This window comes from Cucumis melo, chromosome 2, assembly GCF_025177605.1.
Source record: "Cucumis melo cultivar AY chromosome 2, USDA_Cmelo_AY_1.0, whole genome shotgun sequence".
NCBI lineage: Eukaryota > Viridiplantae > Streptophyta > Magnoliopsida > Cucurbitales > Cucurbitaceae > Cucumis > Cucumis melo.
In genome coordinates this window covers 15,007,814-15,144,957 of record NC_066858.1, presented here as the reverse complement: position 1 = coordinate 15,144,957, position 137,144 = coordinate 15,007,814, and the positions used below count along the sequence as shown (strand labels likewise).

At 31.0% G+C, this 137,144-nt stretch overlaps 6 protein-coding genes, 3 long non-coding RNA genes and 5 other non-coding genes across 18 annotated transcripts; 8 read left to right on the top strand and 6 right to left on the bottom strand.

Annotated features, from left to right (window-relative positions):
- Positions 1 to 13,681: 13,681 nt before the first annotated feature.
- Positions 13,682 to 16,028, bottom strand: LOC103487428 (putative clathrin assembly protein At2g25430). The gene has a single exon (XM_008445745.3). It carries the CDS (start codon positions 15,906 to 15,908, stop codon positions 14,223 to 14,225), a length of 1,686 nt encoding a protein of 561 aa, XP_008443967.1. The 5' UTR covers positions 15,909 to 16,028; the 3' UTR covers positions 13,682 to 14,222.
- A 20,095-nt stretch (positions 16,029 to 36,123) lies between these two features.
- Positions 36,124 to 37,404, bottom strand: LOC103487427 (auxin-responsive protein IAA29-like). The gene is made up of 4 exons (XM_008445744.3): positions 37,010 to 37,404; positions 36,647 to 36,921; positions 36,413 to 36,494; positions 36,124 to 36,327 (listed from the first exon to the last, which is right to left on the bottom strand). Exons 1-4 carry the CDS (start codon positions 37,261 to 37,263, stop codon positions 36,276 to 36,278), a joined length of 663 nt encoding a protein of 220 aa, XP_008443966.1. The 5' UTR covers positions 37,264 to 37,404; the 3' UTR covers positions 36,124 to 36,275.
- A 20,409-nt stretch (positions 37,405 to 57,813) lies between these two features.
- On the top strand, positions 57,814 to 57,905 carry MIR171A (microRNA MIR171a). The gene has a single exon (NR_120736.1). It is a non-coding gene; the product is annotated as a microRNA MIR171a (primary transcript).
- Positions 57,906 to 63,167: 5,262 nt separating this feature from the next.
- LOC103487425 (U11/U12 small nuclear ribonucleoprotein 25 kDa protein-like) lies at positions 63,168 to 65,022 on the top strand. 2 transcript variants are annotated; one of them, XR_537254.3, is made up of 5 exons: positions 63,168 to 63,431; positions 63,611 to 63,713; positions 63,860 to 63,959; positions 64,191 to 64,261; positions 64,451 to 65,022. XR_537254.3 is itself a non-coding variant. In XM_008445742.3 (4 exons), the coding sequence occupies exons 1-4, from the start codon at positions 63,275 to 63,277 to the stop codon at positions 64,487 to 64,489; spliced, it is 399 nt and encodes a 132-aa protein (XP_008443964.1). In that variant the 5' UTR covers positions 63,168 to 63,274; the 3' UTR covers positions 64,490 to 65,022. The 2 variants fall into 2 exon arrangements, 1 of the variants encoding a protein (XP_008443964.1); XM_008445742.3 differs by lacking the exon at positions 64,191 to 64,261.
- Positions 65,023 to 65,922: 900 nt separating this feature from the next.
- Positions 65,923 to 70,179, bottom strand: LOC103487424 (serine/threonine-protein kinase PBL34-like). The gene is made up of 6 exons (XM_008445739.3): positions 69,283 to 70,179; positions 68,261 to 68,580; positions 68,020 to 68,155; positions 67,636 to 67,769; positions 67,434 to 67,557; positions 65,923 to 66,807 (listed from the first exon to the last, which is right to left on the bottom strand). Exons 1-6 carry the CDS (start codon positions 69,401 to 69,403, stop codon positions 66,368 to 66,370), a joined length of 1,275 nt encoding a protein of 424 aa, XP_008443961.1. The 5' UTR covers positions 69,404 to 70,179; the 3' UTR covers positions 65,923 to 66,367.
- Positions 70,180 to 86,785: 16,606 nt separating this feature from the next.
- TRNAK-UUU (transfer RNA lysine (anticodon UUU)) lies at positions 86,786 to 86,857 on the top strand. The gene has a single exon. It is a non-coding gene; the product is annotated as a tRNA-Lys (tRNA).
- Positions 86,858 to 88,403: 1,546 nt separating this feature from the next.
- LOC127148237 (uncharacterized) lies at positions 88,404 to 90,017 on the top strand. The gene is made up of 2 exons (XR_007819088.1): positions 88,404 to 88,655; positions 89,621 to 90,017. It is a non-coding gene; the product is annotated as an uncharacterized LOC127148237 (long non-coding RNA).
- MIR396A (microRNA MIR396a) lies at positions 88,500 to 88,622 on the top strand. The gene has a single exon (NR_120724.1). It is a non-coding gene; the product is annotated as a microRNA MIR396a (primary transcript).
- A 5,161-nt stretch (positions 90,018 to 95,178) lies between the features above and the next one.
- MIR396C (microRNA MIR396c) lies at positions 95,179 to 95,304 on the top strand. The gene has a single exon (NR_120763.1). It is a non-coding gene; the product is annotated as a microRNA MIR396c (primary transcript).
- Positions 95,207 to 96,543, top strand: LOC127148235 (uncharacterized). The gene is made up of 2 exons (XR_007819086.1): positions 95,207 to 95,356; positions 96,196 to 96,543. It is a non-coding gene; the product is annotated as an uncharacterized LOC127148235 (long non-coding RNA).
- A 3,410-nt stretch (positions 96,544 to 99,953) lies between these two features.
- On the bottom strand, positions 99,954 to 101,432 carry LOC127148236 (uncharacterized). Its single transcript, XR_007819087.1, has 2 exons — positions 101,008 to 101,432; positions 99,954 to 100,908 (listed from the first exon to the last, which is right to left on the bottom strand). It is a non-coding gene; the product is annotated as an uncharacterized LOC127148236 (long non-coding RNA).
- MIR396B (microRNA MIR396b) lies at positions 101,065 to 101,215 on the bottom strand. Its single transcript, NR_120762.1, has one exon. It is a non-coding gene; the product is annotated as a microRNA MIR396b (primary transcript).
- Positions 101,433 to 121,833: 20,401 nt separating the features above from the next.
- LOC107990669 (zinc finger BED domain-containing protein DAYSLEEPER-like) lies at positions 121,834 to 125,964 on the top strand. Of its 3 annotated transcripts, none has more exons than XM_017044326.2 (2): positions 121,834 to 122,115; positions 123,538 to 125,964. In XM_017044326.2, exons 1-2 carry the CDS (start codon positions 121,849 to 121,851, stop codon positions 125,701 to 125,703), a joined length of 2,433 nt encoding a protein of 810 aa, XP_016899815.2. In that variant the 5' UTR covers positions 121,834 to 121,848; the 3' UTR covers positions 125,704 to 125,964. The 3 variants fall into 3 exon arrangements, with proteins under 3 accessions (XP_016899815.2, XP_016899814.1, XP_016899816.1); XM_017044325.2 differs by lacking the exon at positions 121,834 to 122,115 and adding an exon at positions 122,137 to 122,914; XM_017044327.2 differs by lacking the exon at positions 121,834 to 122,115 and adding an exon at positions 122,165 to 122,625.
- Positions 125,965 to 127,206: 1,242 nt separating this feature from the next.
- On the bottom strand, positions 127,207 to 131,942 carry LOC103487423 (probable galactinol--sucrose galactosyltransferase 6). 2 transcript variants are annotated; one of them, XM_008445736.3, is made up of 6 exons: positions 131,771 to 131,942; positions 131,618 to 131,673; positions 130,164 to 131,536; positions 129,854 to 130,063; positions 128,744 to 128,878; positions 127,207 to 128,051 (listed from the first exon to the last, which is right to left on the bottom strand). In XM_008445736.3, the coding sequence occupies exons 1-6, from the start codon at positions 131,907 to 131,909 to the stop codon at positions 127,367 to 127,369; spliced, it is 2,598 nt and encodes an 865-aa protein (XP_008443958.1). In that variant the 5' UTR covers positions 131,910 to 131,942; the 3' UTR covers positions 127,207 to 127,366. The 2 variants fall into 2 exon arrangements, with proteins under 2 accessions (XP_008443958.1, XP_008443959.1); XM_008445737.3 differs by having other exon boundaries at positions 131,618 to 131,666; positions 131,771 to 131,920.
- Positions 131,943 to 137,144: the final 5,202 nt, after the last annotated feature.

Here is a 137,144-nt window from a genome sequence, read left to right as displayed (position 1 = left end):
GAAAAATAAAAAGGCAATCTAAGGTGTTGGAGCGATCATGTGACCATGGGCAATGCACCTTAGACAAGCATGACCTGACACTAGGCATTGCTATAAACGTGCAATTTCGGTTTTTAGGTCATAATAACTTTTGATCTAGTTGGCCATTTTGAGCATATGACATTAGTTTTCTTCAATATTTTTCTCTCTTGATCCATCTACAACACTAAATTTGAGAGTTATCTCCATCTTCTTTATGTAATCAAACAAACGGTGTTGGATGTGTTGATTATGGGCTAAGGTATCATCTCTAACTTTGACATTTAGGATTCCCCCCCCCCCCCCTATTTTGATGTATTTGTGAGATTTTGAACTTAACTGTCACGCCCCCCGCCCAGAACGTCTCCCTCCCTTGCATTCTGTGTGCAAACGTTACTTGGGTAGCTCTAACGCCCTCTAATGAGGTGTCATAACGTCTGATCTTAAATTTATACTTAACCTTTTTAAGAGAGTGTGTTTTTACAAAACGCCTATCCCCTAAGACTTAAGCTTCCTCTTAAGAACTTGTCATACAATATACGAACGCAAGACTTAGAAAAACTAGAGGAAGCTTATCAATTTTATTCATTCCTTAACAAATTTAGTACATTCACAAAGCAATGGTTTTCAAACCAAGGCTTTTAAACTTTTAAGTCCAATGCCTTATACATCTCTTATCATTTGGTTCAAACGCAACGTCTTGCCTTCTTTACACAACCTCCTTACTTTGCTTACCTAGAGAAGGGGAAAACTTAAACCATAAGCCTAATGTTTAGTAAATGAAATTTTAGGAAAATCTTTGGGGAATACAAGTACATGCATAAATTCATTTTGCAAGATCAATTTCACAATGCCTTATCATCCACTAAAAACATAAACATTTCATTAGCCTCTACTTAGCTTATTCCTTTCACTTGGATATTGAATCATTCTCACACATAGACTACTGTGACGCATGTATCATCAAGCATCATCTTGGAGATTTATAGGTTCAATTACAGTTGCTTAGGCGGTTAGCTCGAATGTGAACATCTCAATATATCCGGTCACCTTCTCATCACCATGCAGACCTCTCAACGCATTGTTGCCTTAACTCTTATGTATATATAATAGCTAGCTCATGATAGGAATAAAGTTAATAGTTTACTCGTGTACAAGCATTTCATACCATCATTATAAAATGAAACACTTTACTTGGAAACATTCTTTCAAGAAGTCATACTTTCTTTGTAAACAAAACAAGTTCATACATGCATTTAACTTAACATAACATAATATGACTTTGAAATAAAGCTTTAGAAATCTTTGTTCTTTCTCTTTTGAAAGGGTCACTCACCAAAATGTATCTTCTTTTTCTTGTTTGGTGAGTCTTTTTGGTTGAACTCTTAGGGCTTATTTATAGTAATTCTAAACTAGATTAGTCATCCTCAAACTCATTCTTAGCTTGTCAACTCCTACTTAGTAGTTTACACTTATAGGTTTTAATATCTTTTTGGTTGAACTCTTAGGGCTTATTCATAGTAATTCTAAACTAGATTAGTCATCCTCAAACTCATTCTTAGCTTTGTCAACTCCTACTTAGTAGTTTACACTTATAGGTTTTAATATCTTCTCTAAACATACTTAACTTTAATCCAACACGTACGAAACTGACTAAATATGATTTAAATTTAAATAAACACTCCTCTTAGTAATTTTACAGCTTTTGATTCATTTTTTTTTAAATTGATTAAAATAGGTTAACGCTAGAAGGAGGGCTTGAACCTCTGACCTTGTGGTTAACAGCCACACGCTCTAACCAACTGAGCTATTCCAGCATTTATGAATTTAATTTGTCTAGTTTACTTTTTATCAAAAAATTGGGGTGTTAAGTTGATAATCAAATGGAAGTTTTTTTTACCATCGATCGATAATTTATTTATTTATTTCTTAGAAAAAATTGAGAAATTTTTAAAAATAGAAATTTATCATTAATAGAAAAATCAAGTGTAATAAATTTCGTTTTTTAAGTAGTTTTTTTATATAGAGTGTAAATTATTTGTTCTTTTTTCCTTTTTTGAAAAAAAAAACTATATTTATATGCCTTAATAACTTTCAAATGCTCCTAAAATTTTCTATGGTGTTATGTCGTGAAGTATATTCTCCCGAGGTTTGCCCTTACCTTTAAACTTTATAATGTTTCATGGTGTGTCATTTATTTATTTATCTTTTGTATCCAAAACTATATAATTCGACTAATGAGGCTTATGAGACCATATCAACTCTATCCGGTAGAGGTGTAGTTTGGCGTAACAAAGAAGTTCCTTATTTCTTAAGGTGAGAATGTACACACTCATTGCTTAATAGGATACTACAACGCAATGTGTTCAATGGTCCTATGTAAATTATGAAAACGTGTAATGTCTTTAGATTAATTTTTTCCATACATATGTCATTATAATATCAATTTTCTATATATGATGTAGCTTGAGGTTCGACAACGTCTTACGTTGTCAGCATTAAACAAACAATTTAGGGACACCTGAGTCGACAAACGTGTTGTGTACATGATATTCCTATTACGTTCGATTCTCATTAGACTACTACTACTACTACTAAGGGTGGTACAAACCCATCTCGGATAAGAGAACATACTCGTGGCGTAAATCAAAGCACTATTCACGAAAGAGTTAAATGGGTGGATAGTGCACTCTGTGAGATTAAGTCAGACTTGGGTGGATTGAAGTTTAACATGAAAACAATATTGTCCAAACTTGATGATTTAAATTTGAAGTTGCGTAGCATAACGATCATGTTGGGGTGTTATTGTTAAGTAAGAATATGGTTTTTGTGTTTACATTTTTGCATGATGTATCACTTTTTTTTTTTTTGTTAACATAGATTATCCTTATTCATTTTTTTTATAAGGTGTAACACCACCATCAGTTAGAGATGAGCTTGATTATGACATGATGGACATGACGGCGATGATCAACATGATGGCCATTATGAGCCCAATGACCAATATGCATGACGACACCATTGTCAATGTTAAGTCATCCACCGTAAAGCCCACTAATACACAATCATCTCTTCCCATCCATGTTGAGCCATCCACCGTAGACCCATTAATCCCACGACCATCCCTACTTTTACCATTGATCCTTCGATGGACAATCCTACTTCTACCATTAATATCCCACCACCCCCTCAATCCCAGCACCAACACAATTAATCATGTGCAATCTTCTAATTTAATCTTAAATATGGTTATGGGATTCTCTAACTTAAGTGCTTCTCCATATGCATGTCATAAATTGTATATTCTTGCAGGTGTTTCTTTTGCAAGACAAACGCAGTTTCTCTAGCCCACCATGCCTTATCATAGTAGTTCACACCATAATCTTGTCGTATGTTTTCCAATTACAATGCACTTGGCTGACAATGACCGTGATTCAAAACCTTAATAGTGATAGAGATTAAACGAGCAGGGCGAAAGAAAGACCGAAAATCTACCCTAATTGCTAACAAAAAACCTAAACAAAAAAAGGTTAAAATTAGGGTTTTTAGGAAAAACTTACGTTCGAAGCTCCGATTGATGCTTGAACCACCACTAGGATTGACCTACTATCCTCTAGACTCATAATCGGGTTGTGGGACCCGTTGGATGAAGGAAACTAGGGGAGAGAGAGAGAAAAAAGATGGAAAATAAATATGGAAAATAAAAATTGAGTTTTTTAGGTTTTAAAAACAATAGCCCAAGTTCTTGTTCTTTAGAAAATTAACCAACCTCTTTACCTGAGGCCCTAAGAGCCCAGTTTATAGAGACTTTACATGCAAGGTTGCATAAGCATGTACATGCAAATAGATGGGCCAACAACACATAACCCACTAACCATTAGTGGGCTTAATGTCTTCATAGTTTGCTAACACCTAGTCCACTATAGTTAGTGGATTTATCTAATAAAATGTTGGATTTTTCCACGAACTTTGGTCAAAGGGTAAAATTGTCATTTGGTCAAAGTCAAACTTTGACTTTTCAAACCAAAAAGTCAACATTTTGACTTTTTACAATTTGGTCCGTCTTGACTAATTTTGACCTTCCGAGCATGAATCACATTTATTTTCTCAAGATTCAAATCACATTTGAATATATTGCCGGTCAAAGTTTGACTTTTTAAAAGTAAAAGTCAACATTTTGACTTTTTACAATTTTGACTCATTTTTTCCAAGCTTCCAAGTATGAATTCACATTCATATCTTTAATATTTAAATCATATTTAAGCATAAAGCTCTATTAGTAATTTAACTGTAACATCCCAACTCCTTATACTGAGTCGAAGCCATTACTAAACACAAATAAGGTTATAAAGTTTGGCTAAAACGAACAAAACCTCAAAATTTTATTTATTTTAAGAAAAAACAAATCAAAGGTAATGTGCAAAACGTAACATATATTAAAATCCTACTCGGACTCTATCTACTTTTGAAGAAACGAAATAATAAATAAAGAATAATAAAAATTCAAATACTGAAAGTTTAAACTGGGGTGTAAAGCGGAAGCAGAGATCCCTATGGCTCGCCACGGTCACTTCTGGTGGCCCGCCAAGCTTGCCCTTGCCTTTACCCCTCCCTCTACCTGAAAAATATGACATGGAAAGAGTGAGTATAAAATACTCAGTAAGGGATCCACTACTAGTCCTACTAGGTGCCTGTTAACTTCCTATTAGAGTCCTGAAAATAGTACCCAATAACTGGCACGTTCCCGAACATGTGCAACATGCGCTCCCGTAGGAACAGAATCTGGTCTTCGATGTCCCGAGGGAGCACCTAGGACATACTGGTCTGTAGCGAACCCAGAGGAAACGCTAAGACAATCGGGCTGCGAGGATCCCGTCGAATCACTCAAATCATATTTATATCCATGCCAGACTGGCGGTCCTGTCGGACTACGCAGTCCTAAATAGGTGGTAATCGCGAAGGACACCCATGCAGGTACGACTCTAATAGGCTAAGTTAACAGGTACTCTAACCATAGCATACATATAACATAGCATCATCCATTAATCATATCAGTCTAATCATCATGTCACATCTCATCACAATATCCAAACATAAAGTCATAACAAGCCACGCCATCACATTATACCATGCCATCATATCAAATCACATAATTAGTCACATCATGCCCTCATTAATTTGACATATTGTTATACAGTCTAGTCCTCAATGTGCATAACTAGGAATGCATGCAGTCTCATGATTCTAGTCGTAGAGCTAGTAGTAGAAATTTCTTACCTGGAGAATTGCTCAATCAAATTCTAACAGTAAGGTCACACGTTTCCCAAGTCGCAAGTCCTAAATGGTTAGGAACAACAATTAATAACCTAACCTTCATGGAAACGAAGTCCAAGAATTGTTCAAAGCAACTTACCCAAGATCAAGGTTGCAATAATTTCCTTTAAGCCAAGAAATCCCACGCTCTAAACTCCAACTGGTCCAACCGACCCTTTCAGAAAGATAATTTAATTTAATCCAAAATTAAATTATTTAAAACCAAAATTACTCTTCGTTGGGTATGCCAAAAACTCAACCAACTTACCAAAAACTTACCAACGATAGGTGGGGAAAGGACCGAAAAAGCTAGGTGGCTCAAAAGGGCTTTGCGGCTCGGCTGGAAGGAAGGTGACGCGGCGCGGCTCGGCTTGGGCGCTTGCGCGACTCGACTAGCAGTGCAAACGCGGCACGCGTACGGCTCGATGCGGGTGGATGCGGGTCGCTCGGGTTTATGCACCGAAGACGCGGTCGAGTATGGGTGTGCAGCTCGGGTTGTGGAGGTGCGGCGCGACTGAGCTTCGCGGCTTCTACGACTGGCGCACGGCGTGCGACGGTGTGGCTGATCGAGCGGCTGGCGACGGCTGGTTTCCTGGCGGCAGCTGGCGGAAGAAATCGACTGGAGAGACGCGGGTCAACTTCTGTTCCGCAAAGGTTGTCGGCTGGAGAGACGCTCGATTGAGGGCGACGGCTCGGCTGGGTGGCGATCGGCTCGGTTGTTCTGTGACGAACGCTCGACGGCGACGACTGGCGGAGAAGGGAGGGGCGGCGGCGGCGGCGGCAGCTTGCTAGGGTTTCTTCTTTTGGGTTTGGTTGAAGAGGAAGATGAATAGTGCAAGCTATTAAATGCCACAATAATAATTCTTTATCATTATTATTATCTTTTTTTTTCCCTAGAAATCTCATACTCTCTTTCTTCAATTAAACCCAACAAAATCTCCCTCTTTAAACATTCAATTTCAACCAATCACATCAATCCCTTCTCTTTCTTTTTCTTTTTCAAATAGTATACCACCATTACCTTTAACAAAAAAATTCAATTCTCTCTCTCCTCAACCCAAATATCTTTATCTTCAACATATAACTCTACCAATCTTATTATCCAAATCAAAATAATTATGTCTTCAACTTAAATAATTATGCAAATAAAAATATCACTAGTGAAGTTTCCTCAAATAAATTCAAAATTTCACTAACTACACTTAAGATAATGAAAATAAAAATCTAAATTGTTAGGGCGTTACATTAACACCGACGCTATATCACATATACTTGTCGGTTTCACTCTCATCTCCTGTTTCAAACAATTTGACTCATTCCATCATATTGTTCTAAGTTTATTCTATATGAGCTAGCAGGGGAACCTAATGGACCTATAGATCACGGTCTCCAACGATCCGCGATTAACAGGTTAAACTCTTTTATACCGCGCTAATCAACATTCGTTAACTAACAGGTCATTCCACTAAAGTCTCGTAGTTGCACTCTCCTTACTATAGATATATTTGCGTCCATTTGATATAACTATGATCAGTAAGTTAATCCTTCACAGGTTGTTCGTAAGCTTGTCTAGGCCGAAAAGTACTGTTTTACCCTTAAGACTACATATTTCTCCTTAAGTCCCACTGATCCACTATTAAACAATTGGTTTTAAGGTACAACCTATAAACCGAATCCCTCTCGAGCCAATGAGAGGGTGGGGCCCCATTGTTCAAGACTTTGATTCAATCCTTAAGGGAGCAACCTATCTACTAACCCTAAAGTGGGTATGAGTGAATTTCGTATTGTACCCTATGTTCCCAACTATCCACCTGATCTTACCCTTGAAATTTGAGGCTTATTGGGCCAACGCCAATGAGTTGCCCTCACCTATGCAGATTTAAGGATAATCTCGTGTGAACAGGAGTTCACAGTTAGCTCAAGGTTAAGATTAAGTTACCTAGGTAATCAATAATCGAGATAGTCAATTTTAAACAGTAAGCGGCATTATAACGTAAAAGTGACTATTTCATGGTTCTGTCTTATGTAAACCTTTTACATAGGATGTCTCCACTTTCATGTCTCTACATGAACGATTCAGGATTACATCGTTTATATTAACTACAAAGCGAGTCGCATCCATAGTATCTCTACTATAGACTATTTAGGCAATTTACTCGAACTTAATCCATATTTATGTCTCTATATAAAGTTCAAGTTTACTCAAAATAGCCTTGGGATCTTAGTTTATTGGATTTAAAATTATAGTATTCAATTTCTCAATAACGACTTTATTGAATAGAATATGATTACAAACTACGAGTTTTAGAACATAAATTCCAACAAATACAGCAAGCGTGCTTAACTATGTATTTATTGATCTTGAATTTATCACAGAACAACATTCTAGCTACATGAAGTGCCCACTTGCAACTATCATGGATTTATTTCACACTATATAGACTTTTATTTGACTTTCAACTCAAAATTCTCCTTGATGGCCATCATAACAATCTCACCTTAACATCATTCTTAGAAAAGAAAATTTTCCCCACCTCAAGTTGAGCGTCTAGTGATGACGGTGGTTGCATGACTATGTCACCCGATCTAATTGTAAAAATTGTGGACGATCTAGCCTCAGAGGAACCATAATAAAAAACCTCCCTTTGTTGTTCTAACTGTCTATACTCGTCGAGGCACATTTCTAATACAATGACCGAAGTCATTAAGCAATATCGAATTTTGTTGAGAAACCGTCAACACATGTGGAATCTTTGTTACAATGAGAGTACAGGATGTGGGGTTATAGTTATAACATTTCCAAGAGGCTCACTTCCATTATACATATCACCAACATTGTCAACTTCATTAATTTTAAGACCCCTCTGTTGGGTAGAATATTGTTGGGACCCATTTAAATCCCAAAGGTTCATGGAGTCATTAGCCGGCATAGAGACAGTCAATGGGAAAAAATGTCATCCTCGTCGTCATTCACAAATGTTGTTGGTTCCTGTTGAGTAATTGGATACTAAAAATTGAACTAATGTTAATTTTCTAAATATTAGACCACCAATTCAACTAAAAGCTTAAGTTGGTTGTTGAAGAAAAATTTAATTATATATCACTAACACTCCCCCCTCACTTGTGAGCTTGAAATATTTGAAAGGTCCAGCAAGTGGAAATCAATTTTAATTGGGGAGGAAACGACAATGCAGGGGTTTGAACACATAACCTCTCTGGACCACCTGCTCTGATACCATATTAAACCATCAATTCACCCAAAATTTTATTGAATAAATCATAATTCGGAGTACATGACGATGTTTTTACATAGGAAAATATATAGATCTCAAAGAAACCACTAAAGAAAAATTCATAAAAGGAAAATACCAAAGAGGAAAATAATAATGGTAAATACTAATCTAGTTTTTCTTTTAACACCCTCCCTCAAACTCAAGGTGTGTTAGAATCACAAACTTGAGTTTGCTAAAAAAACGTCTTAATCAAATCAATAGATCTATGATAGAATTAGAAACCCACGAAGAACAAAAACACAGAACTTCTAGGCTAAAGACATACCTACGAAGAACAAAACCAAGAACTTCTGGGATAGAAACATAGAAACAAAGATCTTAGAGATCTTTAACAAAACCTACAAAGAACCAAACAAGAACTTATGGGTAGGAACAAAGATTTCATAAAGAGATCTATAACAAAATCCAAGAACTATTGTCAGTAAAGAATGAAAAATGTAGGGTCTAGCCTTAAGGAGGGCTTTGCAGCGGCGTGCTTCATGAACGGTAAAGAACAGGATGTGTGCTCAAATTGAATCGAAGTAAAACATACGAACGGATTCTGAAAAAAGAACTTCAACAAAAACCTCGGGCATGAACGAACGGTCCAAATCTGAAAGGGCTTCGGATTAGAGACCAATGAACAAAGACTGGCTTTAATAGCCGACAAACAGATGAGGGGGAGCCAACTGATGAAGACGAACAGAGACTGATGGAGCCTGATGGAACGGAGACTGACGTAGCCAACTGAAGACGAACAGAGACTAACGGAGACTGACGAGAAATCCTCGTGCTCGACGAGATCAACGTGAAGACCTCTTATGAAGACATCAAGAGCGACTCCACAGCTAGTAGCACCTCCGTCGACAATGAGAATGTCAAGTGAATTAATGGGACTGGCTCTGATCAAACATACTCCTAGACTGATCGCAGTGGAATGACTACAGTTGGATCATTGATCTTGTTTCTGTAGGATTCAAGCGCATAACCACTGATGCCACGGTCATTGAAGGAGACAGAAGGTTGAAGTAGGATTGAGCCACCGAGTGCGGTAGCTACAGTAGTGATAACGAGCTTGCTCAGAGCCACCGGGTGCGGTAGCTACAGTAGTGATAACGAGCTTGCTCAGAGCCACCGGGTGCGGTAGCTACAGTAGTGATAACGAGCTTGCTCAGCCGTGTGGCGGTAGCCATAATAAGAGCAGTGGTTCAAGACAACGGAAAATATGACAGAGAGAGGAGAATGGGGCAAAGTGTGGTATGGGATGCAAGTTAGACAATGACTATACAATAAAAAGAAAACTAATGGGGATGGCTCTGCCTTCGTCGATGAATGATCAACGGAGGAGAGATCGAACGGAGCGGCTAGAATTTAATAAAACAACCACAGCTTTTTTTTCAGTGAAAACAAATAGCGGAAATGGCAGATTTACACTTGGGTTTACCTCCGTCTATGGCTAATCATTGACGGAGGCAAACATCAAACAAGGATAATGGTGGCAACGTCAACTAAATTTCAATAAGTTGTATTAAAAAAATATATATTAGCGCTCTAATACCATATTAAACCATCAATTCTCCCAAAAGCTTAAGCAGGTGGTTAAAGGCAAATTTAATTATATATCACCAACACTAAACACTAATAAAAACAGATGGCTTATTGCAATCCATTTCTGCTAAGAGACTAGTAAAATCAACATCATCATTTATTGTAGCCATAGGAGATTCCTAATCCAACTAGTTGGGGCTCAAGTTCAAGTAGTTTGTCTTCGGTTAGGATTCAAACCCAAGATAAGGAATTAGATCCTGAACCTAGAAGAAGTAAGAGAGCTAGAACCATAAAATACTTTGGAGAAGACTTCGAAATGTATAACGTAGAAGATCCAAAAGATCTAACAGAAGTCTTATCCTCAGTAGATGCCAACTTATGTAAAGAAACTACCGATGATGAAATAAACTCTCTTGAATCTAATAAAACTTGACACCTAGTTGACCTACCCCCTAGCTACAAAGCTATAGGTTGTGAATGGGTTTTGAGGAAGAAACTCAAACCTGATGGATCAGTAGATAAGTACAAGACTAGATTAGTAGCAAAAGGCTTTAGGCAGAGGGATAGAACATAGATTTCTTTGACACTTTCTCCTCAACTACTAGAATCACCTCAATTAGAGTGTTGATTTCAATAGCTACCCTGAATAATCTCTTAATACATCAGATGGATGTTAAGATTATCTTCCTAAACAGTGATTTAGAAAAAGAGATCTATATGGAACAACCTAAAGGTTTCATAGTTCATGGTCAAGAATCTTAAGTTTGTAAATTAGATAAATCCATCTATGGTCTAAAACAAGCTTCGAAAAGTTTCACAACTTAATCATGTCCAAAGGATTCAAAGTAAATGAAAGTGAAAAATGTATCTACTATAAGACAGGCGATAGGTTATGTACTATTATATGCTTATACGTAGATAACATGTTAATCTTTGGATCAAACTTGCATGTCATAAACGATGTAAAATCAATGCTGAGTGAAAACTTTGACATGAAAGACTTAGGAGAAGCTAATATAATCCTAGGCATCAAAATTACTAGAACTGAAAAAGGCATTTTCTTAGATCAATCTCATTACATAGAAAAGATTCTAAAGAAGTACAACTACTTTGACAGCAAACCAGCTTCTACACCCTATGACTTAAGTGTTAAATTGTTCAAAAACACTAGTGACAGTGTTAACTAATTCGAGTATGCGAGCATCATACGAAATTTGAGATATGCAGCTAACTGCACTAGGCCAAACATAGCATATGCAGTAGGTTTACTAGCATACCTAGTTTAGAACATTGGAATGCTGTAGAAAGAATAATGAGATATCTTAAGAAAACCCAGAATCTAGGATTACATTATCAAAAGTTTCCCATTGTACTTAAAGGTTACAACAATGCTGATTGGAACTCCCTATCAGATGACTCAAAGGATACAAGTGGCTATGTTTTTAATATAAGAGGAGGTGTTACTTGAAAATCCAAGAAATGGACCATATCTTAGCACAGTCAACGATGGAGTCATAAATGATTGCACTAGCTACTACTAGTAAAGAAGCAAGCTGGTTTCGAAGCTCTCTATCAGAGATTCCCACATAGGAAAAACCAGTATCAGTCATACTAATCCATTGTGATAGTACTGCAACTATCACAACAATTCAGAATTGCTATTACAACGGTAAGAGACGACAGATAGGTCGTAAGCACAATATCATTAGAGAATTTCTCACTATTGGTTCAGTGATAGTGGATTATGTACGGTCTGATGACAAGTTGGCTTATCCTTTGATGAAATGACTAGCAAGAGAGAAGGTTTTTAAAACCTCAGAAAGAATGGGACTCAAGCCTATAGAAAACTGAATTACTTGTGAGGTAAACCCAACTTAAAAAACTGGAGATCCCAACAAACAAGTTCAACGGGTAATAACTGATCACACGTAATATGATGGGAATCATGCTAAAATAATTAGAAGTTTCATTCTTATGATTGAGTGATTTGCATGACATCCTAAAGCGTATGAGAAGGCTGATCTTTGTTCATAATGAATTCTATACTTGATTTCAAGTAGGGTACCTAACTACAGGAGTACTATTGATAGATTCACACCTTTTTTAACGTGGAAGTGAGGATCACTTCTCATGGAATTCTAGAAAAGTTCCTAAAGCATTTACTAAATTAGGATATACGTGCAAGGTCTTAAAGCACGGGGAATTTTAGAACTTCACTAGAATAATGTTGTGTGTGCAATTTTGTTAGAAGTAAAGTTCAAAACTACAAGTTACTTTACAATACTCTAAACTATTGTAACTACGTAAAGGTTCAAGTTATTAGACACATTTATTTAAGCACAATATTATAAAGATAGACACTGTTTGATGAAAATGTTTTTAAAAATTTTCAATTGGAGAACTGATTGTAAAATATTTTCAAGTGGGGGATTGTTGAATGAAAAATTCTTTACACGATAACACTACACGATATGCGATGATATGTGATAAGGACTAAACTATGCGATTGATAGTTTTAAGAGTCGCCTACGCGATAGAGTAATCAAATTATGTGAATTTTGTGATATTGATCATGATTACACGATAATATTAGCTATGTGAGATACTAGAATATCTCATCATACATGTTGACATCCTAGGCGAGATGGTCAGGCAAGATGAGATCTAATAAATGACATGATCTTTATCCTTAATCACAAACGTTTCAAAAATTAATTTTCCAAATTAATTTCCAACATCTCTCTTTGTCTCCTTACTTTATATAATCTTCTTTCATTCTTCATTTTGAGATATGAGAAACAAGAAAAACTCTTCATAAAACTTTATTTATGTGAGATTTCCAAGCATAGCATAGTGTTAATTTGAGTGTTGAGATTCCGATTAATTTCATGCAAAACTAATTGAGGAACATGGCTGTTTTATTCTAAGGATGATGAGACATTAGAAATCTGTTTGCACAAAGATTCGGAGCTGCGAAACGTCTTAAAGAGAGCGAGATTCGCGACACAACCTTCTTTCCTAACTAGTTTCTATTTTGCTAATCATTAGGAGAACTAATTAGTACGTGACAAATCCCTACGAGCTGGTCCTAAAGCATTCTGATCAATACTTAAGCCGAGACAATAAGTGATCAATTTAGATGTTTTGATTAACAAGGTGAGATACTAAATATTCAAGCGAAATACAAGGCGAGCTAACACGTGATTTGTTTAGGCGTTAAGGCTTCTCAATATATCATTCCTTGGCGAATTGCAACAACATAAAGAAATTAGAGAATTAATCTTTATGTGCTAAGAAGTGGATATATAATCAATTATTTTTTAACTATTCTATCTCCCCTTAAGGTGTAAAGAACTAACTCTAGTTAATAATTTTTAATTCATATTTTTAACTCTGTTAATAACTTTTAATTCATATATTTTAAAATGATAATATCTAAAGTTTCATTTTTGAATCGTTTTAAAAAAAAATTTTAAAAATTGTTCATCTCTAAAATGATTTCGTTAGTAATATTTTTAATAGGCCAAATTAAAAAAAAAAAAAAAGATATCCTTCGACTTTGATGTTATCGTAAAAGATATCCCTAAATTTTAAAAAATACCCATAAACTTTAAAAAATGATTAAAAAATACACACTTATTGATTTTGTATAGAAATCATTAAATTTTTGTTCCACAAATACCCATAAACTATTAAAAAGTTTCAAAAATACTCTTGAGATTATAAAAAGTCAAAAAACATCGATAACAATTAGCAAAATATTCTTGTAAACAGGTGCTAAAAATTATTTAAAAAGAAAAACCCCGAAAAGAAACAAAATTAAACAAAAATGTTATCAAGGATCTTGCCTCTTAATCTTAATCCATTGATGCAACAAGCAAATACAAAGATTAAAGAAAAAAAAAAAAAAAAAACAAAAGGACAGCATACTGAAAATATTAAAATATACACAATTGGCCAATTTATTCTGTCGTTATTGCTGCTTGTAGTAAATATGAAGCTTATTCCCAAGAGGGCAATTATGATTAGGGCATTCTCCTTCTCAAAGTGAAAACCAATTCAAAAGGGAGCCTAGTAATAAGCTGAGCCATTACCAACTTTTTCCAAACCCACTTGGCCCTGCATTCCATCTCTGCCATACTGCTTCCATAGAAGCTGCTCCTGCGCTAGCAACTGCTGCTTCTTCTCCATTTCAGCTATCTGTACATACGAAGGAGGTGGAACCATAAGCGATGCAGCGAAAGGGTCCCGCTGCCCAACCAGTTCAACTGTTCCATCCGGTGCTGGAAGTGCCAGAACTTGTGAACCAGCACTGCCTTGGCCTTGCAATGCCACTGCCACACTGCTCGAACTTCCCCCGAGTTGCTCGACATTCACGTGTCGCCTAACTGCCTCTTGGTCATACATTCCATTTAATAACATTGGATCGAAACAACCACCCATATCAGGCCTCTGCTTTGATAGATGACTAGCAGTTTCAACCAATGCCAATTCCCAATCCGGTTTGCCAAACTCCGCAGCCCGCGTCTGCCACACTGAACTCACTTCGGGCTCATGGTTCAATGAGAAAGTTTCCCATGAACCATTAGGATTTGTAGTTGGGGGTCCAGAGAAAAAAGCCATGGCCAATTTCTCCCCTTGCTCATCAGCTGATACTTCATCCTCTCTCAAGTTCACCAAATCTTCCTTTAGCGATTGCAAAACCGATTGCGAAACAGGAGCACAATTCTCTGGCGGAGGAAGCGCCTTTATCTCATTCATGTCGTATCTAGACTCCTTAACCGATACTGGCTTCATCTCCTTCGTTCTCATTTCATTGTAGTCCTTGGGCCTCCTTGTCATCTCCTTTAGAAAGCCCCCAAGTGTGATCAAAAGGTTATTGGTTATCATACGAACACCTGGATATTCAGAAGACCGAGCAATCCCCACATCCTTACACCAACAATAAAATTCCACAAGTTCATCAATATTCTTTACAGCATTAGCACAAACATCAAAAACTCTAAGACAATCAGCATATTCCATTTCTTTAAACTGATCCAACAAAACCCCCAATGCATCACAAATCTCAATGTACAACCTAAAGCTCTCTTTAATTACCAAATTAAGCGCAGTAATCACTAATCTACTACTCTTCGCCATTCCATTCGGCCTACAAGCTAAAACTCGATCAAGCATTCGAATCAGTTGGTTTAACTCCTCCACTACTCTCTCTGGTCTAATAGACCTCCACGAACTCTGCCTCTTGCCCCTGTAATAAGATTCATCACCCCCTTTCACTTTCTTCTCAAGAACCAGAGTCTCAATCAATTCATCAAGATACAAAGCGTAAAACCTCAAAAAACTAGAATGATCCCAAGAATTAGAATGAGCTTCATCTCTAAAACCAGATAAATCCAAGACTCGCGTACCTTTTCGTGTAGCATAAACAATCTCCTCCCCGAAAGAGGGATGTCCATCGATCAAAACCCTATGTACCACAATTAGCGCCTTGAGCGCTACAATCCAATCGCGAGTTTTACTCAATCGTTTAGAGATCGTAACAACACACGCATTCACATATCCATTCGAATAATTGGAGCATAAATTCACAATCTCTCTAATATACCTGTCGTCGGCGGGATCCTCATCGTGACTGGTTGCTTTGACAACCAAGACATCGAGCTCCCGGGCCATATTTCCGGCGACTTTGGCGATGCTGATGGTCGTTTGGTCCTTCATAGCACCGATGGCTTTCCTGATGGTGCTTTGAGCCATTTTTGTTTTGTACAAATTAAAATTAGGAAGAATAACTTCAGTTGGCGTGTAGATAGTGAAGTGAAGTAATGGCGACGATGAAGAAGTAGAGAAGGAAAAGCGGTTTGTTCAGAAACGCTAAAAGCGAAAGAACCGTTTTTTTAGGAGAAAAAAACGAGTGGGTATTGAATTTGTAGTTTGTGCGTTCTTTACGTCATGCCACGTGCCTCCATATCTTACTTGCACACCAAGATTCAAATATCACCCACTTTTGTGACATTCATTTTTCTTATTATTATTTCTTTTACTACTAATAATAATAATAAAATAAATAGAGTAGTAATTGTAATTACATCGATCTTTTAGACAATTTTTACGACTATTATAAGTTTGAGAATTTGATTTGAACATTTAAATTGTAAATTTGAGTGTTTCAATTGAAGATGTGAAGATGTAATTTAATTGTTCATCAAATTCAAGATTTTTTTTCAATTTTTTATTCTAAAAAAAATTAGTTTTAATTATACTTTTAAATGGTATTCGAAACATTAAGTTGGTTATTATATTTACTAATGGTTATCTAATTATAATTCGTGCAGCCTTTAGTGATTTAGGTTTTATGTGCATGTGCCAGTTTAATACAAGTGAAAAATGTTAAACATTTTACACAGAGAAAAATAGATAATAAGTAGTAATTAATAAATACTATAAATAAATAGTAAAAATGATTTAAAATAATAATAATAATGTAGGTTATAATAGTTAGACACATCAACTCTCTTATTACAAGAGATCCAAACATGTGATGCATTATAATATCCCTCTACCAACTTCAACCTGGGAATTTTTCTTCATTTAGTGTTCTCATTTTTTTAAAATATTCAACTTGTTTCTATACTTTTAAAAAGGATCACTTTTGTGCATTCATTTTTATTTTATTTTAGAACAAAGTTGTAAGTATTTTAAATAGACTAATTAACCAAAATGAAACAAAGTTTGAAAATGTGTGAATTAAAATAAACATTTTGTAATCATCAAAATCAAAATAATAAGTCAAAATTAAAGTATAGAGATAAAAATGAAAATTTTAAAGTAAAAAAACGACGACGGTAGTTATTTTAGGAATATGTTTAAATATAATAAACTAAGTTAACTTTATTTTCTATGAGTGGTAGATTGCAATAGGTTGATATAAACATCTATTACGATTTATCACTTATAGAAATTAAAATTTTACTATGTTTTAAAACAATTTTAACTAATTTTTTATTTAAAACAATTTCGTTCGATCTTAATTTCTAAATTTTTTAATTATTTATGTATTCAACTTGCCAACTAGCAAGCATTTACTATGCAATAATATCGTTTCTTTAAGCTTTTTTTTTTCTCAACTAAAAAGAGAAGAAAGAAAATAAAACAAATTAATTTGTAGAAAACTCAGGAAATAAATAAATAATTATAACTTATTCGAGAATTGGTGAAACTAAACATAATGCCAACGTACTAATTAATAATTAAAATAGGGAAATGGCACCATGTAACAAAATAAATTTAAAAAAAAAATAGTTGGTGTCAGTACTCCATTTTTCTATATTGCAAACATGAGACTTTTGACTAATCTGTATCTGTTAATCGCATTAATCCAACTTCAAACCCTCCTTATAATTACCCTTTGTTCTATGAACGCCGAATAGAAAAAGCCCATTCGATTTACTTTTTCTCAATTTGATTTCGATCTTCAGCTTTCGTGACCTAATGGGCGAATTTTCTTCTATACGAAATTGGTGAGCCAGAGCTTGAAGATGCATGCAAATGAGCTAGCAGCAATCCCAGAGTTATGCAACCATGTGGAGATGATTATTTCTACGAAATTGATGACCTAATGGACGAATTTTGTTATGAAGCTTCAAGACTAATTATGACTAGAGGTACTAGAGGAAAGTGCAAACAAGTATATGAACATTCTTGTGCGAATCTAAACAATTGTATTCCATCTGGAAATTAAAAATAACTCACAAAATCAGAGAAATTAGGGAGGGGGCAAAAAGTTATTTATGTGCATCATAATTGCTCTCAAAATTATAAAGAATTGAACTTATTTGCATAACTGTCATTGGTCTCAATTTTTAGTTAAATATCTTTAATCTTTAAAAACTCAATTAAATACCAATTACCATAGTAATCAAATGACAATTATATGACTATTTGAAACTACTAACTAATCGAAAAAAAATAGAAAATAATCCTACCATGATAGAAGAAGCTACAATTATATTGCAATCAAATGACTATGCAAAATTACTAACAAATTGATAATCATATGACAATCTAAAAGCAATCAAATAACTATATCACAAAGTAAGAGTTATATGACAAAGAAAATCATATGGCAATCAAAATATCGAATAAACTATTAAATAAGTGACAAAAAATAGAAAATAATCGAATGAAAATCAAATAACAATTGGATAGGAATTAAACAATTAAATTATAAGAGAAGTTGAAATAGAAACCAAATGACAATATTAAAAACTACTAACTATGTGACATAAAATAGAGATATCAAGATTTAATCAAATGAAAATATTAGAGACTACTAATTGAAAGGGAAAGGTTGGTGGAATTTTGTTGGAATTGAAGTAATTGGAGTAAAGCAAAAGGATGCGTATAATCAGTAGCAAGTAGTAATTAGATAATAATTAATATTACTAATAATCATTTAATAATCAATATCAAATAAAAATTAATAACAATTACATAATGATTTGATAGCCATCAAATTAAAGTTTTGAATGACAAACTATGTAAAAGTTTATGATATAATATAATTTCATATGGATTAATGATAACAATGAAAAGTAATCATACGTCAATATTAAAATTACGCTAAAGAACTACTAATTATGTGACAAAAAAAAAAATAAAGATAATCAGATGTCAATCAAATGATAATATAAGAAAACAATAAGGGCAATTAGTATTATTGACGATGAGTACCGAATAGTAATTAAATAACAATGTATATTATTATTAGTGGTTGTACATCAATTAATGTCAAATAAAAACCAAATAACAATCAATTTTCTTATGGTCAATGAATCAATGAGGACATTTTTAATTGAAAAAAATATAATAAGATGACAATCAGAAGGTAATCTGATAACTATAGAAAGTTAAGTAATTGACAGAAAATAAAAGGTAATCGTGACAACTCTCGACACAACCTGACACACGTTGGGAGTTCTCCCAAAGTGTCGACACTTTAATTAAAGCATCAACAGTTCCTCCACAACTCCTGACGTTTTGTTAATAATATCGGGAGTTCTCTTCTACCTCTCGACGCGCTCGTCAAGAAATGCCCTATCTCCCAACGTTTTTTCTGCCCACAATAAAAAGTTGCATCAAGAGATCCAGAAAATCGAAAGAAGCGTTTTCTTTTTCTGCTAAAATTTCTCTTTTTTTTTTTTTTATATTTTTAATAACTCTTTTTATTCCATCCATACATTTTTTTTTTTAATTTCAAGTGTCATTGTATCCCATTTTTCTAGTTAAAGTAATGATAGCAATCGCATACTGCCACATCACAATTAAATTTTGAATTAATAAAAGGTAGTTTAGACCTTTTACTTCATGCCCATTAGCCAAAAAAAAGAAAAGAAATCCCTAAAGATGAGAGCAACCCATTAAAATATGCATTAGGAGTGGTAAGCAAGGTGGGGCTCGAAAAAGTTTTGGTTGTTTAGTTGGATTTTAATTTTTGGTTGTTGGCTTTTTATCATTTTCATGAGCCAACATATGAAGTTAAGATAAGCTTTACCATTGTAATGAAATAAATAAAATGCATTAGTAGTCTTCCTAAAAAAAAAAGTGTTTTGAAACTCTCTTTTTTAATTGTGTTTCTCAAAAAAAAAAAAAAAAACTTGAGAGCATGGATGCACTTAGTCATTGCATCCTTTTTACTTTATGACATTTCAAACATTTTTTATTTTATTTTATTTTTATCACTTTTCAAACTCAACCTCAATTTTAGGCTTTAAGAGAAAAAAAAAAATTCTTTGTGATTCTTATAAAGATTGAAAATTTTCTTATAAAAGAGTTCTTACTTAAAAATTCCCTTAAGATTTGAAAGAAAGATTAATTAATTAGTTTTTTTTTTTATATATAAATAGAGATGGAAGAGGTATTTATAGGCTTTAATTTTAAAAAATCGAGAATAAAAAAACGAAATCAAGACATTAGTTTTTTGAGGAATAAATTTAGCAATGGAGAAAATGGTTGATTTTTAAAGAAATGGATGTTTAATTAGAATTTAAAGAGAATTTTGGCCTAAAAAGAATATTAAAGTAGGACTTGAAAATAACCATGAATGAGAGCTTGAAGGAATGAAGAGTGAAAGATTAGTCCTTGGTAAAACAAAGAAGGTATATAAGATGATGATGATGATCAAATATCAATTATAATAATTTTTAGTCATCTCTAACAATTATATAACAATTACTTGGGGCATCTAATTAAAATATATATATAAAGTAAGACATGATTTAGAAAGAGTAGTTGTTAAAAGGGATAAAACTTTGGTAAAGAAACATAACAGAATTTATGTTTTCTCATATCTATTTACTTTTGATATAAATGAAATTTCAATTTACTCTTTGTTCGTTGATGTTGAAACCGGAGAAATGTGAAATATAGATATATTAAAAGAAATGTAATATCGACCTATTAAGTACGGGTATTCACAATTCAATTCCATTTGTATGTCAAATATAACCTAATTGCAAAATTTGGTTTTGAAATTATACCAAATTAAACCATACTGTATATTTCAGTTTAGAAAAGTATTCAACTCGGTTTGGTTTTGGCTGGTTCAATTTCGGTTTTGGATGGACTTTGAATTGTGAAGCCGGCATTTTGGAATAAACGAAAGCGGTAAAATTACAAAGTATAAGTACTAAGTGTTCTAGGCGAGAGGAGTTAAAATGACTAAGTATGAGAATGAGACATTATGAAGAAGGATTATATATCATGACTAGATGATGCGAAGAAGAGTTTGTATTTTGAGCTAGGCGAGGAAGAAAGTGAAGAAAATTCAAGAGTGGTTACTAATCTGCATTAGCCAACTTCCTACGTGTTAGGTTATAGTTAAGTATGATTATAGATGAGGTACTAAACCTATGCGTGTAAAGCACTAAGTAGAAGCTAACAAGCTAAGAATCAGTTTAAGGATGACTAATTTAGTTTAGGATTAGTATAAATAAGTCTTAAGAGTTCAGAGGAAAGAATAAGGCAAAATTTTAAGTGCTGGAGTTCTGCCAAAAAGACACAGGTAAGAAGAAGAAAAAGGGATGTTAAAGAAGTGGGTTAGGAGAAAATGTATAGTTTTTGTGAGTGGCCCTCTCATAAGAGAAAGAACAAAAAATTTCTAAAACTTTCTTTTGAAGTCATGTTATGTTATGTTCAGTTAAATGCGTGTATATACTTGTTTATGTTTATAAAGAAAGTATGACTTCTTGAAAGGATGTTTCCAAGTTGTAAAGTTTCCAAGTAAAGTGTTTCATTTTATAATGCTTGTATGAAATGCTTGAATATGAGTAAACCATTAGCTTTACTCCTATCATGAGCTAGCTATTATGTGCACATAAGAGTCAAGGCAACTTTGCGTTTAGAGGTTCGCATGGCGATGAGAAGGTGGTTCAATGTCCTGGTGAAAGAAATAAGTAGAGAGGCTAATAAGGTGTTTATGTTTTTAGTGCATGATGAGGCATTGTGAAATTGATCTTACAAAATGAATTTATGCATGTACTTGTATTTCCCAAAGGTTTTCCTAAAATGTCACTCACTAAGTTTTCCCCTTCCCTAGAGTAAGCGAAGTAAGGAGGTCGTGTAAAGAAGGCAAGATAGTGAATTTTGGATCAGGCAATAAGAGCTGTATAAAGAGTTCGACTTAAAAGTTAAGAAGCTTTAAATTGAAAAGATTGCTTTGTAAATATATTAAGTTTATTAAGGAATGAATAAAATTGTTAAGTTTTCTCCTGTTTTTAATTGTTGTGTTCTTATATTGTATATGACAAGTTCTTAAGAGGGAGCTTAAGTCCTAGGGGATAGACATTTTGTAAAGCATGCTCTCTTAAAAAGGTTAAGTATAAGCTTAAGATCGGCCGTTCTGGCGTCTCATTAGAGGCGTTGGAGCTACCCAAGTCATGTTCGCACTCAAAATGCGAGGGATAGACGCGTTCCGAGTGGAGACGTGACATGAACTATCCTCACCGTGCTTAACCTCTAACAAGAACTGCAACAACCCTCTCCTTTCCACCTCATCTCCTATCATTTTCTTCTAGTCTTCATTCATTGGCATAATTCATAATTCATCTTCCTTATAATACCCTGCAAATCAAACCCACCCAACACCATAAATACCATCACTTAATCCCCCCACACATGTCCTAAACACAGATTTTAATTACTTTTCTCCATATTGATTGGAGTTCTAAGTTGATTTGAACATGCCTTTCACTACAATAAGTCGGGATCCCAATGCATAAAAGCGTCGGAATAGGCTTCAAATACGTCAGGAGACATATTCCTGACGCGCTACCAAAACGGCTTCGGCAGTGTATGTCTCCCGACATCTTTATTTTCGACGTTATCAAGACGTCGGAAACATACCTTCCGCGACGTCATTATTTACGACGTTATTAGGACATTGGAAAATACCATCTTCGACGTCGTCCCGACGCTATTTAAAGTGCGTCGAGAGTAGTTTCCAATTTTCGACGTCTCTTATGCATCGGGAGATCATTTAAATATATATATAATTTTTTTCTGAATTTTTTTATTCAATAATATTATTCGTTTTCGATTCTAATACGATTGAAACTGAAGTAAATTATAATAAATAAACAACAAATTAGTAAATAATTATATAAAATATCAAATTTAAAATCAATTTGGTATGTTAACGGTTCCAAAAGGTACCTAATACACCGACGGAAAATACAATAAATGTTAAAAAAAGACATAGAAATCAAAAAACTACTTACGTCTCCTAACAAGCCGCGTATGTCATTCTACACCAACAGGACCTGCAATGATACAAAAGTAATTAAGTTTAGTACATATAGATATCATCACTAAATAATGTAATTTAAAAAAACTTGAGAATGGAAATATATGTACGTACCATAAGGGATCATGGTCCTCTTTGTGCCCGACTCATTTCTTCTATGAGCTTTCGTATTTATTTCACTTGTGAAACCAACATCTCTGATATCTTTTTTTGTTCTTCAATCTCTTGTTTAGCTTCATCAAGCTCGACCCATAATTCGTCAAAACTCCTAAAACATAACTAGGTTTGATTTGAAGTATATTAATCCTCACACCTTAAACTTACTCCCTGAATAAGCAATAACAATCCCCTAAACTTTTCACTAAAGCTAACTTTAAACTGCCATAACTGTAGAATAGCCACCACAAACAACTTCAATCTTCACAACCTACCTACCCCTTCCAACATGTTACTTTACAAGCTACCTACCACATCTTCAAACTAACAAATCCAAAACTAAGTTGGCACAAAAAAAGGCTACCGTAACTGCAGAATAGCCGTCCCAAATCAACAACAAATGATTTCAAAACTAGTAAGAAATAAACAAATAAATTTGAACTAAAGCCAACCATAACTATAGAATAGCTAAAACAAATCACAACCACAAATTATAGAATTTTTGAAACAATAATAGCCCTCACCCCTACGGAGTTTTCAACACGACCTCCCCCTTCAAACTTTCAGTTTCACCCCCCTCAAATTTTCGACCCAAACCCCCTCAAATTTTCAATGCAACCCCCCTTCAAAATTTCAATTCAACCTCCCTCACCGCTCTAATTTTCAACCCACTCCCCTTCAAATTGATGGATAAACTACAAGAGGCATGCTGCATCGGAAAAACGGATCATACTTTACTCTATATGCATCTAAGCGATTTAGAAGCTAACATGAATATATTATGCGATGGACATAAACAAAGAGCATAAAAGGTATACGAAGAACTTAACTTTTATAGTTCTAAGTTTCTTCTTTGATCCAAAGCTTTTTCTATGCCTGAAAATCACGAACAAGGACAACCACCAAGCTGACCTACTATGCTCAGGACCAAGAACGGAGTTATGGGACTCGGTTTTGTGAAGTGAAATATAGAGAGAGATGGGAGTGAATCGTTTAGGTGTTCTTTTTTCAGAGAAAACAACATCCATTTCTCATTCGGTAATGGGAATTTTTTTATGAAATTTTCATGCAAATTGCATGTAAATTATTTCATACACAATCAATACCTAATCAATTCATTAACTCTTTAATGTAATTAGTGACTTCAAATTCACAATAATCTGTCACATTTCCCTTAACCATTAATTAATAAAGTAATTAGTCAAAGGGACATTTTAGTCATTTGACCAATTAAATCAAAGTCAAACTTTGACTTTTATTAGTTGACTTTTTACTAATTTTTCCGTCTTGACTAATTCTAACCTCCCGTGTATGAATCCATATTCATTTCTCTAAAATTCAAATCATATTTGAATATATCTGGTCAAAGTTCAAAGTTAAAAATCAAAATGTTAACTTTTACAACTTTGACCGTTTCTAAACTTTTCAAGCTTTTAAATATGAATCTATATTCATATTTATTTAAATCATATTTAAACACAAAACTTAAAGTTTATTTCAACCGACTTATATCTTATATATTTGTCTGTTTCTCTCTCTTATCTTTATTCGAACAATTCGAATTACTTCAACATACTTGTTCTTAGTTGAATCCATATGAGCTAGTAGGGGAACCTAATGGACCTATAGATCATGGGCTCCAACGATTCGAGATTAACTGGCTAAACTCTTTTAGATAGACCAAGGTTAATCAACATTCGTTAACTAAAGAGTCATTCCATTAAAGACTCTTAGTTGCATTTCCCTCACTATAGATATATTTCTATCCACCTGATATAACCATGATGAGTAAGTTGATCTTTCACAGGTTGTTCGTAATCTTGGCTGGATCAAAATACCGTTTTACCCCCGAGATTACATTTTGCTCCTTAAGACCCACTGATCCACTATTAAACAATTGGTTTAAGGTCTAACCTATAAACCAGAATCCTTCTCGGGCCAATAAGAAGGTGGGGCCCCTTGTTCAAGACTTGGATTCAGTCCTTAAAGGAACAACCTATCTACTATCCCAGAAGTGGGTAGGAGTGAATTTCATCTTGCACCCTATGTCCCTAGCTATCCATTCGGTCTTACCCCTAAAATGGAAGGCTTATTGAGCCAGCGATGTTGAGCTGCCCTCACCTATGTAGATCTAAGGATACTACCGAATGAACAGAAATTCATAGTTAGCTTAGGATTAAGATCAAGTTACCTAGGTCGTCATAATTGAAATAGTCAGTTTATAGTTTACGGTGTTATAATTAAAAGTGACTACTTCGTGGTTCCAGTCTTATGAAAACCATTTACATAGGACGTCCCCACTCCCATGTCTCTACATGAACGATACAGGATTACATCGTTTTTACTAACTACGGAACGGGCCGCATCCATAATGTTTATCCAGAATAAGGCGTCCAACCTTATTCATACACTATAGACTATTTGGGATATTAACTTGAACTTAATCAATGTTTATGTCAATACATAAAGTTCAAGTGTATTTAACAAACTCATTAAAATAGCCTCGGGACCTTAATTTATTGGTTTTAAGATTATAACATTCAATAATAAAATTTATTGAATAACAAAGTACAAGTTTTAGGACACAAATTCCAACACAAATATTCAATTAAACCCCACTTCCCCCTCAACCCTACGATTCAAACTTCAAATTTTCAATTCTCTAACTTCAATTTTTCAAATAACCCCCTTTCAAATTTTCAACCCACACACTCAAAATTTCAACTTCAAAACCAAAATCTATCCAAAAACAATATCCTAAAACTAATTCACAAATAAAATCCTAAAACTAATTTTAAAAAACAAAAAATTAAACTAATTAAACTAACCTAACCTAAACTAACATTTAAGGATTTAAACTTACCAGAATAGGAATGAGCGACAACAAACGGCAATAGAGGCACGACGACGACGATAAAGTCTCTTCTCCTTCTCTTCGTTTTCACTTCACTCCGAATGCTCTCTCTTTCTCTTCATTTCAGTTCTGTGAATTGCAGAACTGATACATGTTTTTATAGGGAAACTCCCGACGCACCACGAAAACGGTAGGAGATCCCCATGTTTTCAATGTCATTAGTGATTTGTCGGGAATAATCAAACACATTCCCGACAAATCATTAATGGCATGGGGAAATCCTAACTCCACTCCCAGCGCCATGCATGAGTGTCGGGAATCGTGAACTGATGTAATTAATTTTTGAACATTTCTAACGACCCATGCATGAGACTGGGAGTAGGGGTGACTGTTCCCGATGCATTACGAGAGGCGTCGGGAACAGGGGTGCTCATTCCCGACGCTAGGCATAGGACGTTGGAAATAGGGTTGCTTATTCTCCCATGATAGGCCGTCAGGGGATAATCTATATATTATTTAATTGCTAACTATTTCTGACGCACTATATCAAGATGTCAGACAACACATTCACGACGTCAGAAAATTTTAATAATAAAATATTTTGTTTGGCTTTTCCTGGCGTGTACAAAACGTTATCGGGGAAAGGTGTCTGTCCCAAAGTTTTTCTTTCGACGTCGTTTTGTGCGTCAGGAACACTCTTATTTCTTGTAGTGTTAAATCATGTTTCTCTGTTCTCTTGGTCTTTGCAAATGACAATGTGGTTCAATTAGGTTTTAGTTTGGTTTTTTATTTTAAAATTGAACTGCATTAATTCAGTTCTAATTCAGTTCTGGTTCACTTTTGTGGTTGGATGATCACTCTTACCACTAACCTTTAAAATTGAAGAAACTAAGAATGTGTGTAGAATACATTTTTAATTGTTTAAATTTTAAAAATTAAATTGTTTTGGAAGAAAAAATATAAAATACTTTGGCAACCACTCTTTTAATGGTAAGTCTCTTGATATTTGTATAGTAATTAAAACCATTAAAACATCCCAAAAGTTACGTACCTCATTTTCACTTTGTTGTTGTGTGGTTGTACCTACCATAGCCAACTTTCACTTCTATCTACCTCTAACGACCAACTCTTACAATCAACTACAACCAACGTCATTAGTCAACTTTGACCAGCATCAAGATAGCAACCAACTTTATCAATCATATTTTAAATTATAAGTTAATTAGAAGAGTTAAACGCATAATTGTTTTTGTTTTAGACAATTTCAATCAAAGAATTGATCCAATGAAAATGACTTCTTGAAACTTCTTTTTCAAGATTAACCCAAACCATGCCCCTAAAAAAATATTACAAAATATACAAATCGCCTTTAAAACTATAAAATGTTGTTCAAAACAATTATAATACTTTTTAATAGTTAAATCCAACATTTTAAGTAAAGAATTAAGTTTAGTTTTGTTGGGAGGTAATGGTGACTTAACGTGAATCTACTCTCTAAAATCTTCTATTTGTTTCTTTTGTGGATCCAACTTCCCAACCTTTAACAGGAAGGTTATATCAATTAAATCACTCTTTTGACACTAAATTTAATTTTTAATATTATAGTTCACAAATTTCACAATAACGTAAGAACCATTCAACCAAGTCCTAACAATTTTATAGTTTGGGAGTTTATGGTATGAGAAATATGAAATTATTTGTATATTTTCAAATAGGGCTAAAAAAAACATATGGAATAAACTATGATTTGAACTTAGCTTGGAAAGGGGCTGACAAGCAGAGTAACTATTAAGCCAACCATAAATATTAAAAAATAAATAGTTTTCTTTATATATATTATATAAAGACAATAAAGTTGAGGGAGCCGGCCCCTGGACCCTATGCTAAATCCGTCGCTCCTTGCATATGTAAGCAAAATAAGGTTAAAATATTAAAAAAAAAAATAGCAAAATTTAAACCAATTGCAAATATTGAAAAATTTACCTTCATACCATATAAAATGTCCAAAAAAAAACCCCATTAAACACACTAAAATATACTTGAGCATGCATGAAATTTTCAGTTTTTTATATTTATCAGTGATGGACTTCTATCAGATTTTACTGCTATCACTAATAGAAGTTTATCATTGATAGATTTTTTTAAAAAAAAACTAATTACAAATATAAAAAAAAAAATTCCCTCTAATCCATTAGTCCATAGAAAATGTACAAAAAAAACTCACTAACTGCATGAAATTTCCACATTTTGAAGTCTATCATTGATAGACCTGATAACAACATATCATTGATATACTCTTTTATTGAAATCTATCATTGATACCATAGTATCATCATCAATATTTTTGCATCACAAATAGGATTTTATCAAAGAAATATATCAGCTTAACAGTGATGGCAAATTGTTTTTGATATACCTCTATCACCAATATTTTTGTATGACAAACCTATTAGTAGTACACTATCAAAGATATACTTTTACAAGTGATAAATTTTTATCAACGATAGAAGTGTATTTTTGAAAATATATCAGTGTGGTTTATGATTTTTTTTCTATAAATGATAAAAGTTAATTAATAATGATACCCTATAAGTGATACACTTTTATCATCGATGAACTTCTATTGACGATGAAAATACGCATATCCTTGAAAACATAGTACCACGATTCACAGTTTTTGTTTAGTTTTGCATAATTCCTAGAATTGATCATTAGAGCTTCTATAAATGATAAACTTTTATAATCGATAAACTTCCATGACATATAGAACCATGTCATAAAAAATATTTTAAAGTAATTGCTTTTTTTTTTGTTCATTAAAGTCTATCGATGATAGATTTTTATCACTGGTAGACTTAAAGAAAGTCAAATTTATTTTCATGAAAAGTAAGAAAAAAATTGATAGTTTCTTTGCTTTTTATTTTTTATTTTTTTATGTTGTTGACAAGTATTTGTCATTGTTTGAAGAAAATTGAATATATTTTCATGAAAAGAGTATATAGTTCCATTGTTTTTCTTTTTCTTTCTTTTTTTTTTTAACTTGTTTAGAGTCTAAGATTTATATCACTGACAGATTTGAAGAAAGTTGAATTTATTTTCATGACAAATAACAAAATATATAGTTTATGATGTTTTTTTTTTTTTTTTTTTTATGTTGTTGATTAGTGTCTTAAGTGATAGAGTAAAAGAAAGTTGAATATATTTTCATAAAAAGTGAGGAAATATTTTTTTTCTTTTTCTTTTTTGCTATTGTTTATAGTATATAGATCATGAGTTTCGATTAGTGATAGACTTGAAGAAAATTGAATTTTTTTCATGAAAAATAAGAAAACATATAGTTTCAATTATGTTTTTGTTGTGTATTTGATAGTCTAGCGGTGATAGGTTTCAGTTTCTTTCATTGGTAGACGAGAAGAAAGTTGAATTTATTTTTATAAAAAAGTGAAAAAATGTATAGTTTCACTGTTTTTTCTTTGTTGATTAGAGTCCACCGATGATAGGTTTTTATCGTTGGTAGACTTGGAGAAAGTTGAATTTTCATATGGGAAGTAAGAATAATATGCATGATAATATGCATATCATTTTTGCTATTTTATGTTATCCATTATAAAAACTGTCAAGTAAAATGAAAAACGTCAAGAATAACCAAAGGTGAAAAAATGACTGGTAAAAAGCACCAAGTTAACCCTTTTTTGTAGTAGTGATATGCATATCGTTCTTGTTATTTTAGTGTACTTGTTAATAAGTGTCTATCGATGCTATGTTTCTAATATCGATAGACTTGAAAAATGGATTGAATTTATTTTCATGAAAAATAAGTGAAGATATAGTTTCATTATTGTTTTTTTTTTTTTTTTTTTTTTTTTTTTTTTTGTTATTGATTTAAGTCAATTGATGATAGGTTCCACATACTTGAAGAAATATAGTTTCGTTGTTGTTTATTTGTATGGATTAGAGCCTATCAATGTTAAGTTTTTATCATTAAATTATAGCCTTAAAAGAAAAGTTAAATTTATTTTTCAAGAAAATGTATAGATTTGTACAAGTGGTGTTTTTGTTTCATGTAATTGACTGTAAAAATATTTATACGAACAAGCGATATAATTCAATGCTAATAAATTCATTTTAACTATAAATCAAAGAAAAGGTAGAACAAAAATTTGAATGAAAATCAATGAGATTTCGCTAATTTAAAGGTTATGGCTTAAGTCTAAATTCACACACTTCTTATATGAAGATATTCCACTTAGGATTCCACATGTTAATTGATTACATAAAATCTAAACTCATAAGTTGTACACCTACTCGATTGTTGCTGCTTTAGTTAAAATCTCTATTAGCTCTGATAAGTTTCTAATATTCTTAAGAATGGAACCTAAAAATTCATTTATCAAGAAATCCAAGCACTCAAAAAAAAAATTTTCAAATTCCGACATGATCAAAAGAGGAGAGAAACATTGGAGAGGATGGATTGAGCAATAAAGGATGAGAGAATCCTAACAAATATGATGAGTGTTCAATTAAGAAGATAGCAAAGAAAAGCATGCTAATTTTTTCATTTGAAATCAAGACTATTTTTGGAATAAACAAAAAAATAATCAGAATAAATCGGAGAAATTTTTCTATATTCACTATTTGTTTTAAAATTTTCTATATCATTAATTAATTATTCTAAAAATACTATTCATTGCAGTTGCTCTTAAAACAAGGGTATCTTAGGAATATTTTATGTCCAAAGGGTTAGGTTACTTATAATGGCTACCAATTTTATAAATAATAATTAAGTGTATAGCATTTTAAAAATATTACAAATATTGCAAAGTTTATTAGTGATAGACCTTTGCAACATAGTATATCAGTGATAAACTCTTATTATTGATAGATTTTGATAAATTTTGCTATATTTATAATTTTTAAAAAATATTATTATATACTTAATCATTTTAAATCTAATAGATATATTTGTAATTATCTAGAAGGTTAACGCATCGTAAAAATCCTCGTATTTAAGGGCATAATTTATAGGGATAGTTGCAAATTTAGCAATTATATTCAAAATAATTAAGTATATAGCAACATTTTAAAAAAATTACAAATATAGCAAAATCTGTCAAAATCTATCAATGATAGGAGTCTATCACCGATAGACCATGTAGTAAATGTTGGTCTATCACTGATAAACCATAAGAATCTATCAACGATAGAAGTATATCACTGATAGATTTTTCTATATTTGTAATTTTTTTAAAATATTGTTACATATTTAGTAATTATTCTAAAAATGGTTACCTATTATAATTACCCTAATTGGGATAATTTATATGATGTATGGGCTGCAAAGATAAATGGCCCATTTCCTCTCTTTATAAACCAAGAAGGGCGGCCACTTGCAATTGAGGCCCAACTTCCGAAGGATCTTTTGGTCTTTAATTCGGTCGATTAAGTTGGAAAAGTAAAAAAGAAATACAAAATTTATCCTTTACAAATAGTTGATTATAATAAAATCAAAAGGTTTCATTGTTAATTAGAGCCTGTTTGGTAACGTTTCCATTTCATTTTTCTTATTTCTTGTTCTCTGTTTTCGGTTTTCTGTTACTTATTTTTTTAGAACAAAAAACAAGAATGTGTTTGATAACTATTTTTGTTTCTTGTTTCTTAAAAAAAAACAAAAACAAAAAATGTGTTTGATAACTGTTTTTTGTTTCCTGATTTTCTTCGAGATTTATTTTTTTTATTTTTATTCACATTTAATTCAGTTAAGCATTAAACAAAAATTTATGTCATCCATTAAACATAAAAAATAAAATTATCAGAAATTTATTCATTTAATACAAAGAAGTTTCGGAAATAAAAATAATAACATAAACATAAAATTGTATCTATCCTGCAAATGTTGCTCAATTTGATTGGCAATATCATCTCTCACTTGGGTCATCCCTCTTAGATGATATCGACTCACTTCTTAATCCATCAATTTCAACAACCTCAATATTTTATGATATCTAAAATGTAATATTAATTTTAAAGTAAGTTATTGTGTCCTCAAAATTGAAAGAAACAAAACAAAATTTAACCTTTAACTCTGGTACCTATGATGCTTTAGAGAAAAACTCAAAACGAAAACTTATATTCGCGTAAAGAGGAAGACGAAAACTATGGATCTGACAAAGAGAAAGAGTCAGGCGAAAACTATGGATCCGACAAAAGGAGGACAACGTGCAGAGGAAGACGATGATTATTTGGGGAAGATGATGATTATTTGGGGAAGATGATGGAGATGAGAGGAAAAAGGAAACCAATAAAAATAATTGAGGAAAAGGAAACCAATAAAGATAATTAAGAACCAAGAAAATGAAACTAATAAAAACAATTGAAAAAAAGGAAAATGTAACAAATAAAAATAATTGAGAAAATGAGAAAATAAACCAATAAAAATAATTGAGAAAAAAAGAAAATCAATAAAAATAATTGAGAAAAAGAAAAAGCAAACTAATAAAAATAATTGAGAAAAAAAAAGAGAAACAAATCGAAATAAATTGAGAAAAAGGAAAAGGAAACTAATAGAAATAATTGAGAAACAGAACGAACAAAACTACTTTTTTTTCCCAATAATTTCTTATAAAATGGAAAACGTTTATATTTTTTTTAGAACAAGAAACAATGAACGTTATCGAACACTTTCGTTTCTTAAAAAAATGAAAACACAAACAAAAAAAAGGGAACGAGAACGTTACGAAACGGGCCTTCAGTTTATCTTCGATCTATGAAATATGAATATAAATTAAAATAAACTAATACTTCATACGAAAAAATCACACGTTTGATTTTTCTATAAAATCAAAATTTTTTGTCTATTCAATTATTTTTGACAATTTTTTATTTGTCACATTAATAGAACATAAACAACTTAAATTAAATTGAAACACATGGATAGAGAACCACTCTCTTTTTCTAAAAAGGTATTGATACAATAAAATTTGGGATAATTGGTCAAATAACTCATTGCATTGGTAGTTCGTAAGCTATTGACTCACCAACTAGCTAATTAGACGTGAGCCCCTCTTCGGGAGAATTCCTCCTTTTGCTCCTTAGCGTATGGGGTATTAGCACAATTGTTTCAAGCTATTGTTCTCCTCCCAATGGCAGATTCTTACGCGTTACTCACCCATCTCGTCCGCTACTGGAAACACCACTTCCCATTCGACTCTATTGAGACTACTTTGAAAAACAATTTAACCTTACACCAATCAATCAACTTACTAAATTTACACAAAAATTCGAAAATCCATACCGAACTATTTAATAAAAATTTTTGGATAAAAATAAGTTGTCATATAAATGCAACGAAAATCTATTCTATTAAATTTAGGCTCAATGAGAATATTGTGTCCTTAGATTAGAATTTGGGGAGAGAGAAATTATGATGAACTATTAAATGACGTATGCCCTTCTTTCTGGTCATTTGATCTTAATGAAAGATGAGTAAGCTTATGCCACAATCAATAAATTTTGCATACCACTAGTATTAACTACAATACAATATCAAATACATATAAATTAGAATCTAATTTGTAAATATGCTATATATGTATATGTATACATATTATAATTTTTAATTTTACATATATATATATATATATATATATAAACTTCAAATACAATTTGTGTCTTAATTATTAATCTCTTGTTTTTAAATTTCTGTTTTTAGATATAATAATAAACAAATTCCGAATATTTGGAAGTTTCCTTCGATATACTAAAATGCCTTAATTTTAAAATATTGGATCTTTAGTAGAATAGAGGTCATAAAAAATCAACTAGAAAATTGTCAAAAAAGTAAATAATTGACAAAATATTTACACTTCATAGAAAAATCAAGTATAGTAAATTTTGTCATTTAGTGGTTTTTATCTACAGACTGTAAATAATTTGTTTTTTTTTTTTTCATTTTTGAAAAAGAATCCTACTTTAAATATAAATTAAGAGATAAATACATATAACAAAATCTACCAGAAAGATAATTTTTTTTATCTATAATATCCAACAATGGTTTTAACATTTTGTTAGATTGAGAGTTGCTAAAGGGCTGAAGTCTACAGGTAGATTCAAGTTCATGAATTATCAAGAGGAGGCATAGGAAAACGCATATTTCAAAAATGAAATGTTAATGCTTCATGGTTTGATTCAATCAGACAAGGTAGTGAATATATAACAATAAGAAAATAAAAAAGAGTTTTGTCAATGTGGCATCCTGCAACTTTGGGCATTAAAAAAATCTTGACACAACTAACATTATTAAGGCATAAAGTAAATAAACCTTTTTCTTGATTTTATTATAGATGAATTTGGGCATATAAATAGCCACTCGTTACAAATGTTAAGTAATAGAAAGTAACAGTGTAACAACAATGAAACTAACTAAACGTTAACTTATTTGATTAACTCCAATACCGGCCCCCTTTAAGATAAGCTTAATGGAATGATAACACCCACCTTGGAAAGTAATAGAGTGAGAGCGTAGGATGGTAGTGGTTTATTGATGATGTCAGCGAGTTGTTGGTTGAAGCGTATTGGCAGCAACTTAAACTAATTTTAGAGGACCTTTTCTTGAACAAAATGATAATCATGTTCGATGTGCTTTGTGCGTTCATGGAAAATATAATTTGAGGCAATGTGGATGGTTGCATCACTGTCACAATATATGACATCATTGTCATAATTACCATACGTAAGTGTAAGAGGAATGACTTGTAATGCCCCACTATTCAATGACCTCAATGGGACTTATGACCTTACTTTTATTTGTGTTTGGTTGAATTTTACACTCTATATTCTAACTTAGACCTAAAAAAACATATGATATGTTCAACACTATACTAGTGGATAAATATCTTATCTAGATCAATTCAAAATAACTCGAGAGTACAACTAGAAAAAGCATGCCATAAGTTAAGTCACGAGAGACCAACAACATCATCTAACATGGATGAGTTGAGCGCCAACTTGGTCCATATTGATACTTTTAAGGAAAAAGATATGAAAAGTTTGGCGAACAAAAAATAGCATTAACTAGATGAAGTAGCTTAATCTCCATAATAGTGTAAATAGAAAAAATAGTTGAGTGTAGCCTTGATTAAACATATATTTGTGTAGCCGAACCTATTACCTAATTAAAAACAGTCATATGTGACAAAAGATTTTTTTCCCAAAAAAATTTCTAAAAAAACTTTTGTTTAAACCACAAATTTAATCTCGAGATTTAGATACATTTTTCTTACGAGGAATTGTCATAAATAGCAAAACGTTAAAACTATTTACAAAATATAGCAAAAAAAAAAAAACTCATTATAAACAAATAGTTATTTTAGAAATTAAACGATAATTAATCAATGCGCCTAAGATGAACCAAAAGGTAAGTTGGATTGTATATATATATTTTTATACATAAATATATTTAAATTGAAATTTTTTATTAATTATTTCAATAGCAAAATCATTTCTCTAATCTAAAAGGATACATAATTACTAAAAATAATAATAAAATATTTATAAAAATAGTAAAATATTATTGTTACTATTTATTACTAATAATCACTTTATGGTTGTCAAAGTATTGAAATTTCGTTATATTTGACAAAATAATATTAACAAAAAATTATTTGAAAAATACTTTTAAGTCTATTTTTAAAAATTTAATTCTTAAAACTCATGAAAGTAAATTTTTTAATCTTTTGTGTTTGGTAGTGATTTTGAGATGGTCAAAATCACTCTTTTACTTGCTAAAATCACTTTTTTTTTCCAAACAATAGTTTTTAGCATGAAAAGATTTTAGAGAAATATAAAATTATTTCACTATGTAATACATTGTTGGTTAGACATTTGTGAAATTATTTTTTTTCTAAAATCACTACCACAGCTCTCACTCTCAAATATGCTCCAAAGTTTTTTTTATCAACCTAACACCTTTACACCTCATTAAGAAAAATGAAACTTAAGAAACCAAAATCTCAAAAGTATTTAGATGTGTTTACACTAAACAAACTAAGCATATATATATATATATATTAATAAAGTTCCATTTTTATTAATTAATATATTTAAAATCCCTAGACATCTTTTACCCAACAAAAAAACAAATAAGGTCAAAAAGTAAGAACCGATTAATAATCTAAAGATTAAGTTTTCTCAATATATATATATATATCATTACATATATAGTCATCAAAACTCAAAAACTGCTATTTAAAACAAAAGGAAAAAAAAAACATAGAAATATATTTTAATTAGACAGCATCCGATTCTCTGACCCTCTTCACCCGGACTTCTTTTCCAGTTTGATCCGTTGAACATCTCCGATGAAATTCCTGTCGATATCAAAACCCCCATTTAAATTTTTAAAATAATGTCCATTGTGGATCGAAATGTCAGAAGAGATCTTTTTAACTTTACCTCCAAGTTACGTTCTCAGCAAGTAACCATTCCCCGTTGGTATTCTGGAAAGTGAGTCTGTAACCTTCGGAATTCGTTTCATCTGTTAACAAAACAATTTGAGAATCAGTAAGAAGCGAAATAATGATAGCATTTTGTTTCAAAGTCCCTTCAAATGTGTTTTGAAGTATATATAAAATTAAACAATGGATTAATGTTTGAATGATTAGATATATGTTTGGAATACAAGCTCACCAAACATGTTCATCAAAGTAGCTCTAAGCGCATCAAAAGAATGATGTTCCCTCAAATCAACCTTCCTAGCAATTCCCACTCCCTCCATCTTCACTTTCACGTATCGAGAATTATTCAAATCCAATCCTCTCCAAAACCCGCCGTCGTTCTTCACCGCTGGACGCCGGATCACCGCCCTCCGTCCAACCCCTTCCTTCATAAAAAGACTCTTCCTCCTCTTCTTTAGCGGCGGCCATCCCACAAGCCCGTTCTCCCGCTCCTCCTCCTCCTCGTCTCTGTTCAATCAACCAAACAAAAGAATTCAGCCCAAATCAAATCGAAACTCCAAAATCAAAGACAGAAAAGTAAGAGATAGTGGCATACGAATCATTAGAGGAAGCAGAAAGGGGGTCATTAGAGTCATCGCCATCGCCATCATTGGGATGATCATTCCAAAGAAGCAGAGGAAGTGTGGTTCGAGGAAATGTGGGAGAGGAGTCGAGATGACGAGAACGCTTTTTGTGATTGATAGAATCGAAAACCAAGGAAATGGGATTGTTGTTATGGGTGTTTAAGTCGAAGGGTTTGATGGGATTGGTGGGGATTAAAGCAAGACCAAGTTGAAGCTCCATAGCCATTAGGTAGGGGAAGGGATTGATTGAAGAAAAATGTGTAAGAAGAGGAAGGAGAAGAAAAGAAGAATTAGAATTACAGAAAATGGAAAAGAGGATGTGGGTTTAAAAGGAGAAGAGGGGTTGTGCGTGCGGGTGTGGGACAAAGAATGAGGAAGATGGGGACAAAGTGTTGGAAAGAGAAGGGAAAAACGTCTAAGATGTCCGCATCAATGCTCTGGCTTTGGCCGACCCACTCGCTCTCATGTTCCTTTTTTCTTACCCACATTGTTTTCTGAACCTCCAACACTTAGCCAAACTTCTTTTTACCTTATTATTCAATCCCACTCGGCACTCCCTAACCTATTTCTCTTTCTCTTCTATTTTTTTTCTTACCTTTTCTAATAAAGTTATTTACAAAAATAATGTCAATATATATATATATATATATATATATATATATATATATATATATATATATATGATATGCAAAAAAGTACACTAAAAAATAAAGTAGTTGTCCACGACTAGGTTAAATTATGGATCCGGTATACGACCACGACAAGGTATTGAAGTAGTGTACCCAATACACAAACACAACTACGTTGAGTTGTATATCCTCTTTGGCAGTCAACATTGTCATGTTGTCCGGCATGCACGGAGTCATAGACCAGGTCCACGACTTCAATGTCTTGTTGTGTACATAACTTCCTCACATAAAAACCCTCACGTATCTTTCGGTAGAACCATTCTACCTTATTTTCTCCCTTCTTCCTTTGATGTTAGAGCTATTGTCACCTCTTTGTGATCGTCATTGTCCCCCCATTTAATCATTTATTGCTTAGTAGTTCTAAATCATAATTATTTTCACTAGGTTAAGTTTATTATTTTGTTTATGTATATATAGTGTAAAAATGTAATCATTTGATTTATGTATAGTTTAGAGCTTGATGTATATTTTAGGGTTTAAATTCATATTATGTATTGTGTTGTTATTTAATTTTATGATTTTGCATTTTTGTTTTCACAAATAGGACATTGTTGTTTTATAGTTTACACTAATACAAATTTGACCTTCTTTGATGTGCAAAACACGTTAAAAAATGTCTACCTTCTTTGATATGCTCCCATATCGTTGAGTGGCATTTTGTCAGATCATGTATTGCGACAGGTTGGTATGATGAAAATTGCACAATCATTGTGCTTTCAAACCCGACACTACACCAAATTGATTTAAGAGGTAAACACGATCAAGATTGGTGTAAAATTCATGATCAGGAATATCACGATGTGGCATACACGTCATGATCCATTGTGCACAAAGAGAAGCAACACACAAGACAACTGTATCATATGACAATTTTTCCTGGTACAAGTCAATTACAAGACGATTTATTACACCTAATGACACTTACTATTATTGCATGGAAAGAATTTTAATATGATTTGTTTTCTAAATTTATAGCATGCACAATATTTAATTACATTATTTGCAATCATTCAGAATAATTTTGTTTAAGACGTACACAATTACTCAACGGAATACGATTTACAAGATTTGAGTTCAATGTGTGATCAAACCTCGGTAAATGTAGAAAATATTGTTCAGTAGACAAGATGGCTCAATGTTGTAGATACAGATTGAAGACGTATTTGACATAGATGATGACGATAGGACGAGGATGTTGTAGAGGGAGATCAAGATCATGCTTTAGTTTGTAATTTTAAATTTTAATTCATATGAACTTCAATTTTGAATGTAGAATTATAGGAATTTGCATTCTTATTTGCACCAAGATCATGATCATATTAGAAACTTAAGGAAAAAAAAACAACACTTGAAAGCTTAAAGAAAAACGTCACCTAAAGATGTACAATTTTCTTTCTTTTTTTCAATAAAAAAAAGTGTACAATTGAAATAGCTTAAAATGTAAACTAAATGTGTTAGAATCAAAATAAAATTTTGTGAAAGAGTCCAAAGTCCAAATAAATATTGTTTATACTTCAAATGATAGGTTAATTTGGGGATTGTTTTTTTTTTAAAACGAAATTATGTATCTAGTACACGACTTCTTTTAATCTAATCACTCGATACACGACTTTCTTCGAAGCAAAATAGCCCTATTTTTTTTGTAATAGTTTCAGCTTCACCCTTATTTATGTCTTTTATCTGTTTAAAAGAAAAAATAGAACTTTGTCCCTTTCTCTTTTTCATTCCTATTCCAATGTGTTCATTTCATGTGGACTTCTTTTCTTTGCTTCTCTTTTAATTAAACCATTATCTCTGTCTTTGGTTGGTTTTAGTTTGCATTTGTATACACTCTCCATCGACAAGTTTGGAGTTGTTGAACTAATGAAAAGAAACGAAAATTCCTACTTTAATTTATTGTAGAATTGATGGTTACAAGTTTATATACCGTTTCAGAACAAGATTCAAAGTGTTTGAAGTCTCGATTTTAAGAAAAGTTCAACGATATTTATGGGAAAAGTATAAAGAAAAAAATAATTTAATGTATTGCCTTTTCTTTCTTATGTTAGGTGGATTCTTTATGATATAATGAAAATGTTAATTTTTTAAATTCCACATATTGTACGGGATGAGGATTCGAATATCAGATACCATAATTGATAGTTCATATTTTATGTCAGTTGAGTTATGTTCTTATTGACAAATAGTAATTCAACATTAAGTTAACGTTGTATTCATGAATATGTGATGATAGAAATATAACCTCATGTCAATAGAAATTTAATAGATGGACTAGAATTTAAATGCTTAAACTTTTATCAAATATCTATTAAAACTTGAATGGTGGATGACCTTGACAATTACCCTTTATTGAAGGTTGAACTTAAAAAAGAAACGTAAATTATGAGTTTAAGAAATAAGGTGAAAACTTGAATTCTTATAATAATCTCCAAGAGTTGGTTTAAATTGAGTTAAAAGTAAAAAGTAAAAAAAAAAGAAATGTTTGAAGAGAGTTATAAAGTGAATTAAAAAATAAAGAGAGTTAAAAGTGTTAGAATTGATAGTATAAATTGATGTGGAAAATGAAAAAGGAAAAGAAAAGAGAGAGAGAGTATTTGTGGGGAGGGGAGGGGGGGGATGAGAGATATGGTTGTGATGGCGGTGGACAGATTTTAATTCTGTGCGTCCTACGCCTTGGGGAGAGTAGGAAAGATGATGGTCAAAACCCCACTCATTTGGCTGCTGCCCCCACTTCTTCCCCCCCCCCCCCCCATTAATAAATAAATAGATAATCATAATGCTTTTTCTTCTTCTTTCTTTCATTGAAAAACAAAATTACGTGCATTTGTATTATAATTTTTATATCATTACCTATGCTTCCATGTTGCTTGGTTTTCTATCACATTTCCCTATCTTCTTTCTATTCTCCATTTTGTGCTTTCTCCTCAAATTAATTATCGTTATTAAGTTTGTTCAATTTGTAGGCTAACCAGATATTATATTAAATTTATTTTTATTTTTGGACTGAGATTTTATTTATTAACTTTTTTAAAAAAATTAAATTTAAAGACACTTTTTTCACTTCTAACTTTTTTACCTTAAAAAGTAAAACCAATCTTTTAAAAGTATAATAATAATAATAATAATTTTTGAAATTTTGCTCATATTCAAGAAAAATACAAATCATTGTACAACATAAATATGAAATAGGACTTAATTTTCAAAAATCAAAAAGTGAAAAAACAAAGTTGTTACTAAACAAGATTTAAGCTTTTAAGTTAATTGATGATTTAAGATAGATCAACGCCAATAATTAACAAAATATAAACTAGTCTTTTTTGTTCGATTTATTATCAATTTGGTTCACGATTTTTGACATGTTTTTTTCCTTTTTTGTTTTAAGTGAGTAATTTTAACTATTGTGAAATTAACATTAAATCTACTTCTTTTTCTATAAATTGAAATTGGACATTTATTTGATGTTCTTTTTCGAACTAAAATACTAAAACATAACTTGTTAGGGTGTAAAATTAAGGTATATATATCTCATAAGTTCCAGTTAATTTTGATTAGCTATTCTAATTATAAAAAAAAAAAAAAAAACAATTCAAACCAATAATTTTTTGGTTTTTACATTATACATACCAAATTGTTCGACTTTACTCTAAAAAAATCTAACTAATGAATTTATCAGTTTTTTTTATCCACTCTCCTATGATATATGTTTACAAATATTATATCATAAGTTTTCATTATTATTATTATTATTATTATTATTGACATGATCATATATGTATAGGTAAGCACGTGACATAATAAAAATATTGTTAAGAGGAAGATTATGTAAATATTTTACGGAGACAATATATGTGGTTATGATTAATAAATGTTTCCTTATTCCATTTCCATTATGAGATACTGTTTAGAGGGAAGTGGGACAATGCATTAAGGAGATATGTTCTCTTGTCTACATTGGACACGACATTTAAATGTGATTTTTAAATGTTGGTTTCTAATTAAAATCCCAATTTTATACCTTTTTTTCTATATATATATATAATTCATGCATATGATTCTCTTTGCTCCTATATATACTATTACTATTACTACCACTATACATACATACTTTCTAACCTAATTTCTTATTACTTCTCACTAGTCAATTTAATGGATAAAGTTTCGATTTTATTCCAATCCTATTTCCATATTTAAACATCTTTATGTTACAATCGATTTTATTTCATTTTGAATGTTTTAATTTATTTATATAATTTTAAATCATTTCATTTCATTATTCCAATTTGGCTTCAACTTTATTTATATATATATAGTTGTATATCTTAAAAAAAAAAAAAAAGGAGTTGCTCAAAGAAAGTAAAAAAGAAGGTAAATAAATTATAAAAGCTTCACACACCATCATTATAATGACCATCTTGTGAAGTAAATGACTTAGTGAACATAGGGTAACAATTATGGAGGATAAGCTCAAGGTAAAAAAAATCAAATTATTGAACTAAACCAATTTTCAATACATAAAAAATTATTTATTTTCACGTAATAGCATAATAACTAAGTGTCATATTCGTTGCAATAAACAATAATGACTTGACTTGTGTAGCGAATCAGTTAAAAAAGACTTAGATAAATCTACTTTTTATATGTATTAAAAAATAATGCAGCCACAAATACATAAAAAAAAATTAGTATGGATAAGAAAGAACCAAACATTGTAAAAGGTTTGACATATTACAAATTCCCAAATTTATTATACTTTAAAATCAATAGATAAAGACCACTTACTTAACTACTTTAGATATAGATACAATAAAGTGATATTTTGCAGCATATCTTTTTAGATGGGTAGAAAGGGAATGGTTTTATCAAGGTTTTTATACGAGTGATCTTTTTCCAAACGGTTCTTATGATAGATAGTTGATCTTTTTTTTTTTTTTTTTTTTTTAATGTATCATCTTAAACGAGGAGATCATCTTTATTAAACTATTTACATTTTTTACAAAAAAAATTGAAGAAAATTAATAATTAAGAAACACAAATATACATATTATTAATGTATTGATAAAGGAGATTATTTATCTCTATCATAATATTCATTTCTCTCTTTAAAATATAAGAAAAACAAAATAAGAATCGCTATTAAATAATTCATTGGGATATACACTAAATGATGTATTATGATTTAGACAAAATTGTTATATGAAATTGACTCGATTAATTTTGTAATTGAAAACAAGATTAAAAAAAAAAAAAAGAAAGAAGAAAGAAAATTGCGGACGTTCAATGAATCAATTTATTTGGAGATGGTAATAAATAATAATGATGCTCCATTAAAAGCGACATAAATTAATAGATATTTTTAAAATATAATAAAAAATAAGAATTTTGTAGAGAAACAAAAAGATATATATAAATGGAAAGGGGTTAGAAGGTTCAGCTTCATTAAATACACGGCCGTAATAGAAGAACGCACCATTAAAAATAAATAAATAAGGTCAACATCCCTAATTAATATTTAAAAAAATTAAAATAAAAAAAAAACAAAAGTACAGATTAGTTATTTATTGAGAGAAGGGGCAGTCAGAGAGAGGAGCCGTAGAAAAGAACGGTAACCGTTGTGGCATTTAACAAACGTGGTTGTCTTGTCGGTGCTACGGAGGAACTCATATCACGTGCAAGTCACGTGCAACATTTGAGAATCTCCGCTGACAAGTGGACCGTTTGGATGTCACGTTTCCGTAAAAGACAGGGACGCCACGTCGGCCAATGGATGTTGGGTTTTGTCAAATTCCACGAACCCCTTTGATTAGTCCACGTCCGAATTTTTATTGGTCCAGCCCATGTGGTTTTATGGTCCAGCCCATTTGGACAGGACCACTCGCCTTTCCTTTCCTTTCCTTTCCTTTCAACCACATTTACTTATGCTTCCCCCCTCCATTTTTCATTTTCTACATTTTTCTCTTCATAAATTGTAAATTAGAGACATCTATATCATCCTAATTATATATATATATTTTTTTTTTACTTCGTCTACTTTGATTTTTCTTCAATTTGAAATATATGCTAACAGAATACCAGAGTTTTGAAGAATTTATAATTTAGTTGAGACAATAAAAAACGTATAAGAAAATAAAGTATGTATATTGTTGTGAACCATCATCTTAGATGTTTGTTTAATATGTTCCTTGTCCACTACTAATTAAAAAAGGGTATTTTCACATCAAAGTAAGAAAATCGTGATCGAGATAGTGGACCCAAAATTGGCGAAACTTAAGCGAGACTTTTTTTTTAAAAAATGGAAGTACGTAGAAACTCAAATAACCTAACCTTTTTTTCTTTTCACACTTCATTATCAAAAATTTAGATAGAATAGAAGATCAAATATGAGTATTAATCAAATAGGAAAGAGATATTTCTTGATTAGGTAGAGCAATGACCAAAACATAGGTTAGATCAATGTACATCGATTTTATATTACAAGAACAAATAATATAATTTCGGAAGTTTGAAAATTAAATTTGTAATCAAACCCTTTTACTTAAAATTATTTGAAATGGCTCCTCATCATAGTGTTTGTGTGTAACATGAGAGATTAGGTTTGAGTGTGGTCATTTTTGGAAGAAATTGATTTGAGGAAACCTACACATTTTTTTTGCTGTTGAAATTTTGATATAATCATATAAAGCAAAGAAAATTTGAAAAATGAATATGATGAAATGGATGTTTGAACTAAGCGTCTTATCATGAACAATATGTTTCTACCACTTCAAGAAGAAAAAGAGGAGATTAAAAGAAAGATTATATCTAAGAAAGAGCGATACTTGAATCCATCCTAAACTACAACCTTACAATCCAACTTTTGTGCCGTCCACCTTGTTCACAAATAAATTAGACACAAAAATAATACTTTTTTAAAAATGAAAATTTTATAACATGATAACTGGAAGTTAAACAATCGAATAACTAGGTGAATTATATAAAGACGGATGTAACCTAAAATGCAACTAAATCTTTTTTTTCTTTTGAATAAAATATGAAAACTACCATTGCACATTTTAATATTGGGAACCCTTAGTAAATTTTAACTCTACCGTGTTGAAGATTTAAATAACTATTTAAAAAAAAATACTAAAAAGAAATAAATAGTGATAAATTGTCAATTTTATTTGATATGATATGATTACCCTCTATTCTAGGACATAGGAAATAAATGACATTTTATTTCATAAGTTTCAAAACAATATATTTTTTAATTTTAAATTTATAGTATAATTCTATTTGGTCTCTAGCTTTAATGGTTTAGTGTTGCATTATTATCCACCTAGAGTTTTAAATTTAACTTTGCAACAATATAAGATTAAAGGAAAACTAATTTAATTATAATTAATTTAATAATCATATATTTACATCAAAGAGTAAGAATAAAATTTTTAAAACAATTGTAATATTTTTGGAAATCTAAAAATGAGATGATGATGATGATAATCATAATAATAATCATAATAATAATAATAATAATAATAATAATAATAATAATAATAATAATAATAATAATAATAATAATAATAAATGAATAGGGAAATGTAGAATGGGGCCAACAATAATGGGTTAAGAAGTAGAAGAGAAGTGAGATTGGGAGACTATTGATGGGTTCTACAAAAGCCGCTTTCAAAGCCATGACTCCAATTCAAATTAGCCCCAACCTATTTGAGTGGTGCTTCCCCTTTTGTCTCTCTCTCTTTCTTCTAAAATTTCAATCTTAGCTTAAACAACAACCCAAACTCTTCCCATTTATTTACCTTGCCTCCTTCTCCAAATTCTTTCCTGTCTTTCTCAAATTTGTTCACTTCTCGCTTTATTCACCCCAATCTATATCTTCAATTTGTCCGCTTCTTCTAGTCTACATTTACTTTCGAACTAACTTGCGTGAGTGAGAGATCTTTACATTAGTACAATTAACTATTCAAACTTTGATGCTTAAGTTAGAATAAGAAATGGATAGTTTAGCAAATTAAAGTACATAAGAAATAATTAAGAACATGTGAGTCTCCTTTGAAGATTAATTTACTATCTTCAATGGTATTGCCAATGATGTTTTTTATAGGCCCTTCTTTTGACACCACCTCTAATTATGTGTAACATCGACAATTTTAGAGTTGGTTATAATGCTCAAGAATTTCATGAAAATATTATTTTAGTCCTATATTTTGAAGTTTGTTCAACTATTGTCCTTATACTTTTAATTTTTTAATTTTAAATCTTATAATTTCAATAAATCTTAAATTTTATCTCCATTTTCTATTTATCCTAAAATGTTATATATATATATATGAATGTTGAAAATAAATATTTGTGCGCGTTGTATTTTTATGCACAAAAGTTGTTATTATTATTATTTAACCAATTTCTTTAAAAATTAACCTTGAAATATTAGCTTTAATTTTTTTATTTACTACATTTAGAAAGTAGGATAAAAAACTTAAGATAATATTAATTTAACAAAAAAAAAATAATACAATGGATAGCAATAATTAAGTTATATAACAAAATTTGTCCGTAGCCATTATGGCCCAACTTTAGGACTATTGGACTTTCTCCAGCCAATTTAACCAGACATCAATCAATGTCTAGCAAATACTATTCTATATATGTGTGTGTCATATTTATTATCAAAGGTTATTTTTAAGTACAAGTAGAGAGCATACGAATGTGAACTTTCAACAATGATATGCTTATTTTAACATATATGTGTATTTAAGTGTATATGTATGTGTTTACATATATATATCTCTATATGAAATATCAAGTTAGAAATTAATAAATTAATTAAAATGATCGGTCAAACTTAAATCTAAATCCAGATCGAAGAGAACTAGTAAAAACAAACATAACTCAATTGACATATAAATAAAGTGACCAAAAAGTCAATGGTACAAAATCGTTATACTCCGCAGTCCCTTTTTTACCACGAAACCTAAAATACTAAGTTTGTAATTGAAATTGCTTTTTTCATTTTCCATTTCTAGTGTGGACAAGATGTTTTAGGAGGAACCAAAGAATCAATCTTTTAGTTTATGTATGGGTGTAAATGGTAGGTAATGAAGAGAAAAAGCAGTGGTGTGGTGGACCAAACAAAATCCATTGTAGAAGATATTGCCATATATATTATAAGGTTTGGTTTTGAAGGAAGAAAGAAAAGTAGAGGTTAAGTTTATGACTTTCTTTTTGGGATTCTGAAAAAGATGAATGCATGAAAACAGAAACCAAAAAAGAAATTGATTCATTCTCACAATTTTCACTTTCTATGTATAAGTTTGGCTTTTGTGCACATAACCTCCCACCATCATCCTCTCCTAAACATTCATTTGTTTCCCCATTTTTCATTTTTCCCTCCACCATCTCTATCACCTCCTCTAACCCCCATTACAAAAGCTTTCTAACTTTCTTTTCCTAATTTTCACTCTCAAAATTGGCTCAATCTTTTATCCTCACTCAGGCATTCGGTAAAAACTATATGATGCATCATATTAGAGAAACGTTAGATTTCATCTCAAAATTAATTGATGATGAAAAAAGTAATTAATGTGTTTCTCAAAACTAATATAATTCAACTAATAAATAATACACGGTTATGTTTACGATTAAGAAGTATATGCTACAAATTTACATACCCTTATTTATATTTTTTTAAAAAAATGTTATTCGTGCATACTATAAAGATTGAGAGACTCCATCAATTATTATTATTATTTTAGTGGAATTTTATCGTTAGCGAGTTGCATTCAAGATTGCAATGTTTGCGAAAAAAATTCATGAAAAACCTAATCTAAGTATTGAATAAAATCAAAACTAAAGCACAACAACAATAAATTTTATTTGATTGGGGAGAAGAAACTATAAGAATATGGTTAGATTTTGCATTTAGTTTGAAATATTAGACTAAAAAAATTAGGTTACAACTTTTAACGTTTGTGCATGACTTTAAAATTTTAGAAGTATTTAATAAAACTTAAAACTACTTCTTTTTTTCTTTTTTTCTTTTAACTTATTCAAAATAATTATCATTTCTACTAGACAAAAATTTTAAATTTAGAGTTAGTTGCATAAAACTAAAATTTATATCAAATAAGTCGATTACTATTTATTGTCGTAATTAGAGTATTACAGATGATGACCCTCAAGCCATATCTGATTTGTAATGTTACCTGAATAAGCACTTTAAGACGAAGGATTTAGACACCCTCAGCTATTTTCTTGGTCTTGAGATCTCATCCTCGTTTAATGGCTACTACTTATCTCAAGCAAAATATGCCTCTGACTTCCTCAATCGATCTGATATTATTGACTTTACCACATCCTCAACACCTCTAGATCAAAATGTGTGACTCACTCCTTTTGATGGTGTTCCTCTTGAAGATCCAACTTTGTATCGACAACTTGTTGGTAACCTGATTTACTTAACTATGACCTGCCCAAATATTGCATATGCAGTTCACATTGTTAGTCAATTCATGGATGCTCCTCGTACTATTTACTTCACTGTTGTCATTTGTATTCTTCGCTATATTAAAGACACATTGGGTCATGGTCTATAGCTCTCCTCATAGTCTTCTATGGTTCTCTCTAGATTCTCTAATGTTGATTAGGAGAGTGATCCTACTAATAGAAGGTCCATCATTGGTTATTGCTTCTATTTAGGTGATGCTCTTATCTCCTAGCGCAGCAAGAAACAATCTGTTGTTTTCCATTCCAGCACAGAATCTAAATATCGTACTTTGGCTTATGCTACTTCAGAATTACTATGGCTTCATTGGCTTTTTATTGATATAGGAGCTCCACAAAGGTCACTCACTATTCTTCATTGTGACAAACGTAGGGTTATTCAAATTGCACACAATGATGTATTTCATGAACGAACAAAACACATTGAGAATGATTGCCATTTTGTTCGTCATCATCTTCAGAACAACACTTTCCATCTCCAATCTATCTCCACCACTGACTAACCAGTAGATATCTTCACTAAAGCTCTCAATTCTCCTCGTTTCACTCAGTTACTTCACAAACTCAAAATGGTCTCTACTGTACCACCTTGAGTTTGAAGAGAGTATTTTCGTAATTAGTATTTTTTTTAGATATTATTATGGATATCGTTCTTGTAATTAATTTGTATATTCTTTGCTTAAGTGACTAGTTCTTTGTCTATAATTAGGTTTGTACCTTTGGTAAGACATCAATGAAATACAAAAATATTCAATAAACTTTTACTATTAAAAAAAAATTAACCGTAGTAAAATTTGTTAAACACAAAATTGTTTGAAACGTTAAGTTGAGATAGAATGTTCGGAGTTTATATATATAGGGAGTTAAATATGTCAATGTTTGTTGTGCAAAGTTCTTTTGCCTGAGTTTATATATCTGTATTTGAAGTGCAAAGTTGAGTTCATATGTAAGGAATGTCTGGTACAAATTTTTAAATTTTAAATAATATATTTTTAACACCTATTTTTGTTTTTAAATTTTTTATTCAATAATTCTACATATGTTTTTTTAGTTTTTTTTTTTTTGTCTTTTTTGTAATGACCCACACTTAACCACTAACATACATAAATAAAATGTAAAACAAAAGAGAAATAAAAATATTTTATTCCTAATTTTTCTCCTTTAGTTTCATCATTTTCTTTTTTTTTTCTTTTTATTTTATTGTTGCCGGATATTTTTTCTCTTTCATGATTATTTTGGAAATGGTTAAATGGTTAATTGTTTGTCTTCATGAAAGGATGCATCATGAGCAGATGTATCACTCCATGAAAATACTAATAACTAAATTATAGGAAAAGACGTAACTTTTCAAATGACCACAAATAAGTCTATAAATAAGGTCATTTTCTATTTAGTTGATGATAACATCTTTTTCATAATCTCTTGTCTTCTTCAAATAGAGTTTCTCTCGATTTTCAAAATCTTGACGTTCGATAGATCCACAATATTTTGTTCGTTGATTTTCTAGACGTGGTACTACTCTTAGAAGAAAGGTAATCTATTCTATCTTGAGAGACAATTACTCTCGAAACTTAAGTACTATGGTGAGTAAATTTGTCTTAAGGAGACAACGTAAATTTGTCTTAAGGAAACAACGTAAATTTGTTAGACTCAAATATCTATAATACTTATATGATTTTCTGTTTTATTGTGATGATAATATTGATATCATCTTTTAATTGAATCTCTCCCATCAACTTAGTAGTCAATGGAATATCACCACACCACATTTCTTCAACAATTCTGCATTCAATTCCTCAAAATTTGGAGAATCATTAAAGAACATATCTTCATTTTCATTAATTCTTGCTAAAAAGTGTTTAAAAAACAAGTCTCCATTTTACATTTTTTGTTATTTGTTATTTTTGTTTGTTTTAATTTTGTTCCACCATTCAACTATCTACATACTTTTCAAAATTCTTAACACTTATTTAATATTTGATTTCAATTAAATAAAAATATAATAGTGCATAAGGTGATTCTTAATATTATTGATTGTTGGAGGTGGTTGTTCATTGTCATTAAAGTTGATTATCAAAAGTGATTTTCGTTGAAGTTTAACGTAGAGATAGTTTTTGAAGGCCGAAGTTGATTAACAAAGGTGGTTTTCTCCAAAGTTTGTAATGTTAGGTGGTTTTCAAAGGCAAAATTTGGTTGCGCAAAAATGATTTTGGAGTTGGTCGCAAGAGTGTTGTCAGAGTTTTGAATTCATCATGCGAAGGTGGTCATCAAAGTTGATTTAATTTTCGTTAGAGTTTGTTATCAAATGTGGTTAACCAAGCCTAAAATTGGTTGTTGAACTTGGTCACAGAAAAGTGGTCAACGGAGTTTGTCGTTAAAGGTGGTTGTCGAAGCCTAGAATCAGTCGTCGAAGTTGGTTCTTAGTGTGTGACAATAGTAATCGTCGACGGTGGTTAATTCACCCATTAAAAACATTGGGTAGAAGGAAAGAGTTAGATAAGTTGACATGATATACCAACTCAACTCCACTAACATGTAAGACTGGTGGATCAAAGAATGAATTGGTATATTATACCCACTCAATTCGTCCCATGATAGTCTATTAAACACCTCTTAATATAGTTAGAAGACGACTTTTTAGACATTTTAGAAGTCATAAAAAACTACTTAGATTCTTTTCAAAATCCAAAAACTTTAAAACAAAAAAAGATTAATAATAAAAAAAACAAAAATGTTTGTAACTCAAATCCTTACTCATACAATGTTTAATAACTTCAAAGAGAGAAATGTTGTTGAAGACGTGTGGAGAGAAATCTTTGTTGGACCTAATAGCTTCAAAGAAGGTATCCAGCCCGTGAATGCAGTTTGGACCGTTTCTTTCAGGCCGCGGCCCATTAGAGGATTAAATGGGCCTTTTAAATCGTAATTTAGATCTCTTAACGGTTTATAATTCATCTTCTATGAATAATTTATTAATTGTAAGCACTTCTATTATGCCTATCAAAAACATATATATTGTCTTCTACAAATTCAATTTTTGATTCATGAAACTTAATCAATGCTACTCCATCATAAATTGAAAGGGTAACTAAGATAAGTAGTAATAATAACGAAGTATATAACAATCTTTTTTTAAAAGTTAAAAAATAACTAAGTGATAGATTTTTATTTCTGATTGAAATTTGTAGTTTATTAATGATAGATTAATATTTTTTAACGTAGTCTATCACTAATAGACTTTTATTATGAATAGATTTTGACAAGTTTTAATATATTTGCAAATATTTTGAATTTAATTATTATATTTATAACTATTGGTAAATTGAATTACTACTGTGTATGAAAAAGATGAATATTTTACTATATTTGTAATACTTTTAAAATGTTGCTATTTTGAATCTAATTGCTATATTTCGTTTTACAATCATATATGAATCTCTCCTCAACCTTGCTTCCATAATCATTCACTCTAAGCTTTTGATTATTCACACACAATTCTCACTTCAAACTAGGGAATATAAATATAAGAATTTAACTAGAAGAGTTAGTACATCCGACCTTAAAAGTGTTTCTAAGGTGGGACAACTTAAAAATCAAAAGAATAAAGTTCTTTAATTTTTTTTATATTGCTTGGACCTTATGATTGACACAACTGCACTTCTAATATTTTGTCAAAACCCAATATGTGAGATTGTTTCAAACCAAACACACCTATCAATTCACTGAAAAGAAAAGTGCACGCTTTGATGGTGTACATATGTAATAACTATCCATTTTTTAAGCATTTTCCAACGTACATACTCGCATATCTTTAAGATCCATTTCATTCAATATGATCTCGATTTACTAATGCATCTCCATCGTCTGTCCTCTACTTAAGTGTTACACAATTTGAGTCTCCGCTTATGTCTTACGTAAAAGGAGGGAAGAGAAATCAAATATTAAAAAAAGAGCATAGATATATAGGATTGGGAGGGAAAAGATTTTGCAACCCCATAAGGGCAATCAATAAAGTAAGTGAAGAAAAAGGGTAGTGTGTGGGGGAGCGAGAGGAGAGAATAGAGAGAATGTGTGTTGACTGATGGGGAGGAGATTGAAAAAGCCTGCGGATGTGCATGTGTGAGTGCTCGTGTGAGGGAACAAAATGGTCTCTTTCTTGTCTCCATAAACTCTCACTACACACTTAACTTCTTTAAACCCTTCATCTTTCCATTTCCCTTTTCCCCCCTCTTTCTTTCTTTCTTTCTTTCTTTCTTTCTTTATTTCACAATCTCTCTGTCTCCTAACGCACCCACCCCTCCTTTTCATGCAATTTTCTTTATACCTACATTCTTCGTCTTCTCTTACTTTTTATAACCTAATAAATTTGAGGAGTTGTATAAATGTAGCAACCGGATACAAAGTATATTATTAGTTAGATATAGCATATATATATATATATATAACAAAATTTAGATTCGGTTGATGAAACTTCTCAATGATTGACTATATCGTTGACAAGTTATCACTAATAGACATCTTTATGAGTAAATCAACGAGAATTAGGTATGTGTATTATTCTGTTATTGTAGCTTTAATTTTGCTATGTTGGAAGGAGCCAATTAATCAAGACAAGTTGTGTTATTCCTTTATGGGGAACATAGGCACACAAATAAGTTAGTGTTGATGTCTTTGAAAGCTTAAAGAATCAAAAAGCTTGAAATACATGGAATTGTTGAAGAGCACAACAGAGAGCTCGATCAATATTTAAGAGATCACTTGAAAATATGGTTGGGAAGAAGAATTTAATGAGAAAGAAGTAAATAAATTCATCGTCTATCACCGATAAGTTTTCGTTATATTTGTTATTCTTTAAACATGTTGTTATATACTTTTTCTTTTTTTTTAGCCCTAACCATGTAACTCATTACAACTACTAATAGATTAAGCTAGAGTATTCAGAGATGTGTGTCAAAACCCAACCTTCAAGATACATAGCTCGAACAATTAATTAATTGATGTCTTTTTCTTTGGTTTTGTGTAATTCTATATATCAATATGAGTTTTGGTTGTTTGTATAACTATTTATAAATTTGAAATTGAGTTTTGGTAAATGAGCACACAAGATCTTGAAGATCAAAAATTTGTTCCTACTTGGAAAAATAGCATTATTATACTTATGATGATAGTAACACGTACATATGACGTTATATTGAGAAAGAAAAACATATTTTTTCCCCTAAAATTTAAAAGCGTATGTATAACTCGTGAAATTAGTTATATCTATAATTTGATGTATCAAGAATTTCAATTAATTGTTTTTTTTCATTATTATTAATTTCTTTGCAAAATATTTATTACACATGTCACATTAAGAACTCTATCTTCCTAACTCCGAATATGTCAAACCTAGCTATAAGCTTAACAAGTGTATAATGTGTGATGACCTATCCACTAAAAACTACCTATATGTATACCTAAATTGACAAATACACGTTTCATGCGTTTCCTAATAATGTCTCAATATCTTTTGTATTGCTTTGAGAAGGCACGCATATGATGGAGTTTGAAAAAGAAAAGTCAAGAATTTCATCCCATCGTACTAATTACATAGAAATAAAAAAGAGTATCAAGATCAAGAAAGTAGTCCAAATATTGTTAGGGAGATATTGACAAAGAAAATGAAAAGAAAAGGTGTAAATATGTTTGTTGGTGTAATTTTAAAAAGGAAGTGCAAACAAGAAAACCCCACAAATGCAAAGCCTAAAGTTTTGAAAGATATGGAATAAGTTTTTCTTTTCCTATATTGTCCCATCCAATTATCCTACATAGCAACCTCTCTTTAGTGTTCAAACACTCACACACACACACACACACACCACACCCATATCCCTTGAAACTTTAAACACACACCATAACATTCTTAAACTACTCCCCCATGTGAGACTAATTGCCACATATATTTTGCCCTTTTCAGGCTTTGTTTCATGCAATAATTTCTTCTTCCACACACAAAGTAAAAAAGAAAAAAAAATAGTTTTGATTTTTCACCTATTAAAAGAAGAAAGGGAAAGTCCTAGGATCTGATGAGAAAGAAGGGGAGGAAGAAAAAATATTGGTTTAAGGCATGAAGGAATCTGCTTGGGGGCAGGTGGCATGCCTAATTTACTTATTGCCTCAAATCTAGAGAGTGTAAATTTAAAATTGTCAATTACCAATTTAGTCTAATTTAATTAGTCCACATAGTTTTAAGATATTTTTTCTCGATTTTGATAATTTTTATCTATCTAATTAAGTAAACAATGTGTTCAACTATAAATTAAATTCTAAAAACAAAACTAAGTTCTTAAAATTTACTATTTTTAAATTTCATAGACTTGGTTTTTGAATACATTGGGATAGAAAGTAATAATAAAAAAAATTTTAGAAATGAAATTGACGTTTATAGATTTAGTTTTCAAAAACTAAAAGTCAAAAATTAAATTGTTACGTAATATGACCTTGAATTTATACGGGACATGTGTTAAATATAAACTCACTAAACCACCCTACTTGCATGATGCACATTATCTCTTTATGTTGTACTTCATTCTCCTCAAGATAATAAAACTGTCTCTCTATCTATATCTATAGGGGTAGCTAACACGTTATTAATAAAACAAGTTTATTTATATATGTCGATTTCTTCTCTTTTGTATTCTTTATAGCTTGGTCATTTCTTTTTATCATTGTATATAGGAGCTCACATTCTTCACTTTGTTACAAATTGGTTTTGAGATGAAACTATATGTTATTTAATACGGTATTGCCATCTCGAGAGAACCCTGTGTTTTCTTTAAATAACCCAAACCATAGAGACCACAGATGAGGGAATTTCTAACTTTCTAGAAATTACAACAACGATCAAAAAAGTTTATAATTAAATAAGTTTGGATTGAGTTTGAATTAGTTTTGAGAATTCCAAAATGTTAGTGAAGAGAAGAGAAGAAGAAGGAAGGAAAGATATAAAAAGAAAAAAAAAAGTTGTAAAAAGTTAGAATAATAAGAGAGAGAGAGCAAAGTCCAATGAAGGTGTTCCCTAATGGAGGCTCAAGGCAAGGCCGCTTTCCCGGCGGTGTCTGCGGTTAAGGTTCGAAGAAGAACCCTTCACTTATGCCTTGTTCTTTGTGTATGCCTTTGCCTTAAATCTCTCTCTCTCTCTCTCTATCTAACAAACATTACTCTCATTATTTACAATAATCTTTATTCATTTTTTAAGAAACAAAAGCTAATGCATGTCAATACCAACTTCTCCAATAAAAATAAATATTAAAACCCTAATTGTTTTTTTTTTAAAATATAATTATTACGAATATTTTGACGGTATAATGAGAAGATAATCGGAGAGATCCAACGTCTTTTTTGTGTTGTTGAGTTATGATCCATAAAGGGTAATTAATTAAAAATGTTGAAAGTGAAGGTATTGTATCAACTACTAGTCGTTCTTCTAATTAAGATGGCTACACAAGTGAAGAAGAAAATAATATTTTATCAAAGTGTTAAACAGTACTTTCCTTAAGCATTTAGAAAAGTTAGTTGCTTTTAATTGTTTTCTTTTTTTTTTTTTAATTATCTTGTGTTTTTAAAATATTTCGTTAATTTACTATTTTTTACGATTTTTCTTTTGAAAAAGTAATATTTTTGTGAAGTGTGATTGAAAAATATTCAAAGAGATTTACATTTATTTAAGTTAAAAGATTCAAATTCTCATATTCTCACGTTTAATTGGTTGTAATAAATAAAAATTAAATAACAAAAAATGAGATATCACTCGTCAAATTACCTCAAAAACCTCAAAAAGTAGACATAGAGGAAAAAAAGCAAAAGAGATCAATTAAATTTCCCTTAATATTGGTAGATGATAATATTCCAACACATTATATTTTATAAACACACAACTCAACTTAGGCCAACAAAACCCCAACCAAATAATTCAATACAAGATAATAAATATAATGTCCACACACACACACACACAAACATATTCTAATACTTTATTATGGGAAAGCCAAGAGGTAATAAGCCAACTATCTTATTCTCTCTTTGACATAGGTTTAATCAAAATGGAACAACCACTTATGAAAAAGTGGCCATTAAAATAATATTAGTCCTAGAAAGACAGGCACAATCAAAACCCAAAGTTTTTCTCTTTCTTTCTTTCTTTCTTTTTTTTTTTTTTTTTCTTTAGGATTTTCCCACTTTTTTTTCTTCTTCTTCTTCCTTTTTGGTGGAAGAATATTTCAGATGCATGCGCTATGTTTTAATTGAGTACAAACTAAGCATGAGGAAAAGAAGAAAAAAAAAACCCTAAAGTAAAGTGTGTTGTTATTCCCCTTCATACATCATTTCCCTCACCTTCTTCAACCCCATACCCCAAGGAAAGGCCCTTAAAACCCTACACAAACCCCATTATAAACATCCCCATTTCTCTTTTTCTCTTCTCTTCATTATTCTTCCTTTCTTCTTCTTTTTTTTTTTTTCTTTTTCTTTTAATGATCTCTCTTTATATGACCCATCATTTCATATATACCACACAACAACACAAAGTTTAATTCATTAGTACTATTCCCCAATCTCCCTTTTTGGGGTCCAAATTTGAGCTCCTTTTCACAACTCTATTATGTTCTTTCAATTATATCATTTCCCACTTTTTTATGCTCTAACTTCAAATCTTAGGTTTTGTCAATTTCTATGCTTTTATAACTCCATTCAAATTTATTGATTACTGTATTTCTCAAATTCTTTGATTCTTTGGAGGTTATATATCAATCTTTTGAATGATGTTGATGTTCATGTAGATGTCGATTTCTTTGAATTCTTGCTTTTTATTGATGTTGAGGCTAAGGATCGGAGGAATTGAAGGTTCTATCTTTCTTTCATACTCCGTAGTTAGTAGAGTGCAATATAATTGTGCAATTACGAAAAGGTTCTGGAGGACCCGGAGTCTTCAATTCTTATGCTCTTTAGAAGCTTGAGTGATTCTACATCTATTATGTCTTGTGATATCCCTTTGTAGGGTGTGGCTTTTGTCAGATCGATTATTGTCGTAGTATATATATTAATATTTTGTTTCCTTTTTATTTTCTCTAGATATGTCTTTATTATTCTTCCCCCACCACCACCAACTCTCTACCTCCTCCAACTCCCACCTGACTCACCCTACTTTTTTTTTTTTTTTTCATCTAAAAACATTCCATTTGTTTATTTCCCACCTAAAAATAAAATAAAAAGAACTTACCAAAAAATTATTCATTCTGTTCTCCTTTTTGGTGCCTGAAAATGGGTCCAATTTTCTGGTATTATTGTTTCACTCAATAATTCTTTCTTCTTTTTGGTTTGGTAAGTGGACACCTTTTCGTACCCAAAAAGAGAATTTGCTTTACTTAACATACGAACCCTCTCTCCTTTTCCCTCTTTCTTCATCTCTATTGGGGTTTCTCAGATTCATGATTGTTCTTTCTTTTCCTTTTCCTCTGCGTTTCTACTGTTTTGATCTGCATATATATGCATTTGTGTGTGTTTTTGTGTAGTCAAGGAATGAAGCCTAGGAGGGATTTGGTACGAAAATCAGAAAGCGATATTGGTGAGGTTCAATCTGAAGATGGATTTTACAACGATTGTGAAGTACGATCTCTGATTGAGCCGCGCCAATATCACTTTTGTATTATATTGCCTTTCTTCTTCTTTAGGGTTTTTCTATTTCATTCTAACCCTAATTTTTCTTTTCTTGATTGTTTTTTTCTCAACAAAGATACGGATATCAGAAAGGGTACACGACCCCATGGGTATAACCAATATTTAAACTATACTCAAGTTAGTAATTTATTTTTCTTTCTTTTATCACTTTTTCCCATATCACAGCCAGTTAATCATCATGATCATCAACACACGACGCGCTTAATCTGACCACACAGACGTTCCATCAGTTGTCGTTGAATTTGGGTTTTTAAAGCACATGATCAAGCTGATATTTAATTTGATAACCAAGCAAAAACTAAGGTATGTCAATATGATCATCTGCTACTATTTAAATGTACTGTACGTCTTTGTATATATGTGAATGCATGAATATAAAGTATATATATACACAATGTGAATTGAAGTTGCAATTAAACCATTGATCTGCCTTTTAATTCTTTCTCCTCTCTTCCTTTTCTAGAACTTGTTGGTAAAATACTCTGGTGGAAAATAATATATATGCTACCTAACTCACTTAACTTCATAATTAATTTAAGTGTATAACAAACGTTTTAAAAAGAACAGTAGATATAACAAAAATATACCAATGATAGATTCAATTGACAATATAACTTTTCCTATTACTAATAGATTTCAAGAAGTGATAAAATTTATTGTAAAAAGATTGTGAGACTTGAATCTAATTTTGTTATATCTATATAAATTATTTTATATTGTTTGCTATTTCTTTTAATACTTTTAAGTCTAATCGTTATATTCTGCAACTATCTATTATTTTTGTTTATTTTTCATTTTGCCCCTTACTTTTTATATCCGGAGTCTTTTTACTAAAAAGAGCATTATATTAGCATTTCAAAATCAAACTTGAAAAATAGTTCTAAATACCAATCTTTTACAATCCTAGATATTATTATTATAGTAATCAATAGAATACTTTACTAGTTGCTTATTGTATGTTAAATGTAGATGTACAACTGGCACCCTGTAAATTTTGCTTAATGTTTTCTTTTTTTATATTCGCGAGTAATTGGACCAATTTAAATGCATCTCGATTAATTTCAAGAATCCATCTACCTTTATAACATTTGGATGCCAAAAAACTCGTAAGAAATTATTATACTTTTATTTTAAGTTAAGTTACTACTCTAATTAATTGTTGGTAATGATCTTGTTTATGGTATAAATGATTAATGTCGACTTAGTACACTGTATCTTTCATCTTCGTCATTTCTTTCTTTTATCCCCTTTTGAACTTCAGAACTTTAGAATTACACACAAGAAAAATATAAATAAACATTTGATAATGGATGCATGTTTGTGTATTTTGCACATTTTGTTGGTGGACCTTTCAAATATTTCGTAAGCCCATAAATAAGGAGAGTATTAGTGATATATAATTAAATTTTTTTTTAAGCATTAGCTTAAATTTTTGGGTGAATTGGTAATTTAATTTTATATATATATATATATATATATATATATATATATATATATATATATCGAGATCGATATCGATATTGAATAAGAGCTCGACCATTCAGTTTACCAAGATATCTCAATTAGGTTGTTGACAAACATAAATAATGTGATCATATACTAAAGTAGTACCAAATGTATGAGTTGTATTGTTATAAAAGAAGTAATGTACCAAAGAGAGATGGAGCGGAGCTCAGGATGTTGATAATACAACCAGAAAAGACTTGAGAAAAACCTTCCAAGCAAGTAAGATAGACCTCAGATGTCCCTCATAAATAGAGTTACGATTCGTTGAGAGGTTCGAAACCAATTAAGTCATCACCCCAGAATCTAATAATATGGGCTGTGGCCAATAGTTGAAGACAATCGTTATGGACTTTCCAATGGATATCAAGATCGATCCAGGGGCCTCAGACTCATATAATTATTACAAATTAAAGGTTGTCATTTGCAAAGTATTTTGATAGCATAAGTTCAATGTGAGATTCTCAAATGCATACTAACCTATATATCCGTCTTGATGATCATATCACAATTTCTATTTGAACTAAATGCCTATTTAAATTTTATGTACTCTAATATCCATATTTGATTATAACTTTTGTTCAAAGACATGAACCTGCTTATTTCAATTACCCAATTTAGGTCTTTTAGGGGCTAAAATAACATGCAAAGTTTCACTTTTAATAAAGAAGTTAAAGTAGCAAAATTTATATCATAAAATGACATGCACGTTCTGACATTTATCATACTTTAGAGGGCTGTGGATTTTACAATTCCGGTATAGGACTCGTTTGATAACGTTTTTGTTTTCTATTTTCTGTTTAATATTATTTGTTCCTTCTTTTTTGTGAACAAAAACGATACATTATTTAATTACAATTATCATTTTCTATTTCTTGAAAAAGAAATAGAAACAAAAAGTTGTTTGATAATCATTTTTTATTTCTCGTTTCTTGGGTTATTTTTCTAACATTTTCGCATATTTTTTTAGTTTAAATATAATTTAACCATGTAAAAAATAAAAAAGAATATAAAATTTATTTAAATATAAAAAAAATTTATGAAACATTAACATTATCAAATACACACACAAATTCCATTGTAAATTAATTACTACATTTTATTAATTATGAGTCCGTTAAAATTTAATTTGAAATATTATTTTTCATCGCTAAAATTTAATTTGAAATATTATTTCTCATTATAGTCATTTGTTTTAAATGATGATTAAATTCAACTCAATTTTATTATTATGTAAATGTTGTGTTTGAAAAACATTAAGGATAACTTAAATGATTGTCTTGTAAAAAAAAATTTATATATTTGAAATTCTCACTAATTTCGATGATACTAAAAATAAAAATTTTAATTTTAAAATAACATATAAACATACCTATGGCAAAATTTGAAATTTGAAATTTAGAAAATATTTTAAATAAACATATTCACTATTTAAATTTTGAAGATGAAAATAATATTTAAATTCAAAATTAAATCAAACATATAAATATAAAATATAAAATAAATATAGGTAAGTAGAAAATAAATTTTAAAATTAGATCTAAAATTTGAAATCAAATATTACATTAATCTAAATATAAAAAATTAAAAATTAAAAATTAAAAAAAATAGACATATAAATATGAAAAATTAAACAAAGGAAGAAAAAAAAAGGCAAGTTAAAGAAATATAAAAAAAAAAGAATGAACTCAAGACCTAGGATCAAAAGTGGATATAGAGACATGTCTTCTGATCATCAACGAACTAAAGATTTTAATGCATAAAGGAAATAGAACTAAATAAAATGGAAACAGAAATCTGTTATTGCAGATGATGATAGCTAATCATTCTAGCAAGAAAACCGAAACAAAAAGATATATCTAGGGGGAGAGAAGACATATATAATAGCACGACCATTCACTAATTTCTTCAAGCTCACCTTTGGCATTAGCAGGATGAAGTTTGATAGCCACGAGTCTTTAAAATGGCAAGAACACGAAACAGTGATGAAGTTGAACCTGAGGATATACATATTGATCGATCCAATGATGTTTTCATTAACTAATTAACATTATTTATTTGGATTTTCACATTACTGATCAGATTCTTTCTCTCCTCTCATTCCTCCACAGCTACATATATATTCCACTAAGTTCTCCACTTCCACAACATGATATGCCTTTTTCCCTTCTTGAAACCTTCGTCCACAAACATATCATAATTTGTAGCTCTTAATAACGTTATTGGGATTTTACCATATTTTGAAAGGTGGTCTATTTTGTTTTAAAAGAGAGCTTACAATAGGTATTTTGTTTTGAATCCTTGAAACTTGTCGGAAAGTTTTTGAGGAGCAACGTGAAAAAAGCTTATTGTGAAGGCTTGCAAGGGCTGAAAGCTTCAGCCCATCAGCCTCCATGACCATCCCTTTTTCAATAATCTTGTGTGATTGTTGAAAAACTGGAGGAAGCGATTAAAGGGAAAAGGTTTGCAAATCAAACTGCCGAGGGTAGCGCTCAACTGTCTTGACGGCGGTGGAGTAGCAGCGACCGAGGAGGAGGAGGAGTGCGATTGCGTGGGCAGTTGGTGTTGGATTGATTGAAGTGAGAGGGAAGGGAAGACAGCCACACCTACGGGAAGAAAAGCGTGATAATTAGGGTGAGGAAAAAAAGATGACATCTGAAATTTTCAGATGTGGTGTAAGGGTTTTGAAGGGTATCTCCCGACGTCATTAAGAAAGGCGTCAGGAGAGACGTCTAGAGATACCTTTCAAAAAGAATTTTTTTTTTAATTTGAACTATTCTCTAATGTCTTACAATGGCGTCTGGAGTTGTTCCTACTCCTACAGTTGGCAACAACAAGTTAGTATCGAGAGATATCTTTCTCCTGATCATGTTTATCTTTGTCGTTTTGTGCATAAAAAAAATCTTGTAGCGTACAACGTTGTTATACTTTATATTACCTAGAAAAGAAATTTATTTAAGTTATTGTTGTTATTAACCAATAAAAATAAGATATCGAGATAAAAATCACAAACTAGACTACTTGTTACATGAAAATTTATTAAGAAGTCGAGAACATATGCTTAAATGGTGACATTGTATACATGTATATTGATCATTTTCATTAGTGTATTGAATTTGTTGTTATATTTAACATTTACTATTCCTTTAACAAAAAGAACTTACAACAAGACATATATTTCACTAATCAGTCTATGATTGACATTCTACTAGAGATAAATGCACTTTTCATCGCTTTTCATTTTAATTGGAAACATATTTAAATGCACTTTCCATTTTAATTAGAACATATTTGGTATTGAGAAATTTTAATTGATAAGATTTTTATTAACCTCTATCAATAATAAACTATATATCAGTTAGTATCACTGATAGATTCATATTAGTTTTCATACTAGGAGTCGCAATTATTTTTAAGGACGAGGATGATTCTTAATTTGAAGTTTAAATATTATTCAAATAAGAAGTTATTAATTTTTGTAAGTTGTTGTTTGTTATTATTATTCTAATTGAAATTGAAATGAAAAAGAAAAAATATTTTGAGGAAATGGGAGTGGAAAACAAAAGGTCAAAAAAGAAAATGGAGCAGAAGAAAAGGTGTGTTAAATGTGTGTGTGTGTGTGTTTGAGGTTCCTAAATAAACGGCTTCCCGCTTTCACAGCTAAACCAACCAACCAACCAATTCCGATTGTCTTCTCTCTCAATTCCTCTTTCACTTCCTCGATTTCTTCCCTATTTTTCCAAACCCTAAACACTCTGCTCTTCAAACATTTCATTACTTTAATCTCAAATCCTCCATTATTATTATTCCTCAATAATCAATCTCTTCATATATATGTTCTTCATGTCTCAAATTGAACCCATTGTCCCCGATTCTTGCTGTATCTCCCCTCGCTTTCATACCAACAGTTTTCGCCGCTCTCTTCGCTACAATCGCCTTCCGCCCCAGCTCCTCCGCCTCTCCGTCTTGAAATTGGACGGCTCTTCTTTCGGTAACTGTTTCCTCTCTCTCTCTCTCTCTCTCTCTCTCTCTCTCTCTCTCTCTCTCTCTCTCTCTCTCTCTCTCTCTCTCTCTCTCTCTCTCTCTCTTTCTTTTTCTATCCATTTGCCCTACCTCGATCTGATTGCAAATCCGAATGTTCTGCTTTCGATGTATTTGTTTAATTGATAGAGGTGCAAGTTGAAAGGACGGCGACGGTGGCCGCGGTTAGAGATGCGGTGGAGAGTGTTTTCTGTGAAATGTCGATGAATAAAGAAGATTTCAATATTTCTTGGTACGTTGTTGGGGATTTGGAATACTGAATCCCGTATATTAATGTATTATATATATGTGTGTGTGAATAATGTGTGTGTTGAATTGGAAACTGAAACTTATCAAAAGTAGTTTGTTCAATTATTCTTTATTTGGTTTCAATTGTAGGCCACATGTGTGGGGTCATTTTTGCTTATGCTATAAACATTTCAAGCTCATGGACGACAAATCTCGTATTCAACATTTTGGAATTCGTGATGGTGACCAGGTATTCCCATCTTCCTTGTTTTGTAATCAAAATGAACTACACCCTACCTCCAAATCTGTAGAGGTAATCAAAATACAATGACACACTACTTTTTATCGCTCGCATTTACCTTTATCTTTACCGTTATCGTTAGGGGTCAAATGGTATTATAAAAGGTAAAGATAAAATAACAAATTTTAATTTTAATTAATAAAAGCAACTAAAAGCGATTCAATTACATTTGCAATTCAGACACATTACAAATGATTCAACAAATGGAATCCCTGTACAACTACATTCATTTTCATTATGGACTAGCAAAGGTGAGCTTAGTTGGATTTAATTTCTCGTTATCCACTTGTTTCTCGTAAAAAAAGATAAAAACCATTAGAGAAAAACAAGTATAATCTTCAAAAACCAAATTGGTTGATCAAATTAAACAATTATTTCTCTGTTTCTGTTGTTTGTGACATTTGAGTATTGATGAATTATGTGTTGGTTCCCTTATGCAGCTGCATTTTGTGGAATTGAGATGTCCCGTAGAAGAATAAATAGATATGTAGAAAGAAATATAGAAAGGTTGAAGAGATGAACGGCTTCTGGTATAAAGTGGTCAGAAGGTTTTGGGCGTGAATTATTATTATAAATTTGGTCTAATGATGGATCTTTTTTCTTCTATTTTTCCCGACACCTAACAAGACGACGGTCATGTTTGGATTGATTTTCTAAGTATTTATAAGTACAAAGAAATGTTTACAAATGGATAGAAAGTTAATCCAAACGGATCCTTCGTTTCTGTGATTCAACACTGTACTGTACTGTTTCAATTCAGAAATATGATTCATTAGAAGATGAGTCTCGAATGTAGTTAAATTGCTTTAAGAGAAAAACAGAAGACAGAATGGCGATCATACTCTTCTTTGATTTTTGATCTCAGATGGTGAACCCCATCGCCTTGTCTAACTAACTTGGTGCATGTTAGGAACTATTTGGTTTGAAATGGTTTTCTAAGAGTATGTTTGGTTATCTATTTGTTTTCTGTTTTTCATTTTCTAAAATTAATTTTAAAAAAGGTGTTTGTAAACTTTTTTTTCTCTCTTTTGTGTATCTTAAAATTTTGAAGGAAAATTGATAATGAAAAAAGAAACTCTACAAAAAATATATTTTGTTTTTTATAAATGGAATAAAATCAATTACTAAATATATAAAATTTTGTTTGTAATAAACAAAAATTAAAAAACATAGTGTAAACCAGAAAATTGAAATAGTTATGAGACGAGGTCATAGAGATTTCCTTTTTAAAGTCAAAAATTAAGAATAAATAGATTTAATTTTAAAAAAACAACCAACGAAAAATCAAATTATTATCAGACAGCCCCAGTAAATTGCTATCCTTTCTATTTTTAAATTTGAAAGGGATTGATTTAATCGAAATTGCACAAAAGTTATTAATTTTTCTTTCTAGCTCTCTAGATTGTTATATATATATATATATATATAGACAGATAGATAGATAGGAGTAGTGCCCTCCAATAGATTATTGGAATGTTGGAGAAAATAATGCTAAAAAATTGCTCTATTACTATATTTAAACCGACACTATACAAAATAATAATAATAAAGATAGATCTATAAAATTTTAATGATTTAATATTTTATAGCTTAAAGAAAACAAAGCTTGAGAACTTTTGACATAAGACATGAATCAGAATGAGCTGACTCGGACTGACCACCAACAGCTCTTTTCCTCTCGACGATTATGGAAAAAGATTTGAATTAGATGGTTACTAAGATCTTTGAAACAATGATTGATAGAATAATTAAAGGTAGATAAGATTCGTTTATTGTAATGGGCCACATTAAAGAAATAAAACATGATTAGAAGCATCTTTGTATAAAGTTAATTATTCTTGATTGCTGATCAAAAAAGAACGGTGGTAACATACCTGAGAAACAAAGCAATGCAAAAAAAAAAAAAAACTGATTGGACAAACTAAGAATGGAATTGCTCATAGAAAGGAAAGCTTAATATTTTCCCTTAAATGTTCAAGAAAGATACAATGACAGTGACTCCAAATTTGACAATCTTGAAACTGAAAGATCCTGTCTACCTAAAGTTTTCGTTGTCACTTACATGGTAAAAGCAGATCCACAAAGGAAGATCCAATAATTTCCTCTCCTATTCTACCTCTGGTTTTGGCAAATATTTGAATAGAATAGGACACTAAACATGTTTTAGTTTGTTGTATTATCTAACCAAATCCGATTAGCTACCGTGAAGATTTCCGATCTTTGTTTACTAGTCGTAATCAGAGAGAGATTAGGGTACTTATCATCTTACATGCTGCTTTCCAGTGTTCAATGGAGAAGCTCTGAAGCTTTCCGATCTTTGTTTACTAGTCGTAATCAGAGAGAGATTAGGGTACTTATCATCTTACATGCTGCTTTCCAGTGTTCAATGGAGAAGCTCTGAAGCTTTGGGTGTAGGTTAGGCCTTCGGGTTTCTTCTTGCGCCTCCCTTGTGAAGATGAGCGGCAGTGAGATGTTAGGATGGCGAGGTCGTTGAGATCTTGTAGTGGAGTCAGAATCTTCACGACTTCATCCATGGTTGGACGTAGTTTTGGGTCCCTGCTGAGGCAACTGCAAGCAAGCTGGGAGACTTTCTGCACCCCTTTAATGGAATAGTTAAATTCCAAGCGGGGATCTACTATTTGATATAGCTTTCTTTTATCAGCTAAATATGGTCGAGCCCATGTGACAAGGTTTTGTTCACCGCTCGGACGTTTCTTGTCCATGGATCTTCTCCCTGTTACAATCTCGAGAAGCACAACACCAAAGCTATAAACATCATTCTTAGATGTCAGATGTCCTGTAATCCAATGAACAAAAGTTCGAAGTTATTGAAAGATATCGGATACTAACTATCGTCGAGAAAATAAGGAAATACGTGCTCTGAGTCACCTCGGAGTTTAAAAGTAACAAGGAGAACAAAGACAAGACAATACTAAAACTGCTGGATTCTCACATCTCAGAACTTGAGCTGTGAACCTGACACGATAAAGTTTTCGTGCTTTTCCGAACAAAAGATCAGGAATGTTTTTCCTCTGCTTTCCGAACTTAAAGCTCATCATTTTTAAGATTTAGATGGTGACATAAGCTATACCATCCACTCTTATATAACCATTTAATCAATCAGCTTATAAGGTTCATCCAGCTACTACCACTGGCATATCCTTTGGACCTATGGAAAAGTCTGCAAGGAGAGCTCATGGAGTTTAATCCTTGCCTATCTAGATAGTAGAGAGGAGAACCTACGTTAACGTCTAAATAAGCATCAAGTATTAAGGATAGTTACACTTCCAGCATTTGATTGACTATGTGAGTTCAACATTATTTAAGATCAATTATCGACTACAATATCTCCACAAAGGCTCGCACAAATTATTTAGTATAAAGGGGTTTCATCTAGTTAAAACATATACTACAGAAATCTACCTGTCATTACATATTCAGGAGCAGCATAGCCATATGTCCCAATTACCCTGGTAGAAACATGTGTTTTGTCTCCTTGAGGCCCAGCTTTTGCAAAACCAAAATCAGAAAGCTTGGCATTGTAATCCTGTAAAATCAATGTCCTCTGTACAATGAGATAAAGAAATGAATTAAAATGTTTTGATCATTGCCATTTGAAGCATACCGAATCAAGCAAAATATTGGATGTCTTAAAATCTCTGTAGATAACAGGTACTGGGCCACTATGAAGAAAGGCCAATCCCTTCGCCGCTCCGAGGGCAATCTTAATCCTATTGGACCATGGAAGAGGAATAGTCCCTGCAATAGTTTACAAGTTGTCTATGACTAAGACGGTTGTTAATTGAAATTTCAAAAGGGCCTCTCCAGATTAAGTAACTCAATCTATTGATATTTTGGAGAACAAAAGTATATTAATGAAATTCTCATTGCTTATACAAATTCAAGTAACACAACGAAATATGTTCATTTAACAAATAAGTTCATTGTGTGGATTTTTGAAAAACTAAATGGGAGAACTAGTGAAAAAGAATGAGATAGAGATTCTTACTTCTGAAAAGATGGTTCTCAAGACTTCCACGGCTCATAAACTCGTAAACAAGCAAACGTTGATCATCTTCGTTACAGTAACCTATAAGCTTAACAAGATTTGGATGGTGAAGTTGTCCGAGAAAGGCAACCTCAGCCTGTAACCGAGGAAATATGTTACATTAGCAAATTTTTAGCACTCTCCAACAGGTCCCCTTTATAAGATAAGTCTTTACGAACCCAAAGCAGAAAGTTTTACTAACCACCCATTCTCTGTGGCCTTGAAGACCATCAAGTTTCAAGCTCTTAACAGCTACTGTAATTCCTGATCCGGGTTTTGCAGGGGCCGTCCCATTCTCTTCAATCCATCCTTTAAAGACAAATCCAAATCCACCTTCCCCAAGAATACTATCAGGTCTAAAGTTCCCAGTTGCTGCCTTGAGCTCATGAAAAGAGAACTGAAGCAGTTTGCTTGATTTTGTATTATCCGATTGTGATGGATTGGCATTATCAGAGGCTAGCTCAGCTTCATTCAAGGTACAGAGATCCCTGTTGCTAGCATTTAAATACCGTGTTTCGGTAGCTGCAATGACAAAAAGTGAATATCTGCTTAATAACAATAAGTCTTCCTTACACAGACTACAAAAAGAACATGATTGTTTGAATTGAAGAACTAGTTCCGCAAAACTTTGCCATAGATAAATACGAAAGACAACCAAAGAACAAAGTTTTTGAAGCATCATGATTCAGATCTAATAGTGCATTAAACTAGTTCCAGTAGGCACTACTAATCTTCTTCAAAGGCACAAGCAGATGGGCATCGAGATTTAGTGGTAGCCACAACAGAGAAAAGCGATCATAGTGGAATCAGTGGAAATCCACTTTGGGATCTGTAATCTTGGCTGCAAATGCCTAATGCATCAATGAAAATTCCTTTAAGAAACACCCACTTCTTCAGATTAAAAAGCTAAAGAATAAAAAACTTTGCAGCTTTTAGTGAGGAACCAGAAGCTGAGGGGATGAATAGTTGACACTCATTTTAAGATATCTGTAAATCAAACCACTTTAATGTGCCACAGAGAGAAAACGAGATGGAGAAACAAAGTGATGAAAGTGTAGATGATGAACCCATCAAAAACAGTCCAGGACACTGGTGCAAATTGAGCACTATAAGGCATGGAAACCAAGTTTCAAGCCAAAAACTCAAAATTTGGCAGTAGACACCCCAGATAGAACCCATAAATACAAATACAAAACCAAATATGGGAAAGAAAATGGTTGATACCAGAATCATAAACTAGGCTAGTTCGAGGAATGGTATTTGGAGAGTCTCTGGAAACAGAGGATTTGCAAACACCAGAAACAGTACGAGTCAAAACACCCCAACAACCACACCTTTTCTCCATACCCTTCAAGCTGCTTCTAGCTAGTTGCTTTTTCAATTGCAATGGGGTGTGATTATCATAGCGTAAAGAAAACAAATGGAAAGCATTAACCACAGGATTATGGGGAAGATAAGACAGAGAGAGGAGGAGAAAAAGAATGGTAGAAGAGAGAGAAAAGGAAAGGAATTTTGTTGAGAAGGGTTGATGCTGCTGTTGGGGATTACAGGCATCATCATCACCATCATCGCAGTGTGTACAAAAAGAACTTTTTTTTGCCACCACCTTTTGGTGTGGGGAATGGGATCGGTACAAAATTACCAGAAACACTTTGTGTGTAGAAGTTTTAGCAATCAAAGGGAAAGCCGATCAATGTCTTTGTAAACAAACAGTTCCATAGGTAAAAAGTTAGTAATATCCCAATTTCCAAATTACAAAACAAAACATTAGAAATAAGGTAAAATATTCCAAATTCCATCCACTTAAAAGGGTTTCCCTTATGTCTGATTAGTAATCAATCACTGTTTGGTCAAAAAAAAATGCAATAGAAAGGCCGTCAGTCAAGAGCATATCTAAACGAAATCGTTATGTATTCTCTATGAAACATAAGTGCAATGAAAATGGTGGGGAAGGATGGATATATTCGAAAATGGGTGGGGAGGAAGAAGATTGGGGATTTTAAGAAGAAAAGGGGTTTTGAAGAATTGAATAGAGAAGTCATTTCATAAGCTGGACTTTTTTTTGCTCTCAAAAGCAAAATACAAAATCTGCTTCTTCTATCTTTTGTCTTCTCAGTTTGCGCTGTGATCGTAACATGACAAAGGGATTGTTGGATTTGGGAAAGTAGTTTGGAGTGAAACACACTTGGAATCATACACAGATTGTGGGTCCGATTTAGCGATCCCCCATTCCATTAAACAACAAAATATTCAAATACCCATTTACATAACTTAGAAGTGCGCTAAAAAGAGAATTTTACCAGAGAACCCAAATTTTTCGACGGACAAATCCTTCCGGTGTGATGCGGCGCCAGGGTTTATGCTCCCCCCTTTCCTTTCCTTTTTCCTCTTCTTCACTGAGTTAAACTCATCTTGTCAAAAATTTTGTTAATGGTGTTTTGTAAATATACATATTTTTGGTTCTCAACACTTTTGATTTTGACAATTTTTGTCGTTCCTTGAATGTGGAATTTTTATCCTGTTAATTACTAAGCAAATTTAGCCATGACAAAAAGTTTAAAATAGATGGAACCAAATTGAATTTCAAACTATGACTATCAAAATAAATATAGTGGGTAGAAAGAATGACTACAGAAATCAATTCATGTTAGTAGATTAAGATGAGTAGTGACTTTAGAAAAGAATATTCAGATAGATCGATTTTTTAAACCACCAAATTCATATATTTAGAATTGATTTTGAATAGCTCAAAGTTAACCGTGATAAAGATCTATTTTGTTTATTTTATTGTTAAATTCTTATATGTATGGGTGATGTGTACATATATATATTTTCTATTCCAACATTTAGAATTTAGAAAGACAAAACCATAAATGGATAGAGAAACTATATTTAAGAAATTGAATTAGATAATCATTTTGGGTGATTTTCGTTTGATCATTTTTAATTCCTAATAAAAAACAATTTGAAATAATTTTATATTTTTCTAAAATTAATTTTAGTTCATATCAAACATCTATCTTCTAGAGATAATGATTTTGACAAGACAAAAAAGTAATTTGAAATGATCTGAGAGTTGTTTATATTTACTGTTTTCTCTTTCTCAGTATAATATAATATACATTAATGCATATAAATATTTATTTATTGAAATATATGTGAAATTAATTTTAATAAACATGTTTATAAAAGTTTTTATGTTTTTCAAAATATGGAAAAAGAAAAATCCAATGTTGGATCTTATAAGCTAAGATTTTTGTTAAAAGAAGGGAAAGGACAATTATTTTAGTGAAGGAATATTCAGTACTTATTTGTTGGTTATTGATTTTGGTAAATAGTAGATCCATTTTAAACACTGCTGGGTAATAATTTGAACAAACAGAAATTGAGTAATCATAAAAACAAAAACAAAAACAAAAAAAACAAACAAACAAAAGGACATTCAAATTATTGTCCAAAAAGATAGGGTGACTAATATTGTGGAAGAAAGTTCGGTATCCAATACACTACTTCCTTTTATCCGATCACTACCTACGTAGTTGGTCAAAGTTATGACTAGCATTATATATCGGTAGACTTTCCTTCACAAAATATTTAATATTATTATTATTATGTTAAAAATAGAAGATAAATGCATTAATTTAACCATTATTAAAAAAGTCAAAAATTTATTATTTATTTTAAAAGTTACAATTTTAATCTTGAATTTTCATAAATAGTTTAAAGTGTACGCATTAAATAGAAATCATATAAATTTTTTAAATGAAATTCATGATATCGTGAACTAAAACAGCTGGATTTCTTAAAAATATATTGTCACATAAGAAAAAAATGAAGTTTAGAAATAAAAGTAAAAGTCGTAAGTTTGTATTTCGATTCTTACCCTATAATTCAATTTGTAATTTAAATTTCAAATTAGATGTAAATATTTTCTTTTGATAATGCAAATTTTAGGTATCAATCTTGAAGTTGTGTATGCGATTCACAACTTCGTGATGACAATCATTTTTCACGATATTTTTACTACAATCCTATCTTTTAAAATAATTATTTAAAGAGTATTATCTTTAAAGAAAAAATTTTCAAATATAAAACAAAAAATGATTAACTGGAAAACAAAAAGGGGTCATTCCTTGAGCTGTGTCCTCAACCTCTCTTTTCCTTTTTTTTTTTTTTTAATTACGTCTTTCTAACCTAATTCTCTTTTATTCATCCATAGATTTTGATAAATTTTATCATATTTTTAATTTTTTAAGATGTTAGATAATATTTTTGTTATTGCTTTAAATTTAATTATTATATTTTTTAAAAATGACAAAGATAGCAAAGTTCTATTATTTTTTTTAAGGAAGTAATGAGTTTGTCTTAAACTAAAAAGGTTTAGGAAAGTTATGAATCATAAAAAATGTCTATGTTTTTTGTCTTCAATTGTCCTAGTAGTTAGAAACACTTTAAGCTTAATGTGGTGCTTATAATTGTATTCTTTTTGTATACCATAGTTGGAGAGCGGAAAAAAGATGTGAGTGATCAAAAGTTTTAAGATAGTGTTATTGTATTTGGAGTTAGAAAAGAGAAAATTGTTCTTTATGATGGTGCAGCAATTTTTCATATAGTTGATTTCTTTCTTATCCATGGTTTTTCTTCGAGTTAAAAGCTACCCACGTAAATTATTTTGTTACTCTCTCTTAATTTCTCTATTGTTTTTCTACTTATTTTTTTGCATAATATATGGGTGGGAGATTTGTTTCCCAAAAAGGTGGTATCAGAAAATCAAGTATGTAACATCTTAAATTTCACAAACTAGATTACAAAAATGCAAGTTAAGCAGTGATGGTTTTCTAGTGTAGTCTTAGAGTGATTCTAGTAGAGGTTCAAATAAGATAATCTTAGAGTAAAAGCTCGGTTGTTTGGAATGCAGACAATTTGAGCACATGAAAAATAAGCAGGTCCATCAAAGGGCTCTGGATAATATGCTGATAGTGTTTTTCTCATATAGCGAGACCATGACTTCCTTTGAAGAAAATGAAATTCGTCATCATAGTATGTTCGCTTTGTCATCATAGAGGATGTGGCTTCCTTTGAAGAAGGTGCATGGTGGAAGTTATGTTGATGGTTGAAGAACTTTCAAATGAGTCAAGTAGGTGGAAGTTGTACCATAAATATCGACAGAGTTTATCAATATGTGACGAAAAAGAAAAAGTTTAGGAAGTGGTATTCTAGTGGATTTCTTTGTTGTCTGTGGCTATTCACTGAGTTGGAGCTCTCCATATAAATCCTTGTGTTTTTCTTCTTTTTTTTTTCCTGCTTTCTTTCTACTTGGTTTCTTGTGGTATAAGTGGGAGATTTTTTCTCAACAATTGTTTCCACATACAATTTTCAATTTTATATGTATAGAATGAGGAGTAAGAAGATCCAAATCATATGTATAGGGCTTAATTATGAAGACACTCTCGTATGAAAATGCATCAAACATCTAACTGAGGAATCTGTCAATTTGAACTAGCAAAAGTGAATAGGTATATGTTCATCTAAATGAGTCAAGCTGTCATATTATTATTGGCATAAAAATGAGTGTAGATGTTTATACATCTTGATGTAACGTTAAAAATAGGTACTTAGCTCCTGTTTAAATGGTAATACATTCCAACTTAATCAAACAATATTTGGAGAACTTAGAAGAAAAAGAAAAAATGCAGTACTGTATTGTGTGAGAACATTTACACCATTTATTAACAATATATTAAGTCCATATAAGGAGTTCAACACTTTTTAGTTTGACTAACCTGTCATTGTCTAAAAATGATTCAAACATGTAGATTCTTTGAGTCTCGTTACCATATAAAAAAGAAATATTCAGTTAGATCACCTAATTTTTTCATCATATTTTACAAATATTCTAAATTTTTAATTATTATCTCAGGTGAGAAATCGTAGTATTTTAGGACAACTTTAACCTTCATATAGTTATCTATAAATAATGATTTTTGAAAATCTTGAACAATATTTTTCTTAATTATTAACAACTATATTTATTATATCGATTGTAACTTCCTTAATGCATATATAATATTTTTAATTGCCCTACAAAATAAATATTTTTAATTTTATGTCCAACCAAAAGTTATTTTCTCACAATTATCAATTTTGGCGCCGACATTCTTTTTCAATTTCTATTACAAAAAATTGTTCTTTTTTCTTTCCTTCCGATTTGCTTCTTCTGATACGGTTAGTTTTTTTTTTCGTTTCGTATATTATTTATTCTTCCATTTCGTAGCATATATTTTTTCCTTCAAAAATTTATTCTTTCTTCTTCCATTTCGTAGCATATATTCCGGCAATGTTCCACCTATTTTGATTCTTTACACATATGCTATTAAATAATACATTTATGTTTTGTAATTTGTTACATATATACTACTGCATATATTCAATCAATTTTTTTTCATATTCTGTAATTTTTTTCTTATTCAATTTATATACTACTACATATATTTAATAATTACGGCATGTTCTGATCATCTTATTCATATTTTCGTTTAGTAAAGTTTTCGTGAACAATATATACATTTATATATCACTATTTAATCTACTTCTATTATGTGATTTATCATATATATACATCTTATTCATATTTATGTTATGTGATTTATTACATATAAACTATTATATATATTCAATAATACATAAATTATAGTTGAATTTCATTATATATCACTGCATAAATAGATGATGTTATCAGTATATACATTTGTATATATACAATAACAGGTATTTAGTGACACATATAGTTCAGTTTTTTTCCTTCATGTTTCGTATCGTTTTCTTTATTTTTTTTTCTCAATTCGATTAGTATTTTCTTTGATTTCTTACACATATTAGCTACATAATACGTTTATGTTATATGATTTATTACAAACATACTACTGCATATATTCAATAATACAGAAATTGAAGTTGTCATCCTCCCATCGAATGTAAAACGTTCAGTTGGTCGACCAAAAAAGAATATAATTCCTTCTAAAATTGAGTTCAAGAGACTCGTTAAAGTGATCGTTGTGGACTAATTGGCCATAACCAAAAGATATGCAAGTTTTTCTTATTGAATTAGTTTTTTCTTCTTATTATTAGACTTTTAGTATGTTGTTTCCGAATTTTATTTGAAATATTCATATTTCATTTTTTAGTTCAATTGTTTTATTTCTATATTTTTTCATAAATTTCCAGCGTACTAATCAAAGTTATTCAATTTATTATATTTAATATACTACCCTTCATACATAATTATTATTGTTTCAAACATAACTTATTATTTTTTACATATAATATGAATATTTGAAATAAAATACATAAACCCATTTAACAAATTGAAAACAAAACTTTTCATTCATAAAATATACAATGTATTATTTCATATATACTATTTATAAATCAATTTAACATACCCTCCTCGTTTAACCACTTTTTCATACAATTCCCTGGATATTCAATTCTTTCATCAAAGTCCCAAGCATATTCAGTTTTACTCAACATTACATATACCAAATAACATGAAATATATACTATAATTACGTGGAATATACGAAAAACAATGCAAAACGAAAGAAAGAATGAACGGAGAGAGAGATCGGTAGGGAAGATTTTTTTAACAAAGTCACAAAAAGAAAAATAATTAAAGTGTAATTTTGATTATAATATTACCATAGTAGAATTAATTACTTACCATATTTATATAAGATATCTAATAAATCACTTACCATAATAGAATTAATTACTTATCATACTTCACGCCCATAATGCCCTTCCACACTTTTTTTTATTTATTTCATATTTTTAATGGATATGGACAATAAGTTAAATTAGAACATACATTTGTGAAATTTTATAGTTTATTTATGACTTTTTTGAAATTTCTTAATGAAAAAGAGCTATTATATAAATTGATATATCAATTTAGGCTATTTTAATTGAAACCTCGTAGAAAGTTAATGTATTAAACATCAATGCTATACAAACTACAAAGTTAATCCAGTTCAATTTTGTAAAACATACAAAATAGAGACAAAACTTATAATTATATTAAGCGGTTTCCATTATGTATAACTTTTATTTTGAAATTATACAACTCAAAGATCAAAATGATTCATTTTTAAAAATTATATAAACTAATATATTGACTTTTTTATTACACCAAAATGACATCTTAAAATAACTAATTTAACGATTAAACTTAAAAAAAAATCATCAATAACAATAGATTTCATCTAAAAAACTTCATAGATATGATAATAAATAAATATAGAAAGATTTAGAAAAAATGTCTAATTTATCTATGAAATTTCATAAAGATCTTAAATTATGAGATAATGGATTAGTGAAAGTATATTGAGATGAGCATAACTCAATCCACCTCTACGGCCAATCTTATCTTATCTAAAAGTTTAAATCTTGTACCCATGGTCTAAGTGTTAGTGGAATTTGGGCTTCCCGGAGTGTTGGGCCTTCGCCTTAGACAAATATTGTCGTCCTGGGCTTCAAGATGGGTAATTGGGCCTTTACATCCTACATATGTTCCTTCCTTTTTCTTTCTTTTTCTTTTTCTTATTTGTTTGGTTCTTATTACCTTTCAGTTTCGATAGTATTATTAAGAATTACACAAATTAGAGGATCCTTTGGAAAAATAAAAATATTTAAAGTTAAAAAGAAATATAGCGTATTAGTAACTATAAAGTTTGTTGTTCGAATTCTCCTACCTCTAATTGTTGTACTAAAAAATAAGTTTAAGAAATTACTACACACAAATTAAAATTTTAAGAACCTACGACAAATACTTTTTAAAGTTCAACCATTTTCTAGCTTTTTTAGCTAGATCTGTGACAATTAAGACTTTGAATTTAATTCAATTTAATTTGCTACGGAACAAGAATAGTTTAGATTACAAGTCCAATGAATTTTGGATTTTAAAATCTAGTTAAAACATTCTCAATCATACGAGAATAGGTTATACACTATAATTATTATAAACCATCAACACTAAGTTAATGATGACTTGGTTTATGGATGTCTTTGTCTTCATTAATTGAGGGTGTGTTTAAAGAGTGATAATTGGAATAGCGATTTAAGAAAAAAAAAAAGAATTACAATTAATCTTTTTAAAAATGATTTTTAAACAGCCAAATTTATGTTTAATACCAAACTTTTAAAAATAATTTTTATATATTTAAAATTAATTTTCAATTTTTATGTTTGGTTGTAAAAGTTAATTTAGAGTTACTTAGTTAGTTTCTGTATTTTCCATTTAAGAAATAATTATTTAACGAAATAAAATATTTATGGTAAAGATCTATTCCTATTTATTTTATAGTAAAATTCTTATGTGTATGTGTATATAGTTGATAATTTGAGTAAAGTAAAGTGAATGTTTACAATACACATCGGAAGAAAACTCAAAAGAATATATATTGTGACTTTGAAACGGTGAACATGACAAATTTAGTAGGGCAAAATGGTGTTGGTAGGTGTAGGGGTTAAATAAATATGTAAGAGATCCGACGTTGGGAGAAACTCATGCATTTTCATGAATTATAGTTCTAATTAATCATTTTCACGTTATTGAATAGACCGTTATAATATCTTCTGTGAGGTCCTTTTTATCTATTACTATGGTGACAAAACATTTTAACATAGCTCCATTTTTGTTCTTTTCCCTTTTTCTTTTCATATACACATGTTTTTTCAATTTTCAACTCAAAATACATGAATACAACTATGTATTGATTGAAAAAAATGTCTATTGTTACTGTAGTACATACTATCTTCCTAGATTTATTTGACATATTACTAAATGATTTACTAAATATTTATTGTGTGAACACTCAACAATAAATGAAGGTAGTATAGAAATTTTTTCATACTCCTGTAGTACTAGAAAATTCCTCTATTTGATGTGGTATGATGTCAAATAAATACACTTCAACACTCGATGAGTATTGAGCTCATGAACAACTTTGGCAGTAGATTAAAAGAATATTGTTTGTTTTATACATCTTTGTATTTGCCAATTTCATTTCTTGTGAAGATAATAGTCTCGATCTCGTAACAAAAATCTAAACACGTTAAATAATGTGTGAAGATTATAATTAGTGTTTGCAATAATTAGCTTGGTCCCTAACTCCTTTAGCTTCACTTGCAAATCCTCTATCATGTCTTAAAAGTTTCACACCCCTGCTTCACAGCTTAGGCACAAAGGCCTTCGCCCATAGCCTAATCTAAAGCTGACTCTTTGAGCCTTGAAACTAAAGCACTTGAAGTTGTAAGTATTGTATTCTCTAGTTTTGTCATAATAAAAATTGATTAGAAGAAGAAGAAAAAGGCGATCTAAATTTAAGAACGGAAGAACAATGAAAAACACCCCAAAAAGTTCAAAACAATCTTATAGAATTTAGCTGATATACCATAAGAAAGCATTAAATAAGAAGCTATTTGATTATGAAGTAGGAAATCACTCGATTTTTAATAATCACATAAAGCCCAAAGTCTTTTATACATAGGAACTACGACTAATTGTTGTAATATATTATTGGATGAAAAATTTGTAAAAAGAAAAATATACATTATTTCACTCTACAAAGCATTCTCATATTGATAAATTTAGAATGTGGAGGCTCCTTCATATATCTATTGGTTGGTCAATGGGTTTGGACTCTTAAGGTATCCAAGTTTTGAAAGAAGAGAGGAGATAGGTAAATGAGAATATACCTATGTCAGGCGTGGTAAGGAGAATATATTTTTTTATTATTCTTACAAATATCTTTTAATTTTTTAACGTTTGAAACATTTACCATTAACCGTTGGCCGATCCTCCCTACACTATATATACATCCCTCGGTGTACATCTCATAATACAACAAATTCATTCTTCATTCTTTATTCTTCTCTTCTGTCTTCCTCTTCTATTCCTTTTCTGTAAATCAGAGCAATTTTGTGTTTGTCAACTTTGAGTGATTTATTTGATTACCAGTTAGTTTCCGTGCAAAATCAACTGAAGGGTGAGGTTGTTTTATCCTGGGGACGACGGGGTGACAATTTGTTTGCACAATTTATAGTAGAGCCGCAAAACATCTTAAAGAGAGCGTGTTCCGCGACTCAGCCAGCTACTAATCTAATTTCTGTTTTGCAGTTTTTAATTATTTTATCAATATGTTCTGCTGTTGTTCATTTTCTGCCTTATTTTCTTAATTACTGTTTATCGGATCTGGAAGAGTTTTTGTGTCGAAGAACAAAGTGCCACAACATATATCAATTGCCAACTTATTTTATTTTAATTGATTATTTCATCCATCGATAATATATAAATTTAAAGGGGCAGTTTGAATTAACCTAAAGAAAAACATTTTCAAAGAAAAAGAGAGAGAGAGAGAGAGAGAGAGAGAGAGAGAGAGAGAGAGAGATAAAGAAATAGAGTAGAGAGTTGAAGAAGAAAGAAAGCAGGAAATATCCGACATGGCGACACCATTCCATTTTGGATTGTCTGCCATTATTTTACTTATTTTCAATTTTGAAACTCTTCTTTTTATTATTTCTTTCTTTCTTTTTCGAGCAAAAAAAGATATTTTTTTCCTAAAAGTACTTAACTGCGAATTTTGATTCCATTCGTTAACAAAAATTCGGCTTAATTGACATTTGTATATACACGAGTACAAAACATTTTGAATTTAAATCCTGACCTCCAATTTGTATAAAAACCCTGGTTACTATTAATTTATTTTAAAAATTATAATTAATTATGATATTATACTTAAATTAAGGAATAAAATTGATTTGGCTGAAAGTTAATTTATTAAAAATTAGAATTTAAAAGCGTAAATTGAAAGAAGATGCAAGTTCAAAAAGTAAAATCATAAGGTTTTAAAATCTAACGAAATTTAAATCTGAACAAAAAGCTTCAAAATACATGAACTCAATAAAATTACAATTCTAATATTAATTTGTAGTATAGTATCCTTTCAAATATATATATATATATATATATATATATTAATTTGTAGTAATATAAGCAACATTATTTGAAACTGTAGTCGCTACCACTTCTTCTACCGATAAAAGAAAGAAAATTGGTGGGTGAGTGAGTGGGCTTTAGAAGGCCCGTGGTTAGAGGTGGGCCCAATGAAGTGGAAGTGAGGAAAAAGTGGCCCATGTTGATGGATACAAATAGCCGATTATCCGGCTTTACGATTTCAAAGACGTGACCCCTTATTTTACTTCTTTTCTTTTCTTTTCTTTTCTTTTCTTTTCTTTTCTTTTCTTTTCTTTTTCGTCCCTTTCCTCATTTCTACCAATTCTTCCTTTTACAGTACACACATTTTGATCATTCTTAATCATATAAAATTATGTATACATCTTTTCGCATCCACACCTCCAAACAAAACTTCATTTCAATACTACTTTACGTTGCCATGGAATCCATCTCTAACAAATTAATAAATCATTGTTCTCAAACCAATTACGATGCAATCGTAGTGTTATTCGAAATGTCGATTACTCCTCAACATTAATCTAGCTTCCAAATTCAAACATTCACTCATTGAAATCTAAGTTTTGAAACGAATCAATAGAAAATGCTCAAAACAAAATTAAAACTAGACTGAAGATGAAGGTGAGATATGTGTTTAACATACCATATCTGATGAAGGAGATGAAGGAGACAAAAATAAAAAAGAGGAAAATGAAATACGTAAAGTTTTCCCAGGGACGTATAAAGGTAAATTTAATTAATATCAAAATCTTTTAACTTCTAGGGATAACATATAAATAGCAAAATAGTAAATAACAAAATAGACTTTTTTTTTTTTTTTTTTTTTACTTTTTTTACACTCGATTATACCCATTTGTATTTGAATAGGTCAAAAAATGAGAGAAAATATCACAGATTATGAATACAATGTAACAATGCTCATTATTTGTTTTTATATTTCATAATAGATATGTTTAATAAGGATTTGAATTCAAACTTTAAATAATACCTCTAAAATAATGGCAACCATAAATTCAAAAGGTTCGAATTCTTTATATTTTATAATATTTATCAAAACTTTATTAAATAATACATAATACATATTTTTAATAATAATTTGAATTTAGATTTTATATCATACTCTAAAATTGTTAATTTGAATTCAAATTTTACATTATATTCCTAAAATAATGACAAAGATAAATCGAACAATTTTGGATTTTTTATATTTCAAACTATTTATAAAAAAATATACATAAATAATACATAATACATATTTTTATTAACAATTTGAGTTAAGGTTTCATATCATCTCCTAAAATCGTCAATTTGATTTCAAACTTTACACCATATCCCTAAAATAATGGCAAAGATAAATTCAACCTTTTCAGTTTATTAATATTCCAAAATGTTTATAACAAATTTGTTAAATAATACCTAATGCATATTTTTAATAATATTTGAATTTAAATTTCTAATCATTCCCCCAAAATCGTGCTAATTTAATAATATTTTATGAGAATATTTTCCACTTAATTATTTTCAAGACGTTGTGTTTTTTGGTAACGTTAATATTCACGTTTATTTTCATTAAACGTTTTCTTTTTTGTGTAATGGTATTCGCCGAAGGCTTTCAATCTTTACCTTACATCCTTTTGAATTTATCGGGGACGAAGTCTTTCTGCAACTAATGGAAGATTTTGAAGCTGACGAAGATTTAAAAGTCGACTAAACCCGTTTTGCAACAATCCTAGCTTTTCGGTGCAACCAACGGGAAAGAGAAGATAGGAAACGAAAGATATAGGGTTCAAAATCGTGAAAACCTTTCAAAAAAATTTAGGGGTTCAAAATGTGAAATTATTTGAAATTTTTGAATGTCTACCCAATTTGAAGGAGATGTGGAACAGTCGCAGAGCTTAGGTGGAGATTTGATGTGTTAGTTTTTTGGTTTTGGGGGACATTAGAATTTTCGTAGGTTTTAATTGTGCTCGTAATTGTATTTAGGATTCAAGTTTGTCATTTATTTAGGAGCATTTAAGATATTGCTCCATATTATTTTTTTCTGATTTTTCTGTTTTGCTATTTTATCAAATTTAAAAATAAATTTATCATTGGGGCGACAAGAAGAATAGCAAAATCTAAGATTTACTTTGGATAAATGACAAATTTATTTTTAAATTGTCAAAATAGCAAAAAAGTTAATTTCCACATAATAAATGGGATAACTATGTCTTAAATGCCCCTACCTGCTTTACAATATAGACTCTTACAATAATAAGAAAAACCACAAATAACCAGTAATTAATACATACACTCCCTTCAATTTTCTAATTTTCCCTCCCAAAAAAATAGACCATCTTCTGTAAAGGCTTTCCGGCGCATTTCCACCGTTGCTTTTCCACCGTAGCTTTCTCTTACGTTTTTCCACCGTCGCTTTTCCACAATTGGTTTCTCTTCCGTCGCTTTTCCATCGTATGCGCGTCCTTTCCTTTTTAATCGGTTTGCACCACCCAAAGTATCGATGAGTTGTTTCATTTCACACTTTTGTTCCTTCTTCAACCTTTGGATTTTTCCTCTGTTTTCTGCATGTATCAATAAAAAATACCAAGTTCTCAAAATTTTCTTCAAATTTTCTCCGGTTCTAACATTCTTCAAATTTTCTAATGGCTTTCCACCCACACCGTCACTTTACACCTTCTTCTTTTAGTACAAATTTTCGTTTCCCTTAATTACGGTTGATTGTCTTCCGGTGAATCTTCTATTTTTGTTTCCCTTAATTCCGGTTGGTTGGAAAAATTAAAGATAGATCACATTTTATTTGGCATGAATGTAGGGAGGGTTGGGATTTGATTCTAAACTTAAGTATTTCCATTATATTTACCATAATTTTAGGGAATGGTTGGAATTTGAATTTTACTTGAGATTTTAAATTTGAATCTTTTAAATGATTTTTCGTTACTCTTTTAATGTTTTTGTTAATAGTTAATTATTGCATCATCTTTATAATTATTTTAGGAATTATTCATTGCATTAAAATTTTAGGACGTATTCATTGCATTAATAGCTAAAGTTTGAATGTATAATTATTGAAGGTAAAAATCAGAATAATTAGGGGATATTGAAACCAATTGAATATGTTTATGGATCTTTGAAAGAATATAATAATTTTTTGATTTAGTTAATAATTATCATAAGTGGGTGTGTTCACAAATACACTGGAATTGGATATGTGATATTTTATGTGATTTTCCGATCTTCTTAAATATACTGTGTTTGAATCTGGATAGTTCTCATTTGTTGAGGGGTAATTTCGGACCAAAAAAGTGGAAAACTATTTCATGCAGTTAGTTTTGCCATAAAATAATAATAATAATAATAACAGTTTGCTATTTTTCTAATTTCCATTCTTATATTTGCCCTTTCCACGGATTCCCTTTTATCATTTTTCCAAAGTGAACTTCCTATTATGTCATTCTTCTTGTCAGTCCTAATTTTTCATAAAACGTTACAACAAATTAAACAAGTAAGTAATAAGAAGTTAATTCTTTTCGTGCAATGGAAATTATTTGAGTCGGGCCCATGATGGCATGCATATGGTGACAAGACTATCACCACCAAAATCCACTTTAGTCTCACAACTTACATGTTTGGTATTTATACCCTTTAAATTCTCCAATGTGAGACAAAAGTCTTAACTTTTGCTATGAATTTAAGTTCAAAAGTCATTTCCAACTATTTAAAATTTCGTGTCTATTTAATTTGATAAAAGTTTATTTTACTAAATAAGTTATACAACTCTCAAGTTCTTACTTATAAATTTGAGTTATATAAGAAATTGTTACAAATTAGGTTATTAAGGTTTTGTCTTATAAAATTAGTACCCTTTTTGAAAATTGTTAAAATCTTTTCTCGGTCTATCTTGGACGAGATCGACCATCGAAATTTCAATAAACTATTAAAATTGTTCAACTTATCGATTGTTTTTGTTTTCATGGAGTACCGAAATTTTATAATTTTTCAAATCTTCCCAAATCGTACCCCAAATCTAAACTATTTTTTTTGTATATATATATTTTAAAAAAATTTAAATTACAGTATCAAATATTTTTTAAAAAATAATAATTGGTAAATAATGCTTATAACCAATATTTGAAAAAAAAAATTATATATGAATTGGTTCATTTCGGGCAAAATTCATTATACTGAGAAAGCCTAAAAAATTGAAAAAATTTTGGAATTTCTTGATGAACGGAGATCAACATAGCCTTTTTTAAATATTAATTATACAATCTTTCAAAATCTTTTACTACCACTCAACTTTCTTCTATGGTAATTTTGCCCAAATTTATATTAAAATGTTGTTATAAATTTATTTGAAATTTTATATAGTTGTGGAACACATAAATCAGGATATAAAGTTTTGAGAAATTGTATTAAAAAAATTGCTTTAAGAACGGAGAAAATTAGTTAAAGTTTGATATAAGATTGAGAAAAATTATAGATAATCGGAGAAAAATTAGTTAAGATAATCAAAATTGAAAAAATTGGCCTAAAACTGGGTTTTCAAATTTAACTCAAATATATATAAAAAGTTACTTAAGATTTGAAAAAGAATTGAAAATAATTAAAATCTCAATTTAATATATACCTAGCACTGAAAAAATTTAAAACATAAGCTGAAAATTTTTTAATTTAATATTTTAGTGAAATCTCATCCGAAACGAACTGAAATGAGAAAATTTAACATTTGATAGTCAATCTTATCCAAAATGAACTGAGAAGAGATTTTCAAGATAGGTGTTGGTTTTACAAGACCAAAGCTTAATGATGCCATTTCTAACAATTTCTCAATACAAATACACCTAATTAATTGTTTATTCTCACCTTAAATTTTAGAGAATTGACAAAAATAATACGGTTGTTTTTGTCTTACCAAACTAGCACCATCTTTTAAAAATGGTTAATAGATGTACTCTCGGTCCATTCCAAGTGAGATTTGGTTCTTTTTTCAACTTAGCGACTGTTTTGGACATTCTTAGTATATCTAGATAGGATTACAACAAAATTTTAGTATTTTTTTTCAAATATTCCTAAATCTTATATCAAATAATGTTGTAGCAAATTCTATATTATATTTTCAATTTTTTTCAAATTTGGTTTGACTATATTAAATAACAATAAAAAATGAGACATCACCAATCCTTGACACCGAAATAAAATGAATAGTTTTTAATAAAGAATAAGATTGAAGGTTGGAATCCAAAATCCAGAGTGGTTCGTTGTCTGAGGTGCAGATTATTGAAACAAATGACCTACCAAAATGTAACCTCCAAACTTATTTTGATTATGAATTTTTTGATTTTGACTAGTCACCTATGAATCTCACTCTAGCTCTCTCTATGAGCTGTCGACCGTAGAAACTAGAAAGCTCACTTTTTTTCTTTTATCTATATGGTTTTCCTGAAAATCTCTCCTTTTCTATGACTATGAAGTTTTTTTATCTGTGTGGTATAATGTACAAAAAAGATCCCTCAAATAGCCAATGGTCACCCAATTTATAAAGAATTATGAAACAACCAAATTACATTTAAAAGAGAAGAAAAATAAATTAAATATAATTGATTGTGTAAGTGATTAATTTAACCAAATATAAATTTTAGATTTTTTAACGAAATCTCATTGATCAATCTTATCCGAGATAGATGGAAAAAAATTGTTTGAATGTTTTTTAAAAAATGGTGCTAGTTTTATAAAATGAAAATTCGATCACGTTAAATTTAACGATTTTCCTAAAATTTTTCATACAATCAAATTTTCTTTGTCAAGCTTCACATCATTACTCTATTTTTAAGATTCATGACGTGTGAGAAGAGACTACTATATCAAATAATTCTTTTATCAAAACGACCCTAATATTATATGAATACTTTTTTTAAAGAAAAAAAATCTTTTAAATGAAAATCTTATCAACAGAAAAATTGCACTTTTTATTTTTGAAGTCAAAATGGTAACATTTGTCCTGAAAACGAAGTGCAACAGGAACACGAAAATCGAAAAAATATGATATTAAAATAAAATAAATAAAAGAAATTAAATATTCATAAATTCTCAAAGAAATCCATTATCTCTTTTTTTTTTTTTTTTTGAAAAATCCTCGTGTCTCTTACAAATCCACCAAATATCATTATTTATAAGTAGAATGCGACATTATTGAACCACTATGGATTTATAGTTACTTGACACATGGATGAAAGACATGACCTTATTTAGACACTAATTATCTACAATAATAACACTCATGACATAAGCATCTACATATTATATTACTTATTTATAATAACATTTACTTAAAATCTAAGGTTTAATTTGATGAAATTGAAAACTTGGGTCAAAACTTTTTTAAAAAAAAATGTAGGAAGATGAGATATAATTTAGTTGATATATTTTTTAGGATATATAAGCATGAACTTAGAAAAATAAAAGATTAGCATTTTTGTAAAATGAAAAGATCGTAAAACAAAGTTACAAACTCATAAACTCTATAATTAGTTTAGAAATATATTAATATGTAGGATCGAAACTTGAACAATAGTATAAGTATGTATTATGTTAATTGATGAGATACCACCTGGGTATTTACATATACGATTTTGTGTAGCCCAAATGTGGACAAACTTTAGACACCCATAATTAAAATTCAAAGATTAGTTCAACCTAGCCATCTTAGCTCAGTGGTAGAGCGCGTGGCTTTTAACCACGTGGTCGTGGGTTCGATCCCCACAGATGGCGTTTTTACATTTTCTATATTCAAAATATTTGTATTTAAATTTAATAGTAATAGTATGTGTTCGTGGTGATTTAATTTTTCAAACTTATTTTGTCGGACATGCAAGAAGGTTTTTCCTTTAAAACTAAGGTTTTGTTGCTTCTATATAACTAAAAATGCAAAGGTTCTTTTTAAAGTAAAATCACATGAAAGAATTTGAGAAGTAGCAAGCAAGAGGTTAAAATAAAACTTGAAAACAAATTTCCTTTTTAGATATTTACTATTGACATTACAACTAATTTTACCTCTAAATCTACGTTTGAAGATCAAGCGATAAGAATTACAATAGTTATAGAAAAGTAAAAATTGATAAATTTTTCTTAGAACAATAACAATAATGATACAACTACAATCGATATTTGTTCTTAATTACAAATTCGAGAATGAGTCTCAAATATAAGTACGAGTGAAAAACACAAATAAACAACCTAAAATATAATCAAATAAGGTATATATTTCTGATTTATTTTCTACGTTTTCACTGGGATAAACAAAATGTGTCATCAAATTAGAATGCAATTCTTTTGGGTACGGAATCCTCCCACCAAAGAGAAAAAAAAAAAAAAAAGGAAAGAAAGAAGAAGAAATAAGAAATAAGAGTATTGGGATCTTAAAATATAAAGTGAAGGAGAGGGTACAAACATGGATGGGACGTTGCAAAATTTAAACAAACCCCTATCATCACACTCTCTCTCCCTCTCTTAAAAACTCATTGCCCAACTGTTTGTGATGACGTGGACGTGTCAGTCAGCACTCTGAAAATCGAATTTTTTGTTTTTCTTTTTCCGCCCTCTCCCTCTCGAAAAACAAAATTATTAGTGGGCTATGGCCCACTTGGAGAGAGAAAGAAGTGAGGGTCCAGGCCCAACAATAGCCAAAAATTTGGGCCCACAAATTTCCCCATAGTAACATGTAATATAACCGCACATCATGTGACCAAATCAATATAATATCTTTCTCTATCTCTTTTATGTTATCCTCCAATATATATCCCCCATACTCTTCTCTTCCCTCCCAATCAAATTTCTCTATCACACATAATCTACCAAACAAACATGAGTGAGTGTTAAAATTAAAACCCAACTATTTGTTTAGAATTTGACAATCCATTCCATAAATTATCATAATTAATTATAAATATAGAGACTTAAAATTTCAATTTAGGATGAAAATTGCGATTTAATTTAATGAGAAAATGGAAAAAAAGAAATGGGGGGTGGGAGCTAGCAGAGAACATCAAACAAAAACAAAAACAACCCATACCTTAAAATCCCATTAAAATGAAAAGGGATCTTTTATCACATGGCTGCATGTGAAGGCCAGCCAAGCTTATATGGTTAATTCCCAAAATTACCATCCATAATAATCTCTTCATTTTTACCTTAATATATATATATATATATATATATATATATATATATATATATATATATATATATATATATATATATATATATAAAATTGTAGGCCACTACTATATACCCAGTAGCCAATCACAAGGGAAAGTTAAAAAGGTTTGGGTTATTATATATGGTATGGTAGAGTGGTCCATTTCAATTATCATTTCTCATATACCCAAAAACTTTGTTTGTAAAGAAAGAACCTGGCCATGTTTTTCCACAGCTTTCTTGAACTTAAAATTTCTTTGTTCATTCACCAACTAACTACATAATATCTCAATTCTAAACAAAGCTTTGAAGCTCAAGAAAGCTGTGGGAAATCATGACACTTCCAGGCTCTTCTCAATTCCTTCCCTTCCAGGTATACATTGCAATTTTAATTTTTCCTCCTTTTATTTATTTATTTATTCACAATTTCTTCTTCATTTTCTTCAATTTTAAAGGAAGCTGGAAATTGAGGAATAATTATTCAATTTCAACTCCAATTTATTTATTGTTTGTTACTTTGTAACATTATTTGTAAGCATGCTCGTGGGTTTAGATGGATTTTTATATATCTAATTAATTAGGTAAACTTTTTAAATCTTGTAAAGGGGAAATTAGAGGATCGGAAGGCAAGTGAGTGAATTTTTGTTGAGTTTGAGAATTTTTAAACTGAGATTCGTTCATTCATTCATTCATTTTTTCTTTTGAGAAAGAAAAGGTAAAAAGGGGAATTAAGTCTGAAGAGAAGATTTCCCGCCCAACTTTTGTTTATTAATATCATCAATCATAATAATACTCATCATCTTCACGAACACTACACACTGCTTCTCCTCCCCTCTCTCACTTCTGCCATTCTCAACTTTTTCTTTTATATATATATATATATATATATATATAATATTTGTAGAAATGGTTTAATTTAATTTTGGTTCCTTATATGCTCCTACATTTCTGTGTTAAAGGTCTAATTTTGTCACCATCTGACTTCCTTTCCCTTCTTTTAGCCACTCTGTCTTTCTTCCCTTCTATACCTCTCTCTCTCTCTCTCTCTCTCTCTCTCTCTCTCTATTTTTTTTTTTAACCCTTTCACCATTTTTTACTCATCATTATTCAAATTAAATCAGCCAAAAATTGGCTTTATTTAATTTCATACCCATCTAATTTTAATTCATTTAGTGCATGCTAATTTCCTTCCATATAAATTTATTGTATTAGGTTAGGTTAGGTAGCCTCTACTTTACTTTCTTTGTCTATTTCTTCCAAATAGAGAATTATATTCATGTCATTTTTGCAACAAATTGTTTCGTTTGGTTTGGTTTGAATCTCAAACCTAAACAATAGGTTCAGAAAGTGGGAAGAGAAAAGGTGATATGAGAATATGATAATTGGTTGCATTATATTAAAGCAAAGCTCCCTCTGCAGCAATAAAGGGGTCTAAATTGGAGAGAATCATATTTTTCTTTTTCTTTAGCTAATTTATTTAATTATTTACTTACATTTGTTACCATATATGTCCCCAACTTTATACATTTATTTGGAAATTTTATTTGAATTTGGAAGAAGTAAAAATAATGGTTTTTATTTTTTTTTATCAGTGACTTCGAGTTTAATTTAAATAGAATAATTAAGTGAAATTAGTTATAATTTTATTTAAAGTTTAAAGTTTAATTGATTTATATCTTAGTTGTTTATTTTAATCAACACCAAATTTTTTGAGGTATAAATTGACTTTTCTTTCTCTCTCTCTCTCTCTCTCTCTCTCTCTCTCTCTCTCTCTCTCTCTCTCTCTCTCTCTCTCTCTCTCTTTTCATCTTTTTCACTTATCTCTCTCCTTCATTTTGTCTTTGCCTTTGCTCCAAACAACCACTCGCCCTTCCCCCTCTCAATCCAATGATATATGAGTACTTGATTTTGATACAGTAAATTTTTTTGATGTACTTGTATGTAAATATCATGGGTCGAATTATGTTATTTGGTGATCAATCATATTCACTAATTTTGAATCTTCCTCAATGGTACTTTTGACTCTAAGACAAAATGATAGTGTGGTTTTGTTATAAATCACATTGGGTCGTTTTTTTTTCTTCCTTTTATTTGAGTAAGGTACAAATGAACCGAGTGGAGAAGCCATAAATAAATTTCGTATGGGAGGGGACAAGATGTAATAGAAGAGAATGTAAAAAAGAAAGAACCATAAGATTCATGTTTTAAAATCGATTCAAATTTTTTGAATGGAAAAATATGATTACGAGGTAGATAAGTACTTTGATGTAATGTTTTGCAAATTTGATATTGAATATTATCACTATATTAAGAAAAAAATTAGTTCTTACATCATAATTTGTAGTTAGTTCTCTAATTTTAATTTCTATATAAGATGTATTAAAATTAAAGAGATGTTTTCTTCTTAGGATGATATGACTTTGTAGTTTCTATTGATATCTTTTTAGAAAAAAAATATTTTTTCCATATTGATATAGAGATAAGTACTCTAAGTATTATTAATATAGAGAAGTATTATTATTTATTATATATTTAAAAGTATGAAAATAATTATAAAAACAACAAAAAGGGGAGAGAAATTGAATCCGAGACTTTTGATTCTATTACGATGCCGGTTAAACCAAGCTCTTGATAGCAGATCGATAAAAATTTGAAACTTACTTACTTTGTGAATGGTATGATATATATCCCAACCAAAAACGAACAAATTATATGCAGTTTTAACTCTAAAATTAGTCAAAATAACATATATGCTAATTACTACAAATATAAAAATGACGTAAAACAATGCTTTTTCAATAGAGTGTTGTTGAGACTTGAGTTAAAATTTACGTTAATATATATATGATTAGATAAAAAAGGGAAAATGTCAATTTAAACACATCATCCTGTCAACGATGTATAAATTGATAGAACTATTAAAATTTGATGTTTAAATTGATATGATCTAAAAAAAAATTATAGTTTTAACTAATAAAATTATTAGATTAGAATCTAAATTGATACAACACATCCTCAAAACTCAAATGTTTTATTTATTTATTTATTTATTTATTTATTTTTCTGAAATATTACTTAAAGTTTTACATTAAAAATGCAAAAAGTAAAAATAAAAAGCGAGAAGTCGAGGGAGGAGCATGTGCCTCATTGGCTCTTCATGTGGCTTTGGGGATGAATGAAATTATCTTTGGATAACCTAATAGAAGTTTTTGAAGTGATCAAGTAGAAAAAGTGCGAGTGTGAGATAAATAAGCATTAAAATAAATAACCTCTATGCAAACCACATTTTCATACAAAAGTAAATAACATCTATGCAACATAATGTTATTGAGTAAATTCTCATTTGAAGTTATATTTGACCCATTAAATCATATTATAAATATATAAACAAAACTGTGGACTAAAACATGTTTATGGTTTTTTTTTTTTTTTCTTTTAAATTCAATTTTGAGTAAGGAGGAATAAAAGTCTTTTTTTCTTTTTAATTATAAATAAAATGACAAAGCTAACACCTATCACCACACCATTTTAAAATAAAGAATTTTAGTTTTAACTTACCATAAGAATGTAAATAGTCAAGACATTTTTTTTGTTTACCATTTTCACTAAAAGACATATACTTTACTCCATCCTAAGTCAAGTTAAAAAAAGGTAACACACACTCATGAACCCACCGACCATATATGAGATATGAGAATTTGGTAGACTTTATCCAACAACAAAAAAAGTATATTCTTCCACAAAACTTAAACCTAACTATTAGTGATTGACCAATTCACTTAATCTTTTTTATATATATGTAATAGCTTTATAAATGAGCTTATTATGTATAAGAATATTAATTAAACCAAAATTAGTTGATTAAATAAATTCACTAAATGAACAAAAGAGAGACAAATTAAAGTGAATGCAATAGGAGAAGATTGAGAAAATGAAAGAAAAAAAGGAAGGGGGTTGTATAGCGTGAATTCAGGAAACCCTAAACCATATTATTAATTAAATAAATAATAATAATAATAATAATAATTATTATTATTATTATTATTATTCATTTACCCAAATGGTGGCGATGACGTGGACGTGTAGCGTCAGGACTCTCAAAATCGAAATTTCATTATTATTATTATTATTATTATTATTATTATTATTATTATTATTATTATTATTATTATTATTATTATTATTATTATTATTATTATTTTGTTTCCTTTTCCGCCCTCTCAAAAATATGAAATAAAAAGAGGAATGCGTGAAAATGACAAATATAAGAATGGAAATTGTCAAAATAGCAAACTGTTATTTTATTTTTTTTTAATGACAAAACTAACTGCCTTGAATAATTTTCAACTTTTTTCGACCGAAAATGCCCCTCAATGGATGAAAACTGTCCATAATCAAATATAGTATATTTAAGGAACCCGGAAAATCAAACAAAACATTATCACATAGCCGATTATAGTGTATCTGTAAACACACCCACTTATGATAATTATTAACCAAATCAAATAATTATTATATTATTTCAAAAATCCCTAACCATATTTAATTGACCTCAACATCCTCTAATTATTCCCATTTTTTCCTCCAATAATTATATATTCAAATTTTAGCTACCGATTTTTTCCTTCAATTAACGCAATGAATAGGTTCTAAAATTTTAATGCAATGAATTCTTCCTTCCTAAAATAATGATAAACATGATGCAATAATTAACCATATACAAAAATATTAAAAAAAGTAACGGAAAAGCATTTAAAACATTCAAAATTCAAATTTCTAAAATTCAAATTTAAATTCCAACCATTCCCTAAGTTTATGGCAAATATAATGGGAATACTTAAGTTTAGATTCAAATCCCAACTATCCCTAAAATCATGCCAAATAAATTGTGATCTATCTTTAATGTTGCCAACAAACTGGAATTAATGGAAACCAAAACACAAGATTCACCTAAAGACAATCTCAAATTTGAATATATTAGGAAACTACAAAATTCAACGGAACGTTCATGGCCATTAAAACATAAATTTCAACGAAGAACGGAGCAAAACATATTCTTTTTGAAATTTTAACATCTTTATATTCTAAACTACTTTAGAAAAATAACTAATATTGTCTTCCCAACATTATATTCATAAGATTATGCTATATACATTTTATTTCTTTGTCCTTGTCTACCATATTTTCGTAATATCCGACCATTACATCAAATTAAAACGTGATCCCTACAAATGTTACCCGTATAATATATGAAACAATAATTTAATTTAATATTCATCCTTCCTTTATATTTTTTATAAAAATAAAACTAAAATTTTCATCTACAATATTATTTTTAGGGGAATTCGTGTAAATGACAAATATAAGAATGAAAATTAGAAAAATAGGAAACTGTTATTTTTTTTATTTATGGTAAAACTAACTGCCTGAAATAGTTTTCCACTTTTTTGGTCCGAAATTACCCCTCAACAGATGAGACACGGTATATTTAAGGAGATCCAAAAATCATAAAAATATCACATATTTGATTACAGTGTATTTGTGAACACACCCATTTATGATAATTATTAGCTAAATCAAAAAATTATTATATTCTTTCAAAGATCCCTAAATATATTCAATTGGTTTCAATATCCTCTAATTATTCTGATTTTTACCTTCAATAATTATATATTCAAATTTTAGCTATTAAGTTTAGAATCAAATCTCAACCCTCCCTAAAATCATAACAAATAAAATGTGATTTAATTATGGCAAATATAATGGAAATACTTAAGTTTAGAATCAAATCCCAACCCGCCCTAAAATCATGTCAAATAAAATGTGATCCATCTTTAATTTTGCCAACCAACCGGAATTAAGGGAAACGAAAATTTGTACTAAAAGAAGAAGGTGGAAAGCGACGGTGCGGGTGGAAAGCCATTTGAAAATTTGAAGAATGTTAGAACCGGAGAAAATTTGAAGAAAATTTTGAGAACTCGGTATTTTTTACCGATACATACAGAAAACAGAGGAAAAATCCAAAGGTTGAAGAAGGAACAGAAGCGTGAAACGAAACAACTCACCCATACTTTGGGTGGTGCAAATCAATTAAAAAGGAAGGGCGTGCAAACGGTGGAAAAGCGACGGAAGAGAAACCGATGGTAGAAAAGCGACGGAAGAGAAAGCGACGGTGGAAAAATGGAAGAGAAAGTTACGGTGGAAAAGCGACGGTGGAAATGCGTCGGAAAGCCTTTACAGAAGATGGTTTATTTTTTTGGGAGGGAAAATTAGGAAATTGAAGGGAGTGCATAGTATATATTAATTACAGGTATTTGTGGTTTTTCTTACTATTGTATTTAGGAGTCTATATTGTAAAGTAGATAGGGGCATTTAAGGCATATTTATCTCATTTAATATGTGAAAATTAACTGTTTTGCTATTTTGACAATTTAAAAACAAATTTGTTATTTATCCAAATAAAACTTAGATTTTGCTATTTTTCTTGTTGTCCCAAATAAAAATGGGTGAAATTATTAGTGGACAATGGCCCACTTAGAGAGAGAAAGAAGTAAGGCCCCAGGCCCAACAATAGCCACTTTTAAGGGCCCACAAATTTCCACATCCTAACAATATAATATAACCGCACATCATGTGACAATAATATAATATCTTTCTCTATGTTATCCTCCAACCACTCACAAGGGAAAGAAGAAGAAAAGGTTGATGGGGGGAGAGGGTTATATATGGTAGAGTGGTCCTTTAGAAAGCTAGGAATAAGCAGGAGAGGCAGCAGGCAGTGGGAGCAGCATAGTCATTTCGTTTCGTTTCTGAGTACCCCAAAATTTATGTTAGGTTTTAAGATCTGGAGAATTGGAGCTGCTGCTGTTTGTAAAATTTGTTGCAAAAGGGAACCTGGCCATGTTTTTCCACAGCTTTCTTGAACTTCTTCCCATTCTCACCAACAAATTACAATAATCTCAAATTGTAATTTTTGTAACATACTTCGAATAAGCTCAAGATAGCTGTGGGAAATCATGTCACTTTCAGGCTCTTCTTTCTTCACCATTAATTTACCTAATTTCCTTCCTCCAGGTATATATCTTACATATATATGTTTACAGTTCCTTCTTTGATCATTTTCTGTTTATTTCTTCACTACAAAAGGAAGGAAGTTGAGGAATAATTCAACAATTTCAACCCCAATTTAGTTATTATTTGCTTATTGTTGTAACTTTTGCTAATTAGGTATTGCAACACGTTTGAAGCATGCATGGGGTTAGATAATGGATTTTAATATATCTAATTAATTAATTTATATTAAAAATGGGGATTTTTTTTTTTTAAATTTCTGTAAAGGGAAAATTAAAGGTGAGTGAGTGAATTTGTGTTGAGTTTGAGAATTTTTAGATTGAGATTCATTCCTTCAATTATTATTATTATTTTTTTTTTTTTTTTGAGAAAAAAAGGGTGAAAAGGGAATTTACTCTGCACAGAAGATTCCCCAACTTTTGTTTAATATCATCAATCATAATAAAACTCATCTTCATGTAGAGTAGACTGCTTCTGCCCTCTCCCAGTTCTGCCACTCCCACTTTTTTTCTTTAAATTATATATATATATATACACACATATATACATACATATTAAATAATTTACTTTAGTTTTGGTCCCTTATATGCTCCTACATTTCTGTGAAAAAGGTCTAATTTTGTCACCATCTGACTCTCTTCCCTTTTTTTAACCATTCTCTGTCTTTCTTCCCTTCTATACACCTCTCTCTATTGTTTTTTTTACCCACCTTTCACCATTTTTACACTCATCATTATTCAAATTAAATCAATAAAAAAAATGGGTTTAATTAGTTTCATACTCATCGAATTTAATTAACTTAGTGTATGCTAACTTTCTTCTATTTAAATGCATTGTTTTAGGTTAGGTCAGGTTTATGTATAGGCTCTACTTTTTGTCTGTCTCTCTACACTACCTTTCTTCCAACAGAGAATTATATTCATACCCATTTTTTAAGGATGAGTTCCATTCAGTTGGGTTCGATTGGGTTCCAGAATTCTATGGTGAAAAGTGTTGGTGAAAGGTTGGATATGGATATTGATAACTGGAGACGTTTAAACAAAGCAGTAAGCAAGCGGCTGGGGAGGGGTCCAAATCTAGACAGTCATATTCTTTTTTCTTTCCTTTAATTAATTTATTTACATTTGTTACTATATATCCCAAACTTTGCATTTATTTTCGAAATTCTATTGGAATTTGGTATTTCTGTACTCCTACAAACTATATGTACTGCCTCCCCTCTCTTAAATATTCTTCATTTTTATTTAAAAATAAAATCAATTTTATCCATAAATTCTAAATTGAAATTGTATCCATTTAAACCCTAAATATTATCAAAAATAAATCGGTTGAGAAGATTGAATGTTGAGGGAGATAATGAATTCAAATGTTGTACTATCTATGTATTGTTTTTCATCCACAAATATATTTCTCCTATTTTTCTTTAATTACTTGAAATGAATTTTGTGGTATATTGTTTTTCTGACAATAATTATGGTCGGATTTTGGAAGAATATTATATAATCATTTTATGAGTTTCCTTTCAAATGCAATTAAGTGAAATTAGTTATAAATTAGCTACCATAAAATCTAAATTGATTTAATTGCCAAAATTTCGGTATATGTTGAAATATGTAATCTGGTATTATGAGTATACAACAATTTTGAAACTTCTCAATACTACCTTTTGGAGTGTATAAGACAAAATGACAAAATGGCTTTATTACAAGTCATATTGGGTGGTTTTCTTTATTTTTTTTTTTTTTTATCCTTTTACTTGAGTAAGGTACAAATGAAATATCTTTTGGGTAACCTAATAAAGGTTTCTGAACTAAAGTAGAGAATGTATGAGATAGATAACAATGAGAAAACACACACACACATTCCCATATATGATGATATTCAAATTATATTTGACCTATTAAATAAGATAATAAATATATAAACAATAAAACTGTGGACTGAAATATGTTTTTTTTTTTTTTAATAGTTCAAAATTGAGTAAGGAAGAATAAAAGGTTTATTAGTACAAAATGACAAAAGCAGACAGGGAATTGTGTGCATTAACATCGAGGAAGTTGTGCCCTAATTATACCATTATTTTAATTAATTACTTTCGCTAATCTCAATTTTCGAATTTCTAACCTCACAAAGCACAAGAAATCTTCACCCTTTTTTCCATCAAAACCCAAAAGACAAACAAATAATCCAAACCCTCCTTTTGACTTTGATCTCACAAAATTAGACAAAGAGAAAAAACAATCCCTTTTTTACTGAACATAACCATGTTTAAATACAACAAAAAGATCTATAAAATATATAAAGAAAAAATATCAATTTACACACTAAACACTAAAGTTGTACAAAATATATCAATTTAAACTTCCAACTTTCATAGTATATTCAAACAAAACATAATAAAAGGATTTAAATTGATGCATCTAATGTAAAAAGGATATAATCTCATAGTTAAGGGATATAAATTGATATTTGCCTAATAAATAAATAAATGTAATTAAATTTCAATTAAATTCATAAATTAACGTTTTTTAAATAACTATAAAGAGAGAGGTTTTGAATATGAACAATATATAGAGTGTAAACAACGAATCATAGATCATGGATTTAAAATCTTTATGTTTGCATCATTGGGTTACAAACTGTTAATATATTATTATATTGTATAGAGTAGCGGGAAAAGAAAAACAAAAACAAACAATAATCAAATTATGGTAGATGTAAGTGAATGTTTCATCATGATTGTTGATTTAAAAATGAGAGTTGGATCTATGACCTGTAAAAGATGAATTAAACAAATGGGTATGGGGTATATTAATTACAAGGATTGAAACCCTCCCTGTAGCATAATTAAAATAGAAAATACTTTTTCAAATATAAAATGTTATGACTTAAAAAAAAAATAAAAAAAGAGTTTTAAATTTTATAGTGTAAATATTTGATTTGTAGTGTATATTCAGAAGCTTTTCGTGATCAAAATTGGTGAGGTGCCAGGGTGCTTCACGGGATACTTGAGACTTAATTTTGGAGTTTTTTTTTTTTTTTTTTTTTTTTAAATTTCTTTATGTTTGTAATTGTGACTTTTTACTCACTTGATCATTAATTTTATGTAAATATTTTACGAATATTATTTGTTATTTATTAATTATTTCTTATAGCAAAATTTTTGCACAACAGCCATTTCGATAAAAAAAAATTTTAACTCGATTTTAACCATAAATGATTTATATTCTTAAATAAATTCCAAAAAATAAAAAATAATAAGTTAATTGTTTCAAAGCATTTAACAAAAGTTTTGTTTCCAAAACGAGATTTTTTTTGGACCAACCAAATAGAGATATCAATGTGGGAAATTAGGGTTTCACATAAACCTATTTATTATGATTTAACTAAATTATTATGAGTTAAAAAAAAAAACTTCTTTTTTTTAGTGTTCAAAAGTATTTTAACACATTCATAAAATCATAAAATAACAAACAAAAAAAATCCAGTGTTTATAGGGTTAATTAAGCACAATTTAAAGAAAAAAAAATCAAAAACCAAGGGGCTATCACATATAATGGAGCCTCAACTTTTTTTTTTTTTTTTGTCAGGACAATAGAAGCGTGAATTAATACTTAAGATCTCATATAATTTATTTGTATATACTTACAATTCTCTTGGTTTTTAATGTTAATTTTACAATCATCTATTAAAAAAAAGAAAAAAAAAGAAGAGAAAAACATAATTCCAAAATTTATGAAAATTATGCTTTATTGTTTTGAAAATTGAAACTCATGGAAACTATACATAATAGATAATACCCCCCCTTGTTTTCAAATTTTGTTATAGGATCTTGACAAATAGACCTTAAATCCATGCGACGGTTACGAAAAGGGACAAAGAATCCTTTAATTCATACCTACTGCTTCAAATTATGATGTATAAATTTATTAAAGAAGCCTTAAACTTCAAAAATATTGCATAACAGGAAAGGAAGTAAATTAAACAATATTTATCAAAAACAAGAAATGATGATTAAAGCATTCTCAATACACCAAACACAACAATAGTTAATGCATGTTTTCATTTTATTTGAAGCAAATACTTTTTTTTTAAAAAAAAAACCCTATTAATTTATTGTGAAGTACAAATTTACTCTAGTAAATATTTAAACTTCAATAAGTATATAAACAAAGTTCCTATAAACTTTTAAAATATCTACTAATTAGATTCATGAGATCCTAATCTATGAGACTCTAATATTTTTAAGATTTCATGGGCAAAAATAAAAAAAATAAAAACTCTCTTGAGATCTCGCCAAATTGTTAGATAATAAATTGAGAGCTTAGTGATTTATTAGAAACTTTATTCTAATATGAAGGTTAACTTAACCTAGGAATGTAAGTGAAAGATCATGGACATTTTTCCTTTTATCACATAAGCATACCAAACAAGCCTATCTCACGGTATTTCTTTCTTTAGAGTCATGTAGCTAGTTCAAGTTCTCATACCACGGAAAGAATGAATAAAGGAACACATGCATAGTGATGAACTTCATGAGCATATGATATAAAATCATGTATATAATAGCTTGAAGGACCTTGATATATATACACATATATATAAACAAAAATAAATTTTATTATAAAAAGCTAAAGTTAGTTCATTAATGATTCAGTAAAAGAACAGAAGAGAGACAAATTAAAAGTGAATGTGATAGGTGAAGATGACAAAATGAAAAAACAAAAATAAAGAAAAGAAAAGAAAGTGTTTGTATGGCCTGAATTGATGGAGTTTGAAGCTAAAAAAGAGCCAATTAAAGGCCTTCTGTTATGTGGTCCAAATACCTTAAACCTAGCATTCAATACAATAGGAATAATTTCATATTTCACATTTACTATGCTGCACAGAATAATCATCCTTCCCCCTCTTTAATAATTCTACTCAACCCATAGAGATCTCAAATTTCACAAATTCACCCCCAGAAAAAAAATAAATCAGCTTCATTCATTTAATTAATTTAACAAAATTAGAAAACTATAAAGTAAATAAAATAAAACCTCGATGGAATCTATGGCTGCAGTGAACCATATGAAACTGTTGGTTTATCTACAGGCACAGTAAAAGTACAGATCCATATAACCTTTTGAAAGCAACTAATTTAATTATAATTCATATATATATATATAATCATAATAATAATAATTAATAATCATCATCATCATGGAAAGGCATATATATAGCTTTAAAGCCGTTTTCACAGAAACTTGTTTTTGCCTGCTATGGAACCTACACATGGGGTCACAGTAAAAATAAAAAAACCCCCCAAAAAAAGTAGAATAAAAAAAAACCAAAAAAGGTGATTTCAATCCATTCATTCATTCAACATATACCTCCTTATATCAATGGAGAAAAAAATAGGTATTGATTAAAATTCCAATAAATCAAAAGAGGGAATAATAATCATCATGATGTTATAAAAGAACAGAGAAATCGAAAGATAAGGCTTTAAAATTAGCAATTACAGACCTTACAAAATTTCCGATGGCAATGATAAACCTCTAAATTTACCGTTTCTGAAAAAGGAAACAAAAATTGCAATTACAGATTAAGGAAAAGGGAGAATTATTCAATCGTATAATTAAAATTGAAGGAGATTATAGAAATATATGTACCGATTTCAGCAGCGATGGAAGATTTCAATTGTAGATTTATGGAATTGATTTGACTCTGACTGTATCTTCCCACAGCTTTATTGAACCGCAACAAAATCGATGAACAAAAAACGCTTTGAGATCGATCGAGAGATCGAGAAAGGGGAAATTAAGAGCGAATTGAGTTCAGGAAGGGATGCAGTTCAAGAAAGCTGTGGAAGAATACAAACAGAGGCAATTTTAAGAACCGCCATTAGAACAGCAACAGAAGGAAACAAAAAAAATCAAAGAAATTAGGGTATAGAACCCTAGATAGATAGAGAGAGAGAGAGAAATGGGAGAAGAAATAGAGAGAGTTAGGTTTTAGGGGAAGAAGAAGAGGCTCGTATTTATAGGAGGAATTGAGAGCTCTATGGCGAGATTTTCTTTTTTTCTTTTTTTTTTTAAACCCATCAATCCCGAGAAGAATATTGGGCCTAATTCTGGAGGATTACAGAGTTTTAGTTAGTCCTGATTTTAATAAAAAAAAATTTAAAAATGTTTTAGTTTTAGTTTAATCTTTAATTTTAATTATTTGAAAAAAAAAAACATTCACATTATTTTAGTTTATAATTTTACAATAAATTAACTTCTAAATTCTATCTAATAATAAAAACTAATAATATTGAGATCTATTAAAAGCATATATATACTAAATTTAGATGGTGAGAGTACATAGATTAAAATAGTATGAAATTTTATTTTGATTTATTTTATTGTCTTTCTTTCAATATTTCAATCTATATCAAACTGCACCTATTTTGTATTTAGGCCTATATCAAAGTAAATTTTTTCTAATTATAATGATAATTGTAATTAATACATTAAAATTTTCAATGGTAAAAATTGAACCGTCAAACTTATAATATAAACATTATAATTGAACTCTCAAACTTAACTAATAGTAGAAATTATCGTCTTTCAAAGTTGAAAATTTTCATCTATTAGTCCAATTTTAACTATATGGAGGACTAAACAATCACTTTTTAGAATAAGAAGCCATACAAATTATTGGGGAGCTAAGCTAACCATATTTTAGTATTAATTTAATTATTTGTTAAGAAGAAAAAAATTGTGAGATGGAAAAAGAAAAAAAGAAGAAGAACAAAAATCTGACAAAATTCGTGTGGAACGACGTATGTTGGTTGTAGTATGTCATAATTATACGTGCGGCTGGGATGGCAGTTTTCCGGATCTAACGGTGGCGGTTGGCATCGTGGGGACAAGGGCGCTCGGTCCCACGCTAGATCTGTCCGTTTCCGATGATGAAAAGTCCACCTTCACGCTCGCTTTCCAGCGTGTGCAGATCACGGCGTTCGTGATGTGAGACTGGGTGGTGGCCTTAAAGACCATCATGATTCCATGTGCTTCCTTCAAACTTCCTTCCTTCCTTCCTTCTCTTTTTTAACACTATGTATTTGTATTTTGCACAATTCTTTTTTTTTTTTTTTTGAATTATTTACGTTTAAAATATGGAACAAATATTATTAAAACTAACCAATAATTCAATTGAATGCTTGTGGAGTTCATGTTAGATTTAATCCCAATTTGGTTCTTATATAATTGAATGGGCTCACTTCATTAATTAATATGTTTTTATGATGTACTACATTATTACCACTTTTATGAATTTGATTTTCCTTTTTTTTTTTTCTTTCTTTCTTTCTTTCATGTAGGTCCCTCTCCTCTCTCCTCTCACAATGTGAAACAATATTACTTCCCATCTTATTAAAATAGAATTAGAAATTAAATTGTCATGTCAACTATAATTATAAACGTTGCACTAATTTTTGAAAGTACATCTTCTAATATAAAATAAAACTCAAAGTACATAACCTAAAAAAATATATATTTTTTAACATAAAATATTTCAATTTAGTTTTTCATGCTGTGATATTTTTAACTGCAGTTAAGTTACTCTTATGTAATAAGGTTTGAAGATGGAACATTTTACTTCGACAAAGATAATGTCAAATTTTATTATTGAGTTAAGTTCACTTTTAACATCTTTACCAAAATTCTATTGGTAGAAAATTGTGACTACAACCGTTCCTTTAGTTGTTTTATAAAGTTATCTTTTTTAGCTGTTAAAACTTTTAAAATGTCACTGTATTTCGCAATTCATTTTAGTTTAGAAGTTTTCAAAGTAATTTTTTTTTATTTAAAACTAGAATTTTTTTCTCGACAATTTATCTCTTTTCTTTAAAGTTATATCTCAAACTTATTATTCTAATTCAAAATATGCCATATAATTATTAAAAAGAATAAAATTACTTTTGAGAAATTGTAAACTTATTCTTACAATTTAGAGAGACATCGTTACATTTTGAAAACTTAACGAACCACATGCGCATATTCTTTAAAACTCAAAAATTAGACTTTTCCAGCTATTATATTAACTTTTTTTTTTTTTTAGTTTACCAATATGTAGAAAGAGAGAAGTAAACATTTAACTTATTTGTAAAAATTATATCACGTAGGCTCATGGTACATAAAAACTTATCCTAAGAAAATTTCATACATAACCATGTCAATTAATTGATGAATGGAATCAAGTTGTTGAAAAGGTTACACTTGGAATAATATTTCTCAAACTCGTTTTTTCATTACATCTCAAATTTGGAATATTTTTTCAATTTAGTCTCGATAAGTTTTGAAATTGCAACTTATAAGTTTCTTATCTTTTCACGTATTTCTATTTACTTAATGTGAAAAATGTTAAAATTCTCTTAAAAACAATATATATAAAAAGGATTAATTTGAAACTTCTAAACTTAATTGAAAGGAGTAAATTGAAAAGAAAAATGATAAAATTTCAAATTATTAGTGGTATAAAAACTTAAATAAGTAGTTAAAATTTTAAAAGGATTTTAAGAGTATTTATGAATGAATTTACCGATTATTATAGAATTAATTAAGAAAATATATATAGTTGAGGTTTGGTGTGGTGGGTCCGTAAAAAGAGAAAACGATGGGGGTAGTGCGCGTGAAATAAGATATTTGGGGGACTAAAAAGAAAACGGAGAAGGGCCAGGATGGAAAGCGAAAATTTAAAAAATGAGAATAATGACAAATTAATGCTCTACTTCTCCATCTAATTTTTACTTCTCACATGTAATAAAATATTTTCAAATACATATACTTAATTTTATATTTTTAAATATAGTAAACTAAATCAAAATTTCATTCCTAAACTCTTCTATTATCTACCTAATAGACAATAATAGAAGTCTATCAATGTCTATCAAATAGATATTGTGATAGAAATATATCAATGTTTATCAGTATCTACTATTGATAGGAACAAATACTTTACTATATTTGATAAATAATTTTGAACAATTTTATTCTTTTTTTTCTTCGTACCAACAAAATACAAACAACTAATTGCATTTCATTAAATCTTTTCAAATAAGGTAAATAATCTAGAATCAATTTTGAATTTTTAACGATAAGATTCGATGCTCTAGCAATTTGGTTTATCATTTTTCAAAATTAAGCTTTACTTAGTTTTACTTATTTTAGGTGTTTACATTTTTTTTTTAAATTAGGTTATTATTAAAATTTGAAATGAAAAGAAAATTAGAGAAAAAATTAAAATAAATTGTAAAAGTAATAATAAGAGAGAGTTTTAAATGGTTGTTGCTTGACCTAAGGATAAATAAAATATTTGAACGATTCAATCTATGGTTGACCTAGTAATAAATAAATTAGAATATAGAAACTAAAACATAATAAATCGATATAGGGTAATCACGTACCCTATCTATAATTAACATTAATATATATGGATGATATATTAGGAAAATATCAAAAAAAAAAAAAAAAAAAAGAAAGAAAGATATGGGTTAGTTAGGTTGAAGACTAAAACATGAAAAGAAAAAAGAATGAAAATAGAAAGAAAGAAAGAAAGAAAGGGAAGGGAGGGGTTAATAAAAAAGAAAAAAAGAAAATAGGGGGATTGGAGAGGGAGGAATCACATGGGGGAGACCCCACAGTGGGAACATGTGTGCGTGTGACAGTACACCCCCGTCTTTCCAGGAAACGGAGGTCTCTTTGTCGCTCGCCCTTTTCCCTACGGACCACTTCCATTCCTAATTCAATGCCCATTGCCACCCACATACATATTTCAAACTCTCTTCATTCATTTTACTTCTACATTCTTTCTTTTAACCACTCCTCATTTCTAATATTCATCCCACCTATATCTCTTATTCACCTTTCTTTACCTTTCAACTAAAACATACTTAATTCAATTTTACATTGTTTCCTATCCATTTTTTCAATTATGTAACTTGTTAATGTATTTTCATAACGAGTAATTCAACTGACTTAAAAATATATACTATCCACTTTGAGCTTCAAATATATGGAAACTCGTTATACAATAATACCTAATTTATATTGTCTATTAGAGTATTGAAAAAAAGAGAAGTTAAGTCACCCATTTGATTCTTATAGTTTTGACTTTTTTTTTTTTTTTTTTTTTGGATATTGGAGTTGATTTCTAGGGTTTGGTTAAATTTTGAAGGTTTAAATTCTATTTTGGTCTCTGAACTTTTTCAAAACATATATTTTGGTTCCTAAACTTTTTAAAAAAACTTATCTTGGTCCTTACCATTAGGATTCCGTTAATTCTTTAACAAAATATAATGACGTGACTTATATATTTGGATGATTAGCCTCTAAATTATTTATCATATTAATTGAATGGATAAATAATCATCATATTATATAAATCTTTTATGCCAACAAAAAAACATAATCAACACATTTGAATCAAATAAACCCAAATTCAAAACTAATTTTGTTCTTTATTTTTCTCTAAAAATCAAATCTCTAACATCCCCTCCCGGCACCCCACCCTTTATTTATTTATTTGGTTTTTCAAATTGAAATGTTGAAGTAAATTAGAAGAACGACATTAAGCATAATATAAAAACTGACATATTGGTGTTAACATCCATGACAAGGTAAAAATAAATTAGAAAATTAAAATAAGTAGAACACATGTCTGAAATAAACTCTGCGGAAATTGCAAATATAAATATTCTCACAGTCAAGCCCAACTGCTCTCCCAGAAAAGAAGAAAAAACTAGAAGGAAGAGAAAAAAACACCTCAATGAATCACAAACCATCCCAACCTTGAGGCACTGACATCTAGGCATGTGAGTTGACAAAATAAGGTAGAACGACAGTCAAAATCTTGAAAACAGTTACTTTTTAAATTATTCGATAAAACATTAATTTATCATCTAATATTTAATTAAAAATCAAACCAGTAATTATCTTATTTGATAACCTAGTCATCCATATAAAAGTCACCTCATCATTCAATCGGAGTGTTAACTGAATCTTCACAATAAGGACTAAAACATGCACATTTTAAAAGCTCAGTGACTAAAACATAGGTTTTTTAACAATTGAAGTGTTAAAATAAAATCCAATATACAAAGTTTAGAGATCAACGTACAATTTAAACAAATTCTTAAAAATCACTCCTACATTTCATTTTCATATACGTTAAAATCAAATATGTTTTTTCATAAGCTACCACGTAAATAATAAATATGTCTTAAATTCAATACATGAATAAATTCAATGGAATAAAACGTTAAAGTAAACCAAACTCAATTTAAGATTACTTTTTGTTTAAAGAGATGGAAAGTTTGAAATCACACATTGTCTCACTTCTTCAACTTAGAAAAAAAAAATGAAAGCGACAATTTTTTTACTTCATTTTCTTTTTAATTTCAACAATATTTAAGATTATACGATTAAAACTTATGTATTTTTTAGTAGAGTATATATATGTACTTTAAATTAATATAAGTGGACAAAAGTGACAACTTTTCTTTTTTTCTTTTTTTTTAATAAAGGAAATACATTTTTAAAATATTAAGTGTAAAAGTATCCACTCAATATGTTTCAATCTTCCATCTCTTTAATTACGTTTTATCAATTTATATTTCTCTTTAATTACCTTTTATCAATTTATATTTCTTTCAAAAAGTTACTTTTGTCTAGAAAAAAGAGGTTGAAAGAGAAAGATTAAGAGCAAATTCTCACCTAGCTATAATTAAAAAGATTGGGATTAGATTGTGTTTAAAATTTAATTATATAGCTGGCCAACACTAAGTTAGTCCACTCTAATAATATTGTGACTATTAGCTAATCCCATGCCTTTATGTAAAATGTTTTGTTTGATTTGATGTCACCACCACCATTATTCAACTTTTTTTTTTCTTTTTAATAATGGACCCCATTAGCTAATAACCCAAAATAAAAATAAAAAAGGAGAAAAAAAAACTCTTTTTTTTTGGAGTGGTTGGTGATGGACATGGACAGCTAATAACTCTTCAATCCCACCTTATTAATCTTGTTCTTTTCCTTCTTTCCTTTTCAAATTTAAACTAATTAATATTATGATTTATGACCCTTTTTTATTTTCTAATATCATGTGAGATTTGAGATCTATAAATATATATATATATATATATCACAATTATCTTTATTGTTATTATTAATCTTTTTTGCTTTATTCACATGCTAGGAATGATATTTGACTTTAGGGCACATTATCCTCATAATTTGATTGGATATGCTAAAGTTAAATATATCTTATTTAATTTTCATTAAAGTGTTTTGTGTATATACTCCTTTTACTTCTTGCTCTTATACCTTTTTCAAGTTTAAATAATATTGGGTTTATTTCTAGGTCAAGAACAAATAAGGGTTTAATCCACATTTTTCTTTTTTGTATATTTCCTACCGCCACAATTTTTTTAATTTTGAATATGGTTTAATTACTACCTTTTCAATTATATATAATATTATTATGTATGAAACGAGCTATGAGAAAATCTTTACACATTTGTTTTATCTCAACAACTTCTTTGTAATTTTTTTTATCATTCGTCACAACTATATATAAGTTGAGGTGATTACATTCAAAGTGATGTATTCTTTTATGTACACGTGTACTATAACCATAAATATGAAACATGCATCACGACCCAACGATAAAGACATGTTTGAATGGGGTAGTTACATACTTTCCTCGTTAAAACTATATAGGTTACAATGTGTAACACCTTAAGAAGAAATGCCACTTGATCACCTTAACACTACTAGAAAAATGGCCAACGATGACAGTCAAACGCTGTCATATTTAAAATTCATGCATGTATTTTTAGTCATTGTTTCAGCAGTCATGAAAAGTCTATTATGGCAGTTTGAAAAAACTGTCACAATAGGTGTTTTTCATGACAGAAAATAAATGTCACGTATCTCTTATTGATGACAGATAATAACTGTCATTATTTATATTTTATGACAAAAAATAAATGTTACATATTTAGTACTATTGACAGATAATAAATGTCATTATTTATATTTTATGACAATGACTAACTATCATCATTTCACCTAGCATGACTTTAATTGACTGTCAAGAATACCTTTTTCATGACAGTTTTTTTTTTTAAAAAATTCAAATGTCATATACTCCTCCATTATTACATTTGTTTCTTGCCATATTTTTTTCAGTCCCTATTTTTCTTGCAGTCTTGCCATTACATAGACCAATTCAATCACAAAGTACTATACAACACACTCATATGGAAACAAACCATCAACGCTTTAATATATATCCGTCAACATACACTTTATAATTTATACAATTGTTGGTAAATGGTTTGTACAATGATAGAATGAACATATATGTTTTGGTACCAACAAGCTATTTAAATAAGTACATTTCAACCAAAATTTTGCTACCAAACCTACAAAAAGGCCTATAAATCAATCAATTGCTCCAATGGATTCTTGCAAAACCTAGTAAGAAAACAAAACAAAATTTTAGAGTATGACTCTACATATCAATATACGAATATAAGAAGGTTTTACCCTTTGTAATGCCAACATAAGGTACTAATTCTAGCCCTAGTTAAAAGGAGAGATAAATTAAATCTACTTCACCTAATTATTAATTCATAATATATCTCCATATATCCTCCTCCTCCCAATGTAACCTTGAAGTCATTTAAACTAATATCAAGGAGTTTAACCACTTCTAACCACTATATGAAATGTTTTTCGATCCAACAACACAATTCCAAAATGACCTCAAACTCTATAAACCTTAGCTTCTTCACACATTATAAGCAGAAACATATTGTTTGAAACGCAAACCATTGAATCAGTCATCAAGGAAATTCAATTATGTCCACAAGAAATCCCAACAATCACAAAATTTTAAAGAGAAATAGGTAAAGATAAATGAAAGATATGAAGTTTCAATTCTCAACAAGATAACCAAGCAGACATAGAGTCCAATGCATTCTTCTTCCAACAAAAGCTCCATTTATATTCAAATATTCAAAGTTTTTACTGACATTCTATCAAGATGAACATTACAATTGCTCAAAATCCACTTATTTTTCTCTTTCTTTTAATCAAATAAAGAGACATACAACATAAGTAGTATTATCCAGAACTATGATACCATTAATTTGTCAAGTTCCTTGTAACTAAAAGTGAAAAAAATCAGATTTGAATGGATCAACACTAGCCATACACAACATGTTCGCATTTACGTTTCAGCCATCTAAAACGACATAACTATTCAACTTATGTAGCAAACTAACTTGTCAAATTCATTGACAGTAGTGCGATTGCTGCCTCATATTTTCAGTTTTGTAGAACTTTGTGTTCATTACTACACACATCTGACAAAAAGAAAATATGAACCATATAATGACACAAGAAATTATTGATATTGGTCAAACACATCCTTCTCAAGAGTTGGGAGAACCTCGTCGTAGTGGGAGGGTTGTACGACAGCCTGATCGCTATTTGGGTTTAAGTGAAGCTTAAATCATCATACCTGATGATGGGATAGAGGATCCATTAACCTATAAACAGGCAATGAATGATGTGGACAGTGACCAATGGATCAAAGCCATGGACCTCGAAATGGAATCTATGTATTCCAATTCTGTCTGGACTCTAGTAGATGCCCCAAGTGAGATAAGACCTATTGGTTGTAAATGAATCTACAAGAGAAACGAGACCAAGCTGGTAAAGTACAGACTTTCAAAGCTCGACTAATGGCAAAAGGCTACACACAAAAGAAGGGAATAGATTATGAAGAAACTTTCTCTCCTGTTGCCATGATAAAGTCGATATGAATACTCTTGTCCATCGCCACTTTTTATGATTATGAAATTTGGCATATGGATGTCAAGACAACCTTTTTGAACGATAATCTTGAAGAAAGTATTTATATGGTCCAACCAGAGGGGTATATTCAAAAGGATCAAGAACAAAAAGTTTGTAAGCTTAAAAAATCTATTTATGGATAAAAACAAGCTTCTAGATCTTGGAATATAAGATTTGATACTGCGATCAAATCCTATGGTTTTAAACAGAATGTTGATGAACCTTGTGTTTACAAAAGGATCATCAATTCTACTGTAGCATTCTTAGTTCTGTATGTAGATGACATTCTACTCATTGGGAATGGCGTAGGTCATCTAACTGATATTAAGGAATGGCTAGCTACGCAATTCCAGATGAAGGATTTGGGAAATGCACAATATGTTCTTGGTATCCAAATAGTTCGGAACCGAAAGAACAAAACTCTAGCCATGTCTCAAACATCTTATATGGACAAAATGTTGTCAAGATATAAGATGCAGAATTTCAAAAAGGCTCTGCTGTCGTACAGATATGGAATTCATTTATCAAAAGAACAATGTCCAAAGACACCTCAAGAAGTTGAGGATATGAGTAACATTTCCTATGCTTATGCTGTTGGGAGCCTGATGTATGCAATGTTGTGTACTAGACCTGACATTTGCTATTCAGTGGGGATTGTTAGTAGATATCAGTCCAATCCTGGACGTGATCATTGGACAGCCATTAAGAATATTCTAAAATATCTTAGAAGAACAAAAGACTACATGCTTGTGTATGGTTCTAAGGATCTGATCCTTATTGGATACACTGACTCCGATTTTCAAACTGATAAAGATGCTAGAAAGTCTACATCAGGATCCGTTTTCACTCTGAACGGAGGAGCAGTAGTATGGAGAAGCATAAAACAATCTTGTATTGCTGACTCCACTATGGAAGTTGAATATGTAGCTGCCTGTGAAGCAGCAAAGAAAGCAGTATGGCTTAAAAAGTTCTTAACAGATTTGGAAGGTGTTCCAAATATGCATTTGTCAATCACCTTATACTGTGACAACAGTGGTGCAGTTGCCAATTCACGAGAACCTAGAAGTCATAAACGTGGAAAGCACATTGAACGAAAGTACCATCTTATCAGGGAAATTGTACATCGAGGAGACGTTACAGTAACAAAAATCTCGTCTGGCAAAACATGGCTGATTCGTTTACAAAAGCTCTCATGGCTAAAGTGTTTAAGAGCCACCTACATGGTTTAGGTCTACGCGATTTGTAAACTAAGACGAGTGGGAGACTTATTGGGATTATGCCCTATTTTATATATGTGTTTATTGTACTCATGTATATATACTTTTCTCTCATTATAAAATTCTAACTTACTTGGAGTTTTAGTCCAAGTGGGAGTTTGTTGGAATTTGTGTCCTAAAACTTATACTTTGTTATTTGATTCAATAAAATTTATTATTGAATGCTATAATCTTAAAACCAATAATTCTTAAGGTCCCGATGCTATTTACTAGTTTGTCATATATATTTGAACTTTATATGGAGACATAAACATGGATTAAGTTCAAGTTAATAGCTCAAAATAGCTTATTGGGTCGGTCTATAGTGTATGAATAAGGTTGGGCGCCTTATTTTGGATAAACACTATGGATGCGGCCCGCTCCATAGTTAGTACAAACGAGGTAATCCTGAATTGTTCATGTAGAGACATGGGAGTGGGGGCATCCTATGTAAATGGTTTGCATAAGACTGGAACCATGAAGTAGTCACTTTTAGTTATAACACCGTAAAATATAAACTGACTATTTCATTTATGACGACCTAGGTAACTTGATCTTAATCCTAAGCTAACTATGAACTTCTGTTTATTCGGTATTATCCTTAGATCTGCATAGGTGAGGGTAGCTCAACATCACTGGCCCAATAAGCCTCCAATTTCAGGGTTAAGACTGAGTTGATAGCTAGGGACATAGGGTGCAAGATGAAATTCACTCCTACTCACATTTGGGATAGTAGATTGGTTGTTTTCTTAAGGACTGAATCCAAGTCTTGAACAAAGGGCCCCACCTTCTCATTGGCCTGAGAAGGATTATGGTTTATAGGTTGTACCTTAAACCAATTATTTAATAGTGGATTAGTGGGTCTTAAGGAGCAAGATGTAATCTCGGGGGTAAAACAATATTTTGACCTAGCCAAGATTACGAACAACCTGTGAAGGATCGTAATCTATAGTGAGAGGAGTGCAGCTAAGAGTGATACAATATAATTTTATTGTGAAACAACATCTAGGCACAACGACTCCTGGAATGTTTGATCAACTATTAAGACCATCAATGTCGCAATTATCAAAATAAAAATGACTCGGTAAACCCTTTGGAGGTATTTACATTTTTTTTAAAGAAGAAAATACATAAATTATTGATACAACTAGAAAAGCTACACCCGGTTCCAGTTCATAATAACCTTGAGGATCTAACATAAAATAGTCTAAACTTTTCCCATACTTCGTAAAATACAAATGCACCAAATTTCACATTTAAGAAAATAGCTATTCTTCTATAATTGAGAACACTTCCAACGCCTAAACCTATAATTTATCTATCAGAAATTGTATGAACTAATCCAATTTAGATCCCGAACAAAACAAAATAAATGAAAGCATTGGTTCATTGAATGGCCGATAAAATGGGAATATCCTCTAATGTCTGGCATTTGGAGCCCTTGAAAGTGGAGTTCGTTCCTCTAATATCAAATGGAGATGGTTGACGGCGTTTGAAGACGAGGTTGAGGGTGGAGTTGTTGCGTCCGATGGCCGATCGCGTTTGAAGAAAATTGAGAGGTGTTGTGTAAGGGTTTGAGGAAAGCAAATGGTTGTTCGCGTTTGAAGAAAAGGAAAGGGAGAGCGTGAGGGTTTGTTGTTTTTTTTTTATTAAAATGTATCTTAAGTAACTTTTATTTTAATAAATTTGAATAATAATTTTTTTAATGTTTTTACCTTTTATGACAACAAATAACTGTCATGGGAATGTGAAATTCAAAAACAACATTTTTTTCCCGCCAAAAATGCGAATTTTTACATTTTATGACTGTTTTTTCTTTTCTCCTCTCAATTTGGGATGCAATGAAGTATCATAGTATATCCAATTTCTTGTAATGTAAGAAGAAAGACACCTTAAAAAGAAAAGCCAGAACGCTTAGCTTTAGTCTTTGAACTTAACTTGCTCGTCTAGAAACTTAACACTTAAATTCTAAACTTTAGACGATAATAAAACAACACAACGCAGTGGATAAAATTAAACAACTTTATTACTAAACATCAAAGCATTTTACAATACAGTTTACATAGTTCTTCAAGTACTTGAAATACAAAATAAAGCCTTAAAACGTCTGGAACAACATTAATACTTTGTAGATCACTTTACTTAGCCCAACCTTGGCCTTAATGCTTGATAATTAACCTGAGGAAGGGAAACTAAACACATAAGTCAAATAGTTAGTGACTAATGGAATTTTAAAATTAAACTTTTTAGGGGCATATAATATGTAGAATCATTTTCATAAACAGGCTTCAACGCCTCATTTCATTAAATCACATAGAACACACATTAGTCTATACTCATTCCTTTCTACCAAGAACGTGAATCATTCTCATGCATAAACTACTGTGATGACTGCATTTCATCATCAACATCTCCTGAGAATTTCCTGATTCATTTTTTGTTGCTCAAGCCGCTAACACAACCACATTGGTCGACCTCTTACTGCCATGTGGTCCGCTAACCCTATGGTTGCGTTGACTCATTATGTGCACGTTATTAGCTAGCTCATTTATATGAATAAGACTAATGATTTACCTCAAACATAACACACAATCATTAAATACAAATTTTAACTTGAAACATATAAGCTCCTTGAGAAATCATGCTTCACAACAGTAGCGTATAAATACAATATATAGGACAACATGATAGACCCATGAATGCTTCTAACGGCTCCTTTTATAATACTTGTCTGTTCGAAATTTGAGTTGTTTTACATTCAGTAACTTGGACGTCTTCTTGTGTGAGCCTTTTAAGCTCTCCTTGATACTGCTCTAAGAGTGCCTTCTCTTATAGGTCCTCCTCCTCTTGGGAATTTAGGCTCTCTCTAATAGGTCATCCTCTTCTCACGAGGTTCCTTAGCTAGTGGGTCCTCCTCCTTTTAGGAGGTTAAGCTCTCGCTAGTGGGTCGTCCTCCTATGGCCACTCTCAAGAGGGTCTTAGGTTTTGCTAAGCTCATCTTGAGCTCTCTCTAAGCTCTTATGAAAATTACTTCTTTTGAGTACCTTATGGGTCTCACGAGGCTGTCGAAGATCTCCCCGATATAGATGCTTCTCTTGAGCTCTCTTATAGACTTTTTTGAGCTACTTTAGAGCCTAAACTCATTAGTCCTATTGAGCTACCTAAGCTCTCTCCTTGAGTGTTCTTATGCTCTCTTCTAGGATCCACTACAAGAGATGGGGGTACTCCCGACGCACAAATACGTCGGTGAAAATGCAAAGTACGTCGGGAAAGGATATCCCGACGTAAAAAACGACGTCGGGAAGAACGTCGGGAGAAATGCGTCGCGAGAGGCTTTCCCGACGTCGTACCAACACGGCGTCGGGAAAGGTTTTCCCAACACCGGGAGATGCGTCGGCATACGGCGTCGGGAATAACGTATTCCTGACGCCGTATATGCCGACGCATATTCTGGCATTGGGAAAAACCTCTTTTCCGACGTTTTTTTTCCCGACGTAATGAACGTCGGGAAATCTTTTTTATATATATTTTTAAATATTTTATTTTTACTTTTTTCCTTATAATATTTTGCTCAAACATTCACAATGATGTTCGGATTGCTCAAAAAAATTTCGCGACGTTTTGGATTAAATTAAAATAAATTAATAAATATATAAACACAAATTAAAAAATAGAATTAAAATTAATAATACGAATAAGTTGACTACAACAAAATATAGTTCTCAAAATAGAAAAAACATAAACATAATAAAAAGTCTCCCAACGAGGTGCGTATGCTTAGAAAAAACATAAACATAATGAAAAGAGGAAAGCATGCCGACAACACGCCCGCAACGAGGTGCAAGCATTATCCAAGCAAGCCCATCCCCCACCTCGACCGCACATACCGCTCTCTATCCCCGCTCGACGTTTACATGCGCTTGGTTCGAACATGGACTGTAACCACATATGGGTACCGCCACACCTAATTTTTCATGTCCTTGTATTGTTTCTATATATAAAAGAAAGAAGATAAAAAAATTAGCACAATAGAGGAACTTGGAGATGGTAGTTTCAAACTTCAAAACCATGAAACGTTGGTGAAAAACATTGTGTAATCCAATTTGGGGGCCAAAACGAACGTTTTTGAGGATGAAAGGCGGACAAGCTGCCTTTGGCAGCTTGCCCAAGGGGTAGATCTCGAAAAGTTACATTGAATCAAAAAAAAATTTGCGCAATTCGGACAACTATGCTCAAAGTTATGGTCTTTCAAAGTTTTGACTTGGTTTTACGAAATTTTGAAGGGAATTCAAGGTCAAGATACGCTAATAAAATGCTACGGTTATGATTATAGATGTAAAGATCGTAAAAAAATGCATCAAATCAAGTGGTTATATGTGTAAATTGAGTTAGTATTGATGGAGATATGAAGCTCGAAAGATAACGTTATGCTGTTGAAGATTGCAATGGAATTGAATTTGGGAATGACAATTGGATCAACTATATTGTTTAGTTTATTAAAAATAAATTTTAACACTAAATATTTATGCACGCCTAATTGGTAATGTTCTCATAGACATTTAAGTCAAGAGTTCGACCCTAAAATCTTTTAGTTTTTTTTTCCTTTCGTTTACACCCAACGGCAAAACAACGTAGCTTCGCGCGCAAAATTTCATTCTCCCTCGCATCTATCCCTATCCTTCTACTCTATTGACTTCCTCGCATCTTCGAAGTTTGAGTTCGATCGATTGGGTATGCCGTTGGGCTTGAAATTAGATGCGAACTGCGGAGAAAATCCATTTTTCTCGTAAGGTCGACTTTCATAGGGGTCCGGTCCGAGAGGGGCGAAGAAGAACACAAGCGACTACATCGGCAAACTAGTAAGGTCATGGTTCTTTACTCTTTCTGGGCGTAAAGATCTCTAGATCGAGCGAACATAAGCGTGAACCTCTAGATTTCATTTAACTATAAAATCCCCCCTCAATTCAATTTTCTAAAACAAAAATCCTAAACCATTCAAATTTCAAATTTCAATTTCAATTCAACCACAAATTACACACACTCTATACAAAAATACATTTAACAAACAAAAATCTATTCCAAAAGAAAATCCTAAACTAATTTTCATAAAAAAAAACCCTAAAACATAAACTTAAACTAAATAAATTTTCATATTCCACTTACCCTAAAGTGGCAGACGGCGGCGAGGGACAACGGCAAGGGAGGGTGGCGAGGGATGGCGGCAGAACAACGGCGGAAGGGCGACGAAAATCGCGACGACTTCTTCTCCTTTCTTAATTTCCCCTCTCGGTTTCGGTTCTGTAAATTACAGAACTGAAACGATTTTAAAGGGGATTTCCCGACGCAGTGACGTGGCGTCGAGAAATCCCTCAAAAAGCGTCGGGAAAAGCGGAATTTCCGACGCTCATTAAACGCTTTTCTCGACGTTTCATGCGGCATCGGGAAAAACCCCTATTCCCGACGCCGCTCTCGACGCACTGTTCACGGCGTCGGGAATAGTTCGTTTTTTAAAATTAATTTACCCTTTTCCCGACGTACCCTTGCCGACGCCTTCGTGTTGCGTCGGGAAAGATTGTTTTCCCGACGCATCTCCCGACGCGTTGTTGACGGCGTCAGGAAAGCCCTTATTCCCGACGTTCTTTATGCCGACGTCCTTTTTGGCGTCGGGAATGCTCCATTTTATTGTAGTGATCCTCTCTCAACTCCTCTTAAACCTACTTCTTGGGTCCCAAGAAGCTGTTTAAGCTCTACCTCATAAAGACTGAGCTCTCTCCTAGGCTCATTTGAGCTTCTCTTAGGCTCCTTTAAGCTTCTTTTGAGCCTATCTTATGGACTCCCTAGAGTTGTCTAAACTCACCAATCCCAATGAGTTCTCTTTCATAGACTAAATTTGACCCATAACAGTAATATTAAATCCAATCCTAAATTACACATTCTTTTCATTCTCTCTCTTAAAGTATCAATGTGTGTGTGACAAGCATAGCTACATTTAATATGCAACTTTTCTCTTTCGCAAACCTCTCGATCTTCTCCCGACAAACAAATTTACTACTATTATTATATAAATAAGGCCAAATTTGTTTTTTGTGTACTCGTGTTAACAAGACATAGTAATGAAGTGTTTGAGATGAATTTTCAATATCAAAAAATTACTCGACTATTTACTTAACTTACCTAAAAGTTAAGAAATCCAATAATTATGTGTTTATTAAAAAAAAAAAAACTTGACGATCAATTATATGAAATCATAAAAGCAAATATCTTTATTTTTCTATGGATGAAGACATATTATAAGCAAATCTCTAGGAATATAGAGTACTATATAACTAGACCCCCCCCCCCCCCCCACACATTGATTTCAACTCTAGTGCTAGATCCGTACAATTTAATTTAATAAAATAGACTACACTTTGATTTTTCTTTTATTTTTTTTTTTAAATAACATTGGCATTTTCTACAACAAATTTAATTAGGTGATGTTTCAGTTTTAGCAAACACTGTTTTTGAAGATGGAGAATCCAACTTCTTTCACCAATCTCAACAAGTGATAGTAATATATTGACTAATTATTTGCCAAAATGTAACATTATTTTTTGTATTTTAGAAATAACTATTCTCTTTCAAATAGTTTACTTTAATAGTTTACTTCATTTTTCAATTAAAACAGAGCCAAACTAAATATCCTTTGACTATAAGTACTTGTCATTATTGCACCCTCTTGTCAAGCTTAAGCTAGCTAGATTCAAAAAAATAATGGTATATCAAACTTTTATACCTTTCATAGAGCTACAAACAATGATATACTTAATATGAGTGTTGATATGAAATTGATTTTTGTTTTCCTCGTAACTAGATTCATAAATGGAAAATAGGTTTATTAGATGAGACATGGACAATGAATAGACACTATGAAGAGAAGTACTTGAGTACGCAAACCTATTATCTCTTTCATTGAGGCCAAATTAGGTAGTCCCAAGGAATATTCGTGATCCTTATGTCTATTCTGAGTCCAATTAATACCAGACTAACTCCCGTTAGTAATTTTAAGTTAACCCATTTCTTCGTTGTTTCCTTTTCTTCAAAATTTTATATAGTTCATATTTTATCCTTTGAATTGTATATGTCATTTATTTGACTCTCAAATTGTTCAAATAAATTATATTAACAAATTATACCAATCATTTAGTAGTATCAAATTTGTTAGATAATATTTTTTTTTTCAGATAAGATTGAGATGACAAAATTCAAAAGATATAGAAGCATAATTTAGTTAATATATTCTTGTCTGTCTTCCTTGTCTTACAATAATAATGGATACTTTAATATACAATAGTGACACATTGAATCCCAAGCAATAAAGGAAAAGAAAAAAATGTCCTTGATGAACATAACTTTGGGGCAATAGAAAAATATTATAAAGTATTGTACAAAGGAAGAGTTGTTTTTTCTTCGGTTGTTTCTTCTTCTTCTTCTTCTTCTTTTTAATGATTTTTATCGAATTAAACATACCATAACCCACAATAAATAGATATATGTTAACCCAAATTATAAGTTTTTATCATTTAACTTAATATTAGTATTTCCCAATTATTTCGAAGAAATAGTCACAAATGCAGTAACCAATTTCAAAATATAAACATATATAACAAGTCTTTTCAAAAAAGTTGTAAATATAGACTTTTATCGTTGATGAACTTTTATAGTCTATCAGTCATAGACAATATTGTTAGTGATCTATTAGTATTTGTAGTTTTTTTATTTAAATATACTATTATACATTTAATTATTATCTCAAAATTGCAATTAGTTATCATTGCCATCACTTTTCTTTTCAAATTAATTTCTTCATACGCACCTGAACTCAAATGAATTTTGTTTTCCAAGAACTGTATTGGAAAACTTTTTGTGGAATGTTTCTTTGCTTGTTCATATACAATATAAAAAATGTTTTTACATCATTTTAACAAATATTAATTCTTTATTAATATATCTCTCTAACTTTTCTTTTATGAAAAGAATACATATATTAGTGTTTCTCTGCCCAATGTATCAATGTATGTGGTTTCTAACGTACAAACTCTTATAATCTATATGCAAACTAATTTCAAACTTTCCCATCATATTATATAGACTACACAGATATAAACAAAGAAAAGATGTGTAGTTTGAAAGGTTTTATTTGACTGAATTGGGTTAATATAGAAAAGAGGAGGGTTTTTAAGAATTGTAATTACCTTTCCCGGGTAGATTTTACTATATTTGCAAACTTCTTTAAAATGTCAATTATGTTAATTCATTAAAAAGCATGTAAATAGATAAAACATAATCCAACTTATCCTGAATTTATATTATCAATTTTGAAAAATGAGTTTGTAAAAGAAAAAGGGAAAGTAAAATTGATATAATAATTTAAGATGAATATTGTATTGTTTTTATTTATGGGATGTGTAAATGATTAAAATTGATTTAAGAGAGAAAAGTGTAAGAAGAGAGGGTGTGATTGGAAGGTTGTAGGTGCGCACGTGTGAAAGAGTGGGGACAGTTGCATGGAAATGCATGTATTTGTTTTGTCACATTATACAATATATCACTGACACTATCCACCAAACACACATGCCTAACAACTGTTATTTCAACCCCTTTTCTCTTTATAAATTATTCATTTGTTTATTCAACCCAACAAAAACCACTCTCTCATTCCCAATCCCATCTCACTTCCCTTCCACCATTCATCCAAATCCCTTCTTTCTTCCCTTTCTTTTCAAATCATATATATATATAATACCCACACATGACAAAACCAAAAACACTTTCTTTATAATCCAATCTTTTAAATGCAACCACCCCTTATCTTTCTTACCAAAGTATTATTCCAAAAGAAATATGTGTATTCTTCTTGCTTCTTTTGTACCACTCTCCCTCGGTCCACATGTGTCAAGACGGTGAATCCATTTCATTTCTTCCCATTTGAAATTATATGCCTTTATAGATTCGTTGGTGCTCCGAATCTTGTCTATATTTTTTTTTTTTTTTTTTTGTGTCGCGAGAATTGGTGGACATTGACGTCTTGCTTTTCGAGCTTATACACATAAGAGACCCTTAAACCTCTTGAAGTTGGTGAGCTAATTAAGCACACATGAAATAGGTGATGTCTTTCGTCTTTTGGAGATTACTTATTTTTTTCACCTCCGGATTGTTGAATGAAATCATTTTAGGACCATTTCTCTAACACTCCACACTAATTATGTGTAACACTGATGATGTCAAGGTTGTTCTTGACACTCAAACTTGCAGAAGATTCAAGACTCATTGTTGTTAAGTTATTTTTCAATTGAATCGGTTGATCAGCTCCAACCTTGAGGCATTGACTTATTCCCTAATTCTATTTAACCTTTGTCTTTATACCTATAAAGTGTGTGTTGTTTAGTGATCTATGTACCTAAAACATTGCTGGATAGGTCTTAAATATTCAATATTATAACAAATAAGTATATGAACTATAATTTTTATATCTCTCAAGTGAATTTAAAAACACTTCATTACTTCGAAAATTTATTGAATTAAAAGTTCATTGATTGTCAAGTACATATACAAAATTTGAGATAAAATAAACGCAAACTTAGTGCTTGTTTAATTTGATAGACAATTGAATAACAAAAATTTAATTGAAAACAAATTTGTATTTGGTAATAGACATAGAAACTAGTTATTGGCACCCACCACTATTATTAGTTTATTTAATATTTCTTGGAAATTAGTATAATGTAATGTCAAATTTACAATACACTAAAATAATATATATTTTGGTTTAAGAAAAATAAATTGAACTTATTACGAAAATCTAAAATTTGTAAGCTTTTATCTTTTTCTTTTTAAATGTTACTAACTTTGCATATACTAACATTTTCAAATTCAAATTCAAATTCAAATTCAAATTCTAGACAAACATAAAATAATATTTTTAAAATCTGCAAAGTTTGATCACAAAATTTAAACAAGGTAGTTTTAAAAAAAAATATATATAAACATAGTAATTTAACATTTTCCTTTGTTAGATCCAACGGATTGGCTTTATCCGACATACACCGATCCACAATATGGACCTTTAGATCGACACTAAATCTGGGTCACATGGGCCCAGCCCAAGTAGGGCCCACTACAATTAGTCCATAACATTTGGTTAGAGGCTCGTCGTGGGCTTTCTGATCCACTCTAGTCTAGAAAAGAAAAAATAAAAAGAAAATATACATTTATTAACATTTTTTCAAAGAAGAAGGAAAGAAAAGAGAAAAAAAAAAAAAAGAAAAAAAAGAAAAAAAGAAAATGGATAATTAAAATAAGGCCGATGGACCTAAGGCGAAGTCCATTTGCCCAAAAGAAAAATGCCCAATTTTTAAGGGAAAAGGGGGAAAAAAAAGAAGAAGAAGAAAAGTCTTCCCCAAATCGTTCATCCACCAAACTGAGTCCAATTAGCGAACTCGGGTTCGTTCGTTTTGAAGCCCAATCTCCGATCCTCTTTCTTCCTCTCTCGTTTCGCTGCAAAACTTTCAGGCCAGGCCATCTCGATTCTCATCGTGGATCTTCTCTTACTCTTCTTGGATCGAAACCTCGGGTAAAATCCCACCTCTTTTTTTACACGATTTTCAAACTTTTTCCCTCTTTTTCCTTTACTCTCTTCACTTATCGGTTTGATTTAAGAATCTCGATTTCTGGTGTTACTTGATTTTGGATACTGGGATGAATTATGTTTGTTTTCTGGGGAATTTCTGTGGAACTTTCGTTTCATTTCTGTTCATAATTTTGTTAGTCCGGTGAAGTTCGAGTTCTGAAATTGAGTTCGGTTTCGATGATTCTCTGTTCATAATTTTATGTTTCGTGGGTTTTTTTCTTTTAATTTTTTCCTCAATTAAACCTGGGTAGCTGGGCTTATTGAAATGCCCAAATTTTGTTCAAACCCTAGATCTGAGAAACTCGTCTTGTTCAACTACAATTCCCAGCCCATCTTAGATATTTTTTTTATTTATTTTCATTATTACCCATTTTAGACTTACGATTCATCCATCTGGACTTCGATTATCTCGATTGGAAACTGGAATCTCGCAAATTTGAAGATGCCTTCGAGGTGGGCCGAATGTGTTTTCCTTCTAACTTTGACCCGATTTTCGTAGTGGGCCCTGGCTAAGCCCATTGTTCGGGTCTGGGGTTTGTTTCTGGTTTTTCTCCTTCCTTCCTTACAGGGTCTCATAGATTTAGACTCAGAACCCTTGTTTAAGCGCCTCTATCAAAACCTATACCTTTAAAATTGACCCGCCGGTTGGGCTTTGGGGGATTTTGCACAAATCTGATAAAAAAAAATGCGGATGGAGACAGATCTTATTCGGTTTCCTTTTCTTCCTGGGTTTGGAAAAATGGTATTTTGCCTTTACTTTGTTTCGTGGGTTGGAGTCCGACTTATTATAATAGTAGCAATTTGATTCTCTTTTCTGCCTACATTTTACCAACTTTCAAATATGACAAATGGGCAGATGGGTTTTCTTTTTTTGTTTAAAAAAAAAAAACAAATTTTGCGATCCTAATGATTTGTATTCATCTAGTTTGCGGGCTGGGATGGCATTTTCCTTCTTCTTCTTGTTCTTTTTCTTCGATTGTTTTGATGTGCTTCGTCTATGCAAATCATATATTCGTTCTTCCTTGCTCAGATTTCAAAGTGAAATTTTGTTGATCGTGTCCTTGATGAATCCTTGGCTGGGTTTTAGCTTTATATTTTCTTACCAGCACGTTTAATTTGTTTGATATAGAAAGCTTCCTTTGTCAGGAGTATTACTGCAGCCTGCTGATCCATGAATCATGACAAACATTTATGCTATCGTTTTAACTTGTTCAATATTTTTTGCTTTATCGAAAGACAATCACAAATTTTGTTATATTTCGATTCCAGAAAGAAATATTTTTTGCTTTATTCGGAGTTGGAATGGTAAGACTTTAAGGATATGGGGGTGACATCTTTGTTTAATTTTATTGCTTTGCTGCACAGGGGATTATCTTCCCAGACGAAATGGCAACTCCTGATGGAGAAAACATGGAAAGTTCGGGCAAAGAGATCATGGTGATTCATCATGATGAAGACCATGATATGACTACTCCAAATGGGGAAAACATGGTAGCTCGTGAGGATGAATTAATGGAAACTCCTGATACAGGAAAGCTGGGATCACCAGATGGACATAATGAACTAGCTTTGGTGGAAGTACAGCCTAATAAGAGGAGGAAAAAGAAGTCTATTGTCTGGGAACATTTTACTATAGAGTCTGTAAGCGCTGATTGCCGACGGGCATATTGTAAGCAATGCAAACAAAGTTTTGCATATAGTACAGGATCAAAAGTTGCCGGTACCAGCCATTTGAAGCGTCACATTGCCAAAGGAACTTGCTCTGCACTTTTGCGTGGTCAGGACAAGAATCAGATGGTGGCTACATATACACCACCTTCAAGAGGGACTGTCAGTGATACACCAAAAAGACGGTATAAAACTTCTAGTTCACCTTATGTTGTGTTCGACCAGGATCGTTGCCGTCAAGACATTGCCCGAATGGTTATCATGCACGACTATCCACTTCACATGGTCGAGCATCCTGGATTTGTATCATTTGTCAAGAACCTTCAGCCTCGATTCAACATGGTGAGCTTCAATACGGTTCAAGGGGATTGTGTTGGAACTTATTTAATGGAGAAGCAAAACCTTAGCAAGTTTATAGAAGCCATTCCAGGTCGTATATGCCTTACCCTTGACATGTGGAGTTCTAGTAGATCAGTAGGTTATGTTTTTATTATGGGTAGTTTCATTGATAGTGAATGGAAGTTGCATAGACGTGTTTTGAATGTTGTAATGGAACCATATCCAGAATCACCTAATGCACTTAGTCATGCTGTTGCCGTGTGTCTCTCTGATTGGAGATTAGAAGGGAAGTTATTCTCTCTTACGTTTAACCAAACACAGAATGAAGCAGCCCTTGACAATCTCAGGCCCTTAATTGCCATAAAAAACCCCCTTATTCTAAATGGTCAGTTTTTAGTTGGAAGCTGTATTGCCTGGACTTTGAGCGACATTGCAAAAGATGTATTAGAATCAGGAGAAAATACAATAAGGAAAATTCGTGACACTGTGAAATATGTGACAACTTCCGATTCTCATGAGGAAAAATTTTTGGAGCTTAAGCAACAACTTCAAGTTCCTAGTGAGAGGAATCTCTTTCTTGATGATCAAACACAGTGGAATACGACTTATCATATGTTGGTGGCTGCCTCCGAGATGAAAGAAGTATTTTCCTGTTTGGATACGTCTGATCCTGATTACAGGGAAGCTCCGTCACTGGAAGATTGGAAGTTGGTTGAGATTCTCTGCACGTACCTTAAACTTCTTTTTGATGCAGCAAATATCCTTACCACCACGACTCACCCATCTGCCATTACTGTCTTTCATGAAGTATGGAGAATTCATTCAGAATTAGCTCGAGCAATTACAAATGAGGATCCCTTCATAAGCAGCCTTAGTAAAATGATGCTAGAGAAGTTCGATAAATATTGGAAAGATTGCAGCATAGTCTTGGCAGCCGCTGTTGTAATGGATCCTCGGTTCAAGATGAAGCTTGTTGAGTTTAGTTTCACCAAAGTCTATGGTGAAGAAGCTCCTGCATACATTAAGGTTGTTGACGATGGAATTCATGAGCTATTTGATGAATATGTGGCCCTGCCTCTACCATTAACCCCAACTTATGCTGAAGATGGAAGTGTTGATGGTAACATGAAGGGAGAAGATTCTCAGGGAAATCTTTTGTCAGATAACGGATTTACAGATTTTGATGTCTACATTATGGAGACCACCAGCCAACAGATGAAGTCAGAGCTCGACCGATATTTGGAAGATTCTTTGTTACCCCGTGTGCAAGACTTCGATCTATTGGGATGGTGGAAATTGAACAAGTTTAAATACCCTACTCTTTCAAAGATGGCTCGTGATATCTTGTCTATTCCAGTTTCTACACTTCCTCCGGACTCCGTCTTTATTACCAGGAGGAAGAAAATGGATCAGTATCGCAGCTCGCTGCGCCCCGAGACCGTAGAAGCAATGATATGTTCCAAGGACTGGATGCAATGTGGATTAAGCGAAGTCTCTAACGCCCTGGTAAGGATGGAATATTAGTATCTTTTTAGTTTGGCCTTTGTTCATAAGTTGCTATGTGACTTCTCTCTTTAGGTTCTACTTCACCATTAGGTTAACATTTGTTGTACCATTTAAGACGATTATAATTCATCCTTAAAATTAGATTCTAGAATAGATTTAACTCCGTGAACATATGTATTACATTTTAGGGAGCAGTTGGTTGGGTACACCTTGTTCAAACAATTGCAGTAATTGATTGAGCTATTTTATCTCTATATATATATCACATGCTTTGGAGCATATTTCAGTTGTCGTTTCATGGAATTGATCTGTCAAATTACAGGACTTGGCATTACATGCTTTTACGCAATTTTTAGGTCTTACTTTTACTACTGATTACACTTAGTAGCTGAAACAATTCTCTCTTTCGATGGGTTGAATATTTTAATTTCCTACTTCCTTATCTGTGATATTATATTTGAATAGACTATCAGAACCACAAACGAGGTGGTTAGTGTAGAACCTACAGCGACCATTTATATGGTTTCATTTCAAAACAAATTTGGCAATGAGGGATGTAACCTATCTATTTTACAAGGACCTCCATGCCTTAACTTGATGGTAAAACCGGAAGAGGGAGGAAGGCATGACCTTAACCTTCATTAATGGACTTTGGATTGGGAATTTGCTGGTATGGAAAATAGGAAAGAAAATGACAGAGAATCATTGTAAATGTGGAACCAAACAAGAGAAGTAAAAGAATATAAAAACAAAGAGAAACTGACAATTACTCTTTGGAGATTGAAAAGAAATGCTAATCTACGGCGGATTAATAATAGAGGCAAAAGTGGATGAAAGAAACGAGAGAAAGATGTTGTTTGAGAGTGATTTTATTTTTATTTTAGAAAAAAAAGCTCAAAAACATACTTTGAATTAAATTTCATTTTTATTTTCTATTGTTTGCATCATCAAAATTGATATTGATTTTGAAAATAACAAAGGTGATTATAACAATCTCAAAATCATTCCCAAAAACACCAATATTAAATATATATATATATATATATATATATATATATATATATATATATATATATATATATATTGAGACGTAAAGGGGGAAACATGAAGGAGGTTTTTGGGGAGGATGATGATATGGAACAAGGGTCGAGGCTATTTCTTTAAATTGAATTGCTTATGTAAGTCTTTTTAATTCTTTTCTCCTCCCTTCCCCTTCCCCTTCCCCTACCCCTACCCCTACCCCTACCCCTATAACTGTATTTGTTATATCCTCTACTATTTTCCCTTTCTTCTTCCTCCATTAGTCCTCACTCTTTTTTTTTTTCCCTTTCTTCTTGACGTATGAACCCACTCGTTCCATTTCGAGGAATTTTTTATTTTCCAAATTTAAATGAAAAGGGTGGTATGTTCCTCCATATCAACTATTTTTGCCTCAAATTTTGATTGGTATGGGAAAAAGAAATTCAATAAATTTATTAAAAGTTTTATAGTCAGTGACAATGTTTGTTTGTAAGTGATAAATAAGGTAAAGAAAATTTATTTAGATTCAAATCGACACATGATAAACATTACAAGATTCTCTACCCAAAACAAAAGGGAGAATACTTGCCTATAACCGGCACCTAAATATTTTTGCCTATAATCGGCACCTAATTATACGATCCTTAACAAAACATAAAATTCATAACTCAATTTTAATGTCGTGATATTTAAGATCACCTTCTGGTAATTTGTCAATTCCTAAAGTCAACAAACCTGACTCCGAATCATAACCAAATTCTACAACACTTGAATCCACAATGCACCGTCGTGGCTTCGCCGATGAGTAAGCCCCAAACTTCCCACACCCTTTCACTTCCAAGTGAACAATTCCAACCAACTCGGAGCTCCGATTTTCCGCCCGCTCACCAGCTGCCTCGGTTCCTTCTGATGTGCCATCAACCTCCACAAGCTCGGCTCCACCTTTCACTTCATATTTCAACCCTTCGATTGCCCCACCAGAATTGTACATGTCAATGAGCCCGAGGGGAGCGAAGCTGAAGCCCGGGGCCAAAACTTTAATCGGAGTGATGGTGAAGATGTCGAATTCGAGAACTTTAAGAGAAACAGGAAGCGCTGAATTGTATGGAAGAGTGATGAGGTCGCCAGAGCGATGGCGGTAGAAAGCGCAGTCTCCGTTCCAGTTGGGATCCGCTGCGACTTCAGAAATGGCGTGAACGTCGCGGCCTTTGACGTAACCAGTGATGGCATCGGAGTTGGTGTCGTGGAATGTGTTCTTTCTTTCTTGGCTGTTCCAGGCAGCACCTTGGCAATTGTAGATGCCGACGACACCGGTGAATTTGTTCAAATTCCATATCTTCAGCAAGCTGAAATTAGATTCCAATATCAAAGTCAAAAGGTATAGTAAAAAAATGTACCGAATGGCAAAAAGAAGAAAAAAAAAGGTGAAAAGTTTAACCAGCTACTCTTGTAATTACTATTTTTTTTTTAAGTAAGGTTGTAATTGGATATATTAATTCTTTCAAGGAAATTTCAAATTTGTTTTTCATCATATTTGTGAATAAGTTAATTATTTTGCTCTCTCTGTATATATAACCCCACATAGAGTCAACCCAGTAAATAAAGATATTGTAGCTAAAGTGAGCTTAGTCAGTATTATATTTCTAAATGTGGATATTTTATTTATATGCAATTTTTGTACTAAAAAATAATATAGATATTCTAGTGTATCTAGATAAATTTCCTATAGGTACTACTACTTTAATTGGTAGTCATCTCAAAAGTTCTTTAAAAATGGAAGTTCCACTATCACTAAAAGAATTAGAGTGAATGAGAGATGCATCTTGAGTTTCATTTATATTTTTACTATTTATATTAATGACACGTAAGAAAAACTCAAAAATATTTTTTTAGAAAAAGAAAAACTTGATCGATATCTAAATGGGTTGTCTTGATAAGTGCAACGGAAAACAAATAACAAATGCAGTATTTTTTTCTTTTTCTTTTTTTCAAATTGAAGAACTGGATGGGGCATCCAAATCCAAATCAAAACACTAACCTGACTCCATCTCTTGCTGGATCTGAGAATAAACAGTCCCGTGTTGGTCGCCCAGGCAATGTTGCTCTAAGCACTGACCCATCTGGTAACACTAATTTCCTCAGAAGCTCGAAGTTGTGCTTCCCCGGTGCATCACTGATCACACAATGAAAAAGTAACATTACCATTAATATATGTTGAAAACTTAAATTTAGTCCTAAACTTATCCACTTTTGTACTTCAACAAAGTTTAAATTGTTCCCTAATTTTGAACGACGAAGAATGTGACAAATTTACAATATTGTTTCTACTTCATCCACTGTTTCTTAACTTTGACTATAATAGATTCTATCACTATTTAAAATATATATATTATTGATAAAAGTTATTCACGTCTAAATACATAATATGACATCTGCCTTATCACTAAATATTTAAAAATTTCCATATTGTTAATTAAAATGTTAAGATGTTATCAATTATCACTCGACTTTGGAATATGAAAGAATATAAGATATGTTTTACTTTTTTTAAATAGAATATAACAAATGTTTTATCCATAAAACTTATCACTAATTGTTTAATATATCTCTTTGGATCTAACATGACCTAATCTCAGGGATGGTGCTTGCTTTAAGACTTCAACCACTTAACTTTAATGCATCGATGAATATATATAGATGTCTTACTTTTTCATATGGAATATAACACATCTTACTTTTTCATATGGAATATAACACATCTCGCTAATGGAACTATTGACTTTTAAATATAGGATATCTTGCAAACTCCTATTTTAAAACTCACTTATCAGTTACCATAACAACATATCTTTAATCTATTAAAGAACACTAACATATGTCTCAATAACATATCTTTAATAATTTCATCGTGTCTAATAGAACCACATCTCAAATACTACATGATGGGGTTACTATCATCTACATTCTTTAAATAATAATACTCAAATGCAGCATAAGGTACACCTATCTTTATCAAACTCCTTTTATTACTTGAAGATTTTGTCACGTTACTTAATTAGATGGGACGTAGGAGGTTAAGTGATCCACACCTCACTATTAAAGTAAGCAAATATGACGCACTTTTAATTTTAACTTAATAGATGGTTACCTGACATAAACAGGGCCACCACTGATGGCCCTAGCGGAGGCGTGGTACTCAGCGGCTGAATGAAGGGAATGGAACATGTCCCAATCAGGCAACATAATCTCTCCAAGAAAAACAGTATTGTAAGCCACCGCGGCTATGTGAATCGTATGCGACACCGGATCTCGTGGATAGAAGTCATCGGAAGCTCTTACAACCGCCGTCTGTTTCGCACTGAAATTAAACAAACAATAAACAAAGAACACCAAACTCATTTAGCTCTCATTTTCCCTACAAATAAAGACAAACGAATTGAGAAGTTTTGTTCACTTACCAGTATACAGCATCTGTATGGTGGCTCATACAAGCAATAATTCCGTTGTCTGGAAAATTTCTAGCTACGGACGCATCCAGAGCTTGGTGATATTGCCGGGTCAACTCGACTCGGCCACCTAACCCGGCGCCGAGAGTCTCCAATATGCTCTGTGCATCCACTTTGACTCCGTCGATTCCGGCGGATGCGAGGTAACTGTGAAGTTCATTGTAGAATTTGTAAACATTCTTAGGGTTCATCAGCCCCAATCCTTGCAAAGCCAACGCGTCGTTTTTCCATATCGGTTCATTCTCAAAAACGCCTTTCGATACCTTTGGATATTGCATCGATGATCCGTATTCCTCCATATCCTTCACACCGGTGCGAACTCCTCCCCAATATCCAGTAATCGCATGCCATACATATACATATTTCAATCCATACTTGTTTTTAGCGATGTTTACAATGTTCTTGATCCCTTCCGTTGGATCCTCCTCCTTCTGGAACTTCGAATTCTCTCTGATTGCGGTCAGCCTCAACAATGGCGCTTGCTTCGGTTGTTTCTCATCTCCTTCCTCCTTCTCTTCCTGCGGGTCTCCGCCGACGGATTGCCATCCGTCGTCGATAATCACAAACTTCGGCGGTACTCCACCGGCTGTGAGAGACTCCAGTCCTGCCTCGACGCCGTCTTGAGTAACCTCGTGGTAGAAAGCGTCCCATGTACACCATCCAAAATAGTCGACGATCGCAGGAAGTTTCTTCTCATGTCGCAATCGGAAGGTGTTGAGGTGGAGTTTAACAGCTTTCATCGCATCGGAGATTGCGTCGAAAGGATCGGTTCCGGCATGGATGAACAGAGAATGAGTAAACGACGACGCTTTTGTGTCTACATCGCCACTTTCTAAGCAAAGTTCAAGCTCGTCTTGTCCATTGCCTTGAATACAAGCTCGGAACGATCCTTCAATCAGAGGAAGAAACACGGTGTATATGATCTGATTCTCTTCATTTCCATCGTCCGATTCCAAGTGGGACCCATCCTTCGTCTCCAGTAACAGAAATTGAGTCTCTAACGGAATTTCCTTCCCTTTATCGCCCATCTTTTGAGCCATCCACCATAGCTTGAACCGAAAACACGCCATGAAACGTACATCCCTTAACGTCCCCAAAGAAACCACTTGCCGGCTCTGCTCCTCCTCGAAAACCGCCCCTAGAAACACCCCTTCCACCGGGCCGGATGACGAACCGGATGTCGCGATAACATTGTCCGGTACTCCCGTCAAGATCGTCCGGTCTTTCACAATGAGCTTGCCATCGGAGATCCGTACAGCTGGTTTGATCGTCATTTCTTTAGCTTTTAACTCCGATTCAAGTTCTCTTCCTTTTAAATTATTAACCTGACGTCATACCATCAAAACATCAGCAAAAGGTGTTATCAAACTAATTTATCCAATTCAGCGTTCGTTAATTAGTTTTACCTTGAAAGCTTTCACCGACGAATGCCGGCTCCGCGTAAATGTGCAAATTCTAAGATATGAAAAACAGATTGAAAACCATCATAATCAGCTGAAGAAACAGACGATTCAAAGAGAAAAATGAAAGAAAAAATTACGCAAAAAATATAATAATACCAGAAACAGAATGTTCTTTCTTAGTTGTTACAAGATTGAAATCAGAAACAATCGACCAAGGGAATGAAGAAGAAAGGAAGAAACGAGAGGTATTTATAGTGAGAACTGGCGAATTAAACAACCATCGATTTAACGCCATGGCTACTGCTTGTTTAACCTTTTCGTCTTCCAATGAGCTCACGCTTTCTTCTTCTTCTTCTTCTCACAGAAATATCCAACTGCGCAATTTCAACGGGCGATCAGGGTGCCACGTGGACATATGTTATCAATCAAAAGATCTGGATCTTTCATAATTCTATACGCTAAAGTTACAAAGGGGTTCACGAGCGTTTCCGTGAAACGCTACACGAATCCCGACACGTGGTTGAGGCCAAGAAAATGGGATTGTGAATTTTTATTTTACTAGGCTCGGTTACACGTGTTGGTTTGTGATTGGATGAGGGCCAATTAGTGTATGATACTGTCGTGGTAATCGTTATCCATGTGCAATAATTAAAGGTGCTGACCTGCCTCCACGTACTCTGATTTTGTCGTTTTTATTGGAAATATTTGTAAGCGGATTAATTATTTAAATTTATAAGAGAATTGTTAATTTGAAATTGAATGGGATAATAAGACACTTTTTTGTCTTTCTCTTGTCTTTAGTCTAATTCATATTTGAAGGAAAAGAAAAAAATTTCTCTCTTTTAATTGATGATTACAATCGATAATTTTCTTCTTCAAACGAGCTACTTTCCTTTTAGATCCTTAAATTAAATTATAAGCATCTATCAAAATTTGAACATATAAGTTAATGTATGATGTGATGAAAGATAAACGAAACATTAAAAGATAATTGATTTTCTCATGACTTTTGCCAATTGTATCTTAAAATATTAAAGTTGTAATTTAACTCTCTAAATTTCAACATTGAAAACTTTTATCTTTTTTATTTTACGTTCACTTTTAATTTTACATGCCTTCTTTAAATTTTTTAAATGAGAATATTTTATCTACACGAAAAAGTTAAATTCTAGTGTGAGCTTTGGTGTATGTGATTAGATTATTCATTACCAAATATTTAAAATTTTACCAAATTTAAGTTTTATCTTTTAACTTACGATAAATTGTTATAAAAATATAGTTTTTTTTATAATAAAAGGATCGACCAAACTTCGTCCCAATCGCTGCATTTTTCTAATGAACGGATGTATTATTTAGACATAGGTTAATTACCAAATGTGAGAACAATCATATTGTTTTTTTTTTTTTTGTTTTTTTTTCCTTTATTCCCATATAAATAAGTGATTGTGACATTTGACTAACCAACTAAGTTTTTCTTCTTATAATATATGGTGAAAAACTTTACAGAAAAACTTACATATATAATAAGGTGGAAAAATGCATTACGAATAAGCAATCATGGGAAAGCAGCCAAATGGCCACTCTCCAATTTATTTATCTCATCCCTTAGTCCTCCACGTGACCATGATTTGCACGTACGTTTACTCCTGTGGTTGGGAAAATTTCTACTTATTTTACTGTTTTCAATAATAAAAATTCAATTATTGGGGAAGAAGATATTTATTATTTAATTAATTATATTCTGAAATAATTAAAATTTCAAATCAAAGTGTCCCTTAACCATAGGACAGATGATAGTATAATCTTCTACATAATTAATTTTTGTATTAAAATTGTCATGTGTGAAATTATGTATAGTAATTATTATTTTTTTTTAATTTTATGGTTATCATAAAATTCAATTATTGATTGATTTATTGGCATTACTTATAAGAAGAATCCATGATGTGTATTAACTGAGTTAAAACTAATCTATACTGCACGATTTCTGACGTTATGAAATATGGAAATATTGTTATTAAAACTATCTTTTTTGTACTTTGTGTTGGCGATATCAATTATTTTTATAATGATATTTGTGTATTCTTCTGTGGTAGGTCATGATCAAATAATAAACATTACTTTTAGGGAGTGGACAATGTTACATTGGAGGATATGTCAAATTATTTTCGGTCAATTTTATATACAACATTTGTGTATTTTTTGCAAAATTAATCTAACAAGTGTGCTGTGGACATCAATCTTGTTATCTTTGGAAAGCAACTGACATAAATTTTGAGATCTTACTGAACCAATTTTTTGGGTTATAAATTTTTATTCTAAGATACAACGTTCTAAATCTGAAATTGACGATCGAGTACAAAAAATATAAGTTTGGAGTAAATGAATTGATATAGTGTATTAGTCTATTATTATCGGATGAGAGAATATATAAAGAGGAAGAAGAAGCCCATGAAACAATATTGTTGTTATACTCATTACTAAACTTTGATGTTGAAGAGATAAAATATATGTTTTTTATCAGAGGTTAAATCGATCAATCAAAAGAAGAATTAGACAAAAAATTAGGATACATTATGGAAAAATAAAACTTCCATCGAAGAGAAACAAATTAAAGGCTTTCATAAAAATTCTTGTAGAATCGATATTATGTACATGTTAGATCATGAATTAGTAATTGTACTCAATCTCAAAAAAAAAAAATCCCACTTGTTTCGAACTTTCTCTTTTTGGAATGAAATATTAAATTAATTTTGGATGTTATTAAAAAAAAGTATGGATATGTGAAAAAAAAAATGGATTTGATAATTTTGAAGTGAAATTAAAGTAATCTTTATGTTAAGCTCTTGAGTACTGTATTTGTATAAATGGTAGAAAGTTTGAAGTTACAACTCATAATAAAGAAAAGTATTAGATACCCTTAATGACCAAAGCAATTAGAAAGAATCCATTGATAAGCATTTATCAGGTGGACGATATAAATATGCTTCGCTATCTTCTTCTTCTTCTCCTTCTTCTTCTTCTTCTTCTTCTTCTTCTTCTTCTTCTTCTTCTTCTTCTTCTTCTTCTTCTTCTTCTTCTTCTTCTTATTATTATTATTATTATTATTATTATTATTATTATTATTATTATTATTATTATTATTATTATTATTATTATTATTATTATTATTATTATTATTATTATTATCGGGTTAAAATACAATTTCGATCTATAGGTTGTTTTAAATGTTATTTGATTTTCACCATTCTATTTTCAAATATTCATTTTTAGTCCTTATACCTTTAGCAAATCTTAAATTTAGTCTTTTGAAATTAATTTTATTGAAATTGATTAAATAATTCCAATAATTTTTATGCAAATAAACATAATATGTGATCAATATATATTTAAATTTTATAATGAAAATGCTAATAAAAATAAACAACCATTTATTGAAAGTTCATATATTAAAATTAAACAAACTCATATATTAGGATCAAATTAATATTTTAACCTTATTATTATTAGAGTTAAATAAAATGTTGTTTTAAGTTTAAAAAAAAAAGATTAAATCAAACCACATATGATTATGTTAGTAATTAAAAAATATGTGTTCTTTACCCTCAATTTAATGAAAGAAGGTTTAAAAGATAATCTTCATAGATAATAACTTACTATAAAACTATCTATTAAATGCAAGAGTACAACAAACCTATTATGTTATATAATGTAATATTAAATATTATTTCTTTCCTAATTAAAGTCGTGTTTCAATTTTATATTTGACGAATGGTTCATTTTTTTGAAAGAATATATATTATTGTAATTTAGAATGTGTATTATAAATAATATTAATCTTAAGTTTTTCAATATAAACACAATTCAAGAAACACTAATTCAATTCTACTTTCAATTAAGCAAGATTCGTATATATGTATGTATGTATGGTTTTGAAAAAAAAGAATATAAATATTGCCCTATATAATAATATAATGTTGAAAAGAAAAAGGGAAAAGATGCTCCCATAATGGATCTTTTATGTAACACGTAGTACAAACAAAACATTGGATTCTGTACCCATTTTTTATCAAATATTGCAAATATATAAATGTTTTGTTTTAAATTATATATATATATATATATATATATATATATATATATATATATATATATATATATATATATATATCTGTGTGTGTGTGTGTAAAAAAGCTTACATTAATAATGATTGAAATCAAATTAATTGATTGATTCCCCCATTAACTTGGGAAGACATATTTCTATTTATTATATTGTATTACTAAAATTTAATCTATGCTACGGATTATATAATAAAGTTTTTCTTTGCTATTTGTGAACCATATCTCTCAACAATCTCGAGGTAATAAATAATATATTTTTAAAAACTTTAGGTTATATTATTTCTATTATAAGCTATGTATATTAAAAGCTCCTGTGATAATTTGTATTATTATCACAGCTTAATGTCACGTGGTTATTTTTAACACTTAATCAACGTGCGGCACAATGGTGATAGAGACACCAATGTAAGCCTTAGAGTTTGTTGAAAGACTTGCTAGGAATAGAAAGAGGCTTTAGAGAAGGGAAAAGTAGGCAAAGAGTAGAGAAAAATTGAGAAAATTGAGAATACAAGTGTATTGCTTGAGTATGCTTGAGGATTTCTTGGATGTTCTTGGATTTCCTTTGATGCTTTACAAATGAGACCCCTTAGGGGTATTTATAGTAGTTACATAACCGACTTTGGCCCTTAAAACCGACATAAAAGGTCGGCAAAGTCGTTCTAGAGCATTCTAGGCTTTTCATGACAGTCAGCCACCGACATAGCACTGTTCATGACCGACATAGAAGGTTCCAGATGCGTCTGGGCGTGTCTGGAGGGGCCTAGAGCGCGCGCGCGGGTCGCCGTCACGTCCGTCAGGCGCGCGCGCGTTCCGCTCGTCACGGTGCTTAACGTCCGTCATCGAAAGTTCTAGAAATTTCCAGAGGCGTCTCGACGGCGCGCGCGCGTCTGCCATGCGCGCTGTCTGTTGCGCGCGCGGATGCCGCGCGCATCCGCCCATCTTCCGCGCGCGCGGGCGCGATGCCGTGCGCGCGCGCTGTGCCGCGTGTCACAATCGTAACTTCTCAACACGATTGTGCGGCACTTGTTTAGCTCAATCAGCAAGTCAGCCGTTCGAAAATCGGAATTCGCGGTCAAACTCGCGGTATGACGTAGCCTCCCTTCCCGTTCTTGGAAAAATGTTTTTATAAAACGGAAGAGAGAAAGTAAATAGTTGAAAACGTCATAAAGAAAGCATTGAAGACTGTCAATTGCAAGGAAAATAACTCAACATGCAAAGAGTGCGACAAGGCTTGGGCGGGGGTCGGACTTAGTCATGTACCCCCTATAGTACATATTGAGAATTTTGGCCTTGGCAGGCTTGCATATGAAAAAGCCGAAATGTCACACTATGACTCGACAACACCTAAACGAAATAATTAACCTAAACTACTTTCAAGACATAAAGATAAAGTGATTTGGGGGTAT

Coding starts and splice junctions, on each gene's coding strand:
- LOC107990669 (XM_017044326.2), top strand. CDS start 121,849: ATGGACCTAAGGCGAAGTCCATTTGCCCAAAAGAAAAATGCCCAATTT. Junction 122,116..123,537: donor TTCTTGGATCGAAACCTCGG/GTAAAATCCCAC, acceptor TTTGCTGCACAG/GGGATTATCTTCCCAGACGA.
- LOC103487424 (XM_008445739.3), bottom strand. CDS start 69,403: ATGGAGAAAAGGTGTGGTTGTTGGGGTGTTTTGACTCGTACTGTTTCT. Junction 67,558..67,635: donor CCAATATTTTGCTTGATTCG/GTATGCTTCAAA, acceptor TTGATTTTACAG/GATTACAATGCCAAGCTTTC. Junction 66,808..67,433: donor TCCTGAATATGTAATGACAG/GTAGATTTCTGT, acceptor ATTGGATTACAG/GACATCTGACATCTAAGAAT.
- LOC103487423 (XM_008445736.3), bottom strand. CDS start 131,909: ATGGCGTTAAATCGATGGTTGTTTAATTCGCCAGTTCTCACTATAAAT. Junction 130,064..130,163: donor CATACAGATGCTGTATACTG/GTAAGTGAACAA, acceptor GTTTAATTTCAG/TGCGAAACAGACGGCGGTTG. Junction 128,052..128,743: donor CCAGCAAGAGATGGAGTCAG/GTTAGTGTTTTG, acceptor ATCTAATTTCAG/CTTGCTGAAGATATGGAATT.
- LOC103487428 (XM_008445745.3), bottom strand. CDS start 15,908: ATGGCTCAAAGCACCATCAGGAAAGCCATCGGTGCTATGAAGGACCAA.
- LOC103487427 (XM_008445744.3), bottom strand. CDS start 37,263: ATGGCTATGGAGCTTCAACTTGGTCTTGCTTTAATCCCCACCAATCCC. Junction 36,922..37,009: donor TCTGCTTCCTCTAATGATTC/GTATGCCACTAT, acceptor TTGATTGAACAG/AGACGAGGAGGAGGAGGAGC. Junction 36,495..36,646: donor TACTTTGATGAACATGTTTG/GTGAGCTTGTAT, acceptor TTTTGTTAACAG/ATGAAACGAATTCCGAAGGT.
- LOC103487425 (XM_008445742.3), top strand. CDS start 63,275: ATGTTCTTCATGTCTCAAATTGAACCCATTGTCCCCGATTCTTGCTGT. Junction 63,432..63,610: donor ATTGGACGGCTCTTCTTTCG/GTAACTGTTTCC, acceptor TTTAATTGATAG/AGGTGCAAGTTGAAAGGACG. Junction 63,960..64,450: donor GAATTCGTGATGGTGACCAG/GTATTCCCATCT, acceptor TCCCTTATGCAG/CTGCATTTTGTGGAATTGAG.